This window comes from Asterias amurensis, chromosome 12 (assembly GCF_032118995.1).
Source record: "Asterias amurensis chromosome 12, ASM3211899v1".
NCBI lineage: Eukaryota > Metazoa > Echinodermata > Asteroidea > Forcipulatida > Asteriidae > Asterias > Asterias amurensis.
The window spans coordinates 5527937-5671515 of NC_092659.1; the positions used below are offsets into that span (position 1 = coordinate 5527937).

General features: G+C 39.0%; 14 protein-coding genes across 15 annotated transcripts in view; 8 read left to right on the forward strand and 6 right to left on the reverse strand.

Annotated features, from left to right (window-relative positions):
* The first annotated feature begins 2146 nt into the window (after window positions 1-2146).
* LOC139945381 (prostaglandin reductase 1-like) lies at window positions 2147-6611 on the forward strand. The gene is made up of 5 exons (XM_071942729.1): window positions 2147-2157; window positions 4170-4334; window positions 5213-5330; window positions 5569-5721; window positions 6552-6611. The coding sequence occupies exons 1-5, from the start codon at window positions 2147-2149 to the stop codon at window positions 6609-6611; spliced, it is 507 nt and encodes a 168-aa protein (XP_071798830.1).
* Window positions 6612-9545: 2934 nt separating this feature from the next.
* Window positions 9546-10025, forward strand: LOC139945383 (aggrecan core protein-like). The gene has a single exon (XM_071942730.1). The coding sequence runs from the start codon at window positions 9546-9548 to the stop codon at window positions 10023-10025; it is 480 nt and encodes a 159-aa protein (XP_071798831.1).
* A 1452-nt stretch (window positions 10026-11477) lies between these two features.
* LOC139945384 (asialoglycoprotein receptor 2-like) lies at window positions 11478-13147 on the forward strand. The gene is made up of 2 exons (XM_071942731.1): window positions 11478-11518; window positions 12490-13147. The coding sequence occupies exons 1-2, from the start codon at window positions 11478-11480 to the stop codon at window positions 13145-13147; spliced, it is 699 nt and encodes a 232-aa protein (XP_071798832.1).
* Window positions 13148-16644: 3497 nt separating this feature from the next.
* On the forward strand, window positions 16645-17124 carry LOC139945385 (asialoglycoprotein receptor 2-like). Its single transcript, XM_071942732.1, has one exon. It carries the CDS (start codon window positions 16645-16647, stop codon window positions 17122-17124), a length of 480 nt encoding a protein of 159 aa, XP_071798833.1.
* Window positions 17125-18211: 1087 nt separating this feature from the next.
* Window positions 18212-28176, forward strand: LOC139945032 (prostaglandin reductase 1-like). The gene is made up of 10 exons (XM_071942276.1): window positions 18212-18321; window positions 20257-20439; window positions 21520-21565; window positions 21968-22024; window positions 22596-22760; window positions 23635-23752; window positions 23991-24143; window positions 25012-25117; window positions 25786-25904; window positions 27323-28176. The coding sequence occupies exons 2-10, from the start codon at window positions 20331-20333 to the stop codon at window positions 27431-27433; spliced, it is 984 nt and encodes a 327-aa protein (XP_071798377.1). The 5' UTR covers window positions 18212-18321; window positions 20257-20330; the 3' UTR covers window positions 27434-28176.
* Window positions 28177-32929: 4753 nt separating this feature from the next.
* LOC139945171 (uncharacterized) lies at window positions 32930-44554 on the reverse strand. Its single transcript, XM_071942456.1, has 11 exons — window positions 44375-44554; window positions 43267-43373; window positions 41854-41960; window positions 40973-41071; window positions 40246-40353; window positions 38552-38607; window positions 38202-38375; window positions 36916-37058; window positions 35160-35434; window positions 34355-34716; window positions 32930-33854 (listed from the first exon to the last, which is right to left on the reverse strand). The coding sequence occupies exons 1-11, from the start codon at window positions 44471-44473 to the stop codon at window positions 33075-33077; spliced, it is 2310 nt and encodes a 769-aa protein (XP_071798557.1). The 5' UTR covers window positions 44474-44554; the 3' UTR covers window positions 32930-33074.
* Window positions 44555-47137: 2583 nt separating this feature from the next.
* On the forward strand, window positions 47138-59525 carry LOC139944880 (methylcrotonoyl-CoA carboxylase subunit alpha, mitochondrial-like). The gene is made up of 16 exons (XM_071942030.1): window positions 47138-47210; window positions 48353-48393; window positions 48801-48946; window positions 49444-49661; window positions 50115-50262; window positions 50466-50587; window positions 51010-51121; window positions 51702-51783; window positions 52841-52968; window positions 53344-53527; window positions 54345-54454; window positions 54990-55206; window positions 55925-56064; window positions 56548-56688; window positions 56981-57154; window positions 57631-59525. The coding sequence occupies exons 1-16, from the start codon at window positions 47149-47151 to the stop codon at window positions 57736-57738; spliced, it is 2133 nt and encodes a 710-aa protein (XP_071798131.1). The 5' UTR covers window positions 47138-47148; the 3' UTR covers window positions 57739-59525.
* A 368-nt stretch (window positions 59526-59893) lies between these two features.
* LOC139944881 (inactive ubiquitin carboxyl-terminal hydrolase MINDY-4B-like) lies at window positions 59894-90238 on the reverse strand. 2 transcript variants are annotated; one of them, XM_071942031.1, is made up of 13 exons: window positions 89862-90238; window positions 86451-86781; window positions 77887-78009; window positions 74964-75083; window positions 73352-73479; window positions 72012-72186; window positions 71416-71481; window positions 69598-69668; window positions 68818-68962; window positions 67253-67342; window positions 66155-66335; window positions 65264-65348; window positions 59894-63367 (listed from the first exon to the last, which is right to left on the reverse strand). In XM_071942031.1, the coding sequence occupies exons 2-13, from the start codon at window positions 86592-86594 to the stop codon at window positions 63319-63321; spliced, it is 1377 nt and encodes a 458-aa protein (XP_071798132.1). In that variant the 5' UTR covers window positions 86595-86781; window positions 89862-90238; the 3' UTR covers window positions 59894-63318. The 2 variants fall into 2 exon arrangements, with proteins under 2 accessions (XP_071798132.1, XP_071798133.1); XM_071942032.1 differs by lacking the exons at window positions 86451-86781; window positions 89862-90238 and adding an exon at window positions 81041-81419.
* Window positions 90239-102089: 11851 nt separating this feature from the next.
* LOC139945386 (kappa-type opioid receptor-like) lies at window positions 102090-103058 on the forward strand. Its single transcript, XM_071942734.1, has one exon. The coding sequence runs from the start codon at window positions 102090-102092 to the stop codon at window positions 103056-103058; it is 969 nt and encodes a 322-aa protein (XP_071798835.1).
* Window positions 103059-114331: 11273 nt separating this feature from the next.
* LOC139945558 (snaclec crotocetin-like) lies at window positions 114332-115524 on the reverse strand. Its single transcript, XM_071942954.1, has one exon. The coding sequence runs from the start codon at window positions 115522-115524 to the stop codon at window positions 114823-114825; it is 702 nt and encodes a 233-aa protein (XP_071799055.1). The 3' UTR covers window positions 114332-114822.
* Window positions 115525-118105: 2581 nt separating this feature from the next.
* On the reverse strand, window positions 118106-118819 carry LOC139944918 (perlucin-like protein). The gene has a single exon (XM_071942098.1). The coding sequence runs from the start codon at window positions 118817-118819 to the stop codon at window positions 118106-118108; it is 714 nt and encodes a 237-aa protein (XP_071798199.1).
* Window positions 118820-123473: 4654 nt separating this feature from the next.
* On the forward strand, window positions 123474-124196 carry LOC139944827 (perlucin-like protein). The gene has a single exon (XM_071941950.1). It carries the CDS (start codon window positions 123474-123476, stop codon window positions 124194-124196), a length of 723 nt encoding a protein of 240 aa, XP_071798051.1.
* A 626-nt stretch (window positions 124197-124822) lies between these two features.
* Window positions 124823-128540, reverse strand: LOC139945387 (uncharacterized; the record flags this gene model as incomplete). Its single annotated transcript, XM_071942735.1, has 2 exons — window positions 124823-124897; window positions 128451-128540. Coding segments are annotated over 2 exons (165 nt in total), but the record flags the coding sequence as incomplete, so codon positions are not given.
* Window positions 128541-131478: 2938 nt separating this feature from the next.
* The window catches only part of LOC139945345 (acid-sensing ion channel 1-like), a 15281-nt gene continuing 3180 nt past the window's right edge, over window positions 131479-143579 (reverse strand). Inside the window, exons 2-9 of the mRNA XM_071942696.1 lie at window positions 139910-140135; window positions 136101-136229; window positions 135201-135344; window positions 134474-134613; window positions 133885-133949; window positions 133215-133443; window positions 132236-132327; window positions 131479-131663 (exon numbers count right to left, since the gene is read on the reverse strand). Coding sequence (XP_071798797.1) covers window positions 131479-131663; window positions 132236-132327; window positions 133215-133443; window positions 133885-133949; window positions 134474-134613; window positions 135201-135344; window positions 136101-136229; window positions 139910-140135 — 1210 coding nt within the window. The remainder of the gene's footprint in view (window positions 131664-132235; window positions 132328-133214; window positions 133444-133884; window positions 133950-134473; window positions 134614-135200; window positions 135345-136100; window positions 136230-139909; window positions 140136-143579) is intronic.

A 143579-nucleotide genomic window follows, 5' to 3' on the forward strand; every position in this document is an offset into this window, starting at 1 on the left:
ATTATTTAAAAGTCTTTTGGTTTAGACATTTTAGTTAGCAGGACTGCATTTTGTTCTACAAACTATTATTGCATCATAGTCTGGCAAATAGTATACGCGCATCTTTTATATTATTATTTACAATGTATGCTGCATTGTTGGGAAAGCAGACAGAAAGAAAAGTTCAAAATTGTGGTTCGAGTGGTAATAATTTTAAGTAAATGTTGTAGATTTTTGTTTTCTTTACTCATCCAATCCAGCCGTAAAGAAAGGGAAATATATTTTGGTATCTCCCGAAAATAGGAGGGGTTCAGTTTTGGTATCCTTTATTGCTCAAACCCAGCCGACAAGTGGACAAGGATATCTTTTGTTCCCTTTTGCTGCTCACACCAAGAGAAAAGGAGGACGGGCTAAATTTGTTAATCACATGAACCTCAAACTAGAATTTTTAAATTTAATCAATAGTTAATGTGTACTTTTACCAAGAAAATTTCGCGCCGGAAAACTTCATGTTCAATTTGGTAGAGAATAACGATACTGAATTTTGTAAATAGAAAATAATGGTAAAAAAAAACCTATATGACTTCACCGATATCGTATTACTTAAAACAGACAATGCAATTATTGCGTGTTTTCCAAAGTTGGGTTGCACCAAGGTGCGAAAAAATAGGATAAAGGATTCCTTAACACGTAATACTTTCCCTTTTTGAGACCACGGCTGCGACTTTGGATTCGGCTTCAGGCTCAGTCCTCGTCTGAAGCCCTGAGCACGTACGCACAGCACGCTCAATAACGTCAAAACAACCACGGGGCCAAGCTAGCCTAAACCAAATCCAAAGCCGTAGCCGTGATTTTGAAAAAGGCCGTAAGTGGGAACACGGTTCTCGAAAACTTGTTGAGTACCCACGAGACTTGGCATGGTCTATCAACGCACTTTGAAATCAATGTTGACAATTTTATTGCACCGTAGTTCACGAAATTCGCACGAAAGAAATAAAACATGTAATGAACAAGTAGACTGTGCATTGTGTTGTCAATGTTTCTGAATTGTAATGAATATCTTGCCATTCATGGAAGTGGTTAGAATCGCGACTTATTATTGTTTGTTTCACAAGATGAGCTGTGTATTGTTTATGCTAGTCCTGGGCTTTTTGCTGATGTATAAACACACTTTAAAAAGAGGTACATTTTTGTTATGACTCTTACCCTGTTTTTTATTTTTTTTATTTTAAGAGATATCCAACGCAGTGTGCCCTGTACCGTTTTTCCGAAAGGCACTTTTTTCAATACAGACTAATAAATTACAAAAAACAAAGGCAGTCGCAATTCAGCAGCACATGGGTGGTTTGAGCCAATTGCTGACATGAAGAAAAAAAAACATGAGAAACTTTCACCAGCCACAAAAAAAAAATCGTTGTTACCGTAACCAATGAAAAAAAAAAAACGCAGTTCGTGAGCTGCGAGGTGACGTAAAAAACATGTCGGTCTTTTCCACGATGTACTTATCAAACAGCCCAAGCCTGAACGTATGGTGTCACATTACCAGCCTCGTGCATAATGCCAGATACCAGCCAGACCGGATGATGCAAATGTACCTTTGACCTCCTATTTATAGCACGTCACGCGTACATGTGCACGTGTCTGTTTGGGTGCGTTTGTTTAGCTCCCCTGGGTTGACCCCGGTGTGTGGCGTGTTTTTTTTTCCAGGACAAACGTGTGCAGATAATTACACACGTTCGTCCTGGAAAAAAAACCGCCACACACCGGGGTTGACCCAGGGAAGCTAAACGAACGCACCCTTAATAAGCCAATTCGGAATGTCAGTGGCGCATGTCTGTTACTGCTGACAACGGACTGTCTATCTCCCGTGACCAGGGTATTGTCAAAAGGTCACGGGAGATAGAAAGAGACCGTTGTCAGCAGTAACAGACATGCGCCACTGACATTCCGAAGTGGCTTATTACCACATGCTGTGCAAACGAACGCTCAAGCAATAGAGGGCGCTCACATTACCAGTGCATGCCGTTAGGCTGACCACGGGATCATGATGGATAATGACATGGGACCATCGGATGCACTACACTAACGTATGACCTTTCACTTAGCTCGGTCCTAGCTTGGCGTGATTGCCTTCGAACCTTGGGTAGTAACGAAATCAACAGTCAAAATGGCGGATCCGTATTTGGTAGTATGTGTTTTACATTGAGTTTCAATGGGAAACTGTATAGCCTTTGTAAATAGCCGCTCTCAATACAGGTACAAATAATATATTAAGTCAAATCAACTGGCTGGATACAAAACACAGGTCAATTTATCTCCCTTGAGTAGTTTCCTATGCCACCGGTTTCTTCGACCACTCAATTGTGTAAGCTTCATAAAACCTGAAAAGAAGACCGATCGCCTCAGTGGTTTGGTTATCTCCCGGTTTATTAGGCCTGACTAAAATAATTCGTTGGTGTGAATTACAATGATATGGTTTGCTAAACCTTAACAATCTAAAGACGCAGTCAGAATGAACACAAGTGAACTGTGAGGAAGGTTGTGTTTTGGTATTAATGTTATATTTGGTCTCACTGCCTGCTATCATCTTGGCTGGACGAAATGATAACAATAAGATTTGAATGTATCCCAGCAACGACCAAATGAGCCAAAATTTCGTCGTTCCGTTACAATGCATGGATTACTTGCATCAAAATGCAATCCTGCTGTTTGGACCATAATCATGCGGCACCGCAGAAATAAAATTGAAGTCGGTGCTGTGTCACAAAATGTGCATCACTGCTGACGATTACCAGCACTGCACCATACCTTTAAATCACCTTCAAGAAATTTGGCACGTTAATCCGGAGATCGTTGGTTCGAATCCCACTCTAGTCAATTCTTTGTTCAACCCAGAAAAATCCTTCAAGATTTCGACAGTTTTTAATTGTTAAAAGAGATCGTAGCATCTGACGTCATGATTTCTACGAGAAAGATATTATCGAAAGCTTGTGTTTAGGCTTCTGGTCTAAAGTTGATTCATGTCATTCATTTTAAGAGTGATTAACATATTCTTACTTCTAGCCTATTTTACTCTACTGCCTCATTACCAATTCTCCATCTCACTCTAATCTAGGCCCAATTTCAAAGAGCTGTTTAAGCACAAAAGGTTGCTAAGCACAGCAAAATTGTGCTTACCAGAATAAGGTTACAAGCCAAACTGTCATGTCACGTGTATAGTTTATGACTGGTATCCTACTCATTTCTGCTTAGGAACAAATGTTAAGCAGTATGCTCTGCTTAAAGTTTTTTCAAACATAAGAGTATATGCTTACGAACATTAATTTTTTTGTTTAGTAACTGCTTGTCACGATTTATATGTTAAAAAAAATATATAAAGTTGTTTGGGGGGCTGACTCCGCCTACCCCTTTTGTGACGTCAATCGAGGCAGACTTTGCCTGCAATGCGTATAGTAAACACACGTGCAAAGTATATGTACGTCCAAGTCGTGAGTTGGTACATTTAAAAAAGTGTTTTTCTGCATTCAGCAGCACCTGGTCGGCATTGCCGGAAAAAAAACCAAAATGTTTTTTTTTGTGAAACGGTATCCTACTCATTTCTGCTTATAGGAACAAATATTAAGCAGTATGCTCTGCTTAAGTAGTTTTATGAAATTGTGCCCAGTGTTGCATGTCTGTTGCAAAGCAATGCCTCTATATTTTCTAAGTTCATATATCCATACTTATGCATGCACAACCTCCCCTTTAAAACCAACACCAGATGTATATAAATACAACGCTCATAGTTGAACTCCTGTCACTCGGACAGAAAAACTATTACTATTACTGTTACTGTTATTGTTACTGTCACTGTCACTGTCACTGTCACTGTTACTGTTACTGTTACTGTTACCGTTACCGTTACCGTTATCGTTACTGTAATCATTACTGTTACTGTTAATGTTACTGTTACCCTTAATCTTAGTGTAACCGTTACTGTTACTGTTACTGTTACTTTTACTGTTGATATAATGTTACTGATGCTGATGTTGATCATGTTGCTGCTGCTGCTGCTGATTTGATGTTGTTACTGCTGCTGCTGCTGTTGATGGTAATGTTGCTGTTACTGTTGCTGTTGGTGTTGTTTCATAGTTTTTTTATTGAATGAGCTTATTATGAATTTTAATAAAAAATACTTGATTTATTTTCAGGGTCATCGAAAGCAAGAATCCAACTTTTCCCGTGGGTACCAACGTGCTGGTATCATGTGGCTGGGTGTCACACTTGGTGTCTGATGGGTCGGATCTTACTAAGATCCCGCCTTATCCAGAGGGCGTCCCACTCTCTTTCGCTCTGGGTGTGTTGGGAATGCCGGGGTGAGTTTTAAAAAACAAAGTTTTGAACTGATTAAGATTTTTTCTGTTTAATGGCTATGAAGTGACCTTAGTATCATCACAACAATACTCGATGAAGAGTTGGTATATATATGCAAAACACAGTTATCGATTAAAACAATATGAATATTATGTTCACTAATACAGCTTTTAAAATGGCTATAATGACTATTATCCTAAAAACAATACCCGTTATAAAGTTGGTAAAGTTGTGTGCAAAACAGAGTTATAGATAGAACACTATGCTCGAATCCACCACGTTGTCCCTTTTCGTATTACCCCGATTGCCACACACTACAAACTCGTACATTGTTTTTACGGCTGGTCGAGAACCTTTTACTTTAATTAATGAAGTATAGACTACAAGGTGCGAGTTCCGAAAGAAAAAAAAAAAATTAAAATAGACTTTGTATCATCAATAAGTACATGTTTTGTATATCAATCAATGTGGGGACCTGTTGTGTCCAAAGCTGTTCCAATTAATGTGCACTCGACTATACGAAGTCTTAATGGAAATAAAAGGGTATACAGCGACGAGTTCTTAAACTGCCGTTTAAAACCGGCAGTGTCGTGGCCGTGCGATAAAGGCCCGAGCCGTCCTTGAGCTCTGTACGTGTGTTGCATTTTTATGACTGAGACAGTTTTCGGATATGCATTCGTGCACGTATATCCATCTTAACGTATCCGAAAACAACCGGTTATAAACAGCTCCAGCTGAGCTGATAATTATCAACCGTTTAAACACCCCCAACGTGATGCGCTCTCCACCAATATAGGAACAGCGAAACTGCCTGAGGATGGATGTGAATTTTAAAGATGGTTAAACTAGATTGTTAAAAAGTGTGTTCTCTGTTGATCAGGATGGCAGCAAACTATGGCATTGTGGATGTCTGCGAAGCCAAAGCAGGGGACGTTGTTGTAGTCAGTGGTGCGGCTGGTGCAGTGGGCTCTATCGTGGGACAGATCGCTAAAATAAAAGTAAGTTACTTTAAAAGGCAAAGTATACCTTTGATGTTCGAATGTGTTAATCCTTTATATCTGTAGAAAGTGGTGGTCACGTTTTGAGATGTCGAAGAAAATCTGAAGCGATAGGAATAAGTGTCCATAAAGTGGAAGATGAAAACTCCAATCTGTTGCTGCAGTAAATCTTCTAAGATTCAAATTTGGCCAACTGTGTCCCCCATTGAACTGAGCACGATTACGGTTTTTTTAACAGGGCTGTAGAGTTATCGGTTTCGCTGGTTCTGATGAAAAGGTAGCGTGGATAAAGGAACTTGGCTTCGATGAAGCATTCAACTACAAGAAAGTCGATCTGGACGCGACTCTGAAGAAAGCTGCACCTAATGGTGTAGATTGCTACTTTGACAACGTGAGTAAAGACTTAAAAGGCTATGTAGAATTGTACACGTTTGAACAAGCCAGCGGGTCCACATGGAGTGAATTTTTACCAGTCCTCAGGAGTTTTCAGTGGCATTTGGCCTACGGGCCACTGTTAAAGGAAAGGTACACAATTGGTAATTGTCACCAGTCTTCTCACTGGGTGTATCCCATCATATGCATAAAATAACAAGCCTGTGAAAATTTGGGCTCAATCTGTCATCGAAATGGTGAAAGAAAAAACGCCCTTGTTGGACGAATTTGTGTGCTTTCAGATTAGGAATAAAAGACTTCTTTAGCTGGAAGTATTTTATTATTTTAGTGATGAGAAGTTACCTCTTTCTCAAAAACCACGTTACTTCAGAGGGAGTGGGGGGGGGGGGGGGCAGCTCTCCAATGATCGTTACCAAGTCATGTTTTAAGTGAATAATTGTTTTGAGTAATTACCAAACATGTACCTTCCCTTTAAAAAAATAACTGTTTGTGGTGCGTTATATAATGCCAGTAGGCAATTTGCTAATAATTATGTTTTTTAAAGTTTTTACTTATCTATGTGTGTACAATAATTAGTGAAACACCCATTTTTTTTTACTTCTAAGATATTACGCGGAAAAGACATAACTTTGTACACAGTTTGCCGTATGAGGGGACCACATAATCTCCAGCCACACCAGTACGCATTTCTGGAGACCAATGACAACGATGTCTCTCATTATTTGTTGGCGTTCGTTGTGTTTTTCACAATTAATGTTCACTTAACAACAGTTTATCCCAACCCTACCCCCTCCATACCTAGTAAATTTATTATAAAATACTTAACAGGCAGGTCGTGCAGTCTCACTGAGACGAAACCTGCCCTTCCTCAAAGCATACTGCACCTGATGAGTCGTGCTTTTACATTTTTATTTTTCTAAAAGAGGAAGTTAAGTACTTTGTTGCCGGCTTAACATACTAACTACAACCTAACCCCCCCCCCCCTACCCCCCTCCCCTTTTATAATTTGTCTTTTAAATTATTTCCCTTTTCTAAAAATATCCTTCTATAGATAACTGCTGGGGTAGGTTTTCGCATAGAGCTATCAACTTTTCGAAGCTATAGAACAATACGCTAATGGCGAGCGTGACCAATAACCGTTTCTTTTTAATGGCTACAGTGATAACACAATGGCAAGTTCAGCCCAAAGCAGTTGCTGTATGTGACGATCGCTAAAACGCACTTTGGTATGTGTAGGTGACATAGTCGTTCAGCACTTCAAAGCACACCAAATGATAACGCCGAATTTTAAATGATAATGACAAGTATTTGCTTTACAGAACCATGCAAAGATGTCATTGGATACAACGTACATGTATTATAGCGCATGAATGTCTATAATAATGAAATTGGTACGTATGATTTGTCTGCGAAGTGAATGAAAGATCAACGGTACATCCAAACCACGTGATCGTCAGGATATGACGTAATTCACGAGCCTTGAAGTGTGACGTCAGATGTTCAGGCTAGTAAGACCAGTGCCAATTGGTACTATTCTAAGACGGCCATTTTTCGGAAAACTGAAGAGGGTGCACTGAAAGTAGAACTTTTAAAAAAGGCCATGCTCACTATGAACACCAAAAAGAGAGAATGTAAATCACTATGGTGATACTGACAATTTGTCTTGCGATGAATTGTATTGCTTTTATTTGGCACCAGCTACTCTCATCATAATTCTTTTGTTTCTTTCTTTTGAATTTTTTTTTTGTATCACGAGAGCGCGCCATGAGCGCCTCTTTTGTGGCGGATACCGGGGCGCTGTATAAGACTCCATTATTAATACCATTATTAAAACGGCAACATTATCTATTCCAGAGAGATCTGATAGCCCAAACCAAGGGATACAGTGTAAAAAAAAGTTGCCCTATTGTTGACTTCAAGCTTCAAGTATTTTTAATGACACAGTCCCTGAAATAAATGGTCCTATTTGCCGAGAGGTTTAGGGACATTTTTCAAGATTGATGCTCGGACACTTTGGAAGATAACACGTGTTGTAGGTGTGTTTTTATTTGAAAGGAGAATAACTCGTCGGTATCAAATTGAGCAGAGAAAAGTGCAAAGATTTCACCTTTACTACAAAAAGATGTGGGACTTTAAAGTATGTTTGGGATAATCGTGAACATTTAAGCATTTTGCACTGTATGCTATACATACAAACTCCAATAGTGGGGTGCACTTCAAAAGAACAAGGAATCACTAAAAGGGCGCTCCCTATACCAGTGCCTGTCGTTATTAAAGATGCCATGTCAGTTTTTTTGCCCCAAACATTGAAAAATAGATTTTTTTTGAGTGAATGGTATTTCAAAGAGTATCACCCGCTCTAACGAAAAAAAGTTTAACTTTTACTTTGAATGGCCAGGAACCATGACAAAAATTTAAAACGTTTCTCATAAGAATTGGTCACGTGATATATATTGTCGGGATCCCGACACAAAATAATTTTGAGCACTTTATTTCACTGCTACTAATAATTGGCGGACTTTTTCGAGCAATGGCTCAAATGAAAGCTTGTAACTTTTTCTCGACCCCAATCAAAATACTTATTGAATTTTAAACCAAAAATCTGACATAGTATCTTTAAGCTGATCTTGATCATGATGAGAGTAGACCATCGGGTGCACTGCACTCCACGTATTCTGTCTGGCTTTACTTAGTTTGGTTACCAGCTGGGAGTGATTGCCTAAAAACCTTCCAAAGTCAGCGTTCAAAATGGCGGACACCGTCGTTCAGACCGTGAAGGCGTACCGTAGTCTCTTCAAATGATGTGTATTTGCTATTATTTATAAGGGGAAGGTATTATACATTGTGTCAAACAGAATTGCCATCATATGCAAATATTGGTCATAAATTTTTCTCCCTGGAGTAATTTCATACGTCGCCGTTTTTGTTAAACACAATTTGTTGTGCGTCATTTAATCTCAAACGAACACAAAAAATGCCTCAGTGGTTGGTTGTCGCGGGCAGAATTGTCATTAATTTGATGGACTCACTGTCTTTTTTCATCCTGGGCGTATGAAGTGTTAACAATAACCAGGTTTGGCTGCATCCAGGTATTGCGACTAATAAACAACCAAAGAGTCAGCTTCACGCAACGATGAGTTCCTTCATTAAATGTATTTCTTATTTTGTCGTCAACATAATAATATACGTAGATACTGCGGCCCAAGTTTGCGTATTTCTTACTTTGCCCGCATCCCAACATTTCAAAGATAATTCAACTTACCAAAAAAAACAACATTTAAAAAACAGGGGAGTTCGATATACTGTTATACCTTCCAATCCCAGGTCAGATAAAATTGTTTCAAACAAAATAATTGGCAACAAAACATTAATGTCTCCCTCGAGTAGTTCCTACGTCAATTTGTCCTGGAAAACGTATCCAATTGTTCATACGTCATTTAACCTGAAAAGAACTGCCTCACAGTGGTTGGTTGTCGCGTGGTTTAATGGGTTTAATAATTTCTTCGCTGGTGCAAAATTGTTTGTTAATGGACTTCCTGTCTTTCGTCATCGTAGATTTATGAGTTGCTAATAATAACCAGGTTTGACAGTTTCCTGGTAACGACTGAACAACAAATATTCCGCTTCACACAATTATTCGTAGACATATACTGCGCCGCTTCAACAATTGCTCATTACTGACTTTTGCTCGCACCACTCCATATCAAAGATCCCTCAACTTACATTTTTACAAATCTCAAAGTTTTCAAAGTAACAATTAAGGAGCTCATTGCAGCTGATGTCATGATTTCAACTGCAGTTGTTACTCAATTTGTTATCATCATGGTAACCAATGGTGTGTTTGCAGCGAGAGGGTGCCCTTATGGATGGGTGCCTTATGCTGAGTCTTGCTACTTGGGTCTGGATGGATCCATGGAGGGCCACTGGTCCACTGCCGTGATGCAGTGTGATCGTAACAACGCATCTATAATGGCCCCGAGCTCAGATTGGGAAAATAAATTCATATTTACTTCATTTCAGCACAATGTAAATCAATTAGACGGCGTTTGGATCAATTGTAATGATGCTGAAGTTGAAGGTGAATGGAACTGCAACGAGGATGGTAAACCGACTGAATATCGGAAGTGGGAGCCAAACCAACCAGATGATGAGAAACATTTAGGTGATCAGGATTATGGCTTCATGATAACCCGTGTTTACTTGAAGAAGAATCCAGACGTACTTGGCTATTGGGGTGATGTGCAGGCAACACATGAAATGTTCATCGTCTGTGAGCGTCCCCGTCAAGCTAGATGTGGTTAATCCACTATGATTGTGAAACGCCTATTGCCTGACAGTAGATGAGTCTACTGGTCACTTCGTGTCTCGCTGTTTCTTCGGCCACACCTTAGACAGATATCCAACAGGCACTACAGTATTTTGATTTTACATGCTTCTTTAAAAAGTACGGTGACACATAGAATAATTATTGTCTTTGTGTCGGTAAATATTATCACTGATGAATACAAGCAAGGTCTGAACTTGTCAAGATCGCGGAACACTGTAAGTTGAAACAACATATGGAAAGCCAAGTAACAATCGAGGCATCAACCCCCCCCCCCTAAGAACTACATTTATAATGGAATATTTAACGAAAACGTTTTGCTTCTTAGCAAGAGTTAATGTCCTGTCTTTCTTCGTGATAAGAAATGAAGGAAAAGCGAACAGACCTGTTGCAAGTACAGACTGTGGTGAAACATCAACATTGCTCGCCCTGAACATTTCAACTTCGCGCCAGTCCTTGTTTTGCTGTTTAAGATCTTCACGTTAGTGTCATACTGACAGTTATCAAATCCATACGCCTTTCTTAGTATTTATGCACGAGTAACGTCACAATGGCAATCCAAAACGAGGCGATGGGCGCAGCCACTGCAAGTGATGGGGAACGTGCGCCCATAGCCTCATTTCGGGTAAGAATTATGACGTCAGGCATAAATATTTAGAAAGGCGTATTTAAGATGAGTTTACGCACAGAATTTAACGAAACATTATTTCTAATTAATAACAAGTTGTATTTAAACTTCACTTTTTTTAGTTTTTTCATTTTTGAGCTGTGCACACGAACGTTTTCTTCACAAATCACTGCTAGATGAACAAAGAAAAGTTTGCGTGCACTTTTGAAAAATATATTGAAAAGTCTTTGGATTTGGACATTTTGGTTAGCAATATTTCATTTGTTCCACACTATTGTTCTAGTTTCGCACATAGTATACGCGCCTCTTTTTATTCACAATGTATGCTGCTGTGTACGGAAAGCTGACTAAAAAAGAAAAGTTCAAATATTGTAGTTCGAGTTGTGGTAAATTCAAGTAAATGTTGTAGATTTGTGCATTCCTTATTCAGCATCCAACCCAGCCGAAAAGAAAGGGGAATATGTCTAGTGTCTCATTTTCACCAAACTCAGCCGAAATAAGGAGGGGTTCAATTTGTATAACCTTTGTTGCTCATACCCAGCCGAATAGTGCACAATATTATCTTTTGTTTTGCTGCTCAAACCAAGAGAAAAGGAGGACGGGGTAAATTCGTTTGTCACATGAATTTGCTAACTAGAATTTTAAAACCCTATCTATTATTGTGTACTTTTACCAGAAAATTTCGCGCCGGAAAACCCCATGTTCAATTTGATAGAGAGTAACGATACAGAATGTGTTGTATATAAAAAATAATGGTAAAAACACTCTGTGACTTCACCGATATCTTTTGTATTACTAGACAATGCAATTCTCGCCTGTTTTCAAAAGTTGGGTCACACCAAGGTGAGCGAGGTTTTTCCTTTACACGTAAAGGCAACGTATAAGTTGGCCCCTTTCGAGACCACGGCGTCGGCTTTGGATTCGGCCTCAGGCTCCGTCCTCTCGTCTGAAGCCTTGAGCACTTACGCAAAGCATTCACAATATCGTCAAAACGACTGCTGGGCCAAGCTAGCCTGAGCCAAATCCAAATCCGAAACCGTGGTTTCAAAAAGGGCCGTAAGTGGGAACACACGGTTCTCGAAAACTTGTTGAACACAACGAGACTTGGCATGGTCGGGCAACGCACTGTAAAATCAAGTAAATGTTGACAACCTTATTGAACTGTGTGAGATTCGCACAAAAGGAATAAAGTGTAATGTAATGTAGACTGTGTATTTTGTGTTCAATGTTTTTGAGTTTTAATGAATATCTTGACACTCATGGGAGCGGATAGAGTCGCGACTATACGTTTACCATTGTTCTTTTCATAAAATGAGCCGTTTATAAAATAAATAGGCCTTTTGAGAAACAGCTAAGCACTACGTAGGCGTAGTATAAGTCATTTCAAATGAATTAATTTTGCTATAACTATTAATGTTTAATCGGTGGAAAAATGTTAGACCTTCAGGAATTGTCGTTCTAAAAACAGATCAAATTGTGTCAACAAACATGGCGGAAAACCACGGGTCACTTCAACACTCTAGGAGTAGTTTCCTACGCCAAAGTTTCTTTTTGGCAATATAATCAAATTTTGCATGCATCATAAAATCTAACAAGATCACGTATAACCTTGGTGGTTTAGGTTAATGCACGACTAATTTTTCTCGTGCAAAATTGTAATTGATTATTTTCACTGCCTGTATATCATCATGGCCTTAAGAAATATCCCAGTGTTTGACCGTACCCAGGTAATGACAAAATTAACTATTCATTCTGCTTTACGCAACAATACGTGTTTTAATTCAATTTCTCCTTAATTGTCGACCCTTTTAAAGACGAGTATCCGTTTATACTGCGTCACTTGTATTACTGCTGACGATTGCTCGCACCGCACCCTATCTAAGATCACTCAAATCACCAAATACCTTCGAGAAACCTGAAACTGTTAAATTATTGAGAGGGATCATTGCATTTGATGATGATTTCTACACAGTCGTTGCTCTGTCTGTTATCATCATGGTAACCAATGGTGTGTTTGCAGCGAGAGGGTGCCCTTATGGATGGGTGCCTTATGCTGAGTCTTACTACTTGGGTCTGGATGGACCCATGGAGGGCCACTGGTCCACTGCCGTGATGCAGTGTGATCGTAACAACGCATCTATAATGGTCCCGACCTCAGATTGGGAAAATAAATTCATATTTAGTTCATTTCAGCACCATGGAGATTCTTTCGGTGTTTGGATCAATTGTGATGATGCTGAAGTTCAAGGTAAATGGAACTGCTACAAGGACGATAAATATTCGACTGAATATCGGACGTGGGAGCCAGACCAACCAGATGATGAGAAGTGGCCTTATGATCAGGATTATGGCTTCATGATAACCCGTGATTACAAGAATAACCCAGACGTACTTGGCTATTGGGGTGATGCAGACAGGCGTCGCGCTAATTTCATCGTCTGTGAGCGTCGCCGTCAAGCTAGATGTGGTTAATCACACTACGATCGTATAACGTCTATGGACTGACAGTAGACGAGTCTACTACTCACTTCGTGTATCGCTGGCTGTTCGGCCACACCCTGGACAGATATCCAACAGACACAGTAGCCGCCAGCAGACGACGATGTATGGAGCTCCAAAACTATCTCTCATTCAACATCGAGCGAGGTTGGCTGCTACTTTTTGTATTTTAAATTCTCTTAAAAAAGTACTGTGTGATAATTATCTTGTTAGTGTTTACAACTTATCACTGATGAAAACGAGCAAGATGTGAACTTTTCAAGATCGCCGAACACGGAAGTTGACACAGCATAAAATGCAAAGCCAAGTAATAATCAAAGCACCCCCCCCCCCTCCAGATAGAACTACATCTATAGTGTGACAGTTAACGAAAAGTTAATGCCTTTCTTTCTACGTGAGAAGAAATAAAGGGAAAGCGAACAGACCTGTTGCAAGTACAGACTGTGGTGAAGCATCAACTTTGTTCGCCTTGAACATTTCAGCTTCGCGCCAGATGGAGCATTTATTTTAAATTTTTAAAGACCAACACGCTAGTTTCATCATGACTTTTATCTAATCCATTCAAGAAATAGTGTGCATAATTGCAAAGAAAATAACAAAACAAGTATTTCTAATTATTTACAGTTTCAGTTTAACTACACTTTTAAGTTTATCTTTTTTGTTTGTAAAACATTATATCATCTTTTCCTGGAGCTGTGAACGAAAATTAATTCTTCATAAAAAACTGCTTAAAGATCAAAGTAAAGATCGCGCGCGTTTTGAGGAACAAATTTAAAAGTCTTTAGATTTAGACAGTTAACTGCAAGACTACATGTTGTTTTAAACTGTTATTGCATCATAGTAACACATAGTTACGCACAACTTTTTGTTTACAATGTATGCTGCATTGTTGGGAAAGCTTTCAAAAAGCAAAGCTAAATTGTGGTGCAAGTGGTGATTAATTTAAGTAAATGTTGTAGTTTTTTGTACTCCTTATTCATCAAACCCAGCCGAAAAGTGGAGAAGGATATACGATAACCGTAACCGTTCACGTTGGATGCGTGTCAAATTTTGTTTCGCAGTCATAGATACATACGTCAGGCCTAGGACAACGTACAGGACCCCCTATATACACTTTGGCAAAGGTTTTACGAGCAAAACAAATCCAAAAACATTCTGTACTTTTCTTGTTACGTTGGAGAGTTTGATTGAATAGTATTTTTGTTCAACTGTTCGTTTTCAGACTCATATGTTAAACGCGTGTAAAGAAAGTTTCCAGCAAGCATGACAAAAATAGAGATCCTGTTTACGCTGCATTTTTGTTTGTTTTGTTTTTGCTTACAAATGACTAAAACAGTTCTATCTAGACACATTGAACAGTAAAATCGGGCAAAATGTTGTTAATCTAGGGCAAAAATACAACGAAAATCAGCATCCGTTTGTAACGTACGTGTATGAGCTCCCGTACCCGTTTCGGACGACTATTCTTACTTGTGTACAACGGTTATACTCGCGTGGACCGCAAAAAGTGATGACGTATTATGACGTATCCGTTCGCGTCACGGTATCGGTGACTCTGCGAAACCTCTCTATTTTGTTCTCCTTTGCTGCTCAAACCAAGAGAAAAGGAGGGCGGGTTTGTTGGTTTAACACATGAGCCTCAAACCTGACATAAAATGCAATATATTGCTAACTAGAATTTTTAAACTCTATCTATAATTGTGTACTTTTTACCAAGAAAATTTCGCGCCGGAAAATCACATGTTCAATTTGATGGACAATAAACGACACCGAATGTTTTAAATAAGGGAATAAAAGGGTAGCGACGAGTTCTTACACGGCCGTTTAAAGCCGGCAGGGTAGAACTTGATCACGGCTCAACGACCCGACAAGGTCTCTTTTATTCCCATTTATAAATGCCCTTTTGTTAAAAAACGAAAAATACAATTACAGACACTTTGAAAGTTGAAAGTTCGCGGTTTGAATTTTTTTTTCAGATACTTTGTGAACAGTGTGTTGCGCGTGGGTTGTGTGTATGCGCACGCGCGCTTAGAAATAGATTACGCGCGCGCGCTTATAAATATATTACGTGCTGTTTTATATCTATGAAATGCGCGTTCCGCGTGATCATCTTGCGCGCCTGACACGCGGAAGCCAGCCGGTTATAAACACAGGTCATTATCAACCGTTTAAACACCCCCACGTGACGCGCTCTCCACCAATAGGAGTAGAGAAACTGTCTGAGGTATTTATGAATATAAAAACATGAAAAAAAAACACTATGTGAACTCACCGATATCCTATTTTTCAAAAGCTGGGTTGCACCAAGGTGCGCGATGTTTGTTTTCTCCTTTACACGTAAAGGCAACGTTTGCCCTTTTCGAGACAACGGCTTCGGCTTTGGATTCGGCTTCAGGCTCCATCCTCTCGTCTGAAGACCTAAGCACATACGCAAAGCACGCGCAATTGTCAAAACAACCGCAGGGCCAAGCTAGCCCAATGAGCCGAATCCAAAGCCGATGGCAGGTGTGGTTTCGAAAAGGGCCGTAAGTGGGAACACACGGTTCTCGAAAACTTGTTGAATGTCCGCGAGACTTGGCCTGGTCTATCAATGCACTTTGACATCAAGTAAATGTTGACAACCTTTATTACACTGTAATTCAGAAGATTCGCACGAAAAAAGAAAGAAAAAAAATAATAATGTTAACGTAGACTGTGTATTTTGTGTTCATTGTTTTTGAGTTGTAGTGAATATCTTGACACTCATGGGAGCGGATAGAGTCGCGACTACTTTACCATTGTTTGTTTCCAAAGATGAACCTTATTATTATTTATGCCTTTTTTGAAACCGCACCAGCTAAGCGCTACATAGGCGTAGTATAGTCATTTCAAATGATTTAAACTGTTAAGATGGTTAATCGGTGAAAAACTGTTAGACCTTCAGGAATTGTCGTTCTAAAACCAGAGCAAACTGTGTCAACAATCATGGCGGCAAACCACTAGTCACTTCGTAGAGTAAATTGCCTACGCCACAGTTTCTTTGTCAACGTATCAAATTGTGTATACATGCTTCATCAAGTCTGAAAAGATCGCATATAACCTTGGTGGTTTTGGTTACTGCAAGACAAACGTTGCTCGTGCAACATTTTAATCGAAGTTTTTACTGCTCGTATCGTCATGGCGGTACGAAATAACAACGCAGGCTTGAACGTAACCAGGTAACGGCTAAATGAACCGACAATTCTACTTCACGCAACATTTCGTGTACTAATTCAGTTTCTCCTTAGTTAATTGTCGGCACTTTTTAAAGACGAGTATCCGTTTATACTGCGTCACTTGTGTACTGCTGACGATTGCTTGCACCGCACCCTATCAAAGATCACTCAAATCACCAAATACCTTCGAGAAACCTGAAACTGTTTAATTATTTAGAGTGATCTTTGCATTTGATGATGATTTCTACAGCAGTTGTTGCTCTGTCAGTTATCGTCATGGTAACCAAGGGTGTGTTTGCAGCGAGAGGGTGCCCTTATGGATGGGTGCCTTATGCTGAGTCTTGCTACTTGGGTCTGGATGGATCCATGGAGGGCGACTGGTCCACTGCCGTGATGCAGTGTGATCGTAACAACGCATCTATAATGCTACCAAGCTCAGATTGGGAAAATAAATACATATTTAGTTCATTTCAGCACCATGGAGATCTAAAAGGTGTTTGGATCAATTGTAATGATGCTGAAGTTGAAGGTGAATGGAACTGCAACGAGGACGGTAAATATCCGACTGAATATCGGAAATGGGAGCCAGACCAACCAGATGATGAGAAATGGCAAGGTGAACAGGATTATGGGTTCATGATAACCCGTGATTACAAGAATAATCCAGACATACTTGGCTTTTGGGGTGATGTAGATCCAACACGTAATAAGATGTTCATCGTCTGTGAGCGTCGCCGTCAAGCCAGATGTGGTTAATACACTACGAATGTGTATAAACGTCTATGACCTGACAGTAGATGAGTCTACTGGTCACTTCGTGTCTTGCTGTCTCTTCGGCCACACCCTGGACAGATATCAAACAGAAAACGATGTATGGAGCGCCAAGACTGTCTCTTATTCAATATCCAGCGGAGTTGGCTACTATTACGTTGATTTAAAATGTATTTATAAAAAATACCGTGACACTTAGAATAATTATCGTCTTTGCGTACTTAAACTTATCACTGATGAAAACAAGCATAATGTGAACTTTTCAAGATCGCCGAACAATGTAAGTTGACACAGTATAATACGGAAAGCCGAGCATCAACCAAAGCATCACCCCCCCCCCCACCCCCTCCTGAAAGAACTATACATCTATAATGAAACATTTAACGAAATCGTTTTGCTTTTTTGTAAAAGTTAATGTCCTGCCTCTCTACGTGAGAAGAAAAAAAGGAAAAGCGAACAAACTTGTTGCAAGTAGAGACTGTGGTGAAACATCAACTTCTTCTTTTTTTCGCCTTTTTTTTTTTTAAAGATCTTCACGTTAGTTTCATAAAGACTGTTAGCGAATCCATAAAAGATGTAATGTGTATGGTTTAATGTACAGAAAAGTAAGAAAACATTATTTCTAATTACCAACAGGGTCAGTTTTAACTAGGCCCTACGCTTTAAAAAAAAACATTGGGTAAAATATAGCTTTTTTTTTCCATGGAGCTGTGTACACAATCGTTTTTTCGTAACTGATGGAGGAACAAAGTAAGGATCGCGTTCACTTTAAGAAAATAAAAATTTAAACGTCTTTTGATTCATACTTTTTCGTAAGCAAGACTACATGTTGTTCTACAAACTAGAGCAAGTTCGAGTGCGCACATTTAGTCCACCAGTGCTCGACCACAGAATAGCAACGCACATGCGCAGTGACGTACTCACCCGAACGACTCGTTGGTAGTCTAGTCAACCTTCTACATAACTACTCACACTGTTGTTACTATTGCGAGATAATAACGAAATAAAAAACACCCTTGTCACACGAAGGTTTGTCTTTTCAGATGCTTGATTTCGAGACCTCAAAGTCTAATTCTGAGGTCCCGAAATCAAATTCGTTGAAAATTACTTCTTTCTCGAAACCTAAACACGTTACTTCAGTGGGAGCTGTTCCATCAACAGCTCTCCATTGCTTGTAACCAGGTAAGTTTCTATGCCAACAGTTGTTTTGAGTAATTATCAATAGTGTCCGCTGCCTTTTAAACGAATTCGCTGGTAAGCAGAGCCATGAAATTGGGCCCCAGATAGTTTTTAGATTAAAAATCTCAATGGGGTTCCAGTAATCACACAAATCGGCGGGCCAAACACTCAGTGTTCTATCATGGACTTCATACCAGGGTCAACAACTATATCAACCAAGTGCGTAATACAGGTCAGCATTTACCATGACGATGCAAATTGAATACACGCCATGCACAATACAATGTATTTTGTGCGAAATCACGGTGCGTTAAAGAGAGAACGGCATTTCGAGATATCTATTTTTTTTTTTTTTCAGTTCAACAGTCCAACTCAGTCAAACAGTCTATATTATAATGACTTTGCAAAATGGTAAAATAAAATTACGGTTTTGGTGTGGAAATCACAGTGCATTAAAGAGAGTGTGTTTTTTTGGATCAAACTGCAGACCTGAAATTTCATCTTTAAAGCCATTGGACACATTCTGAACAGAAACAAATTAAAAGTTCACAGATTTACAAATCACTTACAGGGTTTTATAAAAGGTCATGGTATAAGACTTCCCTTAAAATATAATTCCATGAAATGCTTTACTTTTTGAGAAAACGTGCAGAAACAAGGGTGGGTTTTCCCTTTGTTTTCTCTTGACTCGGATGATTTATATATGTTAGTTGTGATACATGAAGTGTAGGCCTTTGGACAACACTGTTTACCAATATTGTGCGATTGCTTTTAAAGAGCAAGGCCATTTTCATTTTGCAAAAAGAGCTTACCATAGGATAATCTTAATGTCAATGTGGACCTTCTGAAAGGGGCACCAAGGCAATGACCACTTGGTGCCCCTTCAAAAGTTCGACATTGACATCACTGAAATCCCGGAGCGAATAATAACATGTCCATACAGGACAAGTAATCCCTTAAAAAGGGAACAAAACATGAGACGCATTACTACTACAGTTTCTCAGATTCAAATTGTTGGACTTACAAGCCAATATCTATTTACTAACAACCTTATTTTGTCGGAGTGAAGTTTTTTTTTCCCTCATTTCTTAAGGATATCATCGAAAGCTGGTGTTTAGGCTTCTGGCCTAAAGTTGATTCATGTCATTCATTTTAAGAGTGATTAACATATTCTTACTTCTAGCCTATTTTACTCTACAGCAGTAGGAAGGTCTTATTACCAATTCTCCATCTCACTCTAATCTAGGCCCAATTTCAAAGAGCTGTTTAAGCACAAAAGGTTGCTAAGCACAGCAAAATTGTGCTTACCAGAATAAGGTTACAAGCCAAACTGTCATGTCACGTGTATAGTTTATGACTGGTATCCTACTCATTTCTGCTTAGGAACAAATGTTAAGCAGTATGCTCTGCTTAAAGTTTTTTCAAACATAAGAGTATATGCTTACAAACATTAAAAAAATTTTTTAGTAACTGTTTGTCACGATTTATATGTTAAAAGAATATATAAAGTTGTTTGGGGGGCTGACTCCGCCTACCCCTTTTGTGACGTCAATCGAGGCAGACTTTGCCTGCAATGCGTATAGTAAACACACGTGCAAAGTATATGTACGTCCAAGTCGTGAGTTGGTACATTTAAAAAAGTGTTTTTCTGCATTCAGCAGCACCTGGTCGGCATTGCCGGAAAAAAAATCAAAATGTTTTTTTTTGTGAAACGGTATCCTACTCACTTCTGCTTATAGGAACAAATGTTAAGCAGTATGCTCTGCTTAAGTAGTTTTATGAAATTGTGCCCAGTGTTGCATGTCTGTTGCAAAGCAATGCCTCTATATTTTCTAAGTTCATATATCCATACTTATGCATGCACAACCTCCCCTTTAAAACCAACACCAGGGGTATATAAATACAACGCTCATAGTTGAACTCTTGTCACTCGGACAGAAAAACACCTTTTAGACCAGTCAGAGTTCTGAAAGCGTTTCCAGCTCTCCACGTCAAAACAATTTTCACCAAAGATGCCTACCAAAGGAAAGAAATGGATCTTAGAAAAACATTTCGATGGGACGCCGAAGAGAAGTGACCTAAAAATTGTGGAGTTTGATCTGCCGGCAGTCAAGGATGGGTGTAAGTAGAACATGTATCAAATGTTAAAAGGCACTGGACATGTTTGGTAATTATTGTCAAAGACTAGTATTCTCACTTAGGGGGATCCAACATAATTATGAATCTGTAAACATTTGGACTCAATTGGTCATCGAAGTCGCAAGAGAGTAATGAAAGAAAAACACCCTTGCTGCACAAATGTGTATGCTTTCAGAGGACAAAAAATGGTCTTTTATTATTTGAGTGTGAAATTACCTCTTTATCAAAAACTACGGTACTTCAGAGGGAGCCGTTTCTCACAATGTTTTATACTATCAATAGCTCTCCATTACTCGTTACCAGGTAAGTTTTTATGCTAAAAGGTATTTTGAGTAATTTAAAAACAGCTCTAGTGTCCAGTGCCTTTAAATTCGTACTGTATATGTTTTCCCGGCTAATTTCAGTAAAAATCCATAAAAGTTCATCAACGTGTATTCGAATTACCGCATTTTCCCCTATTCCTCTCAAACTAGGGTCTTTTAAAAAAAAAAAATTCACGAGTTGGGTGTAGAAATATAACTAGATTTTTGTCGAAATTAGCCAGGACAACCTAAATTAGTTTGTATACTGTATGTGCTTGATCACTGTACTATGTTTGTACGCCCCTGGTGCCAAAAGGTTGCCGGGTGTTGTTTCTTGCGTGTTTATTATTTTCGTTTGTGTTATTGGTGAGGTTAACGTTCAATGTCAATGTCAATCTATACATACCTTATCATTCTTGTTCTGAATTTTGGACCGGTAAACTTTTTCAAATTGTCTCCTACGAGAAATATTGGGTCGATTTCACAAAGCAATCAAATCAATCGTTAGTATTACCATAGTGATTTGCATTGTGGCGTCACACTTTTAAGCAACTACGATTGTTTTTCAATTACGATCAATCTTGGTTCTTTGTGAAATCAGTCCCTGTAGGTCCCATTACAACTGTAACCGTGATGTCCTTAAGTTCGAGTCAATGGGGAAATTCCCTTTAGACAGCGGACTAGTCGGTGTTGTAGAAACTCCAGTAGGTAAACGACCTTGCTCTGACCACTCATTTAAATCGTCTATTGTTTCCCCCAGTTGTCTTGTTGGATGCCGTGTATCTCAGCGTGGACCCTTACATGAGGTATCAGTGCTTTTTACTTCTAATTATTAAAAAGGATATATTTTACGTTTTTCTTTTTCAAGTTTGAATTCATTTCCAAAAACAAGCTTAGTATCTGCAGAAAAAAACACAATTTATTGGTGAGCATGATTTTCCTGGAATAAATGCTATTGCTGTAATAAGTGTTTTTCTTCAAACATTTGTTGTGTTAGAGACAACCCTGGCAATTTTACTTTTAGTATAATTACTTCACAAGTAAACGACATTAAACACTTATTGTTAAAGAACACCTAAGAACTGTAAGAAACGACCCTTTTGAAGTATTATAGTTTTCAATTCAATTCAATGTCAATGAAATGCAAATTTGCTCTGTCGAGCATGCCCATAACCGTAGATTTAAATGATGTGGTTTATTTTATTTAGACTGTTTAGCGCAAATGCCCCAACTGGAAGCGTCATGGTTGGCGAGATAATTGCAAGGTGAGACAATTCGTTACCGTTACCGTTACCGTTACCGTTACTGTTATTGTTACCGTTACTGTAACTGTAACTGTTATTGTAACTGTTACTGTTACTGTAACTGTTAATGTTACTGTTGTTACTGTTACTGTTACCGTTATCGTTAATGTAACCATTACTGTTACTGGTACTGTTACTGTTACTGTTACTGTTACCGTTACCGTTACCGTTGCCGTTACCGTTACTGTTACCGTCACTGTCACTGTCACTGTTACTGTTACTGTTACTGTTACTGTTGCCGTTACCGTTATCGTTACTGTAACCATTACTGTTACTGTTAATGTTACTGTTACCCTTAATCTTACTGTAACCGTTACTGTTACTGTTACTGTTACTTTTACTGTTGATATAATGTTACTGTTGCTGATGTTGATCATGTTGCTGCTGCTGCTGCTGTTTTTGATGTTGTTACTGCTGCTGCTGCTGTTGATGTTAATGTTGCTGTTACTGTTGCTGTTGGTGTTGTTTCATAGTTTTTTTATTGAATGAGCTTATTATGAATTTTAATAAAAAATACTTGATTTATTTTCAGGGTCATCGAAAGCAAGAATCCGACTTTTCCCGTGGGTACCAACGTGCTGGTATCATGTGGCTGGGTGTCACACTTGGTGTCTGATGGGTCGGATCTTACTAAGATCCCGCCTTATCCAGAGGGCGTCCCACTCTCTTTCGCTCTGGGTGTGTTGGGAATGCCGGGGTGAGTTTTAAAAAACAAAGTTTTGAACTGATAAAGATTTTTTCTGTTTAATGGCTATGAAGTGACTTTAGTATCATCAAAACAATACTCGATGAAGAGTTGGTATATATATGCAAAACACAGTTATCGATTAAAACAATATGAATATTATGTTCACTAATACAGCTTTAAAAATGGCTATAATGACTATTATCCTAAAAACAATACCCGTTATAAAGTTGGTAAAGTTGTGTGCAAAACAGAGTTATAGATAGAACACTATGCTCGAATCCACCACGTTGTCCCTTTTCGTATTACCCCGATTGCCACACACTACAAACTCGTACATTGTTTTTACGACTGGTCGAGAACCTTTTACTTTAATTAATGAAGTATAGACTACAAGGTGCGAGTTCCGAAAGAAAAAAAAATTAAAATAGACTTTGTATCATTAATAAGTACATGTTTTGTATATCAATCAATGTGGGGACCTGTTGTGTCCAAAGCTGTTCCAATTAATGTGCACTCGACTATACGAAGTCTTAATGGAAATAAAAGGGTATACAGCGACGAGTTCTTAAACTGCCGTTTAAAACCGGCAGTGTCGTGGCCGTGCGATAAAGGCCCGAGCCGTCCTTGAGCTCTGTACGTGTGTTGCATTTTTATGACTGAGACAGTTTAGGATATGCATTCGTGCACGTATATCCATCTTAACGTATCCGAAAACAACCGGTTATAAACAGCTCCAGCTGAGCTGATAATTATCAACCGTTTAAACACCCCCAACGTGATGCGCTCTCCACCAATATAGGAACAGCGAAACTGCCTGAGGATGGATGTGAATTTTAAAGATGGTTAAACTAGATTGTTAAAAAGTGTGTTCTCTGTTGATCAGGATGGCAGCAAACTATGGCATTGTGGATGTCTGCGAAGCCAAAGCAGGGGACGTTGTTGTAGTCAGTGGTGCGGCTGGTGCAGTGGGCTCTATCGTGGGACAGATCGCTAAAATAAAAGTAAGTTACTTTAAAAGGCAAAGTATACCTTTGATGTTCGAATGTGTTAATCCTTTATATCTGTAGAAAGTGGTGGTCACGTTTTGAGATGTCGAAGAAAATCTGAAGCGATAGGAATAAGTGTCCATAAAGTGGAAGATGAAAACTCCAATCTGTTGCTGCAGTAAATCTTCTAAGATTCAAATTTGGCCAACTGTGTCCCCCATTGAACTGAGCACGATTACGGTTTTTTTAACAGGGCTGTAGAGTTATCGGTTTCGCTGGTTCTGATGAAAAGGTAGCGTGGATAAAGGAACTTGGCTTCGATGAAGCATTCAACTACAAGAAAGTCGATCTGGACGCGACTCTGAAGAAAGCTGCACCTAATGGTGTAGATTGCTACTTTGACAACGTGAGTAAAGACTTAAAAGGCTATGTAGAATTGTACACGTTTGAACAAGCCAGCGGGTCCACATGGAGTGAATTTTTACCAGTCCTCAGGAGTTTTCAGTGGCATTTGGCCTACGGGCCACTGTTAAAGGAAAGGTACACAATTGGTAATTGTCACCAGTCTTCTCACTGGGTGTATCCCATCATATGCATAAAATAACAAGCCTGTGAAAATTTGGGCTCAATCTGTCATCGAAATGGTGAAAGAAAAAACGCCCTTGTTGGACGAATTTGTGTGCTTTCAGATTAGGAATAAAAGACTTCTTTAGCTGGAAGTATTTTATTATTTTAGTGATGAGAAGTTACCTCTTTCTCAAAAACCACGTTACTTCAGAGGGAGTGGGGGGGGGGGGCAGCTCTCCAATGATCGTTACCAAGTCATGTTTTAAGTGAATAATTGTTTTGAGTAATTAACAAACATGTACCTTCCCTTTAAAAAAATAACTGTTTGTGGTGCGTTATATAATGCCAGTAGGCAATTTGCTAATAATTATGTTTTTTAAAGTTTTTACTTATCTATGTGTGTACAATAATTAGTGAAACACCCATTTTTTTTACTTCTAAGATATTATGCGGAAAAGACATAACTTTGTACACAGTTTGCCGTATGAGGGGACCACATAATCTCCAGCCACACCGGTACGCATTTCTGGAGACCAATGACAACGATGTCTCTCATTATTTCTTTATTTCTTGCATAAGTTTGTAGGGCATGCAATGAATACTCAAAAGGTGAATATTGTTCCACCGATACTTTGTTTAGTTTTGGTCTTGTTTGTTGCCGACCTTTTCTGTATTGTTGAAATGTTATTTTTTATTTTTGAGGACAGGTTGGTGGTGAATTTGCGAATACTGTTCTTAACAACATGGCCCGTCTTGGACGCATCGGATGCTGTGGCGCCATTTCCGGTTACAATGATAAAGCTCCACTTAAAGGTACAACTTACACGATACTCCCAACCAATTATACCTCTCCCAAATACCTACCCCAACGCATTCAAAACACAATCAGATCCCTACCCCCATCCCAGCCCTCCAAAGGGGTCTCACACATCTTTGATTCAATCCTGATACTTCACGGAATGCAACAATTAAAGGTGATTGCCTCCATGCCCCCAGGTCAATTCCTTGTGCCCTTGAAATGCTACAGTAGAATTTTACAATTCCCTAACATGGTGCCCTTTATTTATACCAAGGAGAAAATGCCTTGGTGCCCCTGCCCTTTTCAAAAACGAAGCTTACATGCCTGTCAGATGGCGCGTTCTTAAACTCATGCCTGCTGGGATGGAAAAATCAATTAATAATTCACTCCGCAGTATTGAAGTTAACAACGAGAAGTCCACTAAAGCAAATGCATTTGTAGTCCTGGCCAATTTTCTAACTTCACGCCATCCAATGTTGTAGTTAAAAAGCAGGACAGTTATTTTCAGATCTGAGAATTCTCCTGATTTCCAAAAAAAAATCTACACTGCGGTAGTAACATGAACTCTCCCAAATTCCGAAAAATCTATAAACCCAGCAAGAAGATTCACACTGTTACCGCAAAGCATTAATATTGCATTGCCTCAAATCCCATACATCAATTGGGTTTTTTCTCGCTCAAGTTCCCGCTGTCCAAGGAACCCTCGTCTTCAAGGAGATCAAGATGCAAGGTTTCATGATATTTTCACATCTTGCCCGCTACCCGGAGTGGATCCAACGAAACATTGGCTGGATTAAAGAGGTATAGTAATAAGAAGGAGTTTTTAAAGATCTTCTTAAGGAATGTTGATTGTTTTGGACTTTGCGGATGGGTGCTTTTTTTTTTAACCTACTGATTGCTCAAAAGAACAATACCCATCCAGCAAGTAGAAACATAATTATCGACGCAAACCAATTAATGACACCTATCTTGCAATGCCTCCAATCCCCTTATAAGCTGAAATTGCTACACACAATGTAATTATGCGAACGGCTGTCCCTGCAATCTTAAAACATGGTCGGCTCTGTGCTATTGAGGTCCTTAATTGCATTTTGACATCCGTTATGATCAAAAGAATATGAACATTGTTATGTGGAAAATTATGAATCAAAATTTAAAAAAAAATAACTTAGAACATTGGTTTGTTTTTCTTTTTGCTAAACCAATAATTTGGAGACCACTCCCGATCAATCAACTTCATTTTACTAGCTCGAAATAATATGTAAAACCAATTTATTGAGATCCATGCACTTTTGCAATCACCGGTAGTCCGGAGCAGGTTTCAGCTTTTACATGTCTTTATAGAAAAATCGTGTAAATATTGTCTTTGAATTATATAACTTTAGACTGCTCACTCCCCTCGCTTTTTAAAAATAATTCCTCTTTAAAGCCATTATACACTTTCGGAACAGAAAACAAATAACATTTCACAGATTTAGAAATAACTTACAGGGTTTACAAAAGGTAATGGTGAAAGACTTCCCTTGAAATATTATTCCATGAAATGCTTTACTTTTTGAGAAAACGTTAAAACAATTATCAATTCTCGACATCGGGATTTACAGTAAACACATGTCATGACACGGCGAAACGTGCGGAAACAACGGTGGGTTTTCCCGTTATTTTCTCCCGACTCCGATAACCGATTGAGCCTAAATTTTCACAGGTCTGTTATTAATTTTATTTATAAGTTGTGATACACGAAGTGTGGGCCTTTGTGGACAATACTGTTTACCGAAAGTGTACAATGGCTTTAAAGTTTGGACACTATTGGTAATTGTCAAAGACCAGTCTTCTCACTTGGTGTATCTCAACATTATACAGAAAATGACAAACCTGTGAAACGTTTAGCTCAATCGGTCGTCGAAGTTGCGAGATAACTATGAAAGAAAAAACACCCTTGTCACACGAAGTTGCGTGCTTTAAGATGCTTGATTTCGAGAAATCAAGTTCTAAATCTGAGGTCTTGAACAAATTCGTGAAAAATGACTTCTTTCTCGAAAACTACCTCGAAAACTACATTACTTCAGAGGGAGCCGTTTCTCACAATGTTTTATACTATCATCCTCTCCCCACTACTCGTTAACAAATAAGGTTGTATGCTAATAATTATGTTGAGTAACTACCAATAGTGTCCATGCCTTTAAATATAATTAGTATGTAAATGTTTCGTCTTGCAGGGGAAACTGAAATACAAGGAGCACGTAACACAAGGATTCGACAACATGTTTGATGCTTTTATGGGACTTTTCTCTGGCACGAACACCGGAAAAGCCGTCGTGAAAGTTTAAAAGTCTGAAAAGCCACGATCCCAAGCGACTGGAAGGTGAGACTACGTGCGCGAGTCGAGTGTGGCGAAGCCTGCGCCACTCGGGGCGTGGTCTCTCCTTCCATGAAGCTTTCCAAGCCAAAGGCTTTGGACATATTATAAGGGTTTGATCCGCTATTAAGATGTCGAGAAGTTTCACCTAAAATGTATGTTGTCAAATTAAACAAGTTTCCGAAATTGTGTAGGTATAGACCCGAGTACACCACATTCAGGGGTGAGAAAGCGGAAGGGGGCGGGTCCCCAAGTTTACGTCACTATGCTGACAATGGTTTAACTGTGTCAAGTGTTTTCGGTTCCATATAACACGAGGACTTTCAGTTGAAAAAGGGGTGAAACACTTTGCGAGTACCCCTACCCAAGCCTGGTTATTTAACACAAAACTTGCTGTATACATGTAGTTGTGTTTTGAATATAACCTTTCTACAAAAATTACTGTCCAAGTGGTCAAAACAGGTCTGGTAGCAATGTTGGAAAATATTTTACTAGGGACCTTCATACAACATTGTTGTCTCCTCTAAACGACCGAGGTGCTTTTTGTGAAGTACAACTTTGCTATACAATTTACCAAGGGAATTGCTCTCGTGAAAAGGGTCGAGTGTGCAGTGATACGGTTTGTATTCTGCAGTAGTTATTAACACGGGTGTAGTACATTAGTGATATATGGTAAATAAAAGATTACACTTCGATTTTAGTAAAATTTTGCTGTTTTTTGTGGGTTTTTTTGTGTGTTTTTTTTTTAGTGAACAGCTGCTAACACTACAACGGTGTGTGTTCGCTTTTTTGTGTTATATAAGCTCTACTTCGGTTAACTCGTTGGCCTCATATCCGTTAATATCAGGACTTTCGTTTTGTTTTGTTTTGTTTTATAATATAACTCATACGACCACCACGGGAATTATAGGAAAGAAAAAGGGCGCAACGCGATCGTTCGCCACTGGGAACACGGTTGAGGCATAGTGATAACGGGTGCGTTCGTTTAGCTTCCCTCGGTCGACCCCGGTCTACCCCAGTGCGTTCGAATAGCTTTGACGTTATTCCAAGAGCTCATCCGGGTCAGCCCCAAGTGCACGGCATGCTTGTAGTGTGGGTCACTTTTGGGGGCTGGCCCCAGGTGCACGTCATTACGAGAGCGTGATCGTTCGTTTAGCTCTTGTCAGGCTGGGGCTAACCCGGGTGAGCACCGCACGGTATCTACAATTACCCACCTTAGCTTACAGACTAACAAGAGGAAACATGATCGAGATGTTCAAAATACTCACTGGGAAATATGACTCGCATGTAACAAATTTCATCCAACTTAACACCAAAAACACAAGGGGTCATCAGTATCAAATCAACAAGATCAATGCCCGGTTAGATGTAAGAACATTCTCCCTCTTAACACCTATCAGCAGACACATGGAATAGACTCCCAAACTTTGTTGTGACAGCACCTAGTGTCAAATCCTTTGAGGCAAGACTAGACAAGATCTGGTCATCCCAACCCTTCAAATATGACATTGACGAACCAACCCCCACGTACATGCGCACAGGCAATGTTAACAGGAGGTTGTATGAAGATCTGATGAAAGAGGCCTGCAATCAGAAGAGGACCTGCAAGTACCTGTACCTGCAAGTACCTTTAAGTAGACCCAGGGAAGTTACTCAAACGCACCCATAGATTTATCCAGCTTGGTAGACTGGCCCAGTCCCTCTGAGCCAGTCTACATTGCGCTGTCTATATACGGCTGGCTTATACACAAACAGAAGAGCCGCTCATTGACGTCACACTTAAAGGCTCGTGAATTACGTAAGAGAGTTGCCTCCATTAGGTCAATCCCTGTCCATCTTCACTTTTCACCTACATTGACATGCAGACGACATAGAAGTGCAGCTGCCAAACGTGACCTCACACCAATCAAAACACTTATCCAATGAAATCACTGATTATATATAGTACAAACAAAACAAAAAGAATTGCTACATGGCAGTTAATTTGTTGCATAATTGCTTCTGTTGCCATTTTTGGTTGACACCATGTACTGTATTTGCTTCTGGATTTTTAAACACGAAAAAAAAATTCAAAATGTTAAGGTTAAACAAAGAAAAATCGTGTTACAATTAAAAAACAAAGAAATCTTAAAATAAGAATAAATCTTTTCAAAAAAAATTTACAAATAAGCTGCAACAACTCGCACACTGAGTGAACATTTTGGGGTTTTTTAACCTTTATTTTTTAAAAGAAAGCTTCTTTCAACTTTCCCAAATGAATAAAATTTGACTGTCAGAGAGTTTAACAAGCTGGATGAGAAATGAGTTGATAAAATGAAGAGTGAAGTCAATCTGTCTTTTTAAAATTACTAGTCAATGCAGTCTAGCAACTAAAATGTACTAAGTAACAAGTTAAAGACAGCTGACACTATTGGTAATTATCAAAGACCAGTCTTTTCACTTGTTGTATTTCAACATATGCATGAAATAACAAACCTGTGAAAATTTTAGCTCAATCGGTCATCGAACTTCCGAGATAATGATGAAAAAAACAATAAATACGCACCTTGGAAAACGAGATCAGTCAAGGTCCGAACTGAAGTCTCCTGGTTCAATGATGATATTCGTACAGCGAGAAAGATCTGTCGTCAACTGGAGCGGAAGTGGCGGAAAAATGGCAAATTGGCAATTCAACGACAAGAATATCGCAACCAATGTAAAGTAGTTAGGAATTTGATCAACCAGGCAAAGATCATCCATTATTCATCTCAAGTACAAGAATCCTCAGGAGATCAAAAGAAGCTTTTCAAGATAATTGGTAAGTTGTTGCTCAAACCCAAAACCCCTGTCCTTCCATCCACTTACAATGACCAGAACTTAGCAAATGAGTTCCAGAAATTCTTTGTCACCAAGATTTCAGACATCCGCTCATCATTTTCATCAGTCCCTTACAACGTGCCGCAGACATTGCCACAACTTCAACCAGAGTGTAGACTATCTGTGTTTGAGCCTGCGACTGTTGCTGAGATTCAAAGGGTTATTATGAAATCTCCTTCAAAATCCTGTGAGCTGGATCCAGTGTCAACATCCATGATAAAGCAAAACATCGATATTTTTGTACCCTACATCACTAAGCTTGTAAACGAATCCCTCAGTTCCGGTTGTTTCCCCGATAGCCTCAAAGTTTCCTACATCAGGCCGCTCATCAAGAAACCAAACCTGGACAAGGAGATATTCAAAAACTACAGACCGGTTGCAAACTTAAAATATCTTGGAAAAGTCATCGAACGAGTAGTTTCATCACGTATTTCTGATCACATTCATACTTTCAACCTGTCCGACGTGTTCCAGTCAGCATACAAGCCTTTCCATGGGACCGAGGCTGCACTAGTCCGTGTGAGCAACGATATTCTCTCTGCAATGGACAATGGTAACCTAACAGCACTAGTCCTGCTAGACTTGAGTGCTGCTTTTGACACTGTCGATCACAACATCCTTCTCTCTCGGCTCCAGAATCACCTTGGCATAGAGGACACAGCCCTAGCATGGTGCAGATCGTATCTCTACAATAGAACTCAGCATGTATGTATTGGCACCGCGATATCCGACCCTGTTGTTTTGAACTACTCTGTGCCACAGGGGTCGGTACTCGGCCCGCAGTGGTTTACGCTATACACTTTACCGATTCGTGACATCATCCTGAAATTTAATCTGAATTACCATGTGTACGCAGACGACACTCAGCTATACATCACGTTTAAATCTTCTCAAGAAAACGCCAATGCATCTATTGCAAGACTTGAGAAATGCATCCAAGAGATTCGACGTTGGACACAACAAAACTTCCTGAAGTTAAATGATGATAAGACAGAGTTCCTTCTATTTGGGTCACGTCAACAGTTAACTAAGGTTTCAGTGCCATACATCTCCATCGGTGATGCTCGGATAGCTCCCTCGCTGAAAGCTCGGAACTTAGGTGTTATTTTTGATTCATCGATGACACTTCAGCCACACATCAACAACATTGTTCGTTTATCATCATATCACATCAGGAATATAGGTAAGATTCGCAAGTACTTGGACAAAAGTGCCACTGAAAAGGTCATTCACGCATTTGTTACTTCTCGTCTTGACAACGGCAACGCTCTTCTCTACAGTCTTCCTAACAACCAGATTTCCCGACTTCAACGGCTCCAAAATACTGCTGCCCGCATTGTGACACTGTCTAGAAAATCCTGTTCTATCACCCCCATTCTGAAACAACTACACTGGCTCCCTATCTCTCAACGAATCATCTTCAAGCTGATGCTCATTGTCCACAAAGCTCTTAATGGCAAGGCTCCCCACTATATTTCTGAACTGCTTCAAGTTTACACTCCATCAAGGAATCTTCGATCAAGTTCTATGCTTCTCCTCATTGAACCCAAGTCTCGACACTCATGGGGTGACAGGTCTTTTTCTTCAGCCGCGCCACGCATCTGGAACTCTCTACCACTTAATCTTCGATCTTGTCTTTGTACTGCAAAATTCAAGTCTCTTCTCAAAACTTATCTTATGTCACAGGTTTTCAATGACTAATTTTGTTGTCTGTTTTTTTCTTTGTGTTGTGTTTTGTTTTTGTTTTGTTTTTTTGGTTTTACTGCGCCTTGAACACCCAGCAGGGTGGATATGTGCGCATTACAAGTCTTATTATTATTATTATTATTATTACCCTTTGCACACGAAGTTGTGTGCATTTAGATAGAAGTAATTTTCCACGAATTTGATTTCGATACCTTAAGTTTAGAACTTGAGGTCTTGAAATCAAATTCGTGGAAAATTACTTTTCTCCCGAAAACTATGGCACTTAAGAGGGAGCCATTTCTCACCATGTTTTATACCATCAACCTCTCCACACTACTGGTCACCATAAAAAGGTTTTATGCTAACAATTATTTTGAGTGATGACCAATAGTGTCCACTGCCTTTAAAGACACTGGCAGAACAATTTGGTAATTGTCAAAGACCAGTCTCCTCTCTAATCTTTATTTTAATTATTTTTAGTAATTACCAGTAGTGTCCACTGCCCTTAAAGATATCATGAAGTGGTTGCATCTCCACAGAGTAAATAATAAATGTGCACAGTTTTGTACAGTGCACAGTTGTGTCACGGACTACAACCATACGCAACTCTTGCAAATGAATGGTTTCAAATGGTTCATTAAATTTATTACCAAGGGTAGGAGGGTTACCAATCAAATATTGGTATAAATAATTTCAAAATACGAGCCATCTGAAAGGCACTGGACACCTTTGGTAATTCTTAAGGACCAGTCTTCTCACTAAGTGTATCTCAACAAATGCATAAAGTATCAAACCTGTAAAAGTTTTAACTCATTTGGTCGTCGAAATTGCGAGAGAATAATGGAAGAAAAAACACCCTTGTCGCCTAATTGTGTGCTTTCAGATGCTTGATTTCTAAACCTCAGCTGAAATCAATTCAATACTTAGGTATATGCTCAGATACAAGTGCAAAGACTGGTCTTTGACAATTACCAAAAATGTTCAGCATCTTTAAAACAATCGAACGGTTCCATAAACCAAATAATACGTAGCAGACTTTAAACTTAAACCTCTCTATTCTACATATCAATCTACTTTGAGCTGTCAGCTGCCCCACTCTTCCCATCACTACTTCCTTTATCCCCAGGTCTGTCGCTGCTTTTCTCTTTCCCCTTATCACTCCCAGTCTTATCTCCTCCAGAGTGTACCCCGGGCTTACCCCTACCCTGATCCCTCTCCGGCTGCCTAGTAGGCCCTTTGGTAGCACCCCTGTCACGCGGTCTATCGTTGTTACCACCCCTCGGTCTATCACCTCCCCTGTCTCTAGGCCTATCATAGGATCGACTATTAACATCCCTCGGTGTAGTTCCTCGTCCATCGCTTCCCTTGGGTCTATCGCCGGGTTTGTCTCGGGGTGTTTGACCCCCTCGTTGTCTCTCGCTGGTTCCGCTGCGAGACGAATCATTGCTTCCACTACTCCTGGGTTTATCGCCATCCCGTTGTCTATCGCCCCCTCTGTCTCCCCGTCTGTCGCCCTCTCTTGGTCGGTCGTCCCTCCCTCCATGTTGCCTCGGGCCCTTGTGATCCCCATCCTTGGGCCCCCTCCCGTCTTTTCTGTTTCTTTCATCCCTGCGTTGATCATCTTTTCCTCCTTGGGAAGGTCTCGGATTCGAGCCACCTTTACCCTGACTGGAGTCTTTAATATCTCTTCGCCCTTCTCGTCTGTCCTCTCCTGACTTTGGCTTCTCCGGCAGAGAGTCGACAGGGCTTGACCTTTCATCTTTAGACTTGCTTCCGCCCTCCTTGTCATCTTGCTCTTTAGAGCCTCCTCCCCTGTTGCCTGGTTGATAGAGGGCCATGGCTGGCCGGTCCTATCAAGTAAATAGATATCAAGATCAATAAATAGATGTTAAATTTTCATCATGAATATTACAAGAATATTAACGTTGGTTTACCTATAATACACTCAATGTGTGTTAGCACTATATACTCAGTACTTTCCCGAGTTCTGTGAAAAATCACAGGCATATCACTCGGGTTGGGATTCGAACCCACGACCTTTGCCATTCTAGAGCAGATGTCTTACCAAGTAGACCACCGAGATTGCCCCGATAGCTGGCAGCAGTTTGAATCCTAAATTAATACACCTGTGATTTTGTTCACAGAGCTCTACTCAGGAAAGTACTGAGTATACAGTGCTAACACACATCGATTTAAGGGTAAAACCCAAAACTATTATACAATCGATATTGTAATAAAAGCTAAGAGCCTTAAATAAAAAACAAAAGTACAATATTTACAAGACATTGGTTTAAACTTACAAAAAAATATTGTGCCTGTATTTTCATACATTCCTAAAGGGAAGTTTTACCTTATTGCGGACACGATCACGGTCACGGTCAGACCTGTCCCTCCCGCGACCAGATTTTGCCGACCTCTCCGAGTGCTCCTCATGAGAGTCACTTCTTGGTTTCCTGTCGGCCCTAGCCCCCACGTCCCTCTCTTCCTTCTTACTAGGCCCCTCTCTACTACCCTGCCCGGTAGTCCTCGACTGGCCCTCGCTCCTGTCGGGTCTTTTATCGCTGGTGCTGTTCCTGCGAGATGACTCGACATCTCTCCTGTCACGTTCGCCTTCCTTCCCCTGAGATTGTCTCGGAGGCTTCTCTTTGTACGAGTCTCGACGGCCGCCGTCACGTCGATCCTCTCGCTGGGATTGTCCCCTTGAGTCAGAATCTAGGTCAAGTTAAACAAACACTTCTGATGAATGCATGTAGCAGAGAACGAAATAATCACTTGACCACATGCCAGAGATTTAAGCCCAGGGGTGGATTTCACAAAGAGTTAAGACTAGTCTTGTCTCGAGTTAGGACAAGTTACTCGTCCAAACTTAGGACCAGCCACACGTTTTGTATATCTCCTAGGTCCTAACTCTTTGTGAAATCGACCCCTGGGCTAGTAAGCTATTGTGTAGACTCTAGGTCTAGGTGAAAACATTTTATCGTTTGTCTGGTTTTAGTTGGTTACTTTTAAGTTTTTTTTTTTTTCACACACTAAAATCAGGGTTAGTTTTGAGTGTGGCAATCAAAATTGGCAGCTGTGGAGGTCCTTAATTGGTATCTTCTCAAAAACACTTTCTTTTGGTCTCATCAGCCTCTTATTAGTTGAGGGCCACCTACCTTTATTGCGTCTCTCAGGGGCTGCTTTGGTCTCCTGATCGTGCCTTTTGTCACGGTGTTTGTCAGCCCCTCTGTCAGCATGTCTGTCTCTGTCTCTATCGCGCTGTCTATCTCTATCTTTGTTCCTCTCGCGTTCTTTGTCTCTGTGTTGATCTCTGTCTCGCCGTTCGTGTTCCCAGTCCCGGTCTTTCTGTCTGGACTTATCTCTCTCCTCAGTATCCCTCTGAAACCCTGTGCGGGAATCTTTGGATGTTGACTTGAAGTCTCTTTCTTTTCTGAGAACACAAACAAAAAATCAAAGGAACATTAATTTTGTCAGCTCAGTACGACACGGTCTTTAATTGCTAGTTTATTAGGGAGTAATAAATTGGCAACAAGGTCTTACAGGCCTTTTAAAAGTAGCAGGTTCATGTCCTTGGGATGCAGAAACGAACTTAAGGCGACGTCCTTTATCGCAAGGTTATAAACAGTCAATTAAGACCTATTCAATACTCTTTTATTTCCATCTAAAAATATCCTTTTTGTTGAAAAGTGTGAAAAGTAAGATAAAAATGTAGTTGAAGCAAGGTCAAGTTGATTAGTATTTCAATTGCAACCCTTCCCAACAATAGACCTTTCTGAAGAAATATTGCTTATACATTCACTCATGCATACAGACCCTATTGGTTGGCTTACGGAATAGAGATGCGCATTCAGCAGATGCACAATCACGTCTGCGTCCCGCGGCCATTAGCCGTAAGCTTGGGCGGTTCCAGAAATTTGGGGCTCGGTTCCGGTTCCGAAAAAAAGCTCGGTTCTGAGACATACCCGGTTCCAATTCAATAAAAAACATAAGCCGCCCGTCCAGAGCTCACACACACACACAAATGAGCCGATCTATTTGAACTGAAAATAACCAAGTTAATCAGACATCGGTTCCGAGCTCACACACACACAATTGGAGCCGATCTATTTTTAACGAAAATACCAGAATACCCACCCCAATGATCAGACATCGTGCCACCGAGCACCTATTTTCCCTGCTCTGTCCTTACTCTATGATTTAAACAAGTCTTTGATTTAGCCGGCAGTATGATCGTTGTGTAGCATATGTCCGTAGTGTAGTACATCCGTAGTGCAGTACATTCGTAGTGCATGCAGTGTGTCGTCTCTGTACATACAAGTGTACTATGCCTGTACATGCCTGTACATACATACCTACAGCACTGTGTGTTTTGTGCACGGGGCTAGCGTTTATGAATATGGATATATCGGCAGCCAATCACAACGTGCTGTCTATACATGTACATGTATATGCATGACATGTACATGCATACATGTGGTGGTTGTAGAAGATGCCTATGTGTGTGCACTGTGTATGCAGCAACCACATGTGATAGTTGATACTCATGTCGGCTTGAAGCCTTTGCACACTGTATCTGCGGTCACCGCTTTCAACATCAAGCCTCATTTTCTAGAGCCGGTTCGTCGCAGGATCGGCTCCACAGAGCCTTTTATAATTGGGACTCGGTCTTTTAAAATCGGAACCGACAAAAGCGGGTACCCGGTTCCACAGAAGAGTTGAACCGCAAGTCCGGTTTTCAACTTGGAACCGGGTAGAACCGGGTAACCGAAGGGACCGCCCAAGCTTAATTAGCCGTGTACAAAATAGTGCGACGTTTCCTCATTTTGCCAACCAAAATGTTACTGCTCAAGCGCTATGTGCAATTTACCTATTACATTGGAAAAGATCTATTTGTTATCTTTAGCTCTTTACCTATCATCGGACCGCCCTTTATTCTGGACAGCATCAACTCTTCCCCTTCGGTCTCTCTCCTTCCCCCTGTCATCCGTCTTGGAACTAGCTGTGGGTTCATCTCTCCTTCTGTTAGACTTGTCTCCCTCAGGTTTCTTCAGCAACTACATCAGGAGAAAACAAAAACGAAGAAATTGTTTAGTTTGATCATCATTTCAGGAGAAAATCATCATCCACTGTCATTATGGAATGTTTGAAAGTTAAAAATGGGAGCAACTAGGCCTGGGCGACTACTGAAATTTACTACTCAACTAGTCGCGCCTCAAATAGTTGTGACTAGCACACTAGTCGCAACTAATTTCTAATTCTCCAGATGCATTCATCTTGACTAGTCGCACCTCAAATAGTTGTGACTAGCACACTAGTCGCAACTAATTTCTAATTCTCAAGATGCATTCATCTTGACTAGTCGCACCTCAAATAGTTGCAAATACAACACTATTCGTGCCAAATTTTTAATTCTCAAGATGCATTGTGACATTGTGTGTCACTAGCGCAATATAGTAACATTCAAGCAGAAAGGATTGAAGGATTGTGTCACTGATGTCTGATTGTGTTTCGAAAGTTAATTATGTTGTCAGGAATAGCCCTCAGCGACACAATTGGTTCAACAAGCAGGTAGTCGCAACTTTTTTTTGTGGAAGTTGTGGTGGCACAAATAACCGACTAGTTGAAAAAGCAGTAGCCACAGCTCGACTAAGCAATTAATAGTCACGACTTCAACATTAACCACACTAGTCACCCAGGCTTAAAGGCAGTGAACACTATTGGTAATTAATCAAAATAATTATGAGCATAAAACCTTACTTGGTAACGAGTATTGGGGAGAGGTTGATGATAGTATAAAACATTGTGAGAAACGGCTCCCTCTATAGTGACGTAGTTTTCGAGCAATCAAGCATTAGAGGTCTCGAAATCAAGCATCTGAAAGCACACAACTCCGTGTGACAAGGGTGTTTTTTCTTTCATTATTATCTCCCAACTACGATGACCACTTGAGCTCAAATTTTCACAGGTTTGTTATTGTATGCATGTTGAGATACACCAAGTGAGAAGACTGGTCTTTGATAATTACCAACGGTGTCTAGTGCCTTTAATACATACCATGCCTTTGAAACTTTGAAATTTAAAAAAACAAACACCCTCAGTTTACCGAGAAGCGATCTCGAATAAATAAAACAATTTTGTTGAGTTTGGCTGCTTTGCAATGGAAGGACCAAACTGACTACCAGATAGCCGAACAATACCTTAATCTTTTGTGGTTCTGATTTGTCAGATTCCTTTGACTCTTTTTCTTTCTGTCTCTGCCTCTCACGTTGACGTCTTCTTTCGTCGTCCCTCTTCTGACGTCTCTCGTCATCTCTCTTCTTCTGCTCTCTCTCCTTCCGTTTCCGCTCATCTTTGGCCTCCTGGCGGACCTTCTGCACAGTTTGGACATTTAAAGGAAAGGTTTGGATTCAAAACTTTTGGTTTCAGAAGCTTACAGCAGCTTTCGATCGTATAAAGCATTTTAACAAACTTTGCACTTCAAAGTATTGTGGTTATGTAAAATTATATAAGAATTTATTACGAGAGTTGAGGAGTTTCAGTTACTTACATTTCTTTCCAACTTTTTGTTCTTGATGAAGGTGAGCAAGGGTGTAATTGCTCTAGCTGCAACAAAAGGAACAATCGAGAGTCAACAATGCATCAATCAAACATTAGGCAAAGTAAACTTGTGGCAATACATTAATTATAATAATAGTAATACAAAAATGGGTTTATAGAGTAGGCCTACCTTTTATATACATACTGTATGTAAGCCTATGATAAGTAGAAACTCAAGATAAAAATTTAATTGTAATTGGCAAATTTAAGGCAAAAAGCAAATGGTGATTAGACATCATATTAAACCTACAATTATCAATAAAATAAGTTGCATAAAAAAACACATAGAAAAAAAAATATATAGGAAACGTTAAAAAGGGATAAAAACAGAATAAGGGGGAATAGAAAGTAGAAAAGGCGAATAAAATAGAATAAGTTACATAAAATACATAAACGAAAATATCAAATTCTAAAAAGGGATAAAAAGGGGGTGTAAACGGGGGATAAAGGAGGAGGATAAACCAGAGGGGAGCAGTTACCAGCACACCCTAAGCCAGATCTTCAGCACCTGACTTTGCAGTAAAAACCAATAGAATATTGGAAATACATTTAAACAAGCGGATTAGTCAATTCTAAACAAACATTAACTGTAACTGACTATAGTGACAATTCATATCTGTACAATCATCATCATACATTATGCCCACACATACCAAACAGTCATGGCTAAAATATTCCTTATTTTTGGACATGACTTTTCTGAGAAACCGTTGTGAAGAACTATAAGTGCTGTTTTGTTTCAGAATATGGACTTTTGTTTAGAAAAATGAGTGACCTTTCAAGCGAGATACTACACAGACTCGAATGGAAAATTTTTACATTTTGTATCATGATTTTGGCATAAATTCAAGAATTATAAAAAATAGCTGTGTGTGTCAGCACAACATGTTAAACTTAAGAGATGTGCCACCTTTCTATGAAAAGTTGGTGCAATCTCAACAAAAATATCACATTTCATTTTCTTCCTTTGAGCTGTCAACAAATCAGGAAGTCCAGGCTCTGTGGTTCTTTGTTGGTAAACATGTGATGTCACGGAATACCGTGGTTACGAGGTTTCTATCATGTAGATCTGGTATCTCTGACATAATTGAGGCTTAAGATGAAAACACAGCAACTCATACGTCATTGTTTACATCAAAAATAAAACATTTATGTATGGTACATCAACAACAAAAATACACAATCGAAGTACACGATAAAATGCAAAATATAATATAAAACACAAAGAAAAAAGACTACACATGAATATGTAAATATAAACAGAATATAGACAAAAAGATCAAGTTGGAAACCACTGAAACTGTGACAAAATGGCCTTCAATTTCCATAAGAAACAAATGTTTTCAAGAACTGCACACACACAAATATACATACTTTACACCAAAATGCAAAAAAGTGTAGTCTTTTTGCCAACAACAATATAATAATAATGATTACAACATTTATAGAGCACTAAATACGGAAGTTTCTAATGACACAAATAGAAATGAATGCAAAAAGTGTTTCTCATCACCTCAAAGTGTACGAGTAGCAATATTTGAATGTAAATGAGGAAGTAAAAATAAGACCTTTTTGCATTGTTTTGGACAACAAAATAATAATAATAATTACACAAATAAAGACAACGCCATTCTGTTTGTTTACCTTCCTTTTCACTAAGTTTTGCCTCTAGCTCCTCCAGATAGGTCTCTGCACTGGGAAGACGTTCTACTTCAGCCTGGAAGGCTTCCACAAAGGCCAAGAAGTCCTCATCTATTGAAATAAGAAACAACCAAAAAGTCTTCCTTGTTAGTGGTGTGTTATGGCCAAGCGGATAAGAACATCGGACTCAAGTTCTAGTGGTGCTGATCAGAAAAGTGGGGTTTTTAGTTTGGGTCATGACACTTGTGTCCTTAATAGGAACACGTTGCCTTGGACCGATCGATTTGGTCTTTGAAAAGCGTTTGAAACTGTTGGTTATAAAATGCGTTATGGTTAGAAAGATATTTTAAAAGTAGAATACAATGATCCACACAAATTTGCCTTGAAATTGCGTGGTTTTTCTTTTACTTTGCGAACTGTGTTAGTCAATTGGTGTTAGTCGACGAGGTAAAAGGAAAACCATGCAATTGCGAGTGATACTTGTGTGGATCATTATATTCTACTTTTCTCTCTAATCATATATGCATTTTATAAGAAACGGTTACAAACGCTTTTCAAAGACCAACTCGACCGATCCAAAGGCAACGTGTTCTTTTAAGAAAACTTTTAAACCATTCTTGCTGTGACCTTAGGATGGGACGTTAAGCTGTATGTCTTGTGTGTTATTATGTAACGAAAGAAACCCAGTGCACTTATCGAAAAGAGGCGGGGTTCACTTGTCCAAACTTACCAGTCTCAACTGTTCCACAGCGAGGGTCGGCTTTCCTTCCGAGTTTCTTGGGGACTTTCTGGTACGGAGAGAACTCCACAACGGCTGGATATTCTGTACCTACAGAAGCAATAGTTCCGGATTTGTTATCAAACACAGGCCTTGAACTTTGCTCTTAAAGGGGCATGGTAATTTCCCCCTGTGGGGTGGACCTCTATGAAGAAAATGTAAATTTGTATTGGAACCTTGCACAGGGCATGACAGTAAGAGCACAGGGCACCACTGCAATGGCTGTGGAACTCATTGTCAGTTTGCTTTTGTGTGAAAGAAGATTAGAAAATTGCAGGAAGATAGATCACAGGCGGACTAAAAACGGGGAGCTGGTGTTCACAGTGGAAAAAACAAACACAAAATTCAAACCCCAAACCCCAGAGATTTCCTGAAATTTTATTTCCTGGATATTGAGTCCTGGATATTTATGTAAGAATACAAACATTTGCTGGCTAGTACTCTCACTTGGTGTATCTCAACATTATATACAGAAACTAACAAACATGTGAAAATTTGAACTCATTTGGTCATCGAAGTTGCAAGATAATATAAACTAACAAGAAAAACCACCCTTGTCACACGGTCGAAGTTTTGCGCTTTCAGTTGCTTGATTTCGGAACCTCAAAATCTAATTCTGAGGTCTCGAAATCAAATTGAAATATTTTAGTGGAAAATTACTTCTTTTATGAAAACTACATTACTTCAGAGGGAGCTGTTTCTCACAATGTTTTATACATGTACTTTCAACAGCTCTCTGTTGCTCGTTACCAAGTTTTATACTAGTATATATTTTGAGTAATTGCCAAACGTGTACAGTGAGCACTTTAAAATTAGAATTGGTCAGTGATTACCTCTTGTATCAGTAAAGAGGTAGCCGTCCCATCGGTCTCGGAATGTGAGTATCTCCTCAGGGTTGATGAAGTTGATGTAGGCTCTTGAAAATGCATTGGGTCCAAGGCTATACAAGACAAACAAAAAACTGCATTGTTTAGAAGCAAACTCACACAATGGGATATATGCCAAGCTGGCAACAGTCAATCTCTCTCAACAGGAACAGTGGTTTAACAGCTTTTATTGTTTATTGCACAAATCAAGACACTATGATTCACTAGACCCCAACACTTGAGACATTGGCCCAATTTCATGGCTCTGCTTACCATAGGCACAGAATTGGTGCTTATGGAAGCAGGGAATTCTGTGCTTACGGCAAGCGTATTTCACGGGTTAGCGGTGAATTTTGGCTCGTGCGCGTGCGTACTCCACGTTACTAGGCATTCTACGCTTACAAGGCTAGCGCAGAAATTCAGCGCTAGCATGTCAAGCGGGGAATCGTGATCGTAAGCGCAGAATTCTACGGAAAGCAGAGCCATGAAACTGGGCCCTGATCATCACCTAAAATATGGCGTGGCTTTTTCCTCCTGGACTGCTACAAAATATTCATTCTATCCTCGTACCATCAGGATCTGGAATAGATTAGCTTCTACTGTCGTCAGTGCACCCTCCATCCAAGCATTTAATCTTGCAATCCTTCTGGAGATTCGGGTAATGTGACCGCAAGTGAGTGACAGATTCCTCTAGTTTCTCCCTCCAATGTACAGTGTCTATAATGTTCATTTTGTCTTGTCATACACTTTTATTGCACCACTGGTGACGGCGTCATGGTTAAGAGCGCCGGATTCAAGCTCTGGTGTTTGATCAGCAGAGGATGGGTTTGAATCCTGGTCGTGACACTTGCTACATAAAGTTGGGGAGGTAGTGCTTTCTGCTCTACCAGCCAGGCTTCTGATTGATGATACCCAAGCCTACATCCGTATGAACTGTAAAAGGGGTAACCCAGTTTCAGCCCTTGGAGTAGGTGATAACGGTCATTGGAAGAACAACAAATTGTACCCCACACCTTGAAGTGGCCTTCAGGCCTTGTGTGTCTGGTGACTTGCATAAAAAAAAAAAAAAACATCATCCCAGTTTAGCTTTCACTAGCTGTAAAGGGATTTCTTCATCAAGTATCAAGTATTTGTGCAGTGGCTACTAACATGTATTTTGAAAGATTCAAACCCACAACCATGTAATTACAAGTTCTGCAGCCGATTTCACGAAACGCTCCGATTAATCCTATCTTGAGTTGGGACGAGTAACCCATCCTAACTAAGGATGAGTTCAATGCGTCCTAATGTCTATGGATACGGAACTTAATTCATCGTACTAATTAGTCCTAAGATTAATCCTAAGTTTAGGAAGAGATTGGTGAAATCGATGCAACTCACCTTCTGTCTGCTTTGACATAGTAAAAGTAGTTGTTATCTGGAAGGGGTGAAACCTGTTCCAGGAAGTCTGCTTCAGACAGGGTAGGGGGCAGGCACCGGATAATAACCTGAAATAGTCAAATTAGGAGACAAGTTCACAATTTATAAAACATGCCGTCATGGTAAAAGAGACATCTTTGGTCAACGACAGGACATACTAGCAAATTAGAAATGCACACATGCACATGGGCATTGACGTTCTCTCCTGTCAATAATCATTTAAAAAATTAGCATTACGAAGGCTCAAAATGTTTGACTTCTATTTTAACAGCATGGATAACTTTCCGTATCCTGCCACCACTTTTTACCAAAAGGGATATTTTTTGTTATGTATCTCATCATTAAGGTAAATTAGATCATGATAATTTTCCATATGGCGCCACCACTTTTTCACTCATTTTTACAAAAAGGAATATCTCACTGAGGTACATTTAAATTAGATACTTTAGTATTTCATATCAAATGAAAAATTAGATACTCCTAATGTACAATCATATTGAATGAAAAAGTAGTGGCGTGATACGTAAACTTTTCCTAGTAGTAGTACATGTGTAGAAGGCCCTATAATAAAAGGGTCACAAGAGGGTTTTTGCAGATCAGGACAGTATGTTGATTTAAAACTTTTAGTTTAAATGCGCCACAAATCAGTTATTTATTTTCGGGAAAAATAATATAATTATATTATATATAATATTAATTAATAAAATAGGCCCTACCCTACATGTATATCTTTTTTAAATAAAAAAGTTTAGCTTTATAATATTTATAATAACTTAACTTACATGTAATTTAACTAAAATAAATAAAATAGGGCCTACTATACTAGGCCTACTATTTATTTCATTTCAATTCACAAATCCATGGTGTGTACAAACTAGACAGAATGTTAGCTTCTTATAATCAGGTAGAACAAGTTATATTTATTAAACCAAATATATTTTACTTTTATTTTATTTAAATAGGAAGAACTTTTTAAATTAAGTTTGCTTTGCCTGTGTGTAAAAATGTTACTGTCCGGAAATTGGACAACTTATCAAAAAATAGGAAGTTGACATCTTCCGTGACCTACCTTGGTCATTGCACTCGGTGCATCCTTCATTTTCTTCTTGTCAGCACCATCGACGGAACTTGGGCTACTGACACTGTCACTCTTTACATCTTTAGTCATTTTGAAAGTTTTTACTTTGTGGGACAGTTTCCCCAGTCACTAAGTCACCCCTCTCGAACTTTCAAGCAAAACACATCGATTGTGTTTTGTTTTTTTCAGAGACTGGTGAAAGCGCCCTCTGTTGATGCAGTCCGGGATCTCCCCATTTTCCGCGAGTGTCACTTTTTCTCAGTTTTAGCTAGGTAGTGGTTTAGGTGTAGGCATAAATAAAGGCACGTTTGGCAACACCAACCAACAGCAGTTTTCGATTTCATGAATTATATTTTGAGATACAGTTGTTTGACCAGTTCTGGATCACTTTTTGAATTCACATTGTTCTTTGTTGCAATCTCTTTGATATCTTAAACAGAAAAATTTATCAGTTTACCTAAACATGACATAAAACTCACCAAGTATTCACTGACAAAAAAAGATTAGTTCTTTTGGAGAGGCTTTGAGAAAAGTATCGTCACCTGTTTGACCAGTTCAGGATCAGTTGAATCTATTCTGAATCAGTAGAGTGCCCTTTATTGCAAACCCATACTCCCATTCATAAAAATGTCTCTCAAGGACACGAAACTTCAGAGGTGTGTTGGCATGGACTTGGACTTCATTTGTTTAGTGAATGTCATGCAAGTGTCTTCAATAGCAGCGCAAAAACCCAGCGACAAAACCACAAAACAACAGCAAAGGCAAATGAAAAAGTGAAGCGATCCTAAAAAGCATTGTTGACCCCTCCAAGTTTAATTTTCTCACAAAAAAAATCTACAAGATTTTGTTGAAGAAATGTTTCTCAAAATCATCTAAATAAACTTTCTACTGCAGTAGTATGACTTTACCATACTTAGTAAGTTAGTGCGGCACCATTTGACGCAATGAGATGTTGAGTGATCCCGAACTGGTCAAGGGTATGTTGCCCCCCCCCCCCAAGAAGATTTTGGTAACTTCGTCCCCTCAAAGAAACTAGATGACTGCAAAGTATTTACAGGAATGTTTTTTTACACATTTTTATCAGTTTACATAAATATTTTTTGCCCCGGCACTCCCATTCTAAAGGTACAAAGTTTTAACAGTGTTTTTCAACCTACATTTTTAAACGAAAAAATGATAAATTTCGCAGACAACCTTCAGGAAATCAGCCATAATTTATTTGCTGATGATGTTTGGCACCTTATTTTGGGTTTGTTGGTTTAATGGGTGTTAATCTTCACATTTATCAACAGAAATTGGTAATAATGGGAAGTGATATAATTATTTGGTTAATGCAAAGTTGAAGTGATCCCGAACTGGTCAATGATCCCGAACTGGTCAAATGACTGTACAATTAGTTCGAAGTAATGTATGATTTGGGTCTGAAAAGTTTTTAAAGGAACACGTTGCCTTGGATCGGACGAGTTGGTCAAAACAAAAGCGTCTGTAACCGTTTTGTATATAATGCATATGGTTGGAAAGATGTTTTAAAAGTAGAATACAATGATCCACACAAGTTTGCCTCGAAATTGCGTGGTTTTCCTTCTACTGTGCGAACTAACACGGTCGGCCATTTATGGGAGTCAAAATTTTGACCCCCATAAAATTATGGCCGACGTGTTAGTCGACGAGGTATAAGGAAAACCACGCAATTTCGAGGCGTGTTTGTGTGGATCATTGTATTCTACTTTTACAACATCTTTCTACCCATATGCATTTTATAAAAAAACGGTTACACACGCTTTTCAAAGACCAACTCGACCGATCCAAGGCAACGTGTTCCTTTAAAGTAAAGTAGCGCGCCAAAGACGTTTTTATAATAATTATTTTGCTCCACACTGTTGAGCAATTTATTTAAAATATTATCTACAAGTCTTTGTGGTGTGTCCCTTTCTAGATTGTCAGACGAAAGACTCTCATGCGACAAAGTGATTTGGTTTTCTGAGAGAAAAAGAGATGGCCACTTTCCGGCCCCCAAAGAGACCGAGTCTTTACATTTCTGCCTCCATGGTTGAATTACAGCAGAGGAAGGCCGTTTCCGAATTGGCGACTTCGGCTACGGCTAGATCGCGCGCATCTACTATTCTTCAACACTGTCAGACGCGCTGATCTAGCCGTAGTTGTAGCCAAAGTCGCCAATTCGGACACGGCCGAATATAACAATTATGGCCAGACCAGTTTTCGTTCTTTACTCTTCTCATGATAAGGAGATAGAAAAACCTGCTTTTCAGAACAGAAACGTGTGAGTAGAAAGGTTCATTATTTAAAAAAAAAACAAAAAAACATACAACTGCTTTTCTGCTATTCTAATTACCAGATTAGCAGATGGCCACTTTTCGTCGTGATGGGACAGACCCTTTTCGAAACCTAAGTTGCGGCTTTGGATTCGGCTTGAGGCTCCGTCCCCTCTCGTCTGAAGCCCTGAGCACGTACACTCCAAGCATGCGCAAATTAAAACAACCGACAGGGCCGACGATAGCCTGAGCCGAACCCAAAGCCAAATCCAGTAATTTCGAAAAGGGCCACAGATTTTCTTGAATCTTGAGGCCGTGTCCGAATTGGCGACTTCGGCTACAGCTACGGCTAGGGCACGCGCGTCTGCTATTCTTCAACACTGACAGACGCGCTGATCTAGCCGTAGCTGTAGTCAAAGTCGCCCATTCGGACACGGCGTAAGTTCAATAATGCATGCCGCCCTCTGTTGTCCAGTTTTGCTCAATATCAACATGGCGACGTTCATGAGAGCAAGGCGACTGCTCTTTTCTGCTGATGTTCTTCTGCAAGGAAGGTATGATTTTTGTCAATGTATGTTACTTTAAAAGGAACATCTTATGTGAGTAAAAAATATAGCCCTAATTTATTTCATAATGATAACGTGGTGGCAGGATACGGAAACCTTTCACTCTTGTGAGTTTTTTTTTAGTCTGTTTTTTTTTACGTTAAAAATAAAATAAAATTATTTAATTTAATGACAACTTTTTTAATGAAAACTAACTAGGCCTAACTAGCCTAATAAAAATTAATTATTGTAAAAATGATTTTCATTTTATTTGTTAAAAATAATTTGCAATAGGTCTAATTGTATTATTACTCAAATTGTGTGTGGTGTGTATTTTTTGTTTACCTTTCATTTATAAACTAAGTTTTGTTGATATTTTTTTAGTAGAGTTGAGCTGAACTGAGGTTCTCAACTTTCCTTTGTCATTTGATTTTGAATAGTAGGACTAGGAGTGGGTGTAAACCATAGTTACATCAACTACCCTACAATGAACAAACTATTTACATGATGACAATTATACTTGACTGGCATAAACTAAGTAATATTGTAATGATGATCCTGTTTTAAGGAGATGATGCAGATCAGCACGGATCAATTGTATGGAAATTGAGTCAAATGCCAAATGGACCTTTTATTTAGTTATTTAAACAAAGAGGCTTATTAAAAGAGAAATTAGGCCTAAATCTACGATATTATAAAAATGGTAGGTTTTATTATCCCCTGTACTGCAGTAGACCCATTAGTACTGCAGTGGACCAATTTTAAGTGGGGCGTTGTACTCCTTTTTCAAAATTTGTATAAAGTGTAGTCAATCAAGCAATCAAAGGGAATTTATATAGCGCCAAAATCAACCAAAGTTGTTCAAAGGCGTTGTATACGATCGATAATGACAAATTTCGAGAAAAAAGGAGTAAGGTATACCTCTGCAAGAGCAATTTTAGTTATAATTTAAATGAACTATAAAAGCAAATAAAACCATTAAGTTTTTAACTGTTTTTTTTAATGTCTTTTTTGCACACCTAATAAAATAATATCCCTCCAAAAGACACCTTTGCGCAGCAAAAATAACTATTAAAATTATTGTAACCATGGTAACAGTTTAACCCTAATTATTAAAATTATATTTCTTTTATTTCTTTTTTTCTACCTAGGAATAATGGAAGTTGGATCAAATCATGCAGGAACTTATCAGGTAGGTATAGTCTGAGTCCTATGTTGTATTTTTCTGTCACGGGACACTATTGGTAATTACTCAAAATAATTAGGCCTATTAGCATAAAAACTTACTTGGTAACGAGTAATGGAGAGCTGTTAATAGTATAAAACATTGTGAGAAACGACTCCCTCTGTTGTGTTCTTTCAGATGCTTGATTTCGTGACCTCAAAATCTAATTCTGAGGTCTCAAAATCAATTTCGTGGAAAATTACCTCTTTCTTAAAAACTATGTTTCTTCAAAGGGAGCCGTTTCTCACAATGTTTTATACTATCAACAGCTCTCTATCGCTTGTAACCAAGTAAGTTTTTATGCTAAACATTATTTTAAGTAATTACCAATAGTGCCACTGCCTTTAACTAGATGACCTAATGTACTTTCTTAGGTGGTTCTCCAGCCCCAATCAGCAAAGTGCTTATTGCCAACCGTGGAGAGATAGCCTGTCGCGTGATACGCTCAGCACGTAAACTAGGCATCCAGACGGTGGCTGTGTACAGCGATGCCGACAAGAACTCAATGCATGTTGCAATGGTAAGACCACATTCTGTGTGCATTACTCAAGTTTCAGTTCAGACCAGATATTAGAAAATAGGGATTGTTTATTATTGATGGACATTACAGAGAACTCAGGAAAGTTTCTGTTCTCGGGCCAACTGCAACCAACAGGGTCATTGGCTCATTGGAACAAAAAGCCAATGGAACAAAAAGCCCTGCTGATTTCAGATAATAAAAAAAAATGAAGGAAGAAATACTTGAGATGTAGCCAACTGACTCTAGCTTTCCCCTTTGCTTTGATCTTACTTGATCTGGCCACAGAATCTGGAACAAACTTCCAGAATACATCAGAGATACCACCTCACTGCATACATTCAAGACACTCCTGAAAGCTCACCTGTTTCAGGAGGTGTATCATCATTAACGTTTCTCCTGTTTTTGCCCCATACATCAGCGCCTATAGAGCAAACTTTTGATGTTGGCGCTTTACAAAATTTCTTTTGATTGATTGATTGATTGATTGATTACCTCAGGCGGACGAGGCATACCGCATCGGGCCAGCTGCCTCTCAGCTGAGTTACCTCAATAAGCAGCGTATCATCGATGTCGCTAAGGCCTCGGGGGCTCAGGCAATCCACCCAGGGTACGGATTCCTCTCAGAGAACACAGAGTTTGCCGATCTGTGTGATCAGGAAGGAGTCATTTTTGTTGGGCCGCCGTCGTCCGCTATCAGAGATATGGGAATCAAAAGGTTGGTTGGATTTCGGTATAAACCTCTGACATAAAATATAATAAAGAGGCCACTGTGAAATACTTCAATAAACCCTTTATAGAGATTATTCATTTTCTGTATAATCTTAACCATGCCTGTATCTCACTAATGGTGCTCATTTTTAATCAACTTTGTTTTCAGTGAAGATGTCAACAAAAATAACATGAAACATACATAATTTTTTGGTGGGGGTTTAGAAGTTGGGCTCTTGACCACTTTGTGGCTGCTATGGTCTCTAATCACTCCGTTGACCGTAGTTACTTGAGATGAGCGCGATGATACATGTACACACGCCACACATGATGATCCCCCATGCAGCCAGCTAGTTCATCTGTAGTCTCCAACCCAATATCTTCTTTCATCATCTTTGCAATGTTCTTGATTGTATTGTAAACAAAATTAGAATAAATGGATTCCTTGATTTCTTGGCAGCACGTCAAAAGGCATCATGTCAGCGGCTGGTGTGCCAATCATTGAAGGTTACCATGGTGAGGACCAATCAGTGGAGAGATTGAGGGCGGAGTCAGAGAAGATTGGGTATCCTGTGATGCTCAAGGCGGTCAGAGGGGGCGGTGGTAAGGTACGGTTGATGCCCATTCTTATTGAACCAGATACTCTTTCCAAGATACTCTTGCTCAGAGTCACAAGTGTAATGACCGGGATTCAAACCCCCACTCTTGACTGCTGACATCCCAGGAGCTAACAAATGTTACCCTAGTTCATGTAATTTGAAACTACTTTCTCAGTACTGACTCTCACCCCCTGTACTGATATTCTTTTCAGGGTATGCGCATCGTGATGACGGCAGACGATTTTGATGAGGCCCTAGACTCTGCACGAAGAGAAGCTCTGAAATCCTTTGATGATGACGTCATGCTGGTGGAGAAATTTGTGGAGACACCAAGGTGTGTTGATATTAAAGTAACACTTTCAGCATTAGACTAGTCTTTTGAGCTGTGGAACAACCACTAGGAGATTACTTGTCTAATTTTTCATATGGGAAACTCTTCAATGCTCAATGAAATTGAAAGATTTTGTATTTATCTGTTTAAAGGATTTGGGTACTTTTTCAAAATGTCCATAGATTTACATTAAACTTACAGGGTTTGAAGATAATGATAGTGGAAAGCTTCCCTTCAAATATTACTTACTGAGGTGCTGTAGTTTTTGAGAAATGAGTAAAACAATGTCATAATAATACGTTTGTAAATGCTTAAAATAATCTAAGTTTGTTTTTCTGATGCCCTAGCTTGACTGTAAAAAACTGAAACAAGTTGCAAGAAATCCTGGCGTTGGTTCTGGTAATTATTATTATATTTTTTTGCAGGCACGTTGAGGTACAGGTCTTTGGTGACAAACACGGCAACTATGTCTACCTGTTTGAGAGAGACTGCAGCGTTCAGAGACGACACCAGAAGATCATTGAAGAAGCTCCTGCGGTTAGTTTGTCTTGGTCATGTTCCTTGTATCCCGTTGCAGCGATGAATGCTAAAACATTCATTGTACAAAAAAGAACCAGACTATTTGTCCTTCCAGACTCGGTTTGGTTGCAATGATTTGAATGGGAGAAAAATCAAGATTGCCGCACCATGATAAAGGTCTATGCATGTAGCTATCAGTTAAGTACTCAATCGTTACCAAGAAAACCCCTGCAAAAATTAAGAGCCTAAAGAACAGCAATTTAACTTTAATTGAACTATTCCACAAATATAGGCTAAAAATCACATATTCAGAAGATTTTTTAAAAATGTTGTTGTTGAACTATCTAAAGATGCTCATTGCACAGCAACACATTAAAAGAAAGGGCATGTTTATGCAAATCTCCATTAGGTGAGTCATGAAGGAAGTTTTGAACAATCTGAGAAAGTTTAATATGATCAGTTCCATAATATCATTCGCTCCATTATGAAGGGGCTGCAGAAGTAAAGTATCTTTTACCCCATGCCCGGTTAGAGGCAATACATGCTCTGACAGTGTTTGGATTTGACCTTCATGTTTTTTTTTTCTTTCTTCCCACAGCCTGGACTTCCTGAGGAAGTACGCAGGAGTATAGGAGAGGCAGCTGTGAGAGCGGCAAGGGCCGTCAACTACGTCGGAGCAGGTATGGTTCAGCAAATAATGCTCTCACATTCGGTACCTTCTGGAGATCAAGGACAGATCAAAAAGGGAAAATATAAGGACTCCATGGGAAAATTCTAAAGACCAGGGTGCTCCACAAGCAATTTTGTGTACAAAGTCTATGGGAACACGTTGCCTTGGGTCTATAAAAAGCGTTTGTAACCGTTTTTTATTGAATGCATTTGGTTGGAAAGATGTTTTTAAAGTAGAATACAATGATCCACACAAATTTGCCTTGAAATTGCGTGGTTTTCCTTTTACTGTGCGAACTAACACGGTCGGCCATTTATGGGAGTCAAAAATTTTACTCCCATAACTGGCCGACCGTGTTAGTCGACGAAGTAAAATGAAAACCGTTCAATTTTGAGGCATGTTTGTGTGGATCATTATGTTCCACTTTTACAACATCTTTCTACCCATATGCATTTTATAACAAACGGTTACAAACGCTTTTCAAGGACCAACTCGACCGATCCAAGGCAACGTGTTCCTTTAAGTACAGGGACAATGGAAAGAACAAAAGATGTCTCCACAGCGATGCATATTTGCGAATGTGTGCTGTGTGTTTATCATTTGAGGTTATTAGAAGCAGACTTTCTTTTGACTTTCAAATATTTCCAGTGATGGTTAAATAAAAATAAGGTTGCTTGTTTTTTCAAATTGGAGTTTAAAGATCCGAAATGCGCAACACCTACAGAGTGCCATGGTTATGAACAAAAAGGTGTTTGTGATTACAGATCACCCTAAGGAAAGAAAAACGAAGAACTTGGTCATTTATTGACCGATCTAAATGATTTGTGGATTTTATGAAAGGGAATTTAATAAGTAAGAACTTTGTTATTAATCACTTTTGTTGAAAAACATCCTCAAAGATATAATGGAGTTTGTGAAAATGGCCTTTGAACAAAAGCTTTCTGTTGTGCAAGAGTGTCTGCTTAATGCTCGAGTAGTCAAACAATGCAGTCCCCAAATGGTTGTTAATGCCCAAATAATTTAGTAACCAAAGGGTTGTTAAACTAACAGCTTTGTTGTCTCACCAGGTACCGTGGAGTTTATCATGGACAGTAAGCAAAATTTCTACTTCATGGAGATGAACACAAGACTTCAAGTGGAGCATCCAGTGACTGAGATGGTAACAGCAACAGACCTGGTAGAATGGCAACTAAAGGTAAAAATGTAACCTGCCTCCTAAAATTTTCCAAACGTGGCTACAAAACTATTATTATTATTATTATTATTATTTTTTTTTTTCTCGTGTTGTTGAGTTAGTGTTGTGGAGATGTGTACACTCCAGCCTAAAAAGACCTTTGTGTCGCTGCAATCTGAAATCTAAAAATCTAATTTTCCCAACACTAAAAATCAGAAATTTAAAAAGAATTTCTGAGAAAAAAAGGTGCCCAATTGGGCCAAAAACATTCCTTTAATCTTTTCAGCTCCATGGGGTGAATTCAGCACTGAGCTGCTGTGGCCCTCCAGTGGATTACATAACCTCTACCCTTGCAGATACCCATTTATACACTTGAACACATTTATTTTTCAATAGGTTGCCGGTGGTGACCCTCTTCCTCTCGGCCAATCAGAGCTCCGCCTTCACGGCCACGCCTTTGAAGCTAGGATCTACGCTGAAGATCCTGATAATAACTTCTTACCAGGCGCTGGACCCTTAGTCCATCTATCACCCCCTGAAGCAAACGAGACAGTGCGGATAGAGACTGGTGTCAGGCAGGGTCAGTCACATTGCATTTAATTTTTTAGTCCCAACTTCAATGAGGGATCCACTTGAGTTCTTTTCAACACTGCATCTCTTATCCCTAGTGAATGCAGCCCTGGGAGGGCCGTGGGAGTTTTCCCATGGTTACTCCAGCGAACGTTAACACTGTCCCAGCCTACAATCCCAGCCAAAATGCTTTGGCCACCCAATTCACAACAGGACAGTAAACACTCCCTGTGCCCTTCCCCCCTGACTGAACATTCTCTCCCCTGTCCCCCCGATCAATGCTGATGGGAGCGCAGACCACTCAATGAGAGCAAACAATGAGACCGCACAATAAGAACCAACATTGGAAGGGGGCATGAGGGCTTAGGTGCAGGGGCCCAACAAGATATAACTATATCAAGGGGTTTCAACTACACGTTTTACGAATAGCCAGGGTAACCACTTATTACCCCTACTCAGAAGCAGGAGTGGGCATTCCACAGGTATGCCCTTTTGGAGGGGCAGACCAGATCATGGTGTGAAAAGGGCCGGCCATTCTTCCCGGGGATAACCCCAGGAACAAGTAGTGCGATGAAGGCTTATGTTCCCAATCCCTCTCACAATTTTCAGACCAAATGGCAGCTCAACACCTAAACTGTTTGACTCTGATTATGGTGGTTTGCCTGATCCCATGTAAAGCAAAGTCAGTTTTACTTGTGCAGTCCTCGGTTCAACACCACACACAACTTGGGATCATTTGAAGTTGAAGTACAACACTGATCAGTGAACTGCCCCTTCAGTATATAAAAGTTCTTTTTATAATGTCATTAATTCTTTCCTTTTTGAAGGTGATGAGGTCAGCACATTTTATGATCCGATGATTGCTAAGCTGGTGGTTTGGTCAACGGATAGAACGAGTGCCTTGGAAAAACTTAGAAAAGCTCTCAGAAATTACCATGTAAGTGTATGATTTAGACTGTTGATACCCTCGAACAAAGATGTTGACAAAATATAGAGACCGCCAATATACATGACATAGGGCTAGATTCATTCATTCTTTCAGTCGATATGGAGCATCGGATGATGGCCCTCCAAACACGTTGGTCATCCATTGCTGTACGCAGCTCTTCCTGTCGTAGGCCAGAGTCCCGGCACAAGGTGTCCACAAAGGTGGTTTGTGGTCTGCCACAGGAACAGTGACCCTGAGTAGGGGGCCCAAAGCACCAGCCTGCTAACTGCCAGCTCAGTATGCTAGATAGTCCAGTTAGGAGAGTGCCGCCTAAATAATCCGGAGGTCATTGGCTCAAGTCCAGCCCGAGTTTGTTATTGTTTTATAATATCTAAGATTATGAACTACACAAATCAAGAAATTATGATTCAGGAAACTAGAATGTTCTTCAATGGATTGTGAACAAAATTCATGCATACAAAATATGTAAAACCATTTGATCAAGAGAAACTTGTCTTTTTTTACTCTTTTTTTTTTACTGTAGATCGTTGGTCTAAAAACAAACATCAGGTTTCTAGACGACCTGGCCAAGCATCCAGAATTCATTCAGGCCAACGTACACACAGGTTTTATTCCGCTACACGAAGATGAACTGTTAAAGAAGAAGGGCGCCCTCAACAGTCAGACATTGTGCCAGGCTTCAATAGCCATGATACTATTCGAACAGGACAGGGGTCAGAAAGAGGCTGTTTTAACCGGAGGTAAAGTCTCCTTGTCCTCAACCTTGTTCCCATGGGTAATCAATTTCACCGCGCCATTTTTTCCTCAGCATGCCTTGCTCGCTCATAACACATGGGTTGTGTTTTAGCGTCGACCAGTGATTGGCCATTGGGTAATCATTGGCCAAGAACCGAAAGAGCTATTGGTTACAACCAACAACTGCCAAGAGGCACCCCTGGAATTGGTTCATAAAAATGTGCTAGAATCTAGCACATTTTTATTCAGCCTTTTAAAGCCTGCTCAACTATTGTAACGTGCAAAAGAGGCATCAAGTCAATGAGCAACTGGTCCCCTCTCATTTTTCTTTGATCTTGTGATATGTCTCACTGTATGCAGTTTAGGGTGACCGTGTAAAAACAAGATTCATTTGAAATGGAATTGCGTCCAATTACTAGCATTTTCACACGCGCGTACAAAGTTGTGATGTACTGAAAGTCATGCGCCATACAAGCACTCCAAAGACTTTAGAAACATGAACATGCAGGCATGGAATGACCTGGCACTCCCTCTAAATTTAGGCATGATTATCTTTCTACTTTAACCTGATTTCTAATACAAATGGTTATTTAATGGCATGAAAAGTCTGCCACTTGTAATCAATAGATAGTTCCACACTTTGTCCTTGAACCAAATATCACGCATTGTCAATCCTGATAGTGAATCCCCATTTTTCTTTCCTCTTTTTTGTTCGGGGTTCAGATCCCTTTTCGCCCTTTGCCCTCGGAAGTGGTGTACGAGTCAACGAGGACCTGAGCAGGAAGATTACATTCACCGGTAAAGACGACAAGACAATTGACGTCATGGTGACTTACGGATCGCAAGGAAACTTCATGGTCAAGGTAATATAAACAAAAACCAGTCCTTTGACTGTCTGTAAGCTAACTTAAACTATGCCAGTCTGAATAAGGGAATAGGGGCCATTCAAAATAGCAACAAAATAAATTCTTCAAAACTGTGGGTGGGTGGGTCAAAAGAAACAACTGAAAATCGAAATTTAGGTTTTTTTAGTAAAAGAAGAAGATACCCAGTTGGCAAGGATTGTTGATTTCATTCCAGATTACACTGCAAATAAAAGTCAATTGTTTTAGCCAGGGAAAAGCCATTGAAAACTACTGATGTTGGAGACCTTTGATTTAAAGTATGTGGTTCATATGAGGCATTGCCTTGTTCTTCTGTGTATAGGTTATATTTTGAAGCCATTCAATATTTAAAAATCTCAATTTGTTATGATTATTTTTTTGCAGAATTCTGTGATTGAGCGAGCCATAAAATTAGGCCCTGTTTTATCAGTCTTAACTTCCAAATTTCATTTTTGATAACAGGTTGGTGAGGAAACGTTTGAATTCCAAGGGAAACTCACAGCAGTGGAGGATAATTCAGCACACCTAGTTGGGACGGTCAACGGGGTGAAATCAGAGACAAAAGTTGTGATGTACAAGGGCGCTGTTCACCTCTTCGCAGAGGTAGGTCGGACGAGACATTCTACTCGAACCTTGTGCTCTATTTCTATGGTTTTTACCTCAATGTTTCAGTAGCTGTTTAGGATCAGTCTCCCTATATTTTAAAAATCTTTGTTCAGGGGTGCGAACCAGAAGCCCTCCACCACATATTCTGCCGTATACACCTGTAGCCAGTCATCTCACTCACACTACTTCACAACCTAGAAAGTGGCAGCCAAGGGATCGACTCAAGTGGCTGAAGCTTTTTAATTTCAATTATCAAGTAAATAACTATTTACACTTTACATATCCTCAGGTTGGTGGGGTTGAGGTGACCCAACCTGTGCCAGCGTACCTTGGCGAATCCAGCTCAGGTACCATGGGCGACCGAGCTCCAATGCAGGGCGACATTACGCACCTCTACGTTGAGGCAGGAGCTGTTGTGGAGAAAGGGGACCCGCTACTGGCCCTCGAGTCTATGAAAATGGAAGTAAGAAACCAGTGTTGTTTTCCTTTAACAGTGGTCCGCTGACCAAATGCCAGTTAAATCACCTGAGGATCAGTCAGACAAGTACTTCCAATCAAATGGTCTGGCCAACTAGTTCAGTGGTGGACACAATCACTATTTCATTTGAATTTTGACTAGTAAAAAAAGCTACTTATTACCGATTACTGCTGCGTCATTTGGATTGGATGTAAAGCTGTAGTTCCTGTGTGTTGTGTAAAGCAAGTAAAAGAACCCAGTGCACTTATCTTAAAGAGCAGCGGTCGGCCCAGGTGTTCCTGGTCGGATCGGTAGCATATTGAATGGTTACATGGTGCTGTAAAGGAATAGGTCTCATACATGTACGTGTAGCCCCTAGGGCATGTGTAGGGGTATGATGAAGTGCTATACATGTATAAGAACTTACATCTAGTACTATTATTTTTATCACATTTCTTCGACATTCTCTCCTTCATTTTCAGTATGTGATCCGCGCTCCAAAGAAAGGGACAATAGAGAGGATCTTGGTTGCCAAGGGAGACAACGTCCAGAAGAATGCACCACTGGTCGTCTTCAACAAAGAAAAGTAACAAAAATGCAAATAGTAGGCTAAACCACATTAAAAAAGTCTGTTAACATGGTTAAGCAGATTTCTTTGCTAAGCAAAGAAGTTAGTGGGGTACCAGTCACAGCAACAGTAAATGGATGACGTTTTGGCTGGTAGCATATCTTTTGCTGAGCAAGATTTTTTTTCTGCTTAGCAAGCTTTTGTGCTTACATGTTTGAGGAATTAAGCCCTGGTCTATATATCAGGAAATTGCGATGCTAGTTTTGGCATCACAAGTCTACACAGCAGCTACATGTAGCAGTTGTACGTATACCTTCTGACTGGCCCCATACAAAGAAATCAACAACATATGGAGAACCGTCAAAATAGGGCTATTGACAGCTCAATTGGTCAGGCATGAGGTTTGGTCCTTGGAAAAAAAGTAGGAAAATAATTCTTTGGCTGAACTACTTGTTCATATGGTGTATGGTTTTATTTATTTTTCAGGCTATATAATCACTATTTCCTTTTTCCTATTTTCCAACTGGGCAAAACAAATCATAAATGAGTTAAAGCCGTTGGACACTTTCGGTAAACAGTATTGTCCAAAGGCCCACACTTTGTGTATCACAACTTACATATAAAATAACAAACCTGTAAAAATTTAGGCTCAATCGGTTATTGGAGTCAGGAGAAAATAACGGGAAAACCCACCCTTGTTTCCACACGTTTTGTCATGTCATGACATGTGTTTACTATAGATCCGTCATTCTCGATGTCGAGAATTGATAATTGTTCTAATGTTTTCTCAAAAAGTAAAGCATTTCATGGAATAATATTTCAAGAGAAGTCTTTTACCATTACCTTCAGTAAACCCTGTAAAGTTTGTAAATCTGTGAACTTTTATTTATTTTAACTGTTCCGAAAGTGTATAATGGCTTTAAGTATGAAGAATATCATGCTTGGTTGGTAAAGTGCCAGCCGTCGATTTCACAAAGAGTTAGGACTCGTCTTATCTCGAGTTAAGACTAGTAACTCTTCCTAACTTGGGATTAATCTTAAGGTCTGCATGCTACAGTGCAGGGTTGGGACTCGTCCTATGTAAGTCCTAAGATTAGTCTTAAGTTAGGAAGAGTTTTGTGAAATCGACGGCAGGACTACAAAGTATAAACTGGAGGTCGTTGGTTCAAATCCCGCTCTAGTCAACTTTTCTTCTATGTATAGTAACACAGAGAATGTTTCGCGATTGTTGAACACATTTCAACTTGAGCAAAATGTTTGTTGGCGGGTTTGTGATGTCAGGTTTTTCACATCTGAATGAGCTATAAACCGGGCTATAAACTGGAAAGGACTACTTGGGGGAAAGTACTCTAATTTGTTTCCAATTTCCGAATTATGTGTAGATTTATTAAGTATTAATTTGATGTTTTTATTTGAGACACATGTCTGATAAAAAAAGCAACCTTATTCCCCTTAAACCTTTCACTGACATTGCTGTCAGATGTCTACACTGCTAAAAATTTGTATCCTTGAGGTAAGAAAAAATCTTGTTTTAAGACCAAACACAAAATTCATGAAACAAGCTGTTTTTCTTATTTCAATAATGCCTTTTTTAGCAGTGATAAAACACTCCTCTGCACATATGAATTATACTGTGACAGACATCCACATATTGTGCGTGAAAGGCATCAACAAAGTAATATTTATTCAACTAACTTTCCGCAATCAATTTGCTGTAATACAATGTTTGTAGTAGTGACCAATAAGACTAAACGGGTACCGGTCAACTCTGTCTGGGGTGTTGCTGTGTACAGTTGATGATCATGAGGAATAAAATATAATATAATGTAAAAATCAATTCTTCTGTTGTTATTTATTCCCTTCTCCTGTTGATCTTATGCCAGAGTGATATCAAAGTCTTAAATAGCGCACGTACATGCATCTGTAGCAACAACTAACTCAAGGTGTAACAGATAATAACAATAATATCGAAGTCTTTCATGTATATAGTGCATGTATCTACCAAACAAGGTACTGAAGGCGCTGAGTATATACAAACTTTTTCAGAAAGATAGGTTATTGTAGTGATGGATTCTGAGACCCATGTAGCACTTATAAAGGTTTACAAGGTGCTACGGCGCATTAGGCAGCCACGACCAGGAACACCGGGGCGAACCCCTTCTCTTTTCGATAAGTGCAATGGTTCTTTTACATGCGTTACACAACACATGGAACCAACGACACATGGGACCAACGCCTTTATGTCCCATCCGAAGGAAGAAGAAATGGTAAAGTGTCTTGCTTTAGGACACAAGTGTCACGGCTGGGGATTCGAACCCACACTTGGTGCTCTTAACCGCTCGGCCACGACACTACCAGTTCTGAGCTGACTATGACTGCACTTAGGCCTACTGTGGGTGCAAGCCACAAATTTCTGCGCTAGCTACAGCATGTAAGCGAAGAATGCCTAGTAAAATTTCAGGACCAATCACAAATCCAGTGTTGACAATGGTTGAAGTCGAGTACTTTTCAGTTGTGTACTTTTCAGTTGTGTATAGACCACGGTCAGTCCAGTACTCCAGTAGTCATCTTGAGTTGATAACCTATAGTAGAACCAAGCAGAGGAAGGCAAATCAAGAACATGGTGAAGACTTTAAAAGAAGATACAGGGTTGGAAACTAGCTGGCTGTATGTAGGATGTGATATGTGGCTTGCGCATCAACGCACTGATCTCAGTTACATTGTAGCTACAGGTACTTGGGTCGACACAGGGAGTGAGTGGATCTCCAGTCGTCGATTTCACAAAACTCTTCCTAACTTGGGATTAATCTTAAGACTTCAGGACGAGTTCAGTTCCGTATCCGCAGACGTTGGGACGCACTGATACCATCCTAAGTCAGGACGGGTTGCTCGTCCTAACTCGAGATAAGACAAGTCCTAACTCTTTGTGAAACTGACGGCAGGTACGAGTACTTTATAAAGAACGAAACGAATCCAGCAAAATGAGGTATTAACACATTAGATTGTTTATTATTTTGACTGAATTTCTAGCGGGCAATATGTGCTTGGTATGTCAGCTACATGTACCTTTCAAAGGCGAATACATCAAAGGATACTAGAAATTAGACTTTTGTTTATTTCAAGAGCTTAATTCCACTATTTTTTTTATAGCAATGGCGTCAATTGCCATTTACCAGGCATGATACTTGGTCCTCGGGGGGAAAAAAGAAAATAATTGAGTACATGGGCTGAGCTATACTTATACTTAGTTTATAGGCACTGTCCACGTTTGGTAATTGTCAAAGACCAGTCTTCTCACTTGATGTTTCCCATCATAAGCATAAAATAACAAGCCTGTGAAAGTTTGGGCTCAACTGGTCATCGAAGTTGCGAGAAAATGATGAAAGAAAAAATACCCTTGGTGGACAAATTTGTGTGCTTTCAGATAGGAATAAAAGACTTCTAGCTAGAAGTCTGTTATTATTTTAGTAAATATAGGATATTTTTCTCAAAAACTACATTACTTCAGAGGGAGCCATTTCTCACAATGTTTTACACTATCAACAGCTCTGAAATGCTCGTTACCAAGTCAGTTTTTAAAATAATATTTGTTTTGAGTAATTACCAAACATGTACCTTCCCTTTAAGTTTTTCTTTTCAGGCTATTTAATGACAATTTTGCTGAATTTTCTAATAGGAAAAAAAAAGTTCTGAAAGCAAATTAAATTAGAATGAATACTATGGCTGATTAACGTCACAACAAACAACCAGAGTACACTTTCAGTTGAGCATGTTGAGTATCCGAGTATACTTTCAGTTGAGTTTTAAGTACACAACTTGGGATGCAGAGTATTTTTCAGTTTGAGTTTCGAGTGATGACTTGTGAGAATTTTGGCAGCCAAGTAACGGTGAGGAAACCCGAGTACAAGAGTAACTGGGTCAAAGAAAATAGTCGGGCCCCTTCTAATGAGTCTCTGCCGAGCAAACAGTCTACTCTTGCTTAAAGACAAAGTATACCTTCGGTTTGTTTTAACAGTTCAAATAATGTAGTCCCATTAAAATATAGTTATACACAATAAAACTATAAATTTGTGGAAAAAATCATTTCATTTTGGGGACCATCTTTACTACAGATGTATAATCTTTTCAAAGTTTATACAATATTGTGAAAATTTGATAGATACAAAATTTAAGAGAAAAGAAGTGTTTTTTTTTAACTTCAGTACCAAAACGATACAATACTCGCTCCTAAAATACAGGATTTAAACTGCCTCTAGCTACTGGGCAAGTGGTTCTAGTGGTAAAACATTTGCTCTAAAATTACAAAGGCTTTGAGTTCAAATCCCACCTGAGTATTATGCCCCTGGACTTTCTTCACAGGACTCAGGAAAGTACTGTGTATTGACGAAAAAACACAAAAAGTAAAAATTTCAAGGCAAGTTACTAAAGGACGAATTTATAAGTAATCTAAGGCAATTATTGACTAGAAAAATATTGCAATTTAAATTTAAGTTGGCAATTTTGAGAAATGATAGCAGGAAAAAAATTCTTAAACATCACGTCACAAACTTCTAAAGTTCGGATCGTTCTTTTTACAATACAATTGAAGGAATCATATACTTTAGTAAACAAATAAAGAGTGGGTCCAATTAATATTTTTTATTTAAGAGTAAGATTTTTAAAAAGGCAAGGTAGGATAATATTTCAGATATTGGAGCTGAATTGGACGGATTCATATCTATAATTTAAAAAAATTATTTCGAAAAAACAAACTTAAAAATTTGTTTTCATAATTTGCTTACTCATATAAAAAGATCCTAATTTCTTGTTTGAAACAAAATTGGACCATGAACTTAAAAAATACTACACAACAGTTTTTACCCAACAAAAAAAACCATCATAATTTGTGTCATTTGTACAGTTCATTGGAATCCATGAATACAGTTTACAAACCTCTAACAAAGAACAAAAAATACTTTTGAAAAAGAAGAAATATGAAAGCAGTTGGTTCTTTATGATTTTACTGTCCACATAATTATAAGTTCAAAAATGAAAATGTTACATGAAATGTACATTTCATTATCAGATTTTTGTTTGTGGTAAGTAACTTCTTAAAACAGATTTGTTTCACACAAACAAAAGGTATTTCATGAAAAATTACCCCTGCTTTGTGAACATAGATTAAAGACACACTAGACACTATTGGTAATTGTCAAAGACCAGTCTTTTACATGTATATGCATAAAGTAACAAAACTGTGAAAATTTGAGCTCAAGTGGTCGTCTAAGTTGCAAGATAATAAAGGAAGAACAAAACATCTTGTTTCAAAAAGTTCTGTGCTTTCAGATGCTTGATTCCGAGACCTCAAATTCTTAATCTGAGGTCTCAAAATCAAATTCGTGGAAAATTACTGCTTTCTCAAAAAGTTCTTCACTTCAGAGGGAGCCGTTTCTCACAATGTTTTGTACCATCAACCTCTCCCCATTACTCGTTACCAAGTGAGGTTTTATGCTTATAATTATTTTGAGTAATTACCAATAGTGTTCACTGCCTTTAAGTGCAGCAAAGTTGTATTTTTAATTGAACAGCAAAATGACTCCTGTATGCGGTTGTTCCATCAAGTTCAGATGAATGGAAGAGAGCCATTCCAGTCTATTCCTGCATCTGGCCACCTACAGGTAGTAACAAATAAATTATGTTAAACATACAACGAGGATAAATAACATTATTTGGTTGATATTACGGAGAATTAATTGGTTGTTAAAAAAGAATATAATAAGGTTGTGGGTTCGAATCCCAAAGGAGTAGTATGCCTGTGATTTTGTTTTCACACAACTCAGGAAAGTACCAGGTAGGCCTAGCTACATAGTTCTTACACACATCGGTGTAAGTGCAAAACCAAATAATATTATCATTATTATGACAACTTATTTTCCATGCAAAAAGAAAAATACAATTACAGAATAAACAAAACAACATAACTAGAAAAAAATTAAACCAATGACGCATGCCTCAAAAAAAAAGAAAAAGTTAACTCCATAACTGTGACTCCAAAGCCTTTAATTTTGATGACGCTGTATGACGACATCAAAATAAATACAAAATCTGAGTAAGACATGTATACAAAAATACAGCAATGAAAAATTTAAAAGTTAAAATAGCACCTGAAAAATATACATAGAATTATATCAGTACATAAAAAATTAAAAATTTGTTAACCGCAATAACATTAAGAATACTATGCAAGTTTATAGTCTGCTTAGCAGACATGGCTTCTCAGTAAACTTGTCCACCCTCAAAGGATAGCTCGGCCACACCAAACCTCAGTGAACCAAAAACCATACTCCAGGTGACGCCTCAATTAACTTTCAATATCGCAGCATATCGCAGCATTGTCCGACAGTACCCAGGGTCTCCAGACTGTAATGGACTCCATCAGTGATGCCTCAGCTAGACTGGGTCTTATGATCAGCAGAAAGAACACAAAAATCATGCTTTCAGGTGATCACCAGACAACACCTGACATTCTCGTTGGGGAAGATAAAGTTGATGTAGTGGATGACTTTACCTACCTGGGCAGTTCCATCATAGCGAGGGATCAATGGATCATGAAATCAGCTGCAGAATAGGTAAAGCCTCCGCAGCCTTCAACCAGCTTAATAAGATCTGGACAAGCAAGAAGGTCTCTCTTCAAACCAAGCTTCGCTTCTACAATTCCAACGTGCTATCTACTTTACTCTATGGCTGCGAAACTTGGCACTTAAAATCAAGTCAAGAGAAGAAACTTGATGCGTTCGACTCAAGATGCAGGAAGATCTTGGGATCACAACAAACTCCAGTGTCCAATACAATCTGTGGGCGGTGCATGAACTGGCTGGGCCTTGTTTTGCGGCTCCCTCTTCGAGACTCGCCAATCAAGTCCTGTGGTGGAACCCGCCGGGAAGGAGGAGGAGAGGCCGACCTAAAATGAACTGGCACCAGACCATCCAGCGGGACCTTCATATGGTCAACAAAGGCTGGAGAGACATTAGGTCACTGACTGCTGACCGATCTGCCTGGAGAGCGTTGACTGCCTCATGCCTCGGATGATGCAGGAGCCCCTAAGTCTAAGTAAGTCACTTTCAAGTGGCTGTCCATAGTGATGTTAGGCAATTTTTCATAGGTAAAGAAACCCCCAAACCACCACAAAAAAGGTACAACTCTACTTGCATAATGGCCTTAGCCAGGAATTGAACCAGGTGGCCATAGCGGTGAGAGGCTATCGCTTTCGCTTTTCAAACATGCCAACCATGTATTTTCTCACAAATTCTAATCATACTGTTGTATGGCTTCTGACTGGCACCCCCGAACAAAGACATTGACAAAATAGGGACACCGCCAATATAGGGCTCGATAGCTCAGTTGGTAGGGCACCGGCACGTTAATCCGAAGGTCGTTGGTTCGAATCCCACTCTAGTCAATTCTTTGTTTAACCCCCCCCCCAAAAAAAAAAAAATAATAATAATTAAAAAAAAAAAATAAATAATTCTGATCATGCTTGAAAATATCTCTTCGATTAGAATGAATACCTTGTATGAATGCACTCCTCAAGCAAAGGCGGCTGCTTCTCCTCAAAGTCTTCCAAGCTTTGCTTAGGAGCACTTGTCTTGGTATCTGAAAAAAGAAACATCGGCAAAAATGTTTGAATGACAAAAGAAACAGCTGTTGCAAAGCTCTTACCGAACAAACTGAACAGGGTCCAGTTTCTTAGAGCTGCTCATACAGGAAGAAAATATTGTCTAACAATCGTCTTTTGTTTGGATATAGGGGCCTAGGCCATAGAGAAGGGAGCTACAGTAATCCAGTTTGGATAAAAACTAGGGCTTAAGCCCCGTTCATACTTCCTGCAAATGCGAATGCGTAGCGAATGTTGACATCACAAATTCGCAACGAATAATTCGCAGCAGTTCAACTCTGCTCAACTCACTTGCGAAAACCGCTGCCAAAGGAGAGTTGACGTCAAATTCACGTCAAATTGGCCTTCGCCTTTGCAATTGCATGAAGTATGGATTTGGCTTTAGTGATCACTTTGTCACATACAGGAAGAAAGAAAACCACCGAGCGCCTATAGCTAAACCTATGGCCTTTGCCTGCAATAACACTGTTTTTTTTTTGTTTTTTTAAGATGAGGACTTTTCAGCAATCCGGCCGTAGCCACTATCATGAGTGTAGACAGCTGACAGATCAGATGCCGCTTTAAGGCCATGTCATATGAGGCAAATTAGTATGCAGGCAACTTTGCAGACAACCCATTACCACAGTGCATGATGGTACAATATCAGTTTAGTAGCACAAGAGTAAACAATGTCTTACGATCCTCAACAATGCGAAAAATTCAAACGTGAATTCCTTTAATTTTTTTGAGATTGCCTGGAAGTGTTTGCCTGTATATCGCCCAGCGTGACATGACCCTTACTTACCAATTGTGAGTACAGCTTCTTTAAGCTGGTCTGATTGACCATTATAGTAATGCAGCAGGAATCGATTCTCCGCCCGCCAGTCGCTTGTCAGTCTGACGTTAGTACAGAACAGCATGGAGTAGCGGCCGTTGAGGTAGGTCAACCAGACTGGTACCCTGGGCGTCTTCAGCATACTACCCACCTGGTGATTAGAGCAGGGTGAGGATAGAGGGATCAGTTTAGGACAGTGACCACCATGGCCAAACCAAACACCACACATATATGCATGGTGGTCTAATTGCTGCTAATCGTAAAACAGCCCCACTCACCAAACCAACAGCGGAAGAGCCACTATACACAATTAAAACAAATATTCATATAGCCTATTTAAAATAAATTTGTATTAATACAAAGTTACAATTAAAATAAAAACAATTAAAATAAAAACAATTAAAATAAAAACATCTTTGGACAGAAATTGAAAGCAAACATTGAAGATAAGTTAAAATTGGGAACAGAAACAAATGAGCATGAACGACTGTGAAAATATATTTAAAATACATTTTAACAGCATACATGCCTACATTAAAACAAAATAAACAATAAAAGATAAAGAAAATAAATTAAAAGTCACATAAAAATATATTTAAACAAAAATGACAAAGGAAATAATACAAAACAAACTGAAAAAAAAAATATAAAAAACAATATATATTTGTTGATGTAGATGTTGTATATAAAAAATGTTTCAAACTTGGTGTACACCAATTTTGGGAAAAACACCAACACCAAATAACTTGTTAAACCATATTTGTATGTACATGTAGTTCAATCAGCTCCATTCTCATATACCAGGTTCACACTTAAAAAAAAAGAAGTCGATGCTAAATCCATCCTTATAAAAAAAAGGGGGCGGCTATCTTTGAAGAAAAGTTCATATTTCTACAAATAACATTTCTATTACATTCTTCATTTCATTGGGATTGGTAAACTCCATGCAATGACTACACCGACTGAGCTACTCGAGCCGCATACTCCTTAAAAGTTATTGGAGTCAGGGTAGTGTGTGGAACTCCTTATACTCGATGATGGTGTAATAACACCTGTCCAATGACTGACCTCTATTTTCTCATCTTCTTTAACCTTACTCCGGTCAACCATAAGAAACCCACAATCAGAACGATGCATCATCCCAACCAATGGCTTAGCCTGAAAACAAATCAAGCACATAATATTAATGTACATAAGTAGGATTTGAAACTTTGCATGGTGGAAATAAGATATAGAAGAGTTTGCGGTAACACCATGTAGTAACAATCTCTAAATGAGTTGGGGTGGTTCTGAAAAGAACCGTTGGATTAACTCGACGTTTCGATCAGTATGCTCTGATCGTCATTCTCCAGAAGACGATCAGAGCATACTGATCGAAGACGATCAGAGCATACTGATCGAAACGTCGAGTTAATCCAACAGTTCTTTTCAGAACCACCCCAACTCATTTAGAGATTGTTATTACATGGTGTTACCGCAAACTCTTCTATACAAATGTACATAAAGTACACTTTTATGTTAGTATTTTACAGAAAACAACAGTCACTAGTTGGTAGGTTATTCTTTTATTGCAATTCAATTCAATTGAAAATAACCCTCCTACTATCCGACCATTCATTATCATAATCCACTGTGGTTTTGACAGATACAGGCCCGATACTTTCACGGAGGCAACGAAGGCGATTGCCTCCGTTGCCCCTGGTTGCCTTGGTGCCCTTGAAATGCTACAGTACATATTTGCAATTCATCATAGGGTGCCCTTTACCAAGAAGAAAATGCCTTGGTGCCCTTGCCCTTTCAAAAATGAAGCATACAGCCCTGAAGATATCTAACAACCTACGCCGGCCTGCGATGATATCAATTAGTAACTGCAGTTACAACCACACATACATAGTACTCAGCACATACACACAGTTGGTGCCACCCTACAAAACCTATGTGCAGTTGAAATATTTCAAAGAGTTGGTAAACCTGCTGGAAAAAAAAGTTACCAAGCGAAGAGTAGAGGATCATTAAGTAAGGTTTGAAATTTTGCATTGTGGAATCTAAGCAATCACTAGTTGGTGCTGAGATGAACCAATGGTTGACAACTAAGTTTATAGTATATAACACATCCTTAGAAAGTAGGATTCAAAACTTTGCATGGTGGAAGTATAACTATAAGAGTGGTTTGCGGTAACACCGTGTGAATGTCTCTTTTGAGTAGTGTTGGTTATGAGAAAGAACCAATGGTTGACAACTAAGTTTACCCACTGGTATAGGACATCCTTAGAACATAAGATTTGAAACTTTGCATGGTGGAAGTATTGCGGTAACACCATGTGACAATCTCTTTTGAGTAATGGTTTTGAAAATAACCCATGGCTAATGACTCTTAGAGGATAATAATAAAAGTAAACAATTGTATAGCGCCAAATCCATAGAAAAGCAATGCTCCTTGTCGCTTAACACAAAGAAACATTTAAAAACTAAATCCAAAAGAAGAAAGAAAAAAAAAGGTATAAAAATAAATATAAAATCAGCCACAAAAATTTAAGCAAAAAATTACAAGAAATTATAAAAATAAACAAAATGGAAATATATATACAATATACAACATAATTAAACAAAATAGATGCAAGGTTTATTCTTACCAGGGCTTCCCCTTTCTTGTCGTACACCTTCTTGCCATTGAAGACGTTTGCCGTAGCCCTACCAGTGAGTACAAGAATGATGAGCGCCAGGGAACACTGGTTCCTGTCTGTAAACAGATAGTCACCATCTAAATCCTCTAGTAGTCTACATATAACAAACAAAACCAAAATATTCATTTATTTATTGATTGATCTGTTAAAGCCTATGGACACTTTCTGAACAGGACAAAACTTAAAAGTTTTACAAGTAACTTACAGGGTTCACAGAAGGTAATGGTGAAAGGCTTCCCTTGAAATACTATTCCATAAAATGCTTCGAGAAAACATTAAAACAATTATCAATTCTCAGTATCGAGAATAATGGATTTCTTTAAAACGCATGTCATGATACAGTGAAACGTGCGGAAACAAGGGTGGGTTTTTCGCCTGACTCCGATGACAGATTGAGCCTAAGTTGTCACAGATTTTTAAAATTAATATATAAGTTGTGATACACGAAGTGTGGGCCTTTTGACAATGCTGTTAACCGATGTTGTGCGATTGCTTTAAGACACAGTATCCTTATCATTTTTACAAACTCTGCTGTCTCTTATAGGGCCCTCTGTACAAAAAGTACCGGTAAATAGTAAAATAAAATCTCGCAAGTTCGACAACCAATTGAGCCCAAATTTTCACAGGTTTGTTATTTAATGCATATACGTTGAGATGCACAGTAGAGTGACTCGAGTGAGAAGACTAGTCTTTGACAATTACCAAAAGTGTCCAGTGCCTTAATCTCACCTAGGTATTGTTCTTGACAGAATGATGCTGAACAGGAACATCAGGACTCCACCTCCCTCATGATACATCAACTACGTGCACACAGAGGGAAAAATTTATTTATTTATTTATTTATTTCTTGTTTATCCTGGGAAATCCATTCAGTAAGAAAACTCACTGATCTCCCATGGATCCCAGCTAATAGACCTTATGCACATGACGTCATTTCAGTACGGCGCCCCCGCATTGAGGTCAAAAGGAGGTTGTTCATTGGCCAATCTATGTGCGTTTCGATTGTTTCGTCACCGTTTGACCTCAAAGATGGCGGCTGGATGACGTCAATGCATAAGGTCTATAACAAACTACAGAAGTGAACTTACGATAAAAATATTACAAATTTACACAGAAAAACATTGCACATTCATTACAAAAAAGCACTAGATCCAAGCACACATACATTTTGATAACTACAAAAAAAAACACACATTTTTAAATAGGACGAAGAAATTTAAACGTTAAAGGGGGAAAATACACATCCTTTAAAAACACACAACCAAATACAAAAAACAAACAGATGAACCTCAATGGAGTAATGACAAAAGCCAGTAAAATTGAGTAAAAAAATATATCAAATAATTCAATTGCATCAGAGATAAAGAATAGAATGATACTATTCGAAAGCTTCCGTAGGCTTCTAAACCAATAGTTCTTTATTGCCATTAATCAGGAGAGATATAACCAAACATAAAAACCAATGGGAGACTTTTTGAAAGCTCTGCCACTAGAGGGCAGCAGACCTACCAGGTAAGGGTGTACAACTCCTGTAGCGAACAATGGTAAATGCTAAACATTCAAAAATACTCAAAAAATTATTAGAAGTCTCTCAGCCTCTTGCACATCGATCCCGCTTGTTATCATTGGACAACTCGTGTCCAGTACGTCCTGTTCCAGAACAGTTTGGTTTATGCTGGCATTGTGTTATGAGAAACAAATAACAGTTTGGCTAAATCTAAATACAAAATAAGAAACACGCAAAACACAAGGTATTTGCTGTCAGTGGACGTCACTCATGCTTCTCCTATTCCTTAGTTGTCGACACTACCTGGTGGAGAGCGCCCTCTCTTGGTGATTGGCAGTTTCCCATTCCTTTCGAAACTCATCTGTTTCATTTTTTTAAAGACAGATTTGCCTCCTGTTCCTCAGCAGGTGTGTACCTGGGAGTTGAAATGCTGTTGCTCTTGTTGTCCTATGTTGGGTTTTTTTAACTTATTTTTTAATTTGTGCAAATTTTGAATCTGAGGGCAGGGTATTTGTTGACAAATTTTGTGGCGGGACGATTTTGTAGGCTGGTCACCAGTTCCTCCTTGCCACTGACTGGCTTGAATATTTGCATTTATTCTTATTCTTATTTTCTCTTTGGATTTTTTTGGACTTGTTTTATACCTTTTAATAACTTTAGGCTGCATCACACTGCAGCAAAACGAAAGCGTAGCAATAACGATGGAAAGAGGACGCATTCTATTGGTTGAATTGCTCCATGCAGAATACGCCCAAGCTTGTTCAACCAATCGAGGGCGTGCATTTTTCACGTTCTCATTTTCGTTCTCGTTATCGAGGCTTGTGTGACCGGGCCTTTAGTGTCTCGCCAGTATGAAGTGTTTTGAAAAAAAAAAAGATTACAAAACAAGCAAGTGGAAAACAATTCCACACAGTTGGCTTTTTACCTTGGTTAACTCATTCAAACCCAAGACCCCCACATTCTAGAGCAGAAATCTTAGCTGCTGATATACAAAATGTAAGAGGGCATTGTTTTGCTTCAATACGTAGTAATGGTCTTACCAGTTCAAGATGATTTCTCAGAAACACTCTCAGTTTCTCCTTGTCTGTGAACTGTGTGATTCGTAGCTGTGAAGACAAGAGATAAAAGAATTGCTATTACAGACAAAGATATTTCCGTTGTTAGTGATTTGCGACGCCATAATCGCATACTACAAATTTAACATAACCATGTGGTGATTTTCCCATGTGAACATGGTGAATGGTGAACCACATACAACAAACTGTTCAAACAGTACGCTTAAAAGCTTAGCAAATACCCCAAAGATTTATAGAGTAAAGTAGCTGACATAATGTATAGAAATGATTGTGAAAAATAGTCACTACCATTTGTGTTCCGCTAAAAGTGAGAGACAGTTAGTGAAACATGAGTCACAAACAATTGTACTTTGTAACTATATAGTTCTGCTATAGCAGAATTTTTCTGTGCCTGGCAATTTTTTTCTTTGAAGCAAAAGTAAGACAGAAAACCAGTCACAAAAATTGAACTTATGCTGAAAACTAGTTTCGGCTGTATCAAGATTTTTCTGTGCTAATTAGCAATTTTCAGTGACACAAATGCAGCTTTAAATATGAAATTGGTTCCTAATTATACTCACTGACTGTGCAAAGAACTGGAGTTTCTTTTCTTCAGAGTGAAGCAAGCCTGGTTTCTTCCTGTCCTGTAGTACTACAACGGCTCTCTTCTCCTCACCAGCCGACCAAAGGATATCGATTAGAGCTAAGAGGAACCCTTGCTTTCTTTCTTCCTCAGTGGGTGTCAGTCTGTAAGCACTGGGGGAATAAAAAGGGTTGTTGTCTGAGACGAAACCACTCTTGTTTTTTAGGACCACAATTCAAGACAGAGTTTTTTCGGGTCAAAGCAACAAGTTCATAACTCAAATTTAAGGTAAAATTGAGTTAGAATGCTTTATTTTTGTCTGAATAATTGTAAAAAGAAGGTCTTTTTTCTCTTCCCAATCTGTATACTATGTATAACCTACTTAAATGTTTCTGATCTTAAGTACTGCACATTCAAGCAAGAAAACTGTCTCTCTGAGAATGTAATCCAATGTCCACAGTTTTACATTAAACGTACATGGTTTGAAGATAATGATAGTGGAAAGCTTCCCTTCAAATATTACTAACTAAGGTTGTGTAGTTTTTGAGAAATGAGTAAAACAAGTCACAAAATAGATTTAAATATTGATAGTTCATGCTCACTTTTTGAAATTGGCATAGTTACCAAACCTTTACAAATCTGTTATTGTTTTGAATCAGCTGTGAGAAATCCAGTCGATTGATACAAAGCCAACCAAACTGAACACCTGGCTAAACATCATCTACATGTACGTTGTATCAAATTGACAGCCCTGATCGACTAGGGGGGGGGGGGGGTGATAGCTCCCGCGTCAAATTATCTGCGATCCTAAAAATATTTCTGCAGGTGGGAACCAGGAACTCTTCCTGACAGGTGTAATGCATCAAGAAGCTTCCTGACTGCATGGAAAAACTAAGTCTCTGTCTCTCGTTATTTGTCGAGATGACTATAACAAAAGCAGATCGATTCCTTTTTTATCGCTCCAAATGACCTCTTTTTATCAGAATAGCTATCTTTGGTCAGAGGACTGGATTCTTTGCTTAAAGACAGTGGACACTATTGGTAACTGACAAGGACTAGTCTTCACAGTTAAATATAGTTCTCTCCTTCGCCTCAAAGGTTTTTCTCAGGCCCTCCAGTTTTTCATCCCTCAGGAAAAATGATGTGGCTAACGATGTGGCTGACTGCCAAAAAACACCTTGCTTGACACTCATCCAAGTTGTAGATGTACATGTATCCTTTGAAATTCAGCATCTCAGCTGCCAGTAAGGATGGATGATTTGCCTCCTGAATCATTATAACTATTATAACTATTATGCAAAATAACAATGATAGTAATGCATAAATAGAACATTTTACCTTGAAACGTCGAGAGACTCTGTATCATCCTGTGTATAATGATGATGACCATCCTCCTTTTTCTTATCAAACTGTAGATGGCGCACGAGGTGGACCTGGATTGCCATTATCACCCCTCTCGATTTATCCTGACAAAATGAAAACACCCCACAACACACTATACTTTTAGTTCAATTCATTGAAGGCAGAGTATACCGTTGGTTTTTCGGAACTGCTCAATTGTTTTAAAATGTAGGGATGTTCACAATAATACTGTGAGCATTTTATTTGAAAGGAACACGTTGCCTTGGATCGGTGGAGTTGGTCTTTGAAAAGCGTTTATAAACGTTTGTTATAAAATGCATATGGTTAGAAAGATGTTTTAAAAGTAGAATACAATGATCCACACACATTTGCCTCAAAATTGCGTGGTTTTCCTTTTACTTTGCGAACTAACACAGTCGGACATTTAAAATTTGACTCCCATAAATGGCCGACCGTGTTAGTCGACGAGGTAAAAGGAAAACCAAGCAACTTTGAGTGATACTTGTGTGGATCATTATATTATACTTTTAAATTATCTTTCTAATCATATAAATTTTATAACAAACGGCTACAAACATTTTTCAAAGACCAACTCGACCGATCCAAGGCAACCTGTTCCTTTAAAAGGTGGTCCTGTTTTTGAGATATCACCAATTATGTGCATGCAGGAAGAATAATCCCTAATAGCTGAATATACACAGTCTTCTCAGATTCAAATTTTGGGGCATAAAAACTGTTATCATTTCATTATGTTTAGGGACAGCTACAGTATGAAGCACAGAAGCTAAGTATTCTTTGTATAATTCTCAAGTAATAAACCACAAGGGAAAAACTAACTGGGTAATTTTAGGGTAGGGATCGAGACCGTCAACATAATACTGGAAAGCTCAGTTGGTGGAGCACCGGTACATTAATCCAGAGGTCGATGGTTCAAATCCCTTCAAACTTAGTAAATTTTTCTTTGTTCAACCCGAGTGCTACGAGGTACTCAGGAGTACAGTCATCTACATGTAGTATAGCCATCTCTGAAGAGAGAGGAGGCTGGTTCAAGTTCCACTCCAGTAAATTTGTTTCTCTTCAAAACCCTTAACCTTTTCTATAATTCTCAACTAAAAAACCCAGAGCGGAAACTGACTTGGTAAGTTATGGGGATACTACAAACATAGGGGCTAGAGAAAGTAGCTCATCAGTTGGTAGAGCGCCGATGCGTTAATCCGGAGGTCATGGTTCAATCAAGTCCCGCTCCAGTAATTTTTTCTCTGTTCAAAACCCAAACCTTTTCACAATTCTCATCAGGGCCCAATTTCATAGAGCTGCTTAAGCAAAAAATTTTGCTTTTAAAAGCAAAAAATTCATTGCTTAGTAAAATCAGATAACCAGCCAAGACTCCACTCAACTGTAATGCTATGTAAACAACAGCTTAACACTAGTCATAAGCAATGTATTTGGCAGGAAATTTTGGACAGTACCATGTGTAAAATAAGGGAGCTGTTTTCGTGCTTAAGCAAATTTTTTGCTTCAAAGCAGCTCTATGAAATTGGCCCCTGATTGAAACATCTCCGCATATCTTTGATTGATCGTGACTCACCCTCGGACAAAAGAGCCCGTATGGAAATGGACCTTTCAGACTCTGCCATTGGAAGCAAGCTCGTTTCCACTCTTCGTCGAACGAGAACATTCGCGTCCCGAAAATCACCTGTTTCAGTTCCTGTGTGATGGAGAGATTTTTTATTTCATTATGGCATGTCAGTTGGGAGGGGGAGGAGGGGGGGGGTTGAACAAGAGACAAGTAAATGTATTGTATTTTGTGATGTTAGACTACATATGTCAATGTTCTATGTTTGGCAGTGGTCCAGCCTGCGTGCCGTGCCGGCCGAATGTTAAATTGCAACCTTGAGGACCAGTCACAAATCTGTCCATTTAAACCCATTTCCCACGAGAGCAATGGTTCCCTTGCTAAATTGTAGCATGGTTGTAGCATGAGAAACAAGTTGTATTATATTTATGCCAGCCGAATGTTAATTAAAACTTTGAGGATCAGCCAGAAATCTGTCTTGCAGACATCCGCTGTTACTTGCAACTCAAATAAATCCATTTCAAACGAGAAAGCAAAGGTCCCTTGCTAAAGTGTAGCATGGTTGTACAATTTTTCAAAATGTACCTTGTGTGAAAGGACAACAGTTTTGTACTTTGGACAGTAATTGTTCAAGATCCCTTGTTAAATCTTCTCAAACATCAATGCTAAAATTTAGTAAAACCATGCTAAAATTTAGCAAGGGACCCTTGCTAAATTTCTCTCAAGTGGAAGGGGCTAAAGTCCACCTAGCTATGTTCATTGCTATGGTAAAGCTACAATGTGAACCAGTGCCCGCAGGGATTGTTTATTTCAAGTCCTACGCAAACAACTACGTGACAATATTGCACGAATATTCTTATATATTAAGCCAGTGCGCAAAGCTTGCAGACCAGTGGAACAACAATCTAACTGGATTCCTGGCTAGTCAATGAATGAAAAAACGTAAAGGGATGTTGCAGTGAATTCAAATAAAACAGTTAATTTTGCTGTCATTTATTTCTGATATATGTATTGAACATCAATAAAATGTGTTTTGTTTATTCCCGACATATCTGACTTGCGTAATTAGCGAATAAGTCATGCCCCCCCTCCCTTTGTGGATTGTTACTGCCCCCCTACCATGGACGTCATGTCGGAAATTCAAAAATATCGTCGGCAAAAAGAGTCTGGTCCCTAACTACACGCGCCTTAGGTACCAGGCCACACAGTGTACACGTCTCCATATGCACACAGCCAGGGGCCCGGCGGCTCGGGTTACCGACATGACGTCACGTTTATGCAAATGAGGGGCGGGGTGGGTTCCCCTAATCTCTTGAAAACCATAGTACTTGCACAATTAATAAAAAAATACAAAAAAAAATATTTCAGGTTTAAAAAGTCATGTTTAATCGTTTAAATGAACAAAAAAACACTGCAGCCACGCTTTAAGGGCAAACCCTACAAATTTGTAATTAAATGTGTTGTCAAAGACGGTTATTCTCACTAAAGTGTAAAATAACACATCTGTGAAAATTTTTACCCAACTGGTCATGGAAGTTTGAACAAAACAGGGACAGTAGGTCTACTTGTGTAGTGGCGTACAAGAGCTCTCCCATTGTGGGCAGATGTTTTTGTAAATGAAAAACATTTAAAAGAAATTACATTGTGGGCTTTAGCCCCACAATGTTTTGTTTAAGACAATTGACACTAATAGGTGTTTTTTAAAGACCAGTCTTCTTACTCGGTGTATCTCAACATTGCACAACAAACCTGTGAAAATTTGAACTCAAAGAAAAAACACCCTTGTCACACAAACTTGTGTGCTTTCAGATGCTTGATTTCAGGACCTCCAAATCTAATTCTGAGGTCTCAAAATCAAGTTTGTGGAAAGTTATCTCTTTCTCAAAAACTACGTTACTTCAGAGAGAGCCGTTTCTCACAATGTTTTAAACTATCATCAGCTCTTCATTGCTTGTTACCAACTACACAAGTTTTTATGCTAACAATTATTTACCAATAGTGTCCAGTGCCTTTAAAGGCAGTGGACACTATTGGTAATTACTCAAAATAATTATTGGCATAAAACCATTCTTGGTGACAAGCTATTGGGAGAGGTTGATTGTATAAAACATTGTGAGAAATGGCTCCCTCTGAAGTGCCATAGTTTTCGAGAAAGAAGTAATTTACCTTGAATTTGATTTCAAGACCTCAGATTTAGAACTTGACGTCTCACAAAATCAACCATTTAAACGCACACAGCTTCGTGTGACAAGGGTTATTTTCTTTTATTATTATCTCGCAACTTCGATGACCGATTGAGATCAAGTTTTCACAGGTTTGTTATTTTATGCATAATGTTGAGATACACCATCTGTGAAGGCTAGTCTTTGACAATTACCAATAGTGTCAACTGCCTTTAAGGGAAAAGGTTTTTTTTTTAAAGGGTCCATTCATTTGTTTGTTAAAATACTATTACTACCCCCATTCAAAAACTAAGAAAGCTAAAATTCATTTAAGATTCAGTCAATCCCTTTGTCTGATGACAGGGCCGCAGTTGCCCCTAGTCTTGGCCTTGGTGCCCCTCCAAATATATTAGGTTGTAAATGTAGAGTGCACCACACCAAAAGCACGGGGCACCACAGCAATTGCTGTGGATTGCCATGTGTTATTTCAGTCAAAGAAGAAGGCCCTTTTCTGAAACTAATAATCTGGAATTTATGAATGATTTTGTCAATCTATTAATGACAGGGCCTATGTTGCCCCTGGTCTTGGCCTTGGTGCCCCTTTGAAAATTATAGGTTGCATATGAACCTTGCAGAGAGCGTACCACGCCAAAAGAACATGCAGGGCACAACAGCAATTGCTGTACATGGTATTTCAAGACCCTTTCAGAAACTTGAAGAAAGCTAGAATTCATTGAAGATTCTGTAAATTGTCTGGGACTTTATTTACTTACCACAGCAGTTTTATAATCCATCGGCAGGCCAGGAAGTTTCGGAGCGGTAGAGGCGAGTACCTCCGCCATGTCAGTCTTTATCTCTAGCACTGATGTGGTGTAAGCACGGGTGCGCAGTGGTGCCTGCAAGGGGGGGGGGGGTGAAATGCACAGAGGGCTTAGGTTTCAATTGAGTATGGTGACATTGTCATCAATAGTTGACATTGAAAAGCAAAAGTTGTTGTGTCAACAAAAGACTGCAATAGAATCTGGGTTTTGGAAAACTCATGTTATCCTGGGGACCATGGCAATGGCCTGGTTATTATTTCCGCCTTAAGTGGTCCAATATGATGCGGCTTTGATTCCCTTGGTTTGTATTGTTTGTGTTTGTTCATTTTCTGAATGTCTCTGACCGGAATCTTGCACTATCGGTATCACAAAGAGCCAAGAATATATTCATAACTTTCGGTTACAAGATTCGTATGATTGGAATGAATAAATTCTTACAGATTTGCATGGTGTGAAGGTAGTCAAAGTGGGAAACTTCCCATGATATTATTTTGCTTGAAATACTACACAGTTTATTGAAACTATAGTTTTGAGTTTTGATCTCCCAAGTCCAAAACCTAATGAAAACGGTAAACGAGTGAACTGTTTTTTTTCTCTCTCACTGTTTTCTCTGATAGTGGCATACTTGAGCTCGAACTTTTCACAGGTGTGCTACTTCATGAGGGGTCATATAAAGTACATGTACACTGGTCTTTGACAGTTACCAATAATTATCTGCATGATTTAAGGCCATTGAGCCAACCAATCAATCTTACTATAATCACAGTCTGTTATTTGGTCCTTGGACAAATTTATGAAAGGGCCATTCTTTACTCATTCACATGGTGTAGGGTTTAATAGACATTTCATGCTATTTAATCAAATTTTAGGGGGTCCCAAGGGCAAACAAAATTGGTAATCAGAATAAAGTACACATAGGAAGAATAGTAATAAAAAAAAAATACAGTTTTTTTGACAAAGCAAAGAATGGCTTTTGGCTCTTTCAATTGTACTGAGTTTTTCTCTGTGAGCAGCCCATTTCAGCCCGGGCTAACATTTCATACAATGGGTTTTGTTGATGGGTTCACAACAAGGTTGTTGATTGAAAAGGGAATTTATTCACACTTTCATGAATGGAGGCAATACTTTTGAATTTGTTCGGAAGTGATTTTCAACACTTTCATAGGGGATTGGTGCTTTCAGGTATTATTTGATTTTTTGTGTTTAACCGATTGGAATGTTGACAGGGTGGTTTTGTGTTTGACACATATTAGTGGCATTAGAAACACCCCTCTTTTGTTTTAATTCTTCTCTATCATGATTACTAATAATTATTCGTTTTTGTATTTTACATTTATTTCATTTTTCTTTTCACTTTTTTTTCTTACAATACATGTAGGTCCCTACATGGGTGATTTTGTTATTATTGTTTTGTTTTGTTTTTGGAGGGGATACTTTTTGTTTACCTTCCTTTTTAGCAACTAACTAATTATAAATTTATTTCAAAAACAAATTATTTACTTTTTTTTTTTTTTTTTTTTTTTAACTCACACCCCCTTTTAATTATTATTTTTATTGGGGGGAGTTGTTTTTTGTAATTATCTTCAAGTATAACACATTTGTCATTGCTTATGATGTTTCTTTCGGGGTTTTTTCTCTTTGATGGATCCTTTTTTATGTACAATTTTTCAATGATGTAGAAACAATAAGGCAAATGCCTTGCATGCCCATTGCCACTAGTTGCCACTAATCTGTGCCCTTTGAAATAGACTGGTCTGCTGTCTCATCGAAGGAATTTCCCCATTGACTCCGAGACAAGCCTTAGTCTGTCATGTGATGTAGTAATAACGTTGTTTGACACACACCACCTGACCCCACCAGTGAAAATAGGTCATGGGTCCGCCCCTGGAACCTTGAACATGAAATACAATCTCTAAACCATCTCAGGAACACTGTAGGATTGCTAACGCTACCAAAAGTTTATCCCTTAGATGACATGGATGTTAGTATTCACAGTTTTCAAATGGCAGGGGTTTATTAGCGTTTCCAAATAGACTCTAGTGCATGAATGCTGGTCATCTTGTCTCCTCACCCCCTGACAATGTCACCCTCTAGCAAAGCTGCCCACTGACAATGTCGCCCCCCCCCCCAGTAAAAGTCGCCCAAAACAATGTCGCCCGCTGACAATGTCACCTGCGAGCAAAGTCGCCCCAGAAGTGTGTTTAGTTTGTCAGTTTGTGCTTGGGAAAAAAAACGTCATCAAAAATAAACTTCATGCCCCAATTTTACATAATATTTTTATGCTAAAAAATATTACACATTGTTTTAAAAATTAATAGTACATTTATATATAAAAACAAAACCTTAAGCATTTTAAATTGAAAGAGAAATCTTCATTTATTCCATCTTTTTTTATAGTGGAAAGCACTTGGTATTTTATAAGGGTTTCTGAAGGCCCTGATGAACCAAACAAAGAAATTTTCATCAATTTTGAGATATATATAATAAAAATGATAATAATAATTGCAAAAAACAACTCAAACATTACTAAACAAATAGAGGACCCAAACTTATAACTTTTATTAATATTTCACAGTAAAAACAGGAATTCAAAATACCTACCATTTCCCTAACTACTATAACATATTGAGGGCAACTTTGGGCGACTTTGTTTGGGGGCGACTTTGCTAGGGGGCTACATTGCAGGGGCCACTTTGTTGGGGGCGAGCTGGCTAGGGGGCGACATGACCAACCCCGAGTGCATTTGCTACAATAGTCAGAAAGCGCAGCTTGTGATTCTCAGGACCAACAAAAATGTCTACACTGACTAAAAGCACAAACACTCACAACTTGGTCGAATAAATAGTAATAATAATAACTAATCTTCCAATCTTGTGTAGGAATAACATGAACAACATTCTGTCGTGAGTTAACTTTCTAATCTTTGTAACTAGAAATAAAATTTGTCTCCTAGAATGCAATAGTATAGCTCAAACTGCTTCGTTTGTATGAATCTTACACTTCAATGGCAAAAAGACAATAATTTTCTTCAGCCAATCTTTACAAAAAGCCAGCAAAGTAAAAGTGGTCCAACACAAATTGTTTGCTTAGAAGCACAAACTCTTACCCTTATTCAGGTTTAGAATAATCCTCAACCTCAATATGAGATCCACACCACCAAATTCAAAGATAATTTCCAAGTATTTTCCTCAGCGCTCCTCAGAAACACAACGCCCCAAGGTAGATTTGAAGAAGAAAATGCACGTCAATCGACCCACACCCTGAACTCTCAGCAGTTGCAGTAAAACAACAACTCAGACCACCTTACGTTGTTAATCTTTGCCCTGACCTGGCATGCCTGGTGTCCTCAATAAACCCTAAGAATGCAGTCTATCACCAGCCCAAGAATTCTGCCTTGATCTCTGTGTTTACTTCAAACACTTTCCACAACTGTCATGTCTTTAGTCCCCTCATGCACATTTATAAGCAGTAGTAGAGCAGACCTCTTGAACTTCAAAGTCAGTTAAGGATTGAGCTGACATGGTTCCCCTAAAATCAAGTGGAACAGCTTTGGATTGTAGTCAGTCTGCACTATCGGCAGAGTGCATTTTTAGTAGAAGAGGTTTTTTTTTTTTAAGTAAATGACCAAGACTTTGAGGCCATTAAAATGCAAGCCTTCAGCGGAAGGATCGTAAAATCTGAGCTTTGCTCTGAGCCCATTTCAAAAAGTCTACAAAGAAGATGTTTGCCTTGTAAATTAAACTGAAATGAGCCACGTTTGGACGGAGGCATTAATTTTCATTCTCTGAATCCTGGCTAATCATTGTATGAAAGTGTCAAAGGCCTACGTGAGATCAGTGTTAAGATATTGCTTGTAGCCAAGGAGTGCATTCTGATCAGTCTGGGCAGATGTTTTACAAGTACTTAATAAATAATAAAAACAAGGTCATTTTTGATAATAGTACAAAGTTTATTAAAGGAACACGTTGCCTTGGATCAGACGAGTTGGTCTATTACAAAAGCATTTGTAACCATTTGTTATGAAATGCATATGGGTAGAAAGATAATTTAAAAGTAGAATACAATGATCCACACAAGTTTGCCTCGAAATTACGTGATTTTCCTTTTACTGTGCGAACAAACACGGTCGGCCATTTAGGGGAGTCAAAAATTTGACTCCCATAAATGGCCGACCATGTTAGTCGACGAGGTAAAAGAAAAACCGTGCAATTTCGAGGCATGTTTGTGTGGATCATTGTATTCTACTTATACAGCATCTTTCTACCCGTATGCATATTATAACAAATGCTTTTCAAAGACCAACTCGACCGATCCAAGGCAACGTGTTCCTTTAAAGAGAAGGTTGGCCTATACGATTAGTATAGTAACAACTCCTGAAACTGCTTGCAATAAAAAACTCACTTGGTTTGAAGTATTTTAAACGCAGCTTTCCATAACGCACTTTGAGAATCATTTCACTTCGAAGGTTACAGAAAAAGAAGTTTTTATTCCCAAAAAAATTTGAATGTTAGAAACAAAACTGACACAGGCCTGATACTTCACGGAGGCAACGAAGGCGATTGCCTCCTTGCCCCTAGTTGCCTTGGTGCCCTTGAAATGCTACAGTACAAATTTACAACTTCCTCATAGGGTGCCCTTTACCAAGGAGAAAATGCCTTAGTGCCCTTGTCATTTTAAAAACGAAGCATACAGGCCTGCTGACAGAAATGTTTCTTAGATTGATTATTCCAATGCGATGGTACTCTTCATGCTCGGAACAAACTGCTGTGGATTTTCGGACACATCTTGTGGGAGTTTGGTGGCCGAGTGGTTAAGAGCACCGAATTCAAACTCTAGTGTTTCTGATGAGCAGAGTGTGGGTTCGAATCCCCAGCCGTGACACTTGTGTCCTTAAGCAAGACACATAACCATTGCTTCGTCCTTCGGATGGGACGTAAAGCCATTGGTCCCATGTGTTGTGTAAAGGCATGTAAAAGAACCCAGTGCACTTATCGACAAGAGAAGGGGTTTGCCTGTTCCTGGCTGGATTGGCAGCATATTGCGCCACAGCACCTTGTAAACCATTACATGGTGCTTTGAAAGGATTAGGTCTTATATCTCAAAAATTCGCCCCACTCCTTGCAGTAATAATACCTGGCGCTTTGTATCCTTTGGCAAAAGGCGCGTTATAAATACGATTATTATTATCTAAAAAGCAAACGCTACCACCTTTTGAAATTAAATTCATTTTCACAGTTTGGTTTTCTTGTTTTTATATGGATTAAAACAATAAAACTGTAAAAAACAAAACAAAGGTAATGTTCCCTTCAAAGAAATAATAAAGTATTACAACTATTTAATATCTAATTGTTGCTGCCTTCCGTTTAAAGGCCCTGGACACCTTTGGTAGTTGTTAATTAAAAGACCAGTAATCTCACTTGATGTACATGTATCTCAACATGCATAAAATAAGAAACCTGTAAAGTTTTCGTCTCAATCTTGGTCGTCAAGGTTGCAAAATAATAATGGAAGAAAAAACACCCTTGTTTTGTGCTTTGGATGCTTGATTCCAAAACATTAGCTGATGTCTCTGTTTTCTTAGGACCTTTAAATCATACATAATAATGTACAAGGTCCCTATTGGTAATTGCTCAAAATAATTGTTAGCATAAAAACTTAAAGTCACCTGGAAATATAATTGTTTTCTTTCAAACATAAAAGTATATGCTTATGAACAATAAAACATTTTTTTTAGTAATTGTTTGTCTTGATTTATATGTTTAAAAAATATATAAAGTTGTTTGGGGGCTGACTCCGCCTACCCCTTTTGTGACGTCAATCGAGGCAGACTTTGCCTGCAATGCGTATAGTAAACACACGTGCAAAGTACATGTACGTCCAAGTCGTGAGTTGGTAAATTTCAAAAAGTGTTTTTCTGCATTCAGCAGAAATACACCTGGTCGGCATTGCTGGAAAAAAACAAAAAAACAATGTTTTTGAAACGTACAAACTCACGACTTGGTCCGTACATATACTTTGCAATTGTGTTTACTCTACGCATTACAGGCAAAGTCTGCCTCGATTGACGTCACGAACAGCGCCCTCTCGGGTCGGGGTCTACTCTTAAATTTGTAAGAACTGATTTTTAAAACCTTAGTTAACTGTTTATTCACATTCCACTTTAATTGGTGACTTTAATTGGTATCAAGCAATGGAGCGCCGTATGATAGTAAAAAAATATTGTGAGGAACGGCTCCCTCTCAAGTTAAGTAACTTTTGAGACCAATATTATTAAAAAAATTCAGGCCTTAAAGGGTATGTACTTTTTCCTAACAAAAAACACAATGTCCACAGATTTACATTTAACTTGCACAGTTTGAAGATTATGATAGTAGAAAGCTTCCCTTGAAGTTTTACTTACTGAGGTGCTGCAGTTTTTGAGAAATGAGAAAAAAGAAATAACTTTCGTCTCAGTTATAGCATATGTAAAAACGTATTAACCAGTTATGCTATGGTTTTGGAATAATATCATAACTGGTTAAGGGGATTTTACATGCTAAAATAATTTTGGTCTCGTGAGACCAACATTATTTTGTGACTTGTTTTACTCATTTATCAAAAACTACACAACCTTAGTTAGTAATATTTGAAGGGAAGCTTTCCACTATCATTATCTTCCAACTCTGTAAGTTTAATGTAAATCTGTGGACATTTTGAAAAAGTACCCGAATCCCTTAAGCCTTTATATTGAGGCATATCTGAATGACATAAATTTGTACAGCAGGGTTTCCTTTTGTTTCACTTTTCTCTTGCAACTTTGATAATCAATTGATTCAAAATTGTCACAAATTTGTTACTTTATTACCAAACCTGTCTGATGCCTTTAAACACAGTCTGCATCAAATTATGAGATAAAGCAATCTAACATGATCTTCATTCATTCCTACATGGAATGTTTGCTGTAACCCATGATGGGTTGCTATGGTTACACACGTCTATCTCCAACCACATGACCCCACTTTGTCAGTTTTGTAGCTGCAATGTAAACACATGACACCATAATAGACCCTAATGTTGGTAGAATGTATTTTTAAACGAGCTAGACTGTGGACTGATTTGTTCAGTGTAGCAGGAGTAAATTTCAACACATTCGCCAGTGAGACTTGAAAGCGAGCTGTCTGCTGTGAATGATAGTAGTTTATAAATAATAACAGGATTATTATTTTTTGTTTTTAAGACTATTGTATTATAATACCCAAGAAATAATGGTGTTGGGCTATTTTGGCGTTGGCTTTTAAGGATTGCAGTGCAAGTCAGAATACTACTATGTCTACTACAGTATATTTCCAACAAATGATTCTTTTGTGGTTTTTTGTTTAGATATTTCTTTATTTTTTTAACAGTTTTTTGGGGGGATTTAGCTGGTTTGATAACTCTTGTTTAGCCTACTAATTAGATTTTAATGTTTTTTTTTTTTTTTAGTTTAATAAGTTTTGTTGTGGTGGCGTTTTTTTTCTTTCTTCTTTCTGTTTCAGGTCCCTTTGTCTTGGTCCTTTACTTTAAGACCCTAAATAAATACTGACCGTTCACAATTATTATGTCTCATAACATTTCTAAGTTCAATAATGACAAAATGAGGTATGTTAATACTATTTAATTGTATTCATTTTTTGTTTTTTACCCATTATACAACGATGTGTGTTAGCACTGTATACTCAGTACTTACCCGAGTTCTGAGAAGAAAAAAAATCACCGGTCATATTACTCGGATGGGACTCGAACCCACTACCTTTGCAATTCTAGAGCAGTGTCCTACCAACTAGACCAACTATTGAGTTGTTTTTAACGTTTGTAAATCTCATTTAAAAACTGGTTGTTAAACAATTTAACTTTTTGCCAGCTTTCTGTATTATCTAGATTCCTTAAATTATTTAACAGTGTAGGCCAAATACTTTGCTTTGTATAAATTTTGTCTGGTCTAGATTTTTATTGTTTTTCTTTTCCAGCACCTTGACAGCTTGAGGCGGATTCTTTCTGCTACTGTTTTGCCGCTTTATAAATTTATCTTTATTATATTATAATTATTGTTATAATTGACAAACACAACACCTGTCCACTCATTGTGTTTACTGGCCCGATGCAAAGAAAAAACTGGCCTTGTGTTAAAGCCATTGGACACATTCGGTAAACAGTATTGTCCAAGGCCCCACACTTCGTGTATCACAACTTATATATAAATAACAAAATGTGAAAATTTAGGCTCAATCGGTCATCGGAGTCAGGAGAAGATAACGGGGAAAACCCACCCTTGTTTCCGCACGTTTCGCCGTGTCATGACATGTGTTTTAAATAAATCTGTAATTCTCGACAACGAGAATTGATAATTGTTTTAATGTTTTCTCGAAAAAGTAAAGCATTTCATGGAATAATATTTCAAGTTACAAGTTTATAAATCTGTGAACTTTTTTCTTTTTTCTGTGCCGAAAGTGTATAACATGTATAATGGCTTTAATTTCCAGCCCTGGCGGTAGACTTACCGAGAACTTTAAACCTCCCAAGACGCCTCTTCCAATCTCTACTGACGACGCCATTCTCTTCAACTTATCCATCTTAGACCTCTCAGCTGCTTCCTCAGTCTGCGCCGTTCCAGATCCAGAGGGTTTCTGAGGTGCACTTGCCATGATGATGAGGTGTTCAATGTGAGAATGTTTTAGGTTGAATCGTTCTTCACTTGAAGTTTATTGGTACTGGTGTATACTTCGATCATTGTAAAACATAGCATAGATGCCATCAGAATGCTAAGTTAACTGAAGACGGTCGGGAATTAGTTCTTTAGCGACTCTATTGCGAACAACTTCAATATGAGCTCTGCATGTAGGAGAGAGGACAAGAAAAACACTTGAGTTAAAATAATAGCAAAATGTCAATATAATTCAGTATATAAACCAAAACAAAAGTGCCCAGAGTTATCACCAGGTTTTTTCAAAACTGTGTCTGGGGCATTCTGGACCCAAATATTTGAAATCTGGCCGACTCACGCGGACTTGAAACAAGTTCGTCGGATTGCCTTCACTTGGTTTTTTTCTGTGTGATCTTGAGCATTCTACTTGTTTTCTCTTGATGTTTCTGATGTTATGATCTTTGCTCAACATATGCATAAAATAACAAACCTGTGAAAATTTAAGCTCAATTGGTCGTCGGAGTGGGAGAAAATGATGAAAGAAAAAACACCCTTGTTAGACGAGTTTGTGTGCTTTCAGATAGGAATAAAAGACTTCTAGCTAGAAGTCTTTTATTACTTTAGTGCGAAATACTTCTATTTCAAAATCTATGCTACTTCAGAGGGAGCTGTTTCTCACAATGTTTTATACTATCAACAGCTCTCCAATGCTCGTTCCCAAGTCAGTTTTTAAGTTAATATTTGTTTTGAGTAGTTACCAAACGTGTACCTTCCCTTTAAACTATTGTTCCTTTTAGTTTTGCTCACTGGACATTACCAATTACATTGTAGATAGATAAATCTTAATGTGCAAATCAAATATAGCATGCAATGGAATTTTCATTTTGGTCCTCACAATGACACAATTTCCAGATTTTCAATCTTCAGTATTAAGCGAGCAATGAAATTTTCATTTTGGCCCTTAAAGGCAGTGGACACTATTGGTAATTGTCAAAGACCAGCCTTTACAGTTGGTGTATCTCAACATATAGGCCTATGCATAAAATAACTAACCTGTGAAAATTTGAGCTCAATTGGTCATCGAACTTGCGAGATAATAATGAAAGAAAAAAATACCCTTGTCACACGAAGTTGTGTGCGTTTAGATGGTTGATTATACGAGACCTCAAGTTCTAAATCTGAGGTCTCAAAATCATATTCGTGGAACATTATTCAGAGGGTGCCATTTCTCACAATGTTTTATACTATCAACCTCTCCCCATTACTCGTAATCAAGAAAGGTTTTATGCAAATAATCATTTTAAATAATAACCAATACCTAGTGTCCAACTGCCTTTAAGCTTCTTTTGGCCATCACATAAATATGAGACAATTTCCAGATTTTCAATCGTCTAGAATTGGCGGCAGCCAGACTGTCAAAACCACTGTTATTATACTCCCCAATAGATCACACACACAACTCCTTTTACAATGACCCATAAATCATCAGCTCACCTGAAGTGCCTGATCTGTAAGCCTGCCATGGCTCTTGCACCGTATTGTCCTTCCGAAACTACCTTTTGTCCGTCTATTATTGTCAATGGTCAATTGGGTGCAGACTTTGGCCATGCAGTCACACACAATTCCAAGAAAACAATGAAATGACCTTGCAACAGAGTTCATTGACCTCCTGTCTTGTTGCAATGTTCGTTTTGTCTGTCTGAGGGCCTAATTTCAAAAGAGCTGCTTATAAAGCACGAAAAGAAGCTAACAAAACAATTTCTAACCAAAATAAGGTTACCAACCAAAATATGACTAGTAATTAGAGCATCCCCTACTAAATTCTGGTTATTAAAGCAATTTAGCTCTCATAAAACTGGGCCTAGCTCTGGTCTAAAATATTGGCTTTAGTTTCATAGAAGAGCAGACAGGGCGAAGAGCATTTTATAGGGCTAGTTAAAATAAAAATAGAAAAATATTTATGGCCACATAAATATGGCTACTTATTTGTGGAAATCATAGAGTTATGTTTAACAACTAGAGGGCGCACTGGCCTATACACGCGCCCCGGCATGCGCACAGGCGGCCATTTTCTAAGTTGACAAAACAGCCATCTCACAGCATGTGTTTGTGCGGCCATTTGGTAAGTTGAAAAAACAGCATCGCATGAGCGTTCAATAAAAAAACCTCAAACATGTATTTCATATTCAATGCGCATACAGAATGGCGCGCTTGTCATCTTGCGGTCCCGTCGCGTTTGTGCAAGCAGCATCACCAGAGCGCCCCCTAGTTCTTATATATAACTCTATGGTGGAAATACACTAACTGTCAGTAGTTGAAGTTCAAGTTGACAGACCCAACAATGGACAGGTTTCAGTTCACAAGTTTTAGGTTTCAGGTTTACTCTGGAATGAGTGAGGTAGAAGGGAAAAAGTTTAAACAGAACTAAACTATTAACTATGCCTAGTATGGGGAGATCAGACAAGAATCATCTACGTCTGCCCCTTTAGTTACATCATAACCATACTGTTTTTTACATCATCATAACCATACTGTTCGAGTGTTTTTTTGTTTTGTTTTTTTTTTGCTTTGGGGTAAACTGTAAAAGGAAACATTTTACGACCTCACCACCAACTTCCGGCCGTTATTCAGGTAAGAAACAAATATTCAGTGGTTTTGGAGTTAATTAGCGGCGGATAAATTGGTGGCGATGTGCGGAAGATTATCCTCGATGACAACAAACTGTTGAAATTGAGGCCCAAACCATAAACTTAAAGGCAGTGGACACTATTGGTAATTACTCAAAATAATTATTAGCATAAAACCTTACTTGGTAACTAGTAATGGGTAGAGGTTAATGGTATAAAACATTGTGAGAAACGGCTCCCTCTGAAGTGCCATACTTTTCGAGAAAGAAGTAATTTTCCACAAATTTGATTTCGAGACCTGAAGTTTCCTGAAATCAACTATCTAAACGCACACAATTACAATTTCGTGTGACAAGGGTATTTTGTCTTTCATTATTATCTCGCAAATTCGATGACCGATGAAGCTCAAATTTTCACAGGTTTGTTATTTTATGCATATGTTGAGATACACCAACTGTGCAGGCTTGTCTTTGACAATTACCAATAGTGTCCACTGCCTTTATTAAATCTATGCTAGCCCAGCTTGACCTTGAGCTTGAACATGTTGAACTACTCTGTAGTCCGGCGTTGCAAGTGAAGTGTGTGCATCCCGATCATCCTAATGATTTGGTTTTCAATGTGAGAAAATGAATTTAACTTACCGTGTAAAAGTAGTTTGACTCTCTCGAGTGGTCTCCAACAATTTCACTCAATAGTTTTACTAGTTTCGGTTCCCAAAAAACATCATCACAGATTCACACACTACACTGCCACTGCCAGCTAGGTAGTAAACTTCAAGTTGTAAATCAACATACAGACAGCCAACTAGCAGAGGCATGAATGAAACACAACCCTCCAATCGTCGTTTAGTCTCCACATTAGCGTCACAAAATAATTATTGGTGTTTGTGAACAATATCCAAAGTTCAAGTGGGCGAGAACTTTTGTCAATACAATTTTTGAGAGTGGCGGGCAATGTGTAGTTTGCCTGGAAAAAAAAAAAACACTGTGCCAGCAGAGTAAACAAAAACATGCTGCAATGAAATCTTGCAAACTAGCTGTGTAAAGGGCGCCCCCAATTGACCAGGTCCCTGGATGGCCGGATGATGGGGGACGGCCTGGGTCGACCAATCAAAACAGCCGAGGTGAGTCAGACCAATCAAAACAAACCCAGCTACGGTAGCTTTCAGTCACTGCATTTATCCAATGGTATCATTATACCCAATAGAATCACTGGATCTGAATAGCTGGTACCTGGGACCCAGTCTAGGTCCCAAGTGACCCACTCCACAAGCAGGGAGCACTGGGGGCTGACCATAGAGTTATATATAAGAACTAGAGCGCGCACTGGCCTATATACGCGCCCCGGTATGCGAGCAGGCGGCCATTTTCTAAGTTGACAAAACAGCTATCTCACAGCTAGACTTGACTCAAGTCCCAATCCCGTGCCATCCCCAGAAAACTACTGTTTTGTGATGCTCTGCATTCCAAAACCTGTTCCGCATGCGGGACAGGGACTTGACGATGTCGCAGTCGCCTGGTATGTAAATATATTCACTTATGAATAATGTAACATTGTTACGTGTACGTTTTGACCAATCAAACGCACCCAAAAAGAAGACTAGTTCATTTGTCACTTGTGGGTTAAGTACTTAGTTGATGATTGAAATACATTTTTTAATAACCAATTAATTATGAAACAGAAAGCACTAAATGTTCATTTGAATTTAAGTTATACGTTGTAACATACATTGGGGTCGGTTTTGTTTGCAAAATTTGAATTTTGGGAAGTGCAATAAAACGACTTATGACACCGACACCCCCTTGCCTGCTAATGAGTTTACCCGCCCCACGTGCGTGCCGCGTATAGACGCGTGCATTTACAACGTCTTCTACTGTGATGTCACAGAGTATAATGAATATTTTACCGGCAGGGCAGCGCTTCCACGCTCCCATTGGTTTTGTACATCTCCCCATTTGGGGAGATTTTCCAATAACAACGTACAGAGCAAGAAACGACTTCGTCAAGTCCCATTCTCGGGACCACATTTTGACGGCGAGCGCGCACTGTACTGTATGCTACGGGGTTGTTTCATAGTAAGTTGAGGTAATAGCTTAGGGACCTCTCACACGAGAATGGGACTTGAATCAAGTCTATCTCACAGCGTGTGTTTGTGCGGCCATGTTGTAAATTGAACAAACAGCATCGCGTGAGCGTTCAATAAAAAAAACCCTAAAACGTGTATTTCATATTCAACGCGCGTGCAGAATGACGCGCTTGTCATCTTGCGGTCCCGTGGCGTTTGTGCACGAAGCACCACTCGTGCGCCCTCTAGTTCTTATAATATATAACTTTATAACACCCCTTGCAAGTATTGTGCCTGCTCATTGGTTTAGAGCGCGTCACATGACATGTCTTAGTTTTGCTAGACGACGGCCGTGTGATAGAGCGTCGGTTTGCCATGCGCTAGTCCGAAGACTAGCACATGGCGCCGTGCGCTAGTCCGACAGACTAGCACACGGCGTGCAGTACCCAGACGTCCGTTGCGTGTACGAGGATGATAAATTAATAGTCTGTAACCATTTCGGATTGTCCGACACTACATGCAACACAGTAGGTAAAAGTGTTTGCAATCTGTGTTCGCGTCGTCCGTGGATTGTAGCATTCAGGTCTGTAACTTAATAATAATAATACAGGTTTTAGAAAATAATGTTTGGGGTGTTAAAAAACAAATATTGACTGCTTTTACTCGTGCAATGGTTAAAAACTATGACTCCCTCGGTGATCCCCGGAGCGTTCTATTTTCCCTCGGCTTCGCCTCGGGAAAATAGAACGCTCCGTGGATCACCTCGGGAGTCATAGTTTTAACCATAGCACTCGAAGCAGTCAATATTTGTATACTATGGGGCTGACCCGGGTGAGCCCATGGAATGACGTCGAAGCTATTCGAACGCACCGGGCAGACCGCCGGGGTCGACCAAGCGAAGCTAAACGAACACACACACTGGACACGATTATTCATATGATTGGGCATGGTTGGTATTACACAAAATCTGTGTAAGCATAGAACCCACTTGGTAAAAAGCAATTGGAGAGCTGATGAGTGTTGATAATTATTATAAACATAGCTGTGAAAAACGGCTACCGCTGAAACGTAATGTTTTCGAGAAAAATTAATGTCTCACTCAAAAGACTTCATGCCCCATATATAGAGCCCTTTTTTAAGTTGGACAAAAACGGTGTTTTTCTTTCATTACTCTCTTCCCTTGCACCTTCGACGACCAAATTGAGCCCCAATTTTTGTTTTATAGCTTTGTTTTGTTTTTTGTTTTGTTTTTCGAACGATTCTTATTTTTGTACTAATTTGGCATATCAAAAATAATGTCCATATTATACGCTAGGTACCATAGGTCAGACTGCTTTTAAAGGCAGTGGACACTATTGGTAATTACTCAAAATAATTATTGGCATAAAACCTTACTTGGTAATAAGTAATGGGGTTAGTAACATTGTGAGCAACGGCTCCCTCTGTAAAAAGTATTTTTCCAAGAATTTGAATTTCAAGACCTCAGATTTTGAATTTTGAGGTCTCGAAATCAATCAACTGAAAGCACACAACTTCACGAGACAAGGTTGTTTTTTTCTTTCATTATTAAATCTTGCAACTTCGATAACCGATTGAGCTTTCATTTTCACAGGTTTGATATTTTGTGCATATGTTGAGATACATCAAGTAGGAAGACTGGTCTTTGACAACTACGAGGTGTCCAGTGTCTTTATAGAGTAAAACCAATCCACTCAAGTTTGTGCTATAATTATGTTTTGCTTCTTCTGCACCTAAACGTGATTAGGTTGTGTGGTGAAGTCACTTCAACTCAAGGAAGCTAGAGCACTATCGATTATGAAGCATAACCATACGCCATGTGAATCAGAAAACGAACAAAATTGCTAATCATCTTCTATGTAAGTTTTAAATTACATTTTGCGGAAGCCTATTAATTTGCACGACCTCCTTTGAATATTGAAGTGCTTATTACTCGACCGTTACCTGATGCTGGAGAGACAACACACAGGGGTCAAAATGGATGAAAAGGTCTCAACAGAGACATATTTTGTGTACGTGGATGTAAAAATTGACTAAATTGACTAAATAATTAATTATTGGCATTTGCGTGGTTACAATGTATGAATAATATTCATAAAAGCTCAAGCTGGACTCATTTTGAGTTGACTCATTTTGTTAAAATGGTTTATAACGGTTAACTTTATGTCCCTTAAAGGCACATGGCACTATTGGTAATTGCTCAAAATAATTATTGCTTTTTGGGGTTGAACAAAGAATTGATTAGAGTGGGATTCGAACCAACGACCTCTGGATTAACGTGCCGGCGCTCTACCAACTGAGCTATCTAGCCCTATATTGGCGGTGTCCCCAAAATAATTATTGTCGGCTTGAAATCTTATACTTGGTTACGGGGAGCAGTGGAGAGCTGGTTGGTAGTATAAAACATTGTGAGAAACGGCTCCCTCTCAACAGTAACGAAGTTTTCGAGAAAAAAAGGTAATTTTTACACTGAAATAATTTTTGAATTTGATTTCAAGACCTCATAATTAGATTTTGAGGTCCCGAAATCAAGCATATGAAAGCACACAACTTTGTGTGACAAGGGTGTTTTTTCTTCTATTATTATCTTGCAACTTCGACGACCATTTGAGTTCAAATATCAACAGGTTGTTGCTGTTGAGATACATCAAGTGAGAAGACTGTTTCTTACAATGTTTTATACTATCAACAGCTCTCTATTGCTCATTACCCAGTAAGATTTTATGCTAACAAATATTTTGAGTAATTACCAGTAGTGTCCAGTGCATAACCCTCGTTTATTTTTACATTTTTATCAAAGGCACGGGACACCTTGTTCGTTCACACGAAGCTCAGTTGCGAGGGATTGATGTTTCCATCAGGTTGCTTTGATGATTATTTTATCATTCAGATTCAGATTCGAAAAAAGTACATGAAATTCCTTTTGTTCTGGTGTAAAAAGTTTATATAAAATCAACAAATTAAATAAACCAAAATAATTCAGACACACATGCACGCTTTGAAGGCAGTTGACACTATTGGTAATTGTCAAAGACTAGCCTTCACAGTCAGTGTATCTCAACATAAGCATAAAATAACAAACCTGTGAAAATTTGAGCTCAATCGGTCATCGAACTTGCGAGATAATAATGAAAGAAAAACACCCTTGTCACACGAAGTTGTGTGCTTTCAGATGCTTGATTTCGAGACCTCAAAATCTTAAACTGAGGTCTCGAAATCAAATTCGTGGAAAAAATACTTCTTTCTCGAAAACTACATTACTTCAGAGGGAGCCGTTGCTCACAATGTTTTATACTATCAACAGCTCCACATGAGCCTACTCGTTTCAAGTCAGGTTTTATGAAAATAATGATGAGAAATTACAAATAGTGTCCACTGCCTTAGAAACATTTCACTACTTTTATCCCCCAAATTTTAATAAGGAGCAAACCGCGGATTTTCGGCGACATTTCAAAAATTTAACCACCTTTTGCTTGTGAAATTAAGTTTACATGGGTTAGTTTGACCGTATAAATATCTACCTTTGTATGGGTTTGAAACATTTTGAGCAATTCCAAAAATAGGTATTCAAAACACGTATCCTGTACAGATTGGGCAACGGAGTCCAGACTCGGCAGCTTTATATTTTTATGTTCAGACACAGCCTTCCGAATAATGCGACGTTTATGCTAGTAAATATTTTCCATTGCTGGCTGTGCACATTAGAAATTAGCTTAAAGGCAGTGGACACTATTGGTAATTACTCAAAATAATTATTAGCATAAAACCTTACTTTGTAGCGAGTAATGGAGAGAGGTTGATGGTTAAAACATTGTGAGAAACGGCTCCCTCTGAAGTGACACAGTTTTCGAGAAAGAAGTAATTTTCCACGAATTTGATTTCGAGACCTCAACTTTAGAATTTGAGGTCTCGAAATCAACCATCTAAACGCACACAACTTCGTGTGACAAGGGCCGGTGTTTTTTTCTTTCATTATTTATCTCGCAACTCCGATGACCAATCGAGCTCAAATTTTCACAGGTTTGTTAGTTTATGCATATATGTCGAGGTACATCAAGTGAGAAGACTGGTCTTTGACATTTACCAATAGTGTCCACTGGCTTTAAAGGAACACGTTGCCTTGGATCGGTCGAGTTGGTCTTTGAAATGCGTGTGTAACCGTTTGTTATAAAAAATAATGCAAAATTATGGGTAGAAAGATGTTGTATAAAAGTAGAATACAATGATCCACACAAACATGCCCTCAATATTGCACAGTTTTCTTTTTACCTCGTCGACTAACATGGTCGGCCATTATGGGAGTAAAAATTTTTGACTCCCATAAAAATTAATGGCCGACCGTGTTATTTCGCACAGTTAAAGGAAAACCTCGCAATTTCGAGGCAAATTTGTGTGGATCATTGTATTCCACTTTTAAATTATCTATCTAACCATATGCATTTTATAGCAAACGGTTACAAACGCTTTTCAAATACCGACTCGACCGATCAAAGGCAACGTGTTCCTATATATGTTCAGACACAGCCTTCTGAATATTGCGACGTTTATGCTAGTTAATATTTTCCATTGCTGGCTAGATGAATTAGCTTAATGAAATCATGCCCTGGGCCATATAAGAGCTGTATAAGCTTTTTAAAATTCGCTCAATGTTCATGCTTGATGAATATTAACCCTCGTTGAAGGTAGTAACGCAGGCATATCAAAACAAAAAATGAGACGATACTTATATTGTAATAATAAAGTGCAAAAAATAGTTAATGGCCTGACGTTTCGACCCTAGCAGAGTCTTTCTCGAAGGCTAAATGACAACACAACAAACATGAACGGGTAACTAAGTGAAACATAAGCAGTGCAGTGGAAATACATGAATGGGGTTAGAAAGCATACAGAAAAAAGCAGGGGGTAAACAATGGATAGGGGGACAAAAAAAGGGGGGGGGGTGACCACAAGCAAGAAGATGGAAACACAAAGGACAACATCAAGGGTGGGGAGGTGGGGAAAAAAGTAATTAATTAGTGAATGAGGCTCAGGCTAAAAGGCTATTGGGAAAAAGGAGACGGCAAAACAAAAGGTTTATTAGTCGTTTCCTTCTTGGATGTTCAGACCATGGGGTTGAATGGTCTGGAGGCGTCTAATCCAGAGTTTCTCCCTACTCAAACGAACAGTCTCTCTGTGTGGTTGCCTTGTGCCTCTATGCCCTGTAAGATCATGTCAGAAATGGAGTGATTAGGAAGATTGAAGTAATAACCTACAGGTGTATCTAGCTTTTGGGTCTTGACTGTAGATCTGTGGCCGTAGAAACGTCTCTTGAGTGTAGTTCTTGTTTCACCTATAATTTATATTGAACACCACAGACTCTGCAAGTAATGAGATAGTGGTGGTGCAGGTGACATGACCCCTTGTCTTATAACCTACAGGTGTATCTAGCTTTTGGGTCTTGACTGTAGATCTGTGGCCGTAGAAACGTCTCTTGAGTGTAGTTCTTGTTTCACCTATAATTTATATTGAACACCACAGACTCTGCAAGTAATGAGATAGTGGTGGTGCAGGTGACATGACCCCTTGTCTTATGGGTGGTACCGCCGGTGTTACTGGTGAAGGAGTCCGATTCTCTGATGTGTTGTCAACAGACGATGCATTTGGAGATGTTGGAACAACTAAAAGTTCCCTGTGGAAGAGGGGGATTAACATCATCATTAATGGGAGGGACTTCTGCTCGGACAATGAGATCCCTGAGACTTGGTGGGCGTCTGTAGGCAACTATGGGTTCTTCCTGTACAGCACGTTGAAGTCGATCTGATATGTGAAGAATATGATGGTTAGAACTGGTTATTTTACGAATGGGAGGAAGTGACGGGTGGAAAGTGAAAACAAAAGGAACTTTCCCCGTTGGACTCTGTTGTTTAATAATAAAGTATAGGAAAAAAAAAATAATAATAATGAGTCAAGGATAGCAATTTCTGCAAATCAATTAAAAACCGTTGTTTACCCATTCATATCCCATCGAAAAGAATTGCAGTCGTCCTTCGTACTTTTCAACCTATACTGCCTAACTTACCATGTATTACATGGATTATTTTGTATTCATTTTGCTTAACTTTGAGGAAAGTTTTTTTTTTTTAATCACAAGAAAAACCTTCTGCCTTGAGGCATTTCAGGTATATCATAATAAACCAAATTATACAAAAAAAAAATAAAATGAACAGCGCTATTGTTTCATGTGACATGTATAACATGGTCGAGTGATGATTCACTCGGTTATTACAGCAATGGGATTTGCTTTGCGTCAGTACAGATCCAATAATGGCATTACAATTAGCCCTCGATTAAAAAAATAAAAGAAAATCCTATTCAGATATTATAATTTCACTTCAAAATCATTTCAGCTTACCAATTGCTTCCAATGCATCTTGTGTTACACAAATTAAAGCCATTGGACATATTCGGAAAACAGTATTATCCAAGGTCCACACTTCGTGTATCACAACGTATAAAATAACAAACCTGTGAAAATTGAAACTCAATTGGTCATCGGAGTTGGGAGAAAATAACAGGAAAACCCAATTTTGTTTCCGCACGTTTCGCCGTGTCATGACATGTGTTTAAAATAAATCCGTACTTCTCGATATCGAGCATTTGTTTTAATGTTTTCTCAAAAAGTAAAGCATTTCATGGAATAATAATTTATCTCAAGAGAAGTCTTTCACCATTACCTTCTGTAAACCATGTAAGTTATTTGTAAATCTGTGAACTTTTTTCTTTTCTTTTTCTGTCCAATGGCTTTAAAGGCAGTTGACACTATTGGTAATTGTCAAAGACTAGCCTTCACAGTTGGTGTATCTCAACATATGCATAAAATAACAAACATGTGAAAATTTGAGCTCAATCGGTCATCGAACTTGCGAAATAATAATGAAAGCAACTAGAGATTGAGGGTTTGTGAACAAACTCAAGGTGTTCGGTTTCCGGGAGTAAAAGCCTGGATTAAAAAACAAATATTACACCTTGCTTTGTTCTCAAGATTTGTAATAAATGATTCAAATTGCAAAAACTGTCAAAACAACATGATTACTCTAGTAAAATTGTATGTTTGGTGACGTCATCGGTAATATTTGTTTTAATCAGACCTTTGCCAGACTTATATGCTGTGATGGTAAAGCATCAAAGGATGTATATTTGAACCTAAAACACAATAAACAACGCCCTTTCAAATCATTTCACAGTCACTTCCGGTTTAAACAGGTCAAAAGGTCAACGAAAGTTCACCAACATATCCATTTCTGTAAAGTACGTAAAGCCCTTTCATATGATGTATAGATTGTCAAAATAGCTTATGTAGTTTAGGAAATATGAACTTAGGAAATATTGACGACTGTAGAAAAGACTGTAAGGGGCATGTATGTTTTAACCGCCTTGAACGAAGACTATTCTTCATGAAGCTTTTTCGCGCTCTATGGATGATCACTGGAGCGTGACTCTGCTGCACAGCTAATACACTACACGTTGTGTGTATGCCTACGTGCAATGTCTATGCACATACCAATGGGGATTTACGTTGTTCTTTAGACGTGAATTTTGAAATTTTCAACCTCGTTTTTGAGCCAGAAGACAACATCGAAATGGGGTCATGTCTGTGGGGCGTTTACGGAGTTTTCAATGACGATTCCGATGATGTTTCGATTGTAAGAATCCCTCATGTAGATCAAAAGTTATGATTTTTTGAATTAATAAACTTTGAATATTCATAACTCAAGAATTGATGACGTCATTATTACGTAACTCACACGGTTTCTTCTCCTAATGAATATCTAACTATGTGTAAAGTTTCAAGTTCATACAATCACCTAGTAAAAGTGTATGTTTGGTGACGTCATCGGTAATAATTTATTTGTTTTAAACCAGACCTTCCCGTTTAAACAGGTCAAAAGGTCAACGAAAGTTCACCAACATATCCATTTCTGTCAAGTACGTAAAGCCCTTTCATATGATGTATACATGTCAAAATAGCTTATGTAGTTTAGGAAATATGAACCTAGGAAATATTGACTGACGACTGAAGAAAAGACTGTAAGGGGCATGTATGTTTTAATTACAAACTTAGAGGTATACATATACATTTAGTATGGTGAGTTTATTGTTAAATTAAACAATAACCTTTGAAATGAGAGCCAGTGAGGTTACCTATATTGTGAAGTAAATGAATGTGTAGGCGGTCTCTAACTTAATAAAGTATAAGTAATAAGTATATATACGGTGCATTTTTACATGCGCTTTACAGCGTTGTACAGACTGTCAAGGTTATGGCATGGATGCAAGTCAAGGGCAGCGTCCGTGCCTCTTTGTATGAGACCAATCTCACAAATTGAGCGGGTTTGGGTCACAATGAAAATTACGAGTCTTCGGAGAATATCAAGGATCAATCATGATATGAATATACACGTAGATGCATCCTAAAATTCAATTCAATTCAATTAGATTCAATTTTATTTGTCCCACCATGTAGAAAATTCTACTTGATTACATGCAATACAGAACGAAAAATAAATAACACACAATCATAAATAACTTACTGGAAATATGAATTAATCAGAAAACTACATTTACCAATAAACCACAATTTATTTATACTGAAAACTACATCTAAGCAGAAAGTAAACAAAGTAGTTAAACACGGTTGAGTAGACGGACGGAGTATGGGATGAAGGAGTTGAGGTACCTGTTTGTTTTGCACCTAAGTGACTGCCATCTCCTACCTCTTCTAAGTTTGATGAAGAATTTGTTTAATGGATGTTTGGTGTTACATACAACTTCTTCTACTTTAGATTGAACCTTAACTTTGCAAGTTTCATCAAGATCGATGTCTATCCCTAGGATTTTGAATCCCTAGAATTGAACCATTCAATTCAATTCAATTCAATTCAATTCAATTTTTGATGCTTGTTTTACAACCCGTTTCATTTTACCAGCTTGTTTTTTTGCTCCAATGTACCAAACCACACAATCATGAGTAATAGCTCCCGTTCCCGTAAACATAGTAATTGTTCCTGTAAACATCTCTTGAAATGATTGTGTTTCGTTGTGGCAGGAGATTATGTCTCCAAGAGATTCTGCAGCCCCCCCCCCCCGCCCCCAATCAAACGGTGTACCATGAACAAACTTAGGGTTGTGGTTGGTTATAGGGTATATTTTGTATTGGAGAATGGGTGCTACAAAGTTTCTACAGCTTCTTATTAGAGTATTATAGGTTTATATTTCAGCCTGTCGTAAACAAACATCATGTTTCGCAAAGTCTCGGCTTGTAGTAGAATGGGTACTAGAGTTTCTAACAAGTCTCAGGCTTATGTTTCATCCATGATGGCGCAAATCTGCACCGTGTTGTTTACGTAGCCTGAACATCTGACGTCACACATACGAGGCTCGTGAATTACACGAGAACAGTGGGTGCGTTCGTTTAGCTTCCCTGGGTCGACCCCGGTGTGTGGCGGTTTTTTTTTCTCAGGACGAATGTGTGCAGATAATTACCCACGTTCGTCCTGTGAAAAAAACACACACCGGGGTTGACCCAGGGAAGCTAAACGAACGCACCCTTTGATTGACTTGAGCCCACGTCAAGATCTTGGCGGTCACGTGGTATGGATGTATCGGTGATCTCGCATTCATTTCGCAGTCGAATTCCACGTCTACACGTATTAAGCTAACACCATTGTATTTTATGGATGTACATGTACTGTATCAAAATGGTTCCCTGTACAACAACCAGTCTTTATCTTTGCGGATAAAAACAGGGGACCAGTCTTCCGTTTTTTTTTTCGCAACATCAAATTCTAAGACTGGGGCCCTGTCTTTATGCACAAGTATAAAGACAGGTACCTGCTACTCAGATCCAGTTATTTTATTGGATACATTGCTATCGTTGTACAAGTAGTGACTAAACGCTACCGTGTTTTTATTGGTCTGATGTGGAAGCTACCGTGCCTGTGTTTGTTTTTATTGGTCTGATGTCACCTATGACGACCAATCAAAACACAGAGATGGAAAGCTTAACTTTCGGTCGTTTGCATTCTGTGCCCACGTTGGTGTGTATTATATACAGTACATGTGCATGTATACGTAGACGTGCATGTAATGTTGGTGCATAATTTGACTGCGTATCTCTATGTGAAATGAACGTAGGTCAAAGGTGAATATACACGACAACTGGAGGCCGGTCTATGGCGTTATTTCACGAGCCTCAAAGTGTGGCGTCAGATGTGCAGGCTATAATATGTTAAGTACACGTATAATAAAACATCATTATATGCATGTAAAGGCACATATTTATGTACATTGTATCCAATGATATCACTGGTTTTGTAAAACCAGTATCGGTCTATACTTAATGGCCAGTGGTATCTACTGCTTGAAGCAGGAATTAACATTACTAACGGTTCCACCTATCATAGTTGTTGAGCGTGAAACCAGACATTCTGCTTCTGCTCATCCACACACTCTTGATCTGATGAGATGTAGGAGCCATCCCAACAGCTTTATTCCACGTATACTGCATCTCTTTGGAACTCTCTGCCTAGCGCATGTTTTCCTCCATCCTACAATCTGTAGACTGTCAGAGGAATGTCAAGTTCTTTACTTTCAGCTCCCGTGAGTTCTTTCAACCTTAATACTGTTTTCGTCTTGTAGCCCCATCATACCAAGAGTGGCTTTTTGCCTTGTTTTGGGTGAACTTATAAAAAAACAACATAAAAATACTCACCAAATACTGTATAGCAATAAAGTACATCTCACCGCTATGGCGTACGAAACTTCACCCATCTTCGTCATCCAGACCATTGTAGGCATCATCGGTTTGTTTGGAAACTGCTTGGTCTGCATTGTCATCTGGCGAACCCCGGCCATGCACACCACCACCAATGCATTCATCTTCAATCAAGCCACGGTGGACTTTCTCGGTTCCATCTTTATGTTACTGAGCAGTGTCGTTCCGGTTCCTGAGATCTTACCATCAGGAGCGGCCGGAGTTATCCTCTGTCGAATCTGGATATCCAACTATTTCCTATGGGCTTGCTACGTTACGTCGTCGTTCAACTTAGTGGCTCTAACCTTTGAGCGGTACCTGGCCATAGTCTACCCCTTCAAGTTCCAGAAAGTCTGCCACCGTCTTGGAGCGATCGTAGTCATCGTGTTTGTCTGGGTGGCCGGGTACTCCGTCGCACTGTACGCCATAGAAATCTATCGTTTTCGAGAGGGTCTTTGCCTGCGCTTCTTTGACCCAAAACTCAGAGTTGTTGGGACCATGATACCGGGCTTTCAGTATTTCTTCCCCGTCGTCTCGATGCTCGTCGCCTACATCCACATCACCGTGGAGCTGAAGCGGAGCGCGCGACGGGTGGCGCGCATTATGGGTCCCAGCGTCGCGGGAGACGGCACGTCGGCTCAGGTGCAAGAGTCGGCAGATGAGTCCCTGTTACGAGCCAGACGCAACACCTTCAAGACGCTGCTCATGGTATTCATTGCGTACGTCACTTGCTGGACGCTGAACGCTAGTATCCTCCTCGCCGGCTCCCTGGGTTACCCCTCAGTGGACTCGTCTGCTCACTACATCATCTCGGTGTCTCTCGTGGCGGCTAACTCAGCCGTCAATCCGATTATCTATGCCTTCAAGTATAAACAGTTTCAGATTGGACTGAGGAAGATGTTCAAGATGAATAACGCAACGGTGGACGCGATCAATCCATCCACTGCTATCACTTTGGCCTGAGTTTTAAATGTCCATGGACAACCGGTGTGGCAGAAGATTCTGTCTACCCGGAAATCCTGTCCCACCTATTGGCGAACTGTATACAACCTGGTTCTAAAAGCGCCATCTTTTGAAACATCCGGCGATGAATTTCCGGCGGACAGATTCACTGGGACACCAGCACAGTTTTAAAAGTTCATTGGCAGCCACTCATGTTTGTTGACAAAAATTACGTAAGCACAACTGTTTATCTCTGGCACTCACTTAATAGCATAAACACTTACTTGGTAACGAGCAGGGAGAGCTGTTTAATAGTAAAAAAAACATTGTGAGAAACAGCTCTCTCTGAAGTTACGTAAATTCTCACTACAATATTAAAATACTCTCGCGAAGCCTTTTATTATAGTTATCTATCTGTCTGTCTGAAAGCACAACAATTTATGCAACAAGGGTGATTTTTTCTTGCCACTTCGATGACTGAATGAGCCAAAATTTTCATAGGTTTTTGTTATAAAAAAGATATTATGTGTGGATACACCAAGTGAGGTCTTGACAATTATTACCAAAGGTGTCCCGGGGTGGATTTTACAAAGGTAGTCCTAACTTAGGACTAGTCCTAGGCAATGCTAAGAGTTGAGTCCTAAGTTAGGATAGGACCAGTCCTAAGTTAGGATGAGTTACTGGTCCTAACTTAGGACTAGTCCTATCTCTTAGCATTGCCTAGGACTAGTCCTAAGTTAGGACTACCTTTGTGAAATCGACCCCAGTGCCTTTATGTCCTCACTTAACTATGAATTGTCAACAGTTAGTGTCAGTACATTTATTTAGTTTTACCCTATTAATGTATACCTTTACTCTTACACTGCTTAAAGGTTGGATTCGAACTGCCTCTAGCTACCGGGCAATCTCGGTATGACATCTGCTCTAGATTGGCAAAGGTCGTGGGCTCGAATCCAACCCGATTATTCGGGAGAGTACTGACGGCACTTACACACATCGGTGTATAAAAAGGTTAAAAGCAGTGGACACTATTGGTAATTACTCAAAATATTTATTAGCATAAAACCTTTCTTGGTGACAAGTAATGGGGAAAGGTTGATAGTATAAAACATTGTGAGAAACGGCTCCCTCTAAAGCGACATAGTTTTCGAGAAAGAAGTAATTTTCCACGAATTTGATTTCGAGACCTCAGGTTTAGAACTTGAGGTCTCGAAATCAACCATCTAAACGCACACAACTTCGTGTGACAAGGGTGTTTTTTCTTTCATTATTATCTCGCAACTTCGATGACCGATTGAGCTCAAATTTTCACAGGTGTGTTATTTTATGCAAATGTTGAGATGCACCAACTGTGAAGGCTAGTCTTTGACAATTACCAATAGTGTCCACTGGCTTTAAAACCAAATGATTATCCATCACCGACGCAAATTAACATGTATTATGTTTCAGTACCTTGGGTAATAGTTTGCAATGGACCGTCCCGGCTTTCCACTAAGCTCCGCCCACAGCGCACGTGAGCAAGACACGTGTACGAAAACTCCCAATGATATTCTGCACGATTCTGCCGCGCGTGCCAAATATACGCGCGCATGACCGAGTTTGTCCGACCACAAACATTGCTGTGATTGGTCAAAATGGTGAACGCGCACAGTTTGATTGACAGGCCGGATCGGTTCATTACACACTGATGGATAACTGACATAAGTTTGTCAATAGTGGCCTATCTAATTCGAAATATGCATTGGTTTGTATGAAGTGCTCTGCGGGTAAATGTCGTTCGTGTTTACCTTTTTTTCTTCATGTTCACAAAGTGACGTTTGTGGTTAGGAGTTAAGTAAGCACGGTAGTTTTACAGAATGAAATAAAAACAGGTCTGTATAATTGCAGAAGTCAGTTTCATTTCGCCTTTAAAAGTGTAGTTCACTTTAGATATATGAAAGCAGACTGCGAAACGGCAGCTTGAGAAATCATGCAACTCACCAACCGTATAAACAGGTTTTAACCTTTTACTGACAGGTAAAGGCCTTTAAATGGTACCACATAATCACCAATTAAGTCTGTTCGCCAGAGTGTAATGACTGAGATGGGAGAGTCATAATCACAATTGAAGTATATTCTCAAAGGTGCACTGACTGGAGAAGTCAATTATTTAATCCCCATAGACCATTCCATAATATCCTGATCAGGCAGGCCCCGATTGTTTTTGTTGTAATCTTTTATATGATATTTTATGTTGGATGGTGTGGTTAATAATATACTTAAGATTCAAGTCTTAGATCGCGGTTATTCTTCTGCATCCCAGCAACGACAAACGCTACTAGCTACCAGGACGACTAAAGGCCATATCAAAGACTTGGAACCAAGTCTAGGTAAAAGGAAGTTGTCATGCCAATAAGACCTTATAATAACTAACGGCACTGTACAGTATTGTTAATCACTCTTAAAATAATTGTTCGCATAAAAACTTACTTGGTAACGAGCAATGGAGAGCTGTTGATTGTATAACACATGGTGAGAAATTGCTCACTCTGTTTTTGAGAAAGAAGTAATTTCTCAGTAAAATAATTATTTGAATTGATTTCGAGACCTCACGCGTGAAATCTCGAATTCAAGCGTCTTAAAGCACACAACTTCGTGTGACAGGGGTGTTTATTCTTCTATTATTAAATTCGAAGACCAATTGAGTTCAAATTTTCACAGGTTTATTATTGTGTGCATAAAGTGAGAAGACTGGTCTTTGACAATACCAAAGGTAGCCAGTGTCTTTAAAGATAAATAAACCATTACTGGTTGCTAAATGACTCAATTATTCTTAGGCAATAGCTGGGATTGTAAAGAAGTTTACTTTGATGTTAATTTCATTGGGAAATGCATATTTTATTAAAATATTAAACAAATACAAATGTAGTGGCAGTAATATTGGCCTTTCGTCCATCGAGATAAGTCGGGGTGTTTCCACATCCCATAAAATGTTTGCTAATGAGGGCAATCCATTAATTACTGAGTAAATAAACCAATTAATAATTCTATGCATAGCTGGACATGTAAAGAAGTCAACTGATGTAAAAATGTTAAGAAATGCACATAAAATATTTTTTAATTATGCCCTTTCGGTCTAATTGCCCTTTTGACATTATGTGTGTAGGCATTAGTGTCAATGTATATAGTCCGCGCAACGGAAGCGTGTTCAACGGTGCACTGCGTGGGAGTAAACGAGGCGTAATGAACCCCACAGCAATAACACGACAGTCGGCGGGTGCCGTTGCTCGTGGGGCAGGCAATGCACTGGGATCCATAGCACTCCTCTATTTAGGAAGGGTTTAAAGAAATTTGGTACGTTTTGTGAAATTATCAACGACCAGTGTAAACATTTGAAGTCAATTTGTCATCGAAGTATGAAGAGAAAAGTGAAATAAGAACCTTGGACGTCGTAAACAAACACGCCACGCCATTTTTCGGAGTCAATTGTTTTACTACATAAAATGGCCGACCGTGTTATAACGTTCGCAAAGTAAAAGGAAAACCACGCGATTTAAAGACATGTTTGTGTGGATCATTATAATTCTGCTTTTAAAACATCTTTCTAAACCATTTATTATTCATTCTATAACAAAATGTTTCAAACGCTTTTCATGGACCAACTCGCCCGATCCAACCAAGGCTACGTGTCCCTTTAATAAATGGCGACCACCTCTTTAAACAAGACTGAGTGTACCCCAAAACGTGATTGCAAAAACAATTTGCACAGTTTCCCATTTCGCCTATGCAAATAACGGTCGTGGATATAGCCGAAGTCGCCATATCGGAAACAGCTGATTATGTTTCAATGTTGAAGCACTCCTTTTATTAATTTATTTTTTTTAAATTAGTGTCACTCCCGATGAAGGTTTTAATTATTACCGAACAACTACAATCATCCTAGACTTGATTCAAGTCCCAACCTCGTGAGAATCCTGTTATAGTCCCATTAACAAACATCAGAACTCCCCCAAGCCGAGCCGCGACCACAATAGACCATTATCATGTTGCAGCCATCTTAAATTTCTCACTATGGGTGCGTTCGTGTAGCTTCCCTGGGTCGACCCTGGTGTGTGTTTTTTTTCTTCCAGGACAAACGTGTGCAGATAATTACCCACGTTCGCGTGGAAAAAAACCCCGCCACACACCGGGGTCGACCCAGGGAAGCTAAACGAACGCACCCATTGATATCAATGTTACCTAACCGAGGTCCTTTTTGAAACCACGGCTTCGGCTTTGAATTCGGCTTCAGGCTCCGTCCTCTTGTTTAAAGCCCTGAGCGCGTATACGCAAAGCACGCGTGAATTGTCAAAACAACTGCGGGACCAAGCTAGCCTGAGCCGAATCCAAAGTCGAAGCCGTGGTTTTGAAAAGGGCCCGAGAATGGGAAACAAAATAGTATGGTTCCTATTTTATGCAAAAAGATTATTAGCATTCATTGCTGTTATTCGTACGTGGAACATAGGGTGCGTTCGTTTAGCTTCCCTGGGTCGACCCCGGTGTGTGGCGGTTTTTTTTTCTCCCCAGAACGAACGTGGGTTATTATCTGCACACGTTCATCCTGGAAAAAAAACGCCACACACCGGGGTCGACCCAGGGAAGCTAAACGAACGCACCCATAATGATGCATGCATGGAAGCAGCATGATAAAGGTCTAACAGCTACATTTCGACGGCGGATACGCTTAGGTATCTCTCTAAATGAGAACGGGACTTGAATCAAGTCTACCATCATCATGATAATTTAGAACAAACACCAAGTCGTCGTCGCTGAGTTATTAGGGACTTTTCGTTTTTGACGACGGATGGTTCTGCGACGGTAAAGATGACATTTGGCGTCATCTGCGCATGCGTCGGCTTTGAGGACGGTCGTCCCTCAATTTCTACGACAGTACTTGGGATGAATCTTCGTTGTGCTGAAAACGACAATGTTTAGCTGAACAACCGTCGCAGAACCATCCGTCGTCGAAAACGAAAAGTCCCTACTGTTGATTGAAGCGATGGAAACAAGCGCTCGTTTTTCATTTCGTTTCATTTAATCATTATTTTCATTAAGCGCTTTGAGACGTCATTGTTATTTTGCGCTGTATAAAACTTCATTATTATTATTTCATTTGATCCGGTTGTAAAGCCAAGGACTCTTGAAAAGCTAAAAGGTACTGTACACGATTGGTTTTGAAAACCAATACTCAATTATAATTACTCAACATTATTTCTTAGCATAAAAACTTAGTTGGTAACGAGTGAGGGAGAGCTGTTGATGTACAAAACGTTGTGAGAAAAGGCTCCCTCTGAATTAACATAGTTTTTAGAAAGATGTAGTTTATCACACAAAATGATAAAACACTTCAGCTGAAGCCTTTCATAATACAACTGAAAACATACCAAGTGTGGAAAAAAAGTGCGTTTTTTTCTTTTCTTTTATTGATCTCTTGCAATTTCGATGACCACTTAAGCCCAAATTTTCACAGGTTGGTTCCCATAGTGAGAATACTGGTCTTTGACAATATATTACCAAACGTGTCCTGTGCCTTTAAAGCGTTTTGATACCTGTAATAGATCACCTTTTTGCCCATGGTAAGAGTCATATACTCACTTTGAATGAAGATGTATGTTTTATATAATGTAACCTGTCAAATTTTCAGTAACATTAGTTGACTTATTTTTTTAAATGAAAAGTAAACATCAAAGATAAAACCATTTCAGGAGAGTCGGGTAAATTAAATCCATTGTAGATGCTAAAATAAATTTTGTCTCACTGAGACGAAAATTATTGTTTGTGAAATTATTTTACGCATTTCTCAAAAACTACAGCACCTCAACAAGTAATATTTTAAGGGAAACTTTCTGTCATCATTATCTTTAGTTTAAAGGAACGTTACAGAATTGGTAAGAAACAAAAATCGTGAAGATCACAGATTTACATAAAACTTACACGGTCTAATGATGATGATAGTAGAAAACATCCCTAAAAGTATTTCTGTCTGAAAAAAAATGTCATATTTGATGAGAAATAAAGAATCTAATTTTGCGTTTTGAGTTTATCGCTCAGTGAGCGTTTTATTCGTTTTTGTTTGCGCACCGATGCAATGCAAAATTTGTAATCGGTTTTTCACTATTCTCTCGTGACCCAGATGGCCGATCGATCTCGAACTTCTACAGGTTTGTCAGTTTATGTATATGATGGGTTACATTAAGTGCTTACTGCCAGCAACTGTTTTGTTAGCAACAGCCAATTCTGTAAAGTTCCTTTAATGTAAATCTATGGGCGATTGTGTTACAATCAAGTTTTGATTGCTTGTAATTATTGTTGTAAAGCGTTGTGTACCTTTTTTTGCGTAAGAACGCTAAAATGCTTAAACTATTATTGTGTTCAAACAAAAAGTACACATTAAACCCTTTGATCATACCCACCAATGGAGACGAAAAGGAATGAAGTTTCAGTTTTAGATGTATGAGGGAAAACCCCAGATAATTATTCCAGGGAAACCCACACAGTCAGGTAGGGACTGAAAACCCAATCAACAAAGTGCCCTGTGGGATTCGAACCAGGTCCCAGAGGTGGGAGTCGAGGAAAGATTCCACAACATCAATCTGGCCGACCACCATTTTGTGAAGATGCACAAAATCTTCTGAGTCAAGCAGTTTGTACGCAGATGTCACATGTTGGTTTAACGAATGGTTGAAACCTCAAGGACGGGAATGATTATTATTATTAGTCAATAATTTTACCAAACTACGCTTTGTAAACAACTTGATTGTTGTAATGCAATTAGTCCAGAAAGAAACGGGAGTGTCCGTGTGTTATCAAAGGTATTCAACCCACAAGTACGCTCAAGAAATATAAATAACTCCATGACCGTATTTTTATTACAGTTTTGTTTTACAATGATTATATTATTTGCCCCCCAGCTTGCCCTCCAGAGAGACATAATTATTTCTTCGAACTTTTGCAGACACTGACCACTATTAGTAATTGTCAAAGATGAGGCTTCTCACTTGGTGTTTCTCATGCATAAAGTAACAAACCTGTGGAAATTTGAGCTCAATTAGTCGTCAAAGTTGCGAGATAATGATGGAAGAAAAAACACCCTTGTCACACGAAGTTGTGTGCTTTCAGAATTTGAGCGCACACAATTTCGTTTGACAATGGTGTTTTTTCTTCCATGCTTGGTTTCGAGACCTCAGCTGAAGTATCTCGAATTTTTTTCTCACAGTGTTTTATACTACCAACAGCTCTCCGTTGCTCGTTACCAAGTAGGTTGTTCTGTCATCAATTGTTTTGAGTAATTACCAATAGTGTCAACTGCCTTAAGGCAGTGGACACTATTGGTAATTACTCAAAATAATTATTATCATAAAACCTTTCTTGATTACGAGTAATGGTGAGAATTTGATAGTACTACATTGTGAGAAACAGCTCCCTATGAAGTGACGTAGTTTTCGAGAAACCAGTTATTTTCCACGAACTTGATTTCGATACTTCAGATTTAGAAATTGCGAAATCAAGCATCTAAAAGCACACCACTTCGTGTGACAAGGGTGTCTTTGTTTTCATTATTATCTCGCAACTTCGACAAACGATTGATCTCAAATTTTCACAGGTTTGTTATTTTATGCATATGTTGAGATACACCAAGTGAGAAGACTAGTCTTTGACAATTACCAAAACCATGAAATTTGCACTCGCTTTTTGAGGTACGAAGCAGATAATATACAAAAACATTATATTATGACACAAACTCGAGACGGGTGTTGAAATGGGCCACCATGGGTGTTGTCACATTATATCACGGATGCATTCAAGAGATTCAAATAAACATCGTAGGATATTGAAATAACACCAATTGTTTTTGGAGCAATTCGTGTTATTTTAACAACCAATTGTGTACTGATTTATTATCTATATTTGTGTAACTACACCATTGGTGCCAATTCTAACGCCAAAGTTTTCGCACTGTAGGCCTACCTACAAATATTAATACAGATCAGGTTGTATGCTTTATTCAAGTTGAGCGTTTTATAAAGAATTTTTAATGCAAAATCTTTGCTGTGTTTTCTACCAAATTATATAGCCTATGATACTAAACAGCCTGCAGCCGATTTCACGAAACACAACAAGATTAATCCTATCTCTATGAGAGGTTCCACGTCAATGGTTGAGATGCTAATTAAGTCATGAAGATTAAAGGAACATTACATAATTGGTTTTTGCTTACAAAACGGTTACCACTGAATAAGCACTTTATGTAATCCACACATAAACCGACATAAAACTGACAAGCCTGTAGAAGTTTGAGATCGATCGGCTACTCTGGGTCACGAGAAAATTGTGAACCCCGATTAGGCCTACATTTTTCTTCCTTTTTTCATGACATTGATTTTAATATAAAAAAAATAAAAAATAAGAAAACGCTAACAGATCGATTAACTCCACACGGGAAATTAGTTTTATTTATTTCCCATCAAATGACATTCCAGACAGAAATACCTTAAGCGATGTTGTCCACAATCATCATCATTAGACCGTGTAAGTAATATGTAAACCCGTGACCTTAGACGATTATTTTTCTTACAAATTCTGTAATGTTCCTTTAATTCTATCTCGAGTTAGGACGAGTAACTCGTCCTAACTTAGGATGGGTTCAATGCGTCCTATGGTTACGGAACTTAACTCGTTATAAGTCCTAAGAAATAGGAGTTAGGAATAATTTGGTAAAATTGATGTCAGACCTTGCAATTAGTACTTTTTGGCACATGAATAACTCTTCTCCGGAAATTAAAATGGCAATTGAATAAAAAGCACTTAAAAAACAAAGGTAGAGTTTTGAGCCTAAATTTGTTTTTAAAAGGAGCAGTGTAAATGGTGAGAAATTTTGTTTCCTGGTTGTAAAATCTATAATGCTTCAAGGCCCACAGAAATTGCAGTGTAGTTCAACGAGTTTGACCGAATCTTAAACAACAATAATTTAATAGATGGAAATTTGCATCGGGGATGTAAGAATGTTAATTTTGGTTTAAACGATATACATCGATGTGTGATAGCACTGTATACACAGTATCCCTTTTGTTTATACAGAGCTCGTGGATTGCTAATAGTGTAGCCTACAGTGCTACCACACATCGGACTATGAGTAAAACCAAAAATTAAAGGGTCTGGGTAGATTTAGTATAGAACACAAAATATCATGTCCACAGATTTAAATCAAACTCACACAGTTTGAAGATAATGATTGTAGAAAGCTTCCCTTAACCATTTAGCCACTGGACCGCCCAGCCGCCTATCGATATACTGTATGTGGTAGGAGGAAACCTTGCTAGCTTGTGTTTGTAGAAAAAAGGGAACATCAAAAGAATTCTCGATAGTCATTATTAAGCTAATGAAGCTAATGATGGTGAAATAATTTAGCTCTTACCCCAACAAAACGCTCATTAGTAAACACAAAGGAAACTGTATGTATTCATCATTCATGATAATATTGTCGAAAACTCACGTCTTCGCATTTAATCAGTATAATCATTGAGTCAGATAAAAGCCTTGAAAAGCTATTGTGTCCATTTTATCCTTACAAACAATCAATTCGCCATAAAAATTACCTTAGCCGTTTAACGAGAGACATGTATTGTTCTCATGCGAACTTGTACTTTCATACAAATATCAAGGTTCAAATTGTGCATAAAAATTAAGCTGTGGCTATCTTTTAAAATTTGAACTACGACTCCAGTAATTAACTGCAAGAATCTTGAAGTATTAGTTTTCAGCAAACTCGGGCGGTGCAGGGACTAGAGGGTTAAAATGTTTTTTGCTGAGGTGCTGTAGTTTCTGAGAAATGAGTAAACCAAGTCTCGAAAACAATTTCCGTCTCAGTAGACGACATAGCATGTAAAACGTATTTTGGTGACATTGTTTTACTCATTTCTAAAAAACTACAGCACCCCAGCAAGTACTATTTTAAGGTAAGCTTTCGACTGTCATTATCTTCAAACGGTGTAAGTGTATTGTGTTGTGTGTTTACAATACACCCAAATCTTTTAATTTTCACCACATACGGTTATATACAGATTCCAATATCTCTCGCAAGTCGAACATTTTATAATGTATTGAATTTTGAAGGGCAAACTCTTTGCGGTTTTCGCTCCGTAATATGATATAAATATGTACACGCCCTTGCAATGGGACATTGCATGGCACTAGAATGACTCTTCTGCAAAAAATTAAAAATGATATTTAGAACAATTTAAACAAACCATTGATGAGTTCTGAGTCTGTAATTGTTTTTAAAAAGGAGCAGTGTAAATAGTGAAGAACAAGATGAGACAAATTCGTGCCGTGATTAATTTTATAAAACCTTTATTTCAAGGCCGCAGAAATATCATTTTACTAGAAAATTGTTCATAGAATTTGACAGACTTTTTAAAACCACAAAGGGTTAGATACAAATTCCACTATCTCTCGATTCTTGTATAACATAATGTGTTCAGTGGCTTTAACAATGAACTAAACAATAAATGTGTGTATTTAAAGGCAGCGGACACTATTAGTAATTACTCAGAATAATTATTATCATAAAACCTTACTTGGTGACGAGTAATGGGGAGAGGTTGATAGTATAAAACATTGTGAGAAACGGCTCCCTCTAAAGCGACATAGTTTTCGAGAAAGAAGTAATTTTCCACGAATTTGATTTCGAGACCTCAGATTTAGAATTTTGAGGTCTCGAAATCAACCATCCCAAAGCACACAACTTTGTGTGACAAGGGTGTTTTTTTCTCCTTTCATTCTATCTCGCAACTTCAACGCCCAATTGAGCTAAAATTTACACAGGTTTGTTACTCTGTGCATATGTTGAAATACACCAAGTGAGAAGACTGGTCTTTGACAATTATCAATAGTGTCCAGTGTATGTAAACAATTATTCACAAATTTGATTAATTCTCTCTCAAAATCATTTATTGGTTGCTTAATATCTCTTTAAGACCAACGGCGAAAGCGATTTTTGTTACCATTAAGCTCTTTTTGTCTTTTTGATAATTATTCATAAAACAAACTTTACTTATACACATTTCTCCTCACCTCGTCCAAAACCCCGAATTCTCGAATTTGCAAGAGAATAATAAAAGGAAAAAAAATATTATTTGTGTAACTTTGTGTGCTTTTATATATGAAGTCTGTTGTTATTTGCGTGAGAAATTACCTCTTTCTCAAAAACTAGGCCTATGTTTTTTCAGAGGAAGTTCTCACAATGCTTGTACTTTCAACAGATCTCAGTTGCTCGTTATACCAAGTAAGTTATTATGCTGACAATAATTGTAATTACCAATAGTGTCAAGTGCCTTTATTGTCATTAAGCAAGCATCACTTACACATCTCCCTCTTCCTCGTCCCAAAACCTCACGAGAAAATATTGTTTTTGATTTCAATAAAAGAAAGTTGTGGTTTGTCCTCTCACAGATTCCGTGCGAAGTCACAGGTGCTAATTCGTTGTGCTGAAACACTTAATGTTCTTGGTTTTTCCGACTGCGAACGAAATTGAAAGAAACGTTTGTTTCTTCGCTCAATGTTTCAACCGAAATTCTTTACTACTCTGCTTTAAAAAAAGAAAAAAGAAAAAAAAAGGAGCAATTATAAAAGTTCTGAAGAAAATAAATCCAACTCTAATCTGTAAATCTCCGAGTAAAAATCCGCGATCGGCTGTTTCATGAACTAATGAGCGTCAATTCTATGTTTTTATACTCAGGATGATTTAACAGCTAGTGTTGATTTGAAATTATCTCTCTCCGTAAATACACGTGAAAGGTTTCTTGGACTTCACAAACTGGGTGTGGTCGGCCTCGTAGCGGGTGCCACTGTTGAGTTGGCAAACTCGCTCCCCTGTCCCAAAATGAAGCACGTTGAAGGAGCGACATCTGGGGTCGTAGTCGCACACCGTGGCGCATGCACGGACGTTGGTGGTCGGTATCATTCGTAAGGTGTGGCCGGTCAGACACGACGCAAGCAGGCGCCATTGCTTCAAATTGGAATGTTCAACCATCTTGCCTTTGCAGATAACCTGATGCGTATGTGAGCACGGATGATCTTGCCAACTACCGGAAATCGCAACACAGTTTTCACTAGTTCCGCCGTATGGCCCACTCAATCCCCAGTTCATATACCCGCCGCTGTCTGGAGTGCAGTCCCACTGCCCTTCATTCTCCAAATCGTTGCAATTAATCCACATATAGCTGATAGTTTTACTCAGTATAAAGTTGTTTTCTTCTGATGACGAAGGCGCAACCATCTCCCCTCCCATCTCCTGACATTTCAATCTCCCATCTTGCCAAGTCATTAGCGCTTCAAGAAGCTTGTAGCAAGAGCCGCCCCATGACTCCCAGCCGAACGGACACAGCATCTGAGGCTTACACGAATGAGCAGAACTCATACCAATGGTGAAGAGAACCAACAAAACAGAAGGCAAACAAAATCCTCCCATTATTTCAAGAGAGCCAACGGTTATAAGTAATGTCTTTATATAGTTGTTGATTAGCAGTTCTTTGGCACCCGATAAAGCGGCTTTAAATGGCAGCTCACACACACACACACACACACACCACATACGCCTGATTTAAAGTCTAACTTGATCTGCTCTTCCTCAGTGACTGTTGATTTTTCAGGAAAAAAAACATTGTTTGAAAACATCAGAGAGTAGAGCTCAGGTTTGCTCTGCTGATGTCCAGGTTGATGCGAAAGCTGAATGAGGAATATCGTATGTACTCTTGGTTTAAATTTTTATTATGATTACTAAACATAATTGCTCCTTTCCGAGTTGAGGCGAATAAATTATCTTGAGCTCGTAAGACGAAATTTTAGTGCTTTTACGAGCTCAATCGAACAATGTGCACTGTCAGGTAGTTGGAGTCCACATACAACATTTTAAAGACACTAGACACTAATGGTAATTGTCAAAGACAAGTCACAACATATGAATAAAATAACAAACCTGTGAAAATTTGAGCTCAATTGGTCATCGATGTTGCGAGATAATAGTGAAAGAAAAAAACACCCTGGTCACACGAAGTTGTGTGCTTTCCAGATGCTTGATTTCGAGACCTCAAATATTGTAAACTTGAGGTCTCGAAATCAAACTCTTGGAAAATTACTTTTTTCTCGAAAACTACGTCACTTCAGAGGGAGCCGTTTCTCACAATGTGTTATACTATCAACCTCTCCCAATTACTCATTACCAAGTAAGGTTTTATGCTGATGAATATTTTGAGTCATTGCCAATAGTGTTCTGGGTCGATTTCACAAAGAGTTAGGACTAGTCCTAACTTAGGACTAGTCCTAGGAGATATACAAATTGCATGGATAGTCCTAAGTTAGGACGAGTAACTGTCCTAAGTCGAGATAAGACTAGTCCTAACTCTTTGTGAAATCCACCCCAGTGCCTTTAAGTCTCTATCACTCGCCTCAATTTGACAAGAGCAAAAAGGGAATTTGCTCTTGTCAAGTTGAGGGGAGTGTTCTATTTCTCACTGTCTTTACGAGCTCAATGGCTCATGTGACCATTATATCGAGTGGACAATTAAGAGAAGAATGGGCCAGCAGGTAATAATAAGGTTGAGTCCACACTCTAAATCACTTTGCGTGGTGGTTTAGGGACAATAACTGTTATTATAGTAAATGGAAACATGCGCTGCAAATCGGCCATAGCTGTAGTGCATCGCTTATCGCTAGCGTTTATGGGCCCGATTTCATAAAGCTGATTAGCAGAAAGTACTGCTTGGCATATTTGTTTGCTAAGCAACAATTTACAGGGGCACTAGTCGCAATATAGTTAACTTTATGTTATTTCGACTGGTATCTGTTCTGTTGAGATTTACTTGTCTGTGCTTAGCACATTTTTGTACTTACAGGCCCTGTGACATTGAGCCATACTCGGCCACTTTCAAGCCTTAACACAATAGGGGGACCGACATCCTAGACAGCTGGGTTGCAGAGCACCGACGCGTTAATATGGAGGTCGCGGGTTCAAGTCCGGCTCTCAAGTTCGATTTTTTCTTTGGTCAACCCAAAATTAATTATGATGCAAATTTAACATCTATTAAAGGGAAGGTACACGTTTGGCAATTACTCAAAAGAAATATTAACCTAAAACGAGCACGGAGAGCTCTTCATAGTATAAAACATTGCGAAAAACGACTCCCTCTGAAGTAACGTAGTTTTTTTGAGAAAGAGGTAATTTCTGACTAAAATATTAAAAGACTTATAGCTAGAAGTTTTTTATTTCTATCTGAAACCACACAAATTCGTTCAACAAGGGTGTTTTATCTTTCATTATTTTCTCGCAACTTCGATGACCGATCGAGCCCAAATTTTCATATGCTTGTTTTGTTATTTTATGCTTATGATGGGATACACCAAGTGAGAATACTAGTCTTTGACACTTACCAAACGTGTACAGTGCATTAAAATCGTTGCAGTACCCGCCGCTAAAACATAAGATTCGAACTGGTAAAGTGTTGGGATCGACGTTAAAACCTCTTTCCCATCGTAGGTCTGTAGACAGCCTCTGTCTTTTTTACAGATATTCCCACGGGATATTATCATGTTGTTTTCCTAAAGTGTAATTCAGTCTGGCATATTGCGTTCTCTTGCATTGCAATTGGTCTGTCTGTGGGTAATCAAAATTAAATCAACATAATCAGTAGTAAGATCATCGGTATTCCTGTAAAAGACTTTGTGAAAAATAAAAATAATTGTGAGTAATTACCAATAGTTATAAGTGCCTTTAATGTTCATTAAACAAGCATCACTTTCACATCTCCCTCTTTCTCGTCCCAAAACCTCAAGAGAAAATTTTTATTTTTGTTTTTCAATTTAAGGAAACATTTGTGATTTGTTATTTGTTCTACACGACTTAAAACAACACCAAAAAATCAAGATATGAAGAAAAGAAAACCAACTCTTGGTTTTAAATCTCCGAGTAAAGGTCCACGATCGGCTCTTTCTTGAACTTGTAAGCGTCAATTATGTTTTTATACTCGGGATTAATTTAACAGTGTTTATTGAAATCATCTTTCTCCGTAAATACAAGAGAAAGGTTTCTTGGACTTCACAAACTGGGTGTGGTCGGCCTCGTAGCGGGTGCCACTGTTGAGTTGGCAAATTCGCTCCCCTGTCCCAAAATGCAGCACGTTGAAGGAGCGACATCTGGGGTCGTAGTCACACACCGTGGCGCAGGCACGGACGTTGGTGGTCGGTATCTCTCGTAAGGTGTGGCCGGTCAGACACGAAGCAAGCAGGCGCCATTGCTTCAAATTGGTATGTTCAACCATCTTGCCTTTGCAGATAACCTGAAATTCTTCCGAGCATTGGTGATCTACCCAATTACCGCTCCGTATGGACATAAGCGCAATACAGTTTTCCAAAATTCTGCGGTTTGGCTCACCCGCGTTCCAGTTCCAATGCCCATCGCTGTCTGAAGTGCAGTCCCACTGCCATTCATTTTCTAAATCGTTGCAATTAATCCACAAATAATCGATAGTTTTACTTAGTATATAGTTATTTTCCTCCGATGATGAAGGCGCAACCATCTCCCCTCCCATCTCCTGACATTTCAATCTCCCTTCTTTCCAAGCCTCTGTTTCTTCAAGAAGTTTGTAGCAAGAGCCGTCCCATGACTCCCAGCCGAATGGACACAGCATCTGAGGCTTACACGAATGAGCAGAACTCATACCAATGGTGAAGAGAATCAACAAAACAGAAGGCAAACAAAATCCTCCCATTTTTCAAGAGAGCAAACGGTCTTAATTTCGTTAGTTGTGGATTCTTCAGCAGCACTTTGGCACCCGATCGGCGGCTAAAAATGGCAGCTCACACACACGACTGTTTTAAACTCTTACTTGGAAAGTTCAAACGATATCTCTTGATCTGCTCTTCCTCGGTGACTGTTGACTTTTCAGAAAAGCATTGCTTGGAAACATCAGAGAGTATGAACTCAATTTTGCTCTGTGGTATTGCCGAAGTTGATGCGAAAGCTGAATGAGGAATATCGTATGTACTCTTGGTTAAAAAAAATGTTTTATGACTACTAAACCTAATTGGCACTTTCAAAATTGAGGCGCATTAATTAAATTGAGCTCGTAAATAAGAAATTTTAGTGCGTTTACGAGCTCAATGTGCACTGTGACTATCGGGTGGACCATAGAGAAGGTAATTGCAGTCCACACACATTGTATTAATTGCTGAAGTCTCTAAAACCCTTTTTGCTCTTGTCAAGTTGAGGCGAGTGTACTATTTCCCATTGTCTTTACGAGCTCAATGGCTCATGTGACCATTATCGAGTGGACAATTTTAGAGAAGAATGGGCGAGCAGGTAAAGGTAAAGGGTGCGTTCGTTTAGCTTCCCTGTGTCGACCCCGCGGCCCCGGTGTGTGGCGTTTTCTTTTTCCAGGACGAACGTGTGCAGATAATTACCCACGTTCGTCCCGGAAAAAAAAACCGCCACACACCGGGGTCGACCCAGGGAAGCTAAACGAACGCACCCTAAGCTTCTCTTAAATCACTTTGCGTGGTGGTAGGGACAATAATATTATTATAGTAAATGGAAACATGCGCTGCAAATCGGCCATAGCTGTTTAGTGTGTTGCTTATCGCTAGCGTTTATGGGCCCGATTTCATAAAGCCGATTGGCAGAAAGTGTACTGCCTGACAAATTTCTTTGCTAAGCAACAATTTACAGGGCCACTAGTCCCGATATAGCTAACTTGATGTTATTTCGACTGGTATCTGTATCTGGTATCTGTTCTGTTGAGGTTATACTTGTATGTTCTTAGCACGTTTTTGTATTTTACAGGCCCTATGACATTGGGCCATGCTCGGCCACTTTCAAGCTTCTAAAAATAAATTGACAATAATATGACTTATCCATTTTCTGTCTTACAACTTAAAATAGGGAGACCGCCATCATAGACGGCTCAGTTGGACGAGCACCGGCACGCTAATCCGGAGCTCGCGGGCTGAAGTCCTACTTTCAATTTAATTAATCTTCGGTCAACCCCAAATTAGAAGATAAACAATAATATTAATAATTATGATGCAAATTTAACATCTATTAATTCGTTGCGGTACCCGCTGCTAAAACATAGGGTTCGAATTGGTAAAGTGTTGGGATCGACGTTAAAACCTCTTTCCCATCGTAGGTCTGTAGACAGCCTCTCTCTTTTCTACCTATGTTTCCATGGTAAGTGTGCCACCAGTGTGTCTGACCTAGTTCCTCCTATCAGAATGTTTGAGCGTGAAACCAAAAATTTCTGCCTCTTCTCATCCATACACATCTTGATCTGTTGAGGTGTATAGGACAAGGAGCCATTAACAACTTTATTCCAAGTACTGCATCTCTTTAGAACTGGTGCAGGTGTCCCTCAATCCTACAATCAAGACTGTTTTAAAGGCACTGGACACTATTGGTAACTGTCAAAGACTAGCCTTCACAGTTGGTGTGTCTCAACATTATGCATAAAATAACAAACCTGTGAAAATTTGAGCTCAATCGGTCATCGAACTTGCGAGATAATAATGAAAGAAAAAAACACCCTTGCCACACGAAGTTGTGTGCGTTTAGATGGTTGATTTCGAGACCTCAAGTTCTAAATCTGAGGTTTCGAAATCAAATTCGTGGAAAATTACTTCTTTCCCGAAAACTATGGCACTTCACAGGGAGCCGTTTCTAACAATGTTTTGTACCATCAACCTCTCCCCATTACTCGTCACCAAGAAAGGTCTTATGCTGATAAATATTTAGAGTAATTACCAATAAAGTCTTGTTTGGGGCAAACTTGCATTTGATTTTCTTCTACCGGGCAATTCTGGTTGTTAAGTACGAAAGACCATGCTCTAGAATTGCAAAGGTAAAGTGTTCGAATCACACCCGAGTAATATGCATTTGATTTTTGACAGAACTCGAGAAATTACTAAGTTATACAGTGTCAACACACATCTGTGAATAAGGGTTAAACCTAAATGAATGTAATAATAATGAAACAAAATGAAATAATCAAGATTACTCTTGGCACGCAATGGTAAATCAAAGGCACTTGTGTTACACAGATAATTTATTATTCCCCCTTTCACAGTTGGCGCTTGTTCAATGTTTTAACATACTTTAAAAAAGGGAAGGTACACGTTTGGTAATTACTTAAAACAAGTATTAACTTAAAAACTGACTTGGTAACGAGCATTGGAGAGCTGTTGATAGTATAACACATTGTGAGAAACGGCTCCCTCTGAAGCATAGATTTTGAAATAGGGGTAATTTCTCACTAAAATAATAAAAGACTTCTAGCTAGACGTCGTTTATTCCTATCTGAAAGCACACAAATTCGTCCAACAAGGTTGTTTTTTCTTTCATCATTTTCTCCCAACTCCGATGACCTTCCCTTTAAATAAACATTACAGAATAGTTTTGCTAACAAAACAGTTGCTGGCAAAGTACGCACTTTGTGTTATCCACCATAATATGGATTACATAAAGTGCTTAGAGGTTTGAGATCGGTTGGCCATCTGAGTCACGAGAAAATAGTGAAAACCGATTACAAATTTTGCATGACATCGGTTCAAACAAAAATGAATAAAACGCTCATTGAGCAATAAACTACAAACGGGAAGTTTGTTTTATTTGTTTATTCAGACAGTGATATTTAAAGGGATGTTTTCTACTATCATCATCACTAGACCGTGTAAGTTTTATGTAAATCTGTGATCTTCACGATTTTTTTTCCTTACCAATTCTGTAATATTCCTTTAAGGTCATTGGTGAATAAATGTAGCTCGCACCAACACCACGCTCTTGCAACAAACAAAAATTTGAATTTCTTTTTTCGGGATAATGTCGTCAAGACTAATGACGACATGAGCATTTTATGACAGGGAAAGTACATTACAACCTATTGTGTTCATGTTAACTTAAAAAAAAAATACAGTATTTGTGATAGAAGGAAAGCGTGCAAAGTGCAGGTGAATTAAAGGCACTGGACACCTTTAATAATTTTCAAAGTCCTGTATTCTCACTTGGTGTATCACAACATATGCATTAAATAACAAATCTGTGAAAATTTGGGCTCATTTGGCATCGAACTTGCAAACGAATAATGAAAGAAAAAAACACCCTCGTTGCACTACTTTGTGGACTTTCAGATGCATAATAAAAGGCTTCAGCTAAAATATGTTAATTTTTTGAGTGGGAATTAAACCTTTTTTTTTCTCAAAAACTACGTTACTAACAATTTTTTTTAAGCAATTACCAATAGTGTCCAGTGCTTTTAAGAGAAAAAAAATTAAATTGTGTATAGGCTCAAATTACTTGCTCAACCTGTCTGCCCCCTCACTGATCACAGGGCCCATTGTTTGATTGAGCTCGCAAAGACAATGGGAACCATTTTAATTCTGTCCTACCTCACAGGTACAGAAAGGTTAAGTAATAATACCATTGTCAACACTAACAATTTTCCTCCACTCAGCTTTGACCGATTTGCAGCCCTTGTTTTCATTTACTATTGTTACAAAAACTATCGTCCCTGAACCACTATAGATGCAACGTAATTTAGAGAAGCTTAAAGACACTGGACACTATTGGTAATATTGTCAAAGACTAGTCTTCCCAGTGAGTGTATCTCAACATATGCATAAAATAACAAACCTGTGAACATTTGAACTCAATCGGTCGTCGAAGTTGCGAGATATTAATGAAAAAAAACACCCTTGTCGCACGAAGTTATGTGCTTTCAGATGCTTGATTTCGATCAAATTATAAGGTCTCGAAATCAAATTCGTGGAAAATTACCTCTTTCTCGAAAACTACATCACTTCAGAGGGAGCCGTTTCTCACAATATTTTATACTACCAACCTCTCCCTATTACTCGGTACCAAGTAAGGTTTAATACAAATAATTATTTTAAGTAATTACCAATAGTGTCCACTGCCTTTAATATTTTGTGTGGACTTAAAATTCCCTGAGTGCTCGTGCTCATTGTCCACCTGATATTGGTCACATGGCCCATTGTTCTATTGAGCTTGTAAAGACAATGGGATATAATAGTACATTCGCCTCAACTTGATAGGAGCAAAAGGTTTGGCAATAGTACCATTTTTTTAACTAACGGTACATATACACAATTTTCCCCACTCAGCTTTCTGTGATCAATCTCGACATAACCGGAGCAAACCTGAGTTCTCCCTTCTGAAGAGATCAAGGGATATCATTTTGAACTTGTGGATACATTTTGGATATCATTTTATCATCAAGAAATTTCGTTTGAACTTTACAAGTAAGAGTTTATGAGTGTGAGCTGCCATATTAAGCCGCCGATCGGGTGCCAAAGTGCTGCTAAGCTAATCCACAACTAAAGACATTATTAAAGACTGTTGGCTCTCTTGAAATAATGGGAGGATTTTGTCTGCCTTCTGTTTTCTTGATTCTCTTCACCATTGGTATGAGTTCTGCTCATTCGTGTAAGCCTCAGATGCTGTGTCCATTCGGCTGGGAGTCATGGGGCGGCTCTTGCTACAAGCTTCTTGAAGAAAGACTGAATTGGCAAGATGGGAGATTGAAATGTCTGGAGATGGGAGGGGAGATGGTTGCGCCTTCATCATCAGAAGAAAATAACTACATACTAAGTAAAACTATAGATGCAATGTGGATTAATTGCAATGATCTGGAGAATGAAGGGCAGTGGGACTGCGCTTCAGACAACGGCGGGTATATGAACTGGTACTTGATTCAGCCAAACGGCGGAACTCGTGAAAACTGTATTGTGCTTGCCGTAACCCCAAAGCGCGGTGAATGGCACGATTACCCGTGCTCTTGGCTATATCAGGTTATCTGCAAAGACAAGGAATTCATGGCAACACAAGCCAATTTGAAGCAATGGCGCCTGCTTGCGTTGTGTCTGACCGGCCATACCTTACGAGAGATACCGACCACCAATGTCCGTGCCTGCGCCACGGTGTGTGACTACGACCCCAGATGTCGCTCCTTCAACGTGCTGCATTTTGGGACAGGGGAGCGAGTTTGCCAACTCAACAACGGCACCCGGTACGAGGCCGACCACACCCAGTTTGTGAAGTCCAATAAATCTTTCACGTGTATTTACGGAGAGAGATAATTTCAATCACCACTGTTTTCAACTACCATGGGTAAAAAAAAAACAATTGATGACGCTCAATTTCAAGAAACAGCCGATCGTTGACTTTTTACTCAAGTCGTAGCCCAATGTTGTGACTACTTCGGATTTTGAATTAATTATTGTTGATTTTGTTTTTCCTTAAGCAAATTAGTAATCATTATCAATTATAAAACAAAACATCCTTTCAATGTTGTCTCCTGACAGAAAAACCAAGAACTCTATTAAAAGTCATCGAACAAAACAAAATCAGCCAACGAGATTTGACGGAATCTCCCTCAACGTTCAGCATTTTGGGACAGGCGAATTTGCCAACTCAACAGTGGCAGCCGCTACGAGGCCGACCACACCCAGGTTGTTGAGTACAAGAAGCCTTCCACGTGTATTTACGGAGAGATAATTTGAATCAACACTGTTACATCACTTAGACGTGACGTTAAAGTGCCAGAAACAGCCGATCGTGGACATTGACTCAAAGATTCCCATACCGAACTTGGAATTTATACTAACTTAAAAATTTGCTTTTAATTGTTGTTGTAGCCTTTTTTGTTTAAAAGGGTCATTTTACGTTTTGAATAATCACTCTAGAAAAATAATGGCAACACAAATTAATTTGTTGTTGTTGTTGTTGCCGTTGCTGTTGCTGCTGCTGTTAATGCTGTTGCTGTTGATGCTGATGTTGCTGTTGTTGCTGCTGTTGTGATGCTGCTGTTGTTGCGGGTTTTTTTTCGGGGGGGTATTTAATTTTTTTTTTTTTCTTTTTTGGGGGGGGGGTGAGATGTTTAAGGCTGTTTGTTCGTTGTTGGTTGTTTTCTTGTTTGTTGTTTTTGTTTTTTAAAAACATTTTTAAGATTCAGTTTTGTTAACATACTTTTATTGCAGTTCTTCAGTCAACTGCATTTAAAGACTAAAATAATTTCACAGAATGCTGATAAGCATTACTACCATCTTTATAGCAACGATGTTTATAGATAAACATAACATACACATCACTATTTCATCTTTAGAGGAAATTACTATTAATATACAAAGTATTATGACAACCTTTAAGAGCTAGTGCACTTAATAAAAGAATACAAAATTTACTCAAGTATAGCAAAAGGAGAAAGTATCAAGACTATCAAAATATTTAAAGGTATGCCTACGTTATGTACAGTACAAACAGAATATATTTGTCCGCAAGTTCTATCGTTTCATCCCCGGCCAGTGTCCCAGGGAATTCTGTCCGGCGGAGGGTTCGGTCCCCATCATTGGAAACTATCGTGAGCTTGATGAGGAGGGGTTCAAAATAGTGTGCTATCAGTACACAGTTTGCCGTAAAAATATATAAGTCAAAACAGCGCTAATTAGTCGTATAAGACATGATTTTGACTAACTTACATCAAAGTCATGTCTCGTACGACTAGCGTTGTTTTGACTCATATATTTTTACAGTGGGGTGGGGGAAATCTCCTTCCACACCGGCAACCGATAAGCCGTGATCGCACTGGATTAAAGCTTTATACACTTTCGGTAAACAGTATTGTCCAAGTCCCACACTTCGTGTGTCACAACTTATATATAAAATAACAAACCTGTGAAAATGTAGGTTTACGTCATCGGAGTCGGGAGAAAATAACGGGAAAACCCACTCTTGTTTCCACACGTTTCACCGTGTCATGACATGTGTTTAAAATAAATCCGTAATTCTCGCTATCGAGAATTGATATTGTTTTAATCTTTTCTCAAAAAGTAAGGCATTTCATGGAATGATATTTCAAGAGAAGTTTTTCACCATTACCTTCTGTAAACTCTGTAAGTAATTTGTAAATCTGTGAACTTTTTTTTTCCTTTTCTGTACCGGAAGTGTATAATGGCTTTAAGGGTAACTTAAACATGACGCTGGGCAACATGCCGACGGGTTAACACTTTCCCACCGTCCGCACTTGGATTTGTTTGATTTGGGTAAACTTACCAAGACCGTTGGTAAAACAAAACGAGCTGGCCCCTGAGAACCTTTGACAGCACTTTTTGGTTTTCGGCTCGATGCATTCCTGATTTTTGCTACTTACATTGAATAGTTCGATAATAACGAACATTGTATTCTTCCATGACAAAACAAGTCAGCTTCTTCGGGTCATTGGCGGATGGGAGATTTAAGCCGAGTCGTCGCGTCCGCATTGGACTTTCTGGCTCGGTTAAACTGACCTGGTCAATCTTCCTGGGCACTTTTGGCTCGGTTATCGGGTCGGAACAGTTACCTGGGACGAAAACTTCCTGTGTTGTTCGCATTGGACTTAAAATGGGTAAGTTACCCATTGGCTCGGTTAGTTTACCCAAATTAAGTCCAATGAGAACGGGGCTATAGACGTATGCGTATGGACACTCACAATGGGAGACTTTTTGAAAGCTCTGCCACTAGAGGGCAGCAGACCTACCAGGCAAGGGTGCACAACTCCTATAACAAACAATGGTAAATGCTAAACATTCAAAAATACTCAAAAAATATTTAGAAGTCTCTCAGCCTCTTGAAAATTAAATCAGATACATTGTCATACAACTACACTTCAGATTTCTTCTCATTTTTTGGTAGGTCAGCATTTTGGAATTTTTGCTAATTACCCTAGAAGAAACACTCCTAAAACCTCATGCACACCGCTTGTTATCATAGGGGAACTCGTGTCCAGTACGTCCTGTTCCAGAACAGTTTGGTTTATGCTGGCATTGTGTTATGAGAAACAAAATACAGTTTGGCTAAATCTAAATACAAAATCAAAAACACGCAAAACACAAGGTATTTGCTGTCAGTGACCGTCACTCATGCTTCTCCTTTTCCTAAGTTGTTGACATTACCTGGCGGAGAGCGCCCTCTTTTGGTGATTGGCAGATAGTCTAAAGTTTCCCAAATGAAGACACATACAAAAATTGTAATGAATAAAGGGTGGTCTTAGTTGGTATGACACTGATCTAGAATGAGAAAGGTCGTTGGTTCGAATCCCAACGCATTTGATTCTTCACATAACTCTTAAAAGTAAAATGTATTCAATGCTAAACACAGTCGGTCTATAAGAACAAAACCAAAATCAGTGTAATAATAACACACACACAAATAACAATATAATTACTCTTGGTATACGCATAAGTTAAAGACATTAGACACTATTAGTAATTGTCAAAAAAACCAGGCTTCTCACTTGCTTTATCTCAATTTATGCATAAAATAACAAACCTGTGAAAAGTTCAGCTCAATCGGTCGCCGAAGTTGCGACATAATAATGAAAGAACACACCCTTGTCATACGTACGAAGTTGTGTGCTTTCAGATGCTTGATTCGAGACCTCAAATTCTAAGTCTGAGGTCTCAAAATCGAAATGTACTCCACTTCAGAGGGAGCCGTTTCTCACAATGTTTTATATTATAACACCCCTTACAATTATTCTGCCTGCTCATTGGTTTAGAGCGCGTCACATGACATGTCTTAGTTTTGCTAGACAACGGCCGTGTGATAGTGTGTCGGTTTGCCATGCGCTAGTCCGAAGACTAGCACACGGCGGGCAGTACCCGGACGTCCGTTGCGTGTACGAGGATGATAAATTAATAGTCTGTAACCATTTCGGATTGCACGACACATGCAGCACAGTAAAAGTTTTTGCAATCTGTATTCGCGTCGTCCGCGGATTTTAGCATTCAGGTCTGTAACTGAATAATGATAGTACAGTATTTAGAAATGTTCGGGGTGTTATACAACAAATATTGACTGCTTGTACTCGTGCAATGGTTCAAATTATGACTCCCTCGGCGATCCCCGTAGCGTTCTATTTTCCCTCGGCTTCGCCTCGGGAAAATAGCACGCTCCGGGGATCACCTCGGGAGTCATAGTTTTAACCATAGCACTCGAAGCAGTCAATATTTGTATACTATCAACCTCTCACCATTACTCGTTACCAAGTAAGGTTTTATGCTAATAATTATTTTGAGTAATTACCAATAGTGTCCACTGCCTTTAATACAATGACATTTGTTTACACAGATAACTTACCATGCCTCCTTTTACAGTTGGCTTTTGTTCAATGTTAACGTCAGTGGTAATTGAGTGTAGCTCGCACCAACACCACGCTCATTTGTTACAAACAAAATTTTAATTTTGTCAGGATAATACCGTCAAAGACTTTGACTTAGCGCAAATTCATCAGCATGAGCAATAAAATACATCACAGCCTACTGTGTTCATTTTAACCTCTTAAACAACCTTGTCACTTGAGACGGGGCAAATTGTTCGATTGGGTCCAAACAGACAAAGGCAATAATAAATGCTTGCCCTGCCTGACAGGTGTGGATAGTTTTAGTAATAATACCAATTTATCACAACAGCACACAAAATATTCCTCACTCAGCTTTCTGTGACCAACCTCAACATCACCAGAGCAAACCTGAGTTTCTATACTCTCTGAAGAACAGTTCAAGAGATACCTGCAAAGGCAAGATGGTTGAACATTCCAATTTGAAGCAATGGCGCCTGCTTGCGTCGTGTCAAACCGCCCACACCTCACGAGAGATACCGACCACCAACGTCCGTGCCTGCGCCACTGTGTGCGACTACGACCCCAGATGTCGCTCCTTTAACTTGCTGCATTTTGGGACAGGGGAGAGGATTTGCCAACTCAACAACGGCACCCGGTACGAGGCCGACCACACCCAGTTTGTGAAGTACAATAAATCTTTCACGTGTATTTACGGAGAGAGATAATTTCAATCGCCACTGTTTTTAGCCACCATGAGAAGAAGAAAAAACTTGATGGCGCTCAATTTCAAGAAACAGCCGATCGTTGACTTTTTACTCAAAGATTCGTAGCCCAATGTAATGACTACTTCGGAATTTGAATTAATCATTGTTTTGTTTTTATCCTTAAGCAATGTAGCAATATTTTCAATTACAAAACAAAACAAAACAAAACAATCTCTCAATTTTGTCTCCTGACAGAAAACCAATGGTATTATTATATTATAAGTCCTTGAACAATACAAAATCAGCCAATGAGATTTGACGGAATCTCCTTCAACGTCTAGCATTTTGGGACAGGTGAATTATTTGCCAACTCAACAGTAGCACCGCTACGAGAGGCCAACCACACCCAGTTTGTGAAGTCCAAGAAACCTTTCACTTGTATTTAATTCAATCAACACTGGTAAATCACATAGACATGACGTTCAGGTGCCAGAAACAGCCGATCGTGGACATTGTGACTCAACGATTCACAGCACGAACTTGATTTTTTTTTTATACTAACTTTAGAAGGAACAATATACGTTTGGTAGTCACAAAAAAATACGTTTGGTAATCACCAAAAATAATGGCATTATAAATGTATTATTATTGTTGTTGTTGTTGTTGCTGCTGTTGCTGCTGCTGCTGCTGCTGCTGCTGCTGCTGCTGCTGCTGTTTCTGTTATGGTTGTTCTGCTGCTTCTGCTTGTATTGCTTCTTTAGGCTAGTTAACTGCATTGGAGAAAGACTTCTTAAAGGCGTCTTTAAGACGTAATTATCGGTCACGACTGCTGTAAAACAAGCGACTAGAATACGACCGTAAAAAAGACGTCTTTAAAACGTCACGTGCCCACTGGGAGGTTGCGTGCCCTTACAAACGACTACTACGGGGTACTGTTAACAGTGGGAACGAAGAGAGTCCCATTATTTAGGCCTGCCGTTATTAATATTTACGCTAAAGGTACAGTGAATTTTGTTTTTTGAATGTTATCATAATTTGTATTTTCAAAAGAAAACATTTGTTGTAAAATAATAACATATATTATAGGTTTTCTCGGCCAATTTCGGAAAAAGAGCGGCCAATTTAACCATCAAGCTATTCTATTTCGCGCAAAATCGAATGCTACTGAAAAGGGTCATTCGATTTCGTTTTATGATTAGTCAAATGTAATGTTGGGTCGTTCGATTTAACAAAATAATCATTCAATTTCAAAATTCATCAAAGCAGCATTCAAATTCGCAGTCGCTTTTTGAGGCGTGTGTGTCTCGAAAAAGAATGACGATACACTAAATTGAACATAGTGCTTAAGGAATTTGACTCGACTCAAAACGAAATTGAATGGCCGAATTCTGAATTTGAAACGCAGTAACAACTAGAGAGGCAAAACAGCTTTAATTCGAACGCATGAAAATGAAATTGGCTGCTCATTTGCCGAATTTGACCGAGAAAACCTATACATTTCAATTGCTGTTAAAGTCAATATTTTTATAGAAAATTTCATATGGGTTTTCTCGGTCAAATTCGGCAAATGAGCAGCCAATTTAATTTTCATGCGTTCGAATTAAAGCTTTTTTGCCTCTCCGGTTTTTACTGCGTTTCAAATTCAGAATTCGGTCATTCAATTTCGTTTTGAGGCATTCAAGTTCCTAGCACATTCATTCTTTTTCATGGCACACAATCATCATTCAATTTAGCAAAGCTGGTTCGACTAGAGATTTTGCTGATTTAATCATTTTCAATTTCGTAAAGAGGCAATCAATTTCGCTCACCGATAATTCAAATAAGTACGACTAAAGAAATACTAATAAATAGAAAAACTGTATAAGGCAAACCGTTTCGTACCTTCACTTTTAAATCAAGCGAACCTTATTTTCTTTATTTTATGTTTCCAGTAGACTTTACCTTGGGCCCCATAAGGGTTGTTTTCTTTATTTTTTTCGGGTGACCTTCAAAAGTTAACTGACCAAGACCTGACATTTGAATGTGTTTGTATTTTTTTTTTTTTTTTAAAGAAAGAAAAAAAATTCCAGTTGTTGGTTTTTATAAATATTCACCAACCATCAGTTGGCGGGTCAGACATCTTGGCATAATTATGTTCAAGAGTGCCACAAAAATTAACCGCATGCCTTTAACATTCGTATAAGGAAACAACAAGTTAACCAAGCGTTTTTAAGACTGCACAAATATCAGAATTGACTGCCTCAAAATGAAATTGAATGACTAAACACATGCCTTAAAAACACTCCTGCGAATTTAAATGCAGCTTCGATGAATTGTTAAATTGAATGATTATTTTGTTAAATCGAATGACGTAAAAGTTGATTTGACTAGTCTTAAAATGAAATCGAATGACCCTTTTTTAGTAGCATTCGATTTCGTGCGAAATAGAATAGGCTGGTGGTTAAATTGGCTGCTCATTTTCCGAAATTGACCGAGAAAACCTATATTCACCTTCAAAAACAAAAATTGATAGGAAATCTTTTTCATAGTTTATTAATGCTTTGGCTAAACCTCAATCTTTCAAAGCACACTGGTATGAGTAACGCCATCAATGTTACTTTTTTCAGACTCGACAGTTTCTTCATTTTCAGATTTACGTTTCGAAGCAAAACACCATTTTACTTTGTGTGTAATGTACACAAGTATCTCAGCCAATGTGATGAAACTTGCTCCAAGAAAAAGTCCAAGTTGACCGCCAATATCGCCTTTAAAAAGAATAATAATCATAATAATACTTTATTGACTTATATTGCGGCCATTTCTTTAAAATGTACAGAACAATTAGACAATAATTACAATGCTAACAATTTGAAAAGCAAGGAAACACCACAATCGCCCCAAAATGAAAATACAAGACCCATATACAGGACTCCCCAAACATTAGAATTGCATTGACATAAAGACAGTAGATGCAAGAGTAAAAGCATTGACATAAAGACAGTAGATATAACAGTAAAAATGCATTGCCATCAAGGCAGTAGATATGATAATAAAAATGCATTGGATAGAACAGTAAAAATGCCTTGACACCAAGTTGGTAGTTGCAACAGTAAAAGGTAAGTACGTTACGCAAACGTAATTACGTTTTAAAACGTATTTACGGAAACGTAATTACGTAAAACGGACTTACGTTAGGTAAAACGTAATTACGCAAACATAATTATGTTATTCAAAACGTAACTACGCAAAACGTAATTATGTTACGAAAAACGTAAAAACGTTATGTAAACGTAATAATGCAAACGTTATTACATTTCGTTAAGTAATCCAAACTTACTGACTAAAGCTGACAGTGAATATGCTTTGGTTTGTTCATATAACTGGAAATTCAGTTCCTCGTAATACACGCTCAGAATCACCATATTATCCCTGCAAAAGAAACAAACGAAGAATTAGGTTTAGTTTAGTCAGAATCACAAAGTTGTCCCTGAAAAAGAAACAAGTGAAGATTTAGGTTAAGTTAAGTCGCCCTTGTGCATTGTTCTTACCAGACGTTCGTTTTAGCAACACCGGCGAGGGACTTTTGGGACGCTAGTCGCGCAGCAGTTTTACCCGGCAAAGTCCAATGTTCTCGGTTATGTGCTCATGCTCAGAACTGCGTAAATGGAAATTTTCGCAATTTATACCCATTGCGAAAGTGCTAACTGGTGCTTATGGTGTATCCTCGGCCCGATTTCATCGGCGCTTACGAAAGCAGGGAGCTCTGTGCTTGCTTACGGCAAGCTTATTTCACTGGTTACCGTAGAAGTTTGGCTTCTGCACGTGCGTACTCCTCGTTACTAGGCATTCTACGCTAAGAACGCTAGCGCAGAAGTTCGACGCTTGTATGTAAGCGGGGATTCGTGATCGTAAACGCAGAGTTCGGCGGTAAGCAGAGCAATGAAATTGAGCCCCTGTCTAGCTAACTTGAGTCCAATTGAGTGCCTACAAATCTAAACCAGGGGCCAATTTCATAGAGCTGCTTAAGCATACAAATTGCTTAAGCACGAAAATAGCTCGCTTATTTTTCACATGTTACTGGCAAAAAAATCATGCCATATACATTGCTTGTGACTGGTATTTAGCTGTTGTTTACTTAGCATAACAATTGAGTGCAGTCTTGGCCGGTTATCTGATTTTACTAAGCAAGGATTTTTTTGCTTAAGCAAATTTTTTTTGCTTAAGCAGCTCTATGAAATTGACCCCTGGTCTTCATTCGTTCTGATACTGTATCTAGAGGAAAAAAAGTTAAATCTAAAATACATAATAATCCTTACTTAATATATTTCTCCTCGACGGCACTTAAATCGTCCACCAATTCAGCGATCGTGTCGTTGAAACCAGGAGAGTTTTGCTTACTCCGGTTACCGGAGAAGAGCACTTTAGTCAATGCTCTCACGGATCTCAGACTGGGTATTACTGCTGTTGAGAGGCCAGTAGAGAAGGCTGTGTGATTGCAAGGCACTCTGCATTCACAGTCTTCAGTTTCACCGCTGTGAAATTGATCTGATGGGAAAACAACATTTTACGAATTTTAAAGGCGGTGGACACTATTTTTGGGTAATTACTCAAAATACACCCTTGATGCACAAGCTGTTTTGTTTTTCTTTTCTTCAGATGCTTAATTTTGAGACCTCAAAATCTAATTCTAAGTCTCGAAGTTGGACGGCCAATTGAGTCAAAATCTTCACAGGTTTGTTATTTTATGCTCTTTTTGAGACACCAAGTGAGAAGACTGGTCTGTGACAAATATTGCCAAACGTGTACAGTGCTTTTATAACACCACTGATTCATGGTTCATTTCTAAAAGTTTGTTCAAGGCGCTGTGGATATATTGTAGTTCTTTAAAAAAAAAAATATTTAGCTATCTGTCTAGTAACGGTCATTGCAGTCCGGTTAAACAAGTAGAAACGACCGTGAGAAATACGGATTTCTCTGAAGACCTACCAGTAATTTGGCTTGCACAGTTCCTTTCCTGAAAAGGCGAACATTCAGTCTCATTTCCAGGATATCTTCATGAAAATGACAAAAACAAACAACAAATTTGTGACCGCATTTGAACGCCCTATGGGGCATTGTTACTTCTTATTTTGACCGAGAAACGACAATGCTACCACCGCGATCATAGGGAACCCTTTTCCCTGATTAAAAATCTGGACCTTTAATATCACAGTGCGCTCCTGGCAAAAGCGGCCACTCAACTGTGTCTGTATCCCACTTTTGTGATGATATAACCCTTGCATAACGCGAAACGCTACGTGGACGCTGAGGCCATGCAAGTATTTTTGGCACCAACCATGGGGCGCTTATTGAAAACGTCACAGACAATGGGTCCATTTTAAAACTTCGTTTGAACCCAACCACCCCCCCACGCGGTCCGCAGCGCACTTTCACGTCCACACAATATTTGGAGGAAACCTTTTTTTTGTGAGGGCCCTTGTTGACCTTGGGATGCCGCGTGCGCCTTGACTAAAGGCTAGGGCTTCTCTAACCAAACAGTTAAATTCTGTTAATTCCAACATTAAAGTTCACGTACCCGACAGGCCTACAGCTACATGATTGTACGATTGCCTCTGTTAGACATTCGATATTGCAGGCTTCCAGGGAATAATTCTCAAACCTGTTAAGCTTGGTTGATGCGTCACATTTTCCATGCGGTTTCTCCAGATTCAAATACTGAAAAGAGACACTTTTAAAGCATTATATAACTGTTAATCAATCCTTTGAATCGTATGCTTATTTTGTAACGTGCCGTTGAAACGCCATGTTTTGTTAAAAGTTATTACACACACTAACAAGGAGTGCACTTATTTAATGCAACTAACAAACAAAGACAGAAAAACAAAAGGTACGGTAAACACAATCACATCAAACATGCATCTGACACCATATCAACAAATGTTCGAATGAGCAAAAAACTCAGTAGTCAACAAAATGACATCATCGCCAAACAACAAGTCGACTTGCTACCACAAGTATGTGACAAACCTCATGAAATGGTTGGAAAATCAATCAAACATAAAACACGCGAGGAGGATAAGCCAAGCTGTGAGATCTGGCGAAAAGATCTTGCCAATGCTTGTGATTAGCAAGGCGACAATTGACGGCGACCCACGATGATTGGCGGCAAATATAAAAATGCAATTTGCAGCTTCACGTAGTTTGCCGATTCCCCCTATTCGTCGTAGTGTGAGTCAGCCTTATTAAGCAAATCATGGAACCAGACATTATTCAAATCTAACTCGCAAATGGCTAATTCTGACCTGCTGTCGTCGGATACCCACATAGGCATGGACACCAGGTGAGATTGCTAGACTTGATTCAACCAATGGAGGCGTGTGCTGGTCGTGTATGACAACTTTCAGACCAGCTTGGAAGTTGTTCGTGATTATTTCGGTATATTCCGACTGTTGATTGAAAAATCGTAAAAATAATTATTAATAATAATAATTATAGTACTGAACATAATGTGCAAAAATCCACAAAAAATGCTCATGGGGCATACAGAAAAAAATACATGTAGATCATGAAAATAAAAGCAATAACAATCATGCACATAATACATTGCAAACAAGATGCAACACTAGGGCCCATTTCATAAAGCCTGTAAGCACAAAAAATTGCTTAGCATGAAATTTCTTCCTTGATAAAAACAGGATTATACCAACCAAATTTCCACGTGATTTTCAGGACAAGCAAACAACAGCTATAAAATACCAGTAACAAGCATTATGCAACAAATGGAAATTTGGATGGTAATCCTGTTTTTATCAAGGACGAAATGGCGTCCAGTGTGATTTCACATTTTGAGCCCGAGTTCCGCATCTTGTACTCTTTAATCTTTGCTTAAAACCAAGTTCGGTTACCTCGAACCTTAACTTAAATTAGTATTACATTTTTGTAGCGTCGCCTTGACTAAACAATGTCCTGTCTATCTATCTTCCCTCAAGTACAGTTCCTGTTTAAGGAGTTCGGTGACTCCCCGAGTAATGTTGTATTGCGGTGCAAATGGTGTGGGTACGGGAACGCGTATAAGTAATGACGAATTGGGTGACGAAGGGGGTGCGGGTAAAAAACACAAGGCAACAGCAATAATGGCCCCTAAGACATTTCATGAATAGATTGCAAGAATGATAACGTAACGTAACGACGCAACTGCATACCTGTTCGATGTTAATAAAGATATCGAGTCCATTGCCCTTTCCTGTTTGGTGAGCTTTAAGGATTGGTGCATCTTTGCCAGAGTTGAACGTCCAGCAGTTGCCGAATGGCGTAAACACGTGCGTGAAATTCTGAAACAAGACATGTGGTGGTACGAACTCATTATCAAAAAAAAAAGAGAAAAAGGCATGAGCTTTCGAAGCAACAACTTCTCCATTTACGAAGGGGGACAAGCTAAGTAGACAGACCTACATGTTATAGTAAATTTGCAAATACAAGAAGAAAGTATAGTGGTTGAATGTATTAGCTTTCGAAGCAACAACTTCTCCATTAACGAAGGGGGACAAGCTAAGTAGACAGACCTACATGTTTTTTTGCAAATACAAGAAGAAAGTATAGTGGTTGAATGAATTTGATAACAAAAGATAAATTCCTGTACAGAAAACCCAGGGTCTCTAAAGTCAGTCCGGGCTCTTGATCTATTTAGCAGCTTAACCCTTTCAAATTATTTGTCTAGGAATGGTCTCTTCTGAACAATGGCCACTTTAAGGTGATGCAGGGAATAGACCGTGGGATGGTGCTCCAAATTCTGCTTTCGAGTGGTCTACTCTACAAAACTGCTTATTTGGTCTCCAAATTTGTAAAAAATTCAACTTACCACCCAAAAAAGTCGTCAAGCACAAAACTTGCACAATAAGGATTTACTCGCGAAAATGTATCAACATTTACGAAAATAAACAAATGACTGAGCTCGATCGTGTAAGAAATAAATAGATGACTATACGCTCGGCCAATCATAGGGCTTTTAACAAGCGTGTGGATGTGTGGACCAATGAAAGAGCTTGTTTCTGAGTGCTTTGGTTCCATGGATTTCATTCAAGGTGATGCAGGTAAAATGACCATGCTCAGCAACTGGCTTATGTATAATATTGTTCCTGATGTCAAACAGTTTAGACTGTCTTCAAACTGTCTTTATCCGCAAAACAGGCACTTGCTTTTCAGAAACAGCGATTTCATTGGATACACTCATTTAATTGGAAAAACGTGCAGTGACGTCTTTCTATATCTGTGCTTGGATTGGTCCAAGGTGACGTAGGCAGCTGCACTTCCCGGTCGTCTGCATTAAAGGGTGCGTTCGTTTAGCTTCCCTGGGTCGACCCCGATGTGTGGCCTTTTCTCTAGGACGAACGTGGGTTATTATCTGCACACGCTCGTCCTGGGAAAAAAACCGCCACACACCGGGGTCGACCCAGGGAAGCTAAACGAACGCCAATAAGGGTGTGTTCGTTTAGCTTCCCCTGGGTCATCCCCGCTCTGCCCCGGTGCGTTCGAATAGCTTTTGACGTCATTCCAGGGGCTCACCCAGGTCAGCCCCTATTGCCTTGCCTGTGGAGTGGGTCACTTTGGGGCTGGCCCCAGGAAAACGACGTCACTACGAGAGCGGTGAGTGGTTGTTCGTTTAGCTCTTGTCAGGGACTCACCGCGGGGTAGACCCAGGAGAGCTAAACGAACGCACAGTATGAATGAAGGTAAGAGCAAAGATGGACGGGGATTGATGCTACTCTCACACTTGCGAATATGAATGTTTGAAATTCGCGATGAATTCGCTAAAATTTTGCGATTTGATAGTAAATATGTTCTCTGTCGTCCTTAAACCTCTCCTTACCAATGTCTTACGCATAATACGCACGCTTTACCAACAGTACCAATGGCTTACCAAATGCTTACGCAAATCGATGGCGAATTACCGTCTTCACAACATTCGCTGAATGTACGGAAGTGCTTCGTATTGCCCCTCTCACAGAGTGGCGAATGTTCTTGCGAACATGAACATTTGAATTTCGCGTTGAATTCGTCCAAAATGACGATTGGATAGTGACTATTTTCATCTCGGTCTCACCCCTCGATCGTCATCGGTCGGCCCTCTCTTTACCAATATCTTACCAATATATTGCGAATGCTTACCAACGCTTACCAATGCCTTAACGAACGTTGCAAACGCTTACGCACGCTTTACCAACGTTAGTAATGCTTACGAAAATCACGCCGAATGACCGTCTTCGCATCATTCGCTGAAATTTACAAACCAGTTTGTAAATTGAGCGATCTTCGTAAGGAGGTGGGGAATAATTTGTGAAGTTTCCGAATTTGTCACCAACGCTTACGAAGACACGGCGAATGTTGCGAAGCTTGAGCGATTGTCAAATATTTCCTTCTGATAGCATATTCGCTAGCATATACGCCGTGTGAGAGCAGCATAAAGTGACCGATCTTCGTAAGGAGGTGGAGAATGACTTGTGAACGTAGTGAATTTTTGGCGAATGTGGCGAAGTTTGACGATTGTTCAATATTTCCGTTCGTAAGCACATTCGCTAGCATATTCTCCCTAGTGTGAGAGTAGCATGACCTAGGCTACAAGCCATTCTCTGGCGGTATGGACCGTTCTAGCCTTGCTCAAGGCAGTCGAATTATTCACTCCGAAAAAAGACCACGGCTGTATAAAAACCCACCCGTATTCACTGTGCGTAACATCGCACGACACGATGCCCCCGTACACTATCCGCATGCGGAGGCCGTGAGGCCGACAGCCTTGTAGGGTCTGTGTTGAAGCCACTGACCTCATTACTATAATAAGAGAAGAGTTCCCACGGTCAGCTCATTACCATAATGCCCGCGAAAGACGAGACATGTCTACCAAAGATTATAGAGCGCCGCAAGGCGCAAGATGCGGAACTCGGGCTGAAATGTGAAATCCCACTGGACGCCATTTCGGCAAGTAACTCTTTTGATACAACAATAGATCAGTGCAGACAATGACCATTCCTATCAATGGGAAACAAAACATTCACTTGCTGAAATGGCGCCCATGCGTATTTCACTTTCCAACAATAGATAAAGCTTCAGTTCCGCATCTTGCGCCTTGCGGCGCTCTATAATCTTTGATGTCTACATCAAACACCACCACCACCACGGACGCTCAGCGAGCATGATAGGCGTGCGTGATTGGACGTCAAAATGAATAATTCATTTGCCTAACATCCTGTCTTGTCTGATAGGTCTGACGAAAGATATACATATTCATGGTCTGCATACTAGCATATCCGAGAGCCCCCCCCCCAATTTTTCCACTTGTGGACAATTTTCAATACAACACATTAAACCCGGAAGTTACAGACCCGACAAGGCTGTCGGCCTGACGGCCTCCGCATGCGGTTAGTGGTAGGAGTGCGGATGACTTGAGTGCACAGTATTCGTACGATGTGACAGTGTGTATACGGGTGGGTCATGCGGTGTGATCGCACGCACCACGCACAGGGTATACGGGTGGGTTTACAGCGGCGTCTTTCCGGAGCGAATAATGCGACTGCCTTGAGCAAGGCTAGGACCGTTCCGGCTTTCCACTAAGCTCCGCCCACCGCACACGTGAGCAAGACACGTGTACGAAAACTCACAATGACGTTCTGCACGATTCTGCCGCGCCTGCCAAATATACGCGCACGCATGACCGAGTTTGTCCGACCACAATCATTGCTGTGATTGGTCAAATGGGTGAACGCGCACAGTTTGATTGATAGGCCGGATCGGTCCATTCGCGAGCCTCAGAGTGTGACGTCAGATGTTCAGGCTACTTAGTGCCTCGCAGTCCAATCATAACGTAGGAGGGTGCCGCGTTATAGCGATTTACAACCGATCGTAAAGTACTATCCACTATCGATCACTGTCTACATATCCACAATCGATCAATGACGTCTTGGGCAATGGCTACTCAGGAGTTTTTTTTTTACAAATAGCAACTCCAAAAAACACTGACCTCTGCATAGCATGGCTTCCCTCGCCATTTGCATTCGAGGAGTGATGGGGCAATAAGGAATCCCGCCCTCAACGTGAATTCAGTAAAGTTGAATATCCTGCTGTCGTTTTCATTCGGTATGTCCACAGTCTGCTCTGTCGAGAAGTCCAAATTAAAGGCAGCAGTGGTGGTCAAGATGTACTTTAAATATTTGTATTCCTCCGTTGTAACTTGACTTTGGCGATATCTGTAAGAATTCCGAGAAAGTGTTTATTTTAAAGGCAGTGGACACTATTGGTAAATACTCAACATAATTATTAGCATAAAACTTTTCTTGGTGATTAGTATTAACGGGGAGAGGTTGATGGTATAAAACGTTGTGAGAAACGGCTCCCTCTGAAGTGCCATAGTTTTCGAGAAAGAAGTAATTTTCCACAAAATTGATTTCGAGACCTCAGATTTAGAACTTGAGGTCTCGAAATCAACCATCTAAACGCACACAACTTCGTGTGACAATGGTGTTTTCTTCTTTCATTATTATCTCGCAACTTTGATGACCGATTGAGCTCAAATTTTCACAGGCTAGTTATTTTATGCATTTGTTGAGATACACCAACTGTGAAGGCTAGTATTTGACAATTACCAATAGTGTCCACTGCCTTTAAGACTTAAATATTAGGTTTTCAAACAATTGTTTAGATACATGAATTGTAAATACGTGACCCGTTTTAAGGCAAAGTATACATTTAAAAACGATCAAGTCTTTCGATTGTTTTATTCATGATATGTAAATGAAGATGAACACAATAAAACCTTCATCTGAAAATTATATTTTCAGAATAGTGAAACTATAGGTTTTCTCGGTCAAATTCGGCAAATGAGCAGTCAATTTCATTTTCATGCGTTCGAATTAAAGCTGTTTTGCCTCTTCAGTTGTGTTTACGTCCCTTGAAATAACGTTTCAAAAACATACAATCAATCACGGTGTGAAATATTCATTCCGAAGGGCGGCGTTTTGAAGAAATCGCGGGAAAAAAATCCGGAGCGAGTTAAAAGCAGGAAGATAATATAGGTTTCTCGGTCAAATTCGGCAAATGAGTAGTCAATTTAATTTTCACGCGTTTGAATTAAAGCTGTTTTGCTTTTCCAGTTGTTACTGCGTTTCAAATTCAGAATTCGGCCATTCAATTTCGTTTTGGGTCGAGTCAAATTCCTGGTTAAGCACTCTGTTCAATTTAGCGTAGCGTCATTCTTTTTCGTGACACACACGCCCCAAGAAGCGTCTGCGAACTTGAATGCCTCTTTGATGAATTGTTAAATTGAATGATTATTTTGTTAATTCGAATGAAACAACATTACATTTGACTAATCCCAAAACGAAATCGAATGACCCATTTGAGTAGCATTCGACTTTGCGCGAAATAGAATAGCTTGGTGGTTAAATTGGCTGCTCTTTTTCCGAAATTGACCGAGAAAACCTATATCAGAGATTATAGAGCGCCGCAAGGCGCAGGATGCGGAACTCTGACGGGCTGAAATGTGAAATCTCACTGGCAAGTAACTTTTATGATACAACAATAGATCAGTGCAGATCAGTGCAGACAATGACCATTCCCATCAATGGGAAACAAAACATTCACTTGCTGAAATGGCGCAAATGCGTATTTCACGTTCCAACAATAGATAAAGCTTCAGTTCCGCATCTTGCGGCGCTCTATAGTCTTTGATAATATACAGTGAGAAGCGTTTATGAGAGTAACGCGTCTCATTTTCAAATTTCAGAGAAAAAAAAACTTATATTCTTTATAGGAACGTTATAGACTTTATAAGAAAACAAAGTCGTGAAGATCACAGATTAACATCAAACTTACACAGTCTAATGATGATGATAGTAGAAAACATCCCTTTAAATATTTCTGCTTGAAATTTCATATTTGGTGAGAAATAAATAATTTAACTTTACGTTTGGAGTTTATAGCTCAGTGACCGTTTTATTCATGTTTTTGTCTGCATCGATGTCATGCGAAATGTGTAATCGGTTATCACTATTTTCTCGTGACCCAGATAGCCGATCGATCTCAAACTGACACGTTTGTCAGTTTATGTACATGATGGATAACATAAAAAGTGCTTACATTGCCAGCTTCTGTTTTGTTAGCAAAACCAGTTTTGAAATGTTCCTTTAAATAACCACTCTACTTCGTAGCTGACCCAAAGTACAGATTACCCGCTTATTTCTCGAAAATGACCTGGTACGGTAAGCCTGTATTATAAAGTCTTTAACAAAAACAATCCATGGATAAATAAATAAGTCCATAAAAGGACCCAAGGTCGAATAGGAAACACCAGGGCGCCAGTACATGGATGTTTTACTACTCAACCAAGCGTAATTTTATTTTCTCAAATATAGTTGCACCTTTAAGGAATGTATTTAGGGGTTTGTTTTATTTTATTTTGGGTTCACCCCATTGTTCCTTGCAGTGGATGTTGAATTACATGCACCGTAGCACCTTGTAAACCCGTTTAATGTGCTTAAAGCTATTATACACTTTCGGACACTATATTATTTGTCATTTAAAATAGATGTCAAACTTGCATCGGGGATTAAGAATAATATTAGTTTGGTTTTTACTCATATTGAAGTTTTGAATCTGAGACCCAATTACATCTACATCTTCATCTATGTCGGTACTCATCAAAGCCTGTTAAAGCCATTTGACACTTTCGGTAAACACTTTTGTCCGAAGGCCCACACTTCGTGTATCACAACTTCTATATAAAATAACAAACCTGTCAAAATTTAGGCTCAGTCGGTCATCGGAGTCGGGAGAAAATAACAGGAAAACCCAACGTCGTTTCCGCACGTTTCGCCGTGTCATGACATGTGTTTAAAATAAATCCGTAGTTCTCGATATATCGAGAATTGATAATTGATTCAATGTTTTCTCAGAAAGTAAAGCATTTCATGGAATAATATTTCAAGCGAAGTCTTTCACCATTTTCTTCTGTAAGCCTTGTAAGTTATTTGTAAATCTATGAATTTTTTTTTTCTGTTCCGAAAGTGTATAATGGCTTTAAAATACCTGCCTGAACGAAAATTGTCAAATCGTGAACTTTTCTGAGTATCATTAGAAAAAATCAAATCTATAATGCCTGTGGATTTGTTCACAAAGCTCGGCAAAGTACCGAGTATGCAGTGCTAACACACATCGGTGGGTGTTTTTAACATCAGTAGCCTAAGCCACCCATAAAAACAAAAGCCAGCCATCCCAAACCGAAATAAACTGCACACAATAGATAACCAATACCTGCATAAATTGCTGCCGAGTTATGATGTTATTGTTTTACGGCGAAAAATGCCTATAATAATACAGAATGCATTACATTCTTTTTAGGGAAGGTAAACGTTTGGCAATTGTCAAAGACCAGTCTTGTTACTTGGTGTATCCCAACATTAAGCATAAAATAACAAGCCTGTGAAAATTTGAGCTATGGACGTCGAAGTTGCGAGAAAATTATGACAGACAAAAAACACCCTTGTTGGACAAATTGTGTGCTCGCAGATGGAATAAAAGACTTCTAGCTAGTAGTGTTTTATTATATAAGTGAGAAACTGCTTCTTTCTCAAAAACTATGTAACTTGAGAGGGAGTCGTTTTATACTATAATCAACAGCTCTCCAATGCTCATTG

Excerpts from the sequence above, each read along its gene's own strand:
- LOC139945385 (XM_071942732.1), top strand. The coding sequence starts at position 16,645 with ATGGTAACCAAGGGTGTGTTTGCAGCGAGAGGGTGCCCTTATGGATGG.
- LOC139945032 (XM_071942276.1), top strand. The coding sequence starts at position 20,331 with ATGCCTACCAAAGGAAAGAAATGGATCTTAGAAAAACATTTCGATGGG. Across the intron at positions 20,440-21,519 it reads GCCGGCAGTCAAGGATGGGT|TTGTCTTGTTGGATGCCGTG; the intron begins GTAAGTAGAACA and ends TGTTTCCCCCAG. Across the intron at positions 24,144-25,011 it reads TAGATTGCTACTTTGACAAC|GTTGGTGGTGAATTTGCGAA; the intron begins GTGAGTAAAGAC and ends TTTTGAGGACAG.
- LOC139945384 (XM_071942731.1), top strand. The coding sequence starts at position 11,478 with ATGCAATTCTCGCCTGTTTTCAAAAGTTGGGTCACACCAAG. Across the intron at positions 11,519-12,489 it reads AAAAGTTGGGTCACACCAAG|ACGAGTATCCGTTTATACTG; the intron begins GTGAGCGAGGTT and ends ACCCTTTTAAAG.
- LOC139944918 (XM_071942098.1), bottom strand. The coding sequence starts at position 118,819 with ATGGGAGGATTTTGTTTGCCTTCTGTTTTGTTGATTCTCTTCACCATT.
- LOC139945171 (XM_071942456.1), bottom strand. The coding sequence starts at position 44,473 with ATGACTAAAGATGTAAAGAGTGACAGTGTCAGTAGCCCAAGTTCCGTC. Across the intron at positions 38,608-40,245 it reads AAAACTTAGTGAAAAGGAAG|CTAGAGCAATTACACCCTTG; the intron begins GTAAACAAACAG and ends CTTTTGTTGCAG. Across the intron at positions 33,855-34,354 it reads GTGATCGTGTCCGCAATAAG|GACCGGCCAGCCATGGCCCT; the intron begins GTAAAACTTCCC and ends TTTACTTGATAG.
- LOC139945381 (XM_071942729.1), top strand. Across the intron at positions 4,335-5,212 it reads GGTGTGTTGGGAATGCCGGG|GATGGCAGCAAACTATGGCA; the intron begins GTGAGTTTTAAA and ends TCTGTTGATCAG. Across the intron at positions 5,722-6,551 it reads TAGATTGCTACTTTGACAAC|GCAGGTCGTGCAGTCTCACT; the intron begins GTGAGTAAAGAC and ends AATACTTAACAG.
- LOC139944881 (XM_071942031.1), bottom strand. The coding sequence starts at position 86,594 with ATGGCAAGTGCACCTCAGAAACCCTCTGGATCTGGAACGGCGCAGACT. Across the intron at positions 68,963-69,597 it reads CTGTCAAGAACAATACCTAG|ACTACTAGAGGATTTAGATG; the intron begins GTGAGATTAAGG and ends TGTTATATGTAG. Across the intron at positions 63,368-65,263 it reads GAGGAGTGCATTCATACAAG|GTGGCCAGATGCAGGAATAG; the intron begins GTATTCATTCTA and ends TACTACCTGTAG.
- LOC139944880 (XM_071942030.1), top strand. The coding sequence starts at position 47,149 with ATGGCGACGTTCATGAGAGCAAGGCGACTGCTCTTTTCTGCTGATGTT. Across the intron at positions 47,211-48,352 it reads GATGTTCTTCTGCAAGGAAG|GAATAATGGAAGTTGGATCA; the intron begins GTATGATTTTTG and ends TTTTCTACCTAG. Across the intron at positions 55,207-55,924 it reads AGAGGCTGTTTTAACCGGAG|ATCCCTTTTCGCCCTTTGCC; the intron begins GTAAAGTCTCCT and ends TTCGGGGTTCAG.
- LOC139944827 (XM_071941950.1), top strand. The coding sequence starts at position 123,474 with ATGGGAGGATTTTGTCTGCCTTCTGTTTTCTTGATTCTCTTCACCATT.
- LOC139945558 (XM_071942954.1), bottom strand. The coding sequence starts at position 115,524 with ATGGGAGGATTTTGTTTGCCTTCTGTTTTGTTGGTTCTCTTCACCATT.
- LOC139945386 (XM_071942734.1), top strand. The coding sequence starts at position 102,090 with ATGGCGTACGAAACTTCACCCATCTTCGTCATCCAGACCATTGTAGGC.
- LOC139945383 (XM_071942730.1), top strand. The coding sequence starts at position 9,546 with ATGGTAACCAATGGTGTGTTTGCAGCGAGAGGGTGCCCTTATGGATGG.